The following is a 143,406-nucleotide window of genomic DNA, read 5'->3' as shown; positions in this document are numbered from 1 at the left end:
ATTTAGTAAATTTTATTTACTGAGTTGTATTTACATTTAAATCGTACGTATACGTACAGAAATACGTATTAATATTTATACGTACATAAATACGTATTAATATTTATACGTACAGAAATACGTATTAATATTTATACGTACAGAAATACGTATTTAATATTTATACGTACAGAAATACGTATATAGTATTTATACGTACAAAAATACGTATTAATTGAGTATTGCACAGTAACCGTGAATAGTGAACCGTGAACAGTAACTTCGTATAAACCAAAATTGCTGAACAGTAACTGTTTATTACTGTTTTGGCATTTAAAGGTTTACGAAACGATTCTAAATTCTTTTCTTATTCTTTTAAGGTGATCGTTAAATCGAGGAAAGGAATTATCAACGGGAATTGAGGATTTACGCTTGAGTCGATAAGGTGAGTAAAATCTCACTGAATTACGAATCTACCCTCGTGGTGATTCAACATTTTTGCAAGTGTGTTTATTTAATGAATTACAACATGTATATAACTTAGTGGACTACGTATATATAGTATAATGGTAATAAATACATATATATATATATAGTTCATTAAATTACATACTGTTATTAATTCATTAAAAATAGTCATCTCGGTGACAGAAAAATTGTGCATGTGTGATTTTAATGGTACGATATGATGTGAGATTATCGTACGTAATTTTTCAGGTGTTTATGAAATATGACATGTATATGATATAGTGGACTATGTATATATTGTATAAATGGTAAATAAATACAAATATATATAGTTTGCTATATAATATACTGTTATGATTTTTATTATGATATATTGTGAAAGTTTTAAAACGTACAATATGATGAGTGATTATTGTACATGATTTTATCTCGGAAAATGTGAAATATTGTGATTTGTCTTCGGACGTGATGTGTGGTACAATATGATGTGAGATTATTGTACATGTGAGGCAAGTCGGAACCTAGCCTTTGGCCGGGCGAAAGTTACGATACAGTTAGAGCTCTAGTCTGTCTGCCATAGTACTGCATGGAGGTAACGGGTGGTTATCTGATCATGGGTACTCAGCTTGTTTGGATGTTGGGTGGCGGGTGGTTACCCAACATCAGCGGTATACTAAGTGAGGGGTAACGGATGTGTACCAGCGCTCATTAGTTACCATTTTGTGAAAGTATTAGAGTAACCAGATGGGTTGCTCGTTTTCTCATGATTTTCATTATGCTGTGTTGATGTGGAGTTGTGTCTTTTATGAGACGAGAGTTATTTTAATATTTTACTCATACGAGCTGTAAAGCTTACCGGGTTTGTGTTGCAATCCCGGTGCACCAATTACAATGGTGTAGGGGATACTTCCGCAGGTGCTGAGTAGTGGTGATTGAGTGACGACTCCGAAGACTCGAAGTCAATCGCATCCAGTCGTGGTGAGGTTCCAGCGTGGATTGTGTGTGCGATTTGGTGTGATTTTATTTGTGAGGTTGTGAGGATTATACAATTCCATTTGTTATATGTTGAATTATCATTTGGGTTTGTAATAATCGGCTTGACTGAGTTATATTTTAAACTCAGATGTGATCCGCTGTTACGCTTTAATGATTTCTATTTATTTGAGATTGTTTGGTGTTTAACGACTTTAGAATTTTGAGTTTTTAAGCTCGAAATTTTGGGGTCGTTACAACTGGAAAGGTTCCGGATTCGATGAAGTGCCCTGATTGCCACCGTAGTATGGAGACTTTCATCAGTTACAAGTGCTGCCACATTAATGGTTCTACTGCACATCATTAAGCGCTGTCTTGCATGGATCTTTGAGTATCAGGTATTTCGGTTATGTCAGGTTATCATATATCTTTGCTAGAATAAGAGGTAGGGCATCATGTCATCCCACCGGTGATGCATGCATGGTTATATAGCTTAGTGTTGTAACCTTACTTTTTATCAAGAAGAAATTTAAAAAAGCTTCCGCAAGTTGTTCAGTTTTTCAACAAGAATGACTAGGTTCCAGTTGGTGCTTATGTGACTTGTGATTGGTTTGGAATCTTTCTTCAGAGAAAAACTGAATTGTTTAAATTTTTCTCTTGAGGTTATTTGTTATTAAAATGGCTCTGGTGTAAAGTTTGCGTTTGCTCCTTCAAGTAATGGTTTTTTTTTCATTGTTTACTTGCAAGGTAAAATATTGGTTAGGGAAAGTAATTTGTTGCTATTGATCAGAGTAGCGAAGCCTCTTTCATGACAAAAAGGCTAGGAATTTTTATTAATTCAATGTCATATGTGTTGAGTATTGTGATTTATTCAATTGAAAATACAGAAGAAGTAAAGAAATTTAAGGATTATTAATTAAAACCGGATCCAAACCCCTTAAAAAAATTGAAGGAGAGCAAAATCAGATTTCAAAAAGACTACATTTAGTATAATATTCTTGGTAAGTAACAAAAGAGTACATAATTTTCTTTATAGTCCTATATAGCCTATTGACTGAAATAACCTTTCAACATAACCTATATTCTTAACAATCTGAGTGATTAGGATTTTGTTAAATTTAAAATCATATGATGAAAGAATTGTGACAAGTTTTATTCGTTTTATTGATTTCATCTGTAATGAAATGTCCTAATAAATATAGGTGCTTATAGGATCTATTTTAAGGATTGACTTGTTTGTTATAAATGTAAAGCACTTCACAACCATGAACTTTGTAGGAGTAGATTTCATACTCTGATGGTTTATTGCTTGTAATCTTATAGATAAAGGGAGCTTGCACCGGTAGGAGTTCATCATTTGACAACAGGGGAGCTAGTGAGTCTCAGTAAACAGCAATATATGGAGTCATGGACTGTGATCATGATGTTTGGTCATAATATATAATGATATATACTGTGATATATATTGTATGCTGAAATTTCTGAAGTATTGAATTTTTTTTAATTTGATCATATTGTTTGTCTATGTGTGTGTGTGTAAAAAATTTGATCTGAGCTGTTAAGTGTTGATTGATTTTTAAAGTATTACACTTTTTTCTCCACAAAACTTAACGGCTGAAAGTTCAGCTAATTTATTAATTGTATTTAAGTATTTTCAGCCTACTGCAATCTCAATCTCGATCATATACTAATTTAATGCTGGAAATAATAAGTTGATCTATGATGTATCTGTAATTAAGTTTACTGAACCTCTCCTGAGATGGTTAAGCGAGTGTACATTTTGACATTACAGATTTCAAGTTGGTTGGAAATTCCTTACTTTTTTTTGTTTTTATCTTCAATCTGCATATGAATATCAACACAAACCATAATGTTGATTGAGACGATTTTTTTAGATCCTTCTCATGCTTTAAGTACGAATCTCCTCATCCTCCAGATTGTTAGGACTTGTGTGCCTCTTTTTTATGTATTATGATTTCTAGTAGGATTCACATACATTCATTTTATAACATCTACAAAATTTACAGTACTGGTGGTAATTCTGTTTTTGTATAGACAGTTTGTTGCTTTCTTATTTCTAATGGAATGGTTATGCACTTTCTTATATTTGATTGTTTTGATGGCATTGTCTTATAAATGTATATCGTTCATGTGACTCGGGATGTAGTGGTGGACTGCTGACCAATTTCGTAGTATGCACTCAGGGTTGATGGTTTGGACAACATAATGAGTATCCTTACATTAGGAAGATTGTGGTACCTGCAAAATTGATTAGAAAATCGTTGGTACTGCATCCATTATCCAACTTTAGTGTTGTTTAGCTCGAGGATGATCAAATTTCTGCAAATTTTGTCCACAATGGACCTCTTATGAATGGCGTCACCCTAGTGTTCCAGCAAACATACACAAGGGGAGTTTCATGCAAGACGACTTCAACCTATCTGTTTATAGGTACTAAACATGCATGAAGTATAATTTTCTTTTTGGAGAGCCTTGTGAATGATGTGAAGGAAGTGTAACCGAAGCTTGTCTTGATAAGCTTCTCAAATAAAAAGCTAAAATTGCTAAAATATATTTTTGCCTTGGAAATATAGGTTTTGGATCTTTTCCCTTAAGTTTGTGAGAATAGCGGACTACCAATAGAGTATTAATGTAAACCATGTTTGCTGCAATTAATCCAAGTATATTCTTTTGTTCCCCAAAACCTCTGTTTTGCTTTTGCTGTTTTTAACTAGTTTTGAATAAGCAATTTCATCTGCACACCAATTAGTCAATTCTTTCCATCTTATAGACTGAAAATAAAACGACAAAAGTAAATTCCCTTGCTAAACATTAGCTCCTATGCTAACACGATAATGCAGTAAAAGGTATGGGTAAAAAGATAAGATCAGAAGGCAAACGTTAAATCGAAATATAAAAAGGTATTATAAGAGATAAACCTCTAAATAACTTGAATTATATTAATTGAATGAATGCTTTATATATGCTCTAAAATATGGGTAATCCTATTAAGACTAGAACTAGGAAATAACAAACTTATTAGAACTAGAAATATTATGAATGTAAAGAAAATGCATGATAGGAAACATATGTGTGTTTACTGTAACGACCCCAAAATTTCGAGGTTAAAAACTCAAAATTCTAAAGTCGTTTAACACAAAATAATCTCAATGAAATCGAAATCATTTAAATGTCACAGCAGATCAATTCTGAGTTCTCAATACAACTCAGACAAACCAATTATTACAACCCAAATTTATAATCCATACATAAAATGGAAATGTAATAATCCTCACAAATCTCACAAATAAAATCACACCAATTCTCACACACAAATCCACGCTAAAACCTCACCACAAGTAGGATACGAACGACTTCGAGCCTCCGGAGTCGTTGCTCAATCTCCACTAATCAGCACCTGCGGAATTATCCCCTACACCATCGAATTGGTGCACCGGGATTGTAAACACAAACCCGGTAAGCTTATAGCTCGTATGAGTAAAATCAAAATATAATTCGCATATCAAAATATACGAAAAATCACAAATCAACAAATATAAATGCCATCATAAGTCAATGGACAGCCCATCTGGTTGTCCCAAAGGAATATGAAATGAAACGCTCATGAGAAAATTAAGTAACCCTTCTGGTTACCCAAATGCATTTATAATACGAGTACCAAGAACGCTGGTACACATCTGTTACCCCTCTCGTAATACACCGCCGATATTGGATAGCCACCCGCTACCCAACATCCAAAACAATCTGAGTACCCATGAGCAGATAACCACCCGTTACCTCACATGCAGTACTAAGACAGACAGACTAGAGCTCTAACTGTATCGTAACTTTCGCCCGGCCAAAGGCTAGGTTCCGACTTGCCAAACACGTACAATAATCTCACATCATATTGTACCAAATCACGTCCGAAGACAACTCAACATTTTAACAATCTCAATGTTAAAAATCACGTACAATAATCTCACATCATATTGTACAAATCAAAATCACAATAAAATCATAACAGTATATTATATAACAAACTATATATATACGTATTTATTTACCATTTGTACGATATATATATATAATTCATTATATCTTATACATGTCATAATTTATAAACACGTCCGAAGACAAAACGTTTAACAATTTCAATATTAAACTCATATGCTTGTCATCAAATTGACCTAATCCAGATGAATTCATAACAGTATACAATATAGCAAATTATATATATATGTACTTATTACCATTTATTACAATATATATAGAATCCATTATATTGTATACATGTTGTATTTCAATAATAAAAACTCTTGCAAACATCTTAGAATCACCGCAAGGATAGATTCGTAAATATGTGAGATTTTACTCACCTTATTGACTTGAGCGTAATTCCACAATTCCCGAAGATAATTCCTTTCCTCGATTTAACGATCACCTTGAAAAGATAAGAAAAAAATTTAGAATCGTTTCGTAAACCTTTAAATGCCGAAACAGTAATAATCGGTTACTGTTCAGCAATTTTCGGTTTTACGAAGTTACTGTTCAGTGTTACTGTTCACTGTTACTATTCACGGTTACTGTACAAATATACACTTAATACGTATTTCTATACGTATAAATACTATATACGTATTTCTGTACGTATAAATCCTATATATGTATTTCTGTACGTATAAATACTATATACGTATTTCTGTATGTATAAATATTATATACGTATTTATGTACGTATACGTACTGTTTAAATGTAAATACAATCTCAGTAAATAAAATTTACTAAATTACCCTTTTACAAATTATTTTTTACATTTACTGAAAATAATTTATATTTACATTTACCGTACGTAATTAAAATTTACATTTACCGTACACAGTAAATTACCAAAATACCCTTCTGTCAAAACTGTTCACACCGCCGCACGTGGCACACGCGCCACCTCCGGCAGGCCGCGCGTGGGGCCCACGCGCCGACACCCCCCAACGGTGCGCATCACACCACCACCACCCCATTTCTCTCCTTTTCTTCCTCCTCTTCCTCCCCACGGTCACAGACCACCTCCTACGCCTCCTACGCCTCCCACGCTCTCCCACGCGCCGCCTTTAGGCAGCGGTACCCTCTCCTCCGTCCTCCCTTCGATTCACTCCAAAAATGCTAAAAATCATCACAACGATCACACAATACATCACTAACATGAATCTCACCTCGATTCGATGGTGGTGAGCTCGCTTCTAGCTCGGTGGTGGCTGAGAAGCTCGGCGCGGCGATTTGCAGAAACTTGGCGACGTCGGGCGTCCTCACGGCGGCGAGGCTCGAGCTGGCGAGCTGAAGGGTGGCTGCAGGGGTCCTCGCGATGTCGTTAGGCCGAGCGGTGCACGTCACGGCTGCCCTGCGTGGTAGATCGCCGGGGGCGGTTCTCTGAGGTGAGGGTGAGTGAGTTTCGGGGAGAGAGAGAGAAAGAGGGAGGCGGGGTGAGAGAGGAACGAAAGGGTTTCCAATTATGGGAACCCTAGCTAAAAACATTTCCTTTTATACCCCCTCCCAAAATCGGAAACTAACTTCCGTCGTTAATAACTTTTACGTACGTCGTCCGATTAGAACGCGTCACATATCCACGAACTCATATCGACGAGCTCTACAACTTTCGTGAAGGAAGTTTTCGCAATCTACAACTTTCGTGAAGGAAGTTTTCGCAATCTACAACTTTCGTGAAGGAAGTTTTCGCAACCGATCGACGGAATAAAAGTCGATAATTTCGTTCGGAAACGTAACGTTTTTCTTAATAAACGTTCCGAAAACGTTTCCGTTTTTCGTTTCAAAGTATCGCAACCATCACATTCGTTTTTAATCAAACTTCACAACTTAAAAGAATTTAAATTAAACCAAATATTGTTTTGAAATTTAGGGTTATTACAATCTACCCCCCTTAAAGGAATTTCGTCCCGAAATTCAAGCTCACTCAACAAACAACTGTGGATATCTAGTCATCATGTCTGACTCTAGCTCCCAAGATGCATCACCCTCATCATGGTGACTCCACAGCACCTTGACTAGCTCAACTTCTCTCCTCCGAAGCTTCTTTGTGGATCTATCCAGGATACGAACCGGCTCTACCACAAATGTGGCATTTTCCTTCACTTCAATGGTGCTATGATCGATCACATGTGACTCATCTGGTACATACTTCCTCAACATGGAAATGTGGAAGACGTTGTGAACGCCCGACATGCTAGTAGGCAAGGCTAGTCGATAAGGTAGTTCGCCCACCTTCTCAAGTATCTCGAAGGGCCCAACGTACCTCGGAGCCAACTTTCCCTTCTTGCCAAATCTCACCACACCCCTCATAGGTGAAACTTTCAAGAACACATGATCGCCGATCTCAAACTCCACATGTCTCCTCTTTAGGTCTGCATAGCTCTTCTGTCTACTCTGTGCGGTCCGGATTCTATCCCGAATGATCGAGATCTTCTCCGTGGTTTCCTGAACAACCTCTGGACCCATCAGTGCCTCATCACCAACCTCGGCCCAACAGATCGGTGAACGACATGGTCTACCATAAAGAGCCTCATAAGGTGCCATACCGATGCTAGAGTGGTAGCTGTTGTTGTAGGCAAACTCAATCAATCTCAAATGATCTTCCCAGCTACCCTTGAAATCCAACACACATGCTCTCAACATGTCTTCCATCACCTGATTCACCCTCTCTGTCTGTCCATCCGTCTGAGGGTGAAAAGCTGTACTCATATCCAAGGTAGTGACCATCGCCTTCTGCAAACCACCCCAGAACTTCGAAGTGAAATGTGCATCTCTATCAGAAACAATAGAAACTGGAGCACCATGAAGTCTCACTACCTCATCCACATATAGTTTCCCAAGCACGTCCACTGAGTACTTCATCGACACTGGGAGAAAATGAGCCGACTTCGTCAACCGATCGACAATCACCGATATGGCATCGTGACCCTTTTTCGATCTAGGCAATCCGGTCACAAAATCCATAGATATCTGCTCCCACTTACAAAGAGGAATAGTCAGTGGTTTCAACATGCCAGCTGGTCGTTGATGTTCTGCTTTCACTTGCTGACATGTAAGGCACTTCGATACAAACTCTGCTACATCTTTCTTAATACCGTTCCACCAGAATTGTCTGCATAGGTCCTTGTACATCTTGGTGTTCCCTGGATGGACGGTATAGCGTGAACGATGTGCCATACGAAGAACCTCCTCCCGAAGATCATCACAATTTGGGACACACAATCTTGCCCCAAACCTCAACCCTCCATCGGGTCCAACTCTCCACTCGGAAGGGCACTCATCAAGCATATCCACTACTAAATCTGCCAAATTAGCTTGAGTGATTTTATCTCTCGCCTGACCCTGTATGATCCTCGTGATCAATGTGGGTTGTACCATGACACTACTAAGGAAGACCCTTGGTTCTCCTCCTGATGGTACCAAATCAAACTCCGATGCAGTTTCGAGCATGAACCATTCCTGGATCATAAGTGAAGCCACCACGCCTCTCGGTTTCCTGCTCAAGGCATCGGCCACCACATTTGCCTTCCCCGGGTGGTACTCTAATGTGAAGTCATAGTCCTTGAGGAGTTCCATCCATCTCCTTTGCCTCATATTCAGCTCCTTCTGAGAGAACAAGTACTTCAAACTCTTATGATCTGAAAAGAGTTGAAACTTCTCTCCATACAAGTAACGTCTCCAAATCTTCAAGGCAAACACAACTGCCGCAAGCTCTAGGTCGTGTGTCGGGTAATTCTTCTCATGAATCTTCAGCTGTCTCGAGCCATAGGCAACCACTCCTCCATGCTGCATCAACACACAACCCAAACCTTGAAGCGAAGCATCACTGTAAAAGACATAGCCACCACCACTTGATGGAATCGTTAACACTGGGGCTGTGGTCAATCTGGTCTTTAGTTTGCTAAATGCTTCCTCACATGCATCCGTCCACACGAACGGAGTATCTTTCTTGGTCAACTTGGTTAATGAAGATGCAATACTAGAGAACCCTTCGATAAACCTCCTGTAGTAACCTGCTAGACCGAGGAAACTACGAATCTCTCTAGGGTTCTTTGGACGACTCCAATTCTTTACTGCCTCTACTTTTGACGGGTCCACTAGTACTCCATCTTTTGAGACAACATGACCAAGGAATTTGACCTCTTCTTTCCAGAATTCACACTTCTCTAGCTTGGCATACAATTTCGCCTCCTTCAGGGTCTGCAACACCGTTCTCAGATGCACCACATGTTCTTCTTCTGTCTTGGAGTATATCAGAATGTCATCCACAAACACCACGACAAACTCATCCAAGTAAGGGCTAAATACTTGGTTCATCAAACTCATAAAGACAGCTGGTGCATTTGTTAGACCAAATGGCATGACAACAAACTCATAATGTCCATATCGGGTCCTGAAGGATGTCTTCGATATATCTTCTTCCTTCACTCTGAGTTGATGATAACCAGATCTCAAATCAATCTTAGAGAACACCGTAGCACCTTTGAGCTGATCGAACAAGTCATCAATCCTAGGTAAGGGATACATATTCTTGATGGTCACCTTGTTCAGCTCTCTGTAGTCCACACATAACCGCAGAGAACCATCTTTCTTCTTCACGAATAAAACAGGTGCTCCCCAAGGTGAAACGCTAGGTCTAATGAACCCTTGGTCTAATAGCTCATCGATCTGCACCTTCAGCTCCTTAAGTTCATTCTGCCCCATTCTATATGGCGCCTTTGACACAGGTGTTGTACCGGGTACTACATCAATGCAGAAGTCTACCACTCTTCGAGGAGGTAGCCCCGGTATCTCTTGGAACACTTCACCAAACTCAGATACTACCACAATGTCTGCGATAGTTACTTTTTGATCCACTGACTCCACATGTGCCAAAACTCCTGATCTCATGGCGTTATCAGACTTGAGGCAACGATAACGAAACACTGGCTCTCCGGGTCTATGAAAGGACACCACCATGTCAAAACAATCAATCACAGCATGCTGTGGTCTCAACCAATCAATCCCCAAGATCACATCATAAGTGTGGTCCGGAATCACAATCAACGAAGCAGAGAACTCTCTGCTTCCAATCAAAATAGGACAAGCTTTGCAGATTGTCTCTAACTCAAGTGACACTCCAAGGGGTGAAGTGACACATAAGGTGTCCCCAAGAGGTGTAGGAATCAATCCTAGCATCTCTACCACCGAACTAGCAATGAATGAATGCGATGCTCCAGTATCAAACAATACTCTAGCAAGGTAGTCAAACAGTGATAATGTACCTTCCACTCCTGTGTCTCGCTGACCCACTGCGAACACTCTAGCTTGGCCCGCTGGTAGCTGTCTCTGCGGCCGTTCCTGCCTACCCTGAAGTGGTCGGGTACAATCTCGAGCTATGTGTCCCACTTGCCCGCACCGGTGGCAGCCTGCTCTCTTCGGTTTCGGGCATGCTGAGGCGTAATGTCCCATCTCGTTGCAGCCATAACACCTCACCGCTGCCAATGGTCTGAATGGTGCAGCCCTGTTAGCTAGGGGTATCGCCCTTGCCGGAACCTGATAGTGGGGTCTTGGCCTCTTCCATGACCTACCCGTCAGTCCTGAGTGCTCGCTACCTGTACAGATCGCCTTGCCCTTTCCCTTTATGTCTCTGCTTCCCACATCTCCTGCTTGAGTCTTATTTGCTTGCTCCAAGTTCATGGCACTCTCAAATATCAACTCCCTAGTAGTCAGGCAAAGGACTGATATCATGGTTTTGTACTCCTGTTTCAGCCCTCGTAGATACTTCTGAGCTAAAGCGGTCGTACCCATAGGCCTGACATACCAATACAGCTGCGAGAATCGAGCATCATACTCTCTAATGGTCATGTCTCCCTGTACCAGTGCCAGAAACTCCAACTCTAAGTCCTCCTGTACTGAGGCTGGAAAATACTTCTCTCGGAATATGGTGGTGAAACCTCCCCATGTGAATGTAGACACATCCACAGTCTGTCTCATGCTCTTCCACCAGTCTAGGGCATCACCTTTGAGAAAGAATGTAGCTATCTTTCTCTTCTCAATCTCTGTGCACTCTATCATCTCAAAATAAGTCTTCATACCCTCGATCCAATGGTCAGCTACCATATGATCTAGTTCCCCCATGAAAGGTCGGCGCTGACAGTGCACTAATATCCTTGATCAGCTTCAACACTTGACCGTCATCTCTAACCGCAGGAGCTGGCTCAACCTGCTCCTCCTATGGAGCAGCCTCCTCATACAAGTTCTCCACGTTGCGGACTCGGCACGCGGCCCTACCTCGACCTCGGCCTCTCGCCCGTCCTCGGCCCTTATCAGCGTTCATCACCTTCAAACAACGAAACACTTAGTCAATACTTGTGAAATCTCGAATTCAACTAAAACATATTCAATAGGTATTAACATGAAATTTCAAGATAAGATGAATCATCGAAGTATCCTAACGATACTTCCCAGAGGACCAAACCATTTGGTATGGCTCCTAAAACACTCTCGCGTACCCGACGACATATCAATACCGAGGAGCATGTGATGGGTGCCCGCCTGCAGTCGGATCATCGCTCCCGGATGATATTGATAATCGCCAAATACGCACTTAGGCTCTAATACCAACTGTAACGACCCCAAAATTTCGAGCTTAAAAACTCAAAATTCTAAAGTCGTTTAACACAAAATAATCTCAATGAAATCGAAAATCATTTAAATGTCATAGCGGATCAATTCTGAGTTCTCAATACAACTCAGACAAACCAATTATTACAACCCAAATTTATAATCCATACATAAAATGGAAATGTAATAATCCTCACAAATCACTCACAAATCTCACAAATAAAATCACACTAATTCTCACACACAAATCCACGCTAAAACCTCACCACAAGTAGGATACGAACGACTTCGAGCCTCCGGAGTCGTCGCTCAATCTCCACTAATCAGTACCTGCGGAATTATCCCCTACATCATCGAATTGGTGCACCGGGATTGTAAACACAAACCCGGTAAACTTATAGCTCGTATGAGAAAATCAAAATATAATTCGCATATCAAAATATACGAAAAATCACAAATCAACAAATATAAATGCCCTCATGAGTCAATGGACAGCCCATCTGGTTGTCCCAAAGGAATATGAAATGAAACGCTCATGAGAAAATTAAGTAACCCTTCTGGTTATCCAAATGCATTTATAATACGAGTACCAAGAACGCTGGTACACATCTGTTACCCCTCTCGTAATACACCGCCGATATTGGATAGCCACCCGCTACCCAACATCCAAAACAATCTGAGTACCCATGAGCAGATAACCATCCGTTACCTCACATGCAGTACTAAGGCAGACAGACTAGAGCTCTAACTGTATCGTAACTTTCGCCCGGCCAAAGGCTAGGTTCCGACTTGCCAAACACGTACAATAATCTCACATCATATTGTACCAAATCACGTCCGAAGACAACTCAACATTTTAACAATCTCAATGTTAAAAATCACGTACAATAATCTCACATCATATTGTACAAATCAAAATCACAATAAAATCATAACAGTATATTATATAACAAACTATATATATACGTATTTATTTACCATTTGTACGATATATATATATAATTCATTATATCTTATACATGTCATAATTTATAAACACGTCCGAAGACAAAACGTTTAACAATTTCAATATTAAACTCATATGCTTGTCATCAAATTGACCTAATCCAGATGAATTCATAACAGTATACAATATAGCAAATTATATATATATGTACTTATTACCATTTATTACAATATATATAGAATCCATTATATTGTATACATGTTGTATTTCAATAATAAAAACTCTTGCAAACATCTTAGAATCACCGCAAGGATAGATTCGTAAATATGTGAGATTTTACTCACCTTATTGACTTGAGCGTAATTCCACAATTCCCGAAGATAATTCCTTTCCTCGATTTAACGATCACCTTGAAAAGATAAGAAAAGAATTTTAGAATCGTTTCGTAAACCTTTAAATGCCGAAACAGTAATAATCGGTTACTGTCCAGCAATTTTCGGTTTAACGAAGTTACTGTTCACTGTTACTATTCACGGTTACTGTACAAATATACACTTAATACGTATTTCTGTACGTATAAATACTATATACGTATTTATGTACGTATACGTACTGTTTAAATGTAAATACAATCTCAGTAAATAAAATTTACTAAATTACCCTTTTACAAATTACTTTTTACATTTACTGAAAGTAATTTATATTTACATTTACCGTACGTAATTAAAATTTACATTTACCGTACACAGTAAATTACCAAAATACCCTTCTGTCAAAACTGTTCACACCGCCGCACGTGGCACACGCGCCGACACCCCCAACGGTGCGCATCACACCACCACCACCCCGTTTCTCTCCTTTTCTTCCTCCTCTTCCTCCCCACGGTCACAGACCAGCTCCTACGCCTCCCACGCGCCGCCTCTAGGCGGCGGTACCCTCTCCTCCGTCCTCCCTTCGATTCACTGCAAAAATGCTAAAAATCATCACAACAATCACACAATACATCACTAACATGAATCTCACCTCGATTCGATGGTGGTGAGCTCGCTTCTAGCTCGGTGGTGGCTGAGAAGCTCGGCGCGGCGATTTGCAGAAACTTGGCGACGTCGGGCGTCCTCACGGCGGCGAGGCTCGAGCTGGCGAGCTGAAGGGTGGCTGCAGGGGTCCTCGCGATGTCGTTCGGCCGAGTGGTGCACGTCACGGCGGCCCTGCGTGGTAGATCGCCGGGGGCGGTTCTCTTAGGTGAGGGTGAGTGAGTTTCGGGGAGAGAGAGAGAGAGAGAAAGAGGGAGGCGGGGTGAGAGAGGAACGAAAGGGTTTCCAATTATGGGAACCCTAGCTGAAAACATTTCCTTTTATACCCCCTCCCAAAATCGGAAACTAACTTCCGTCATTAATAACATTTACGTACGTCGTCCGATTAGAACGCGTCACATATCCACGAACTCGTATCAACGAGCTCTACAACTTTCGTGAAGGAAGTTTTCGCAACCGATCGACGGAATAAAAGTCAATAATTTCGTTCGGAAACGTAACGTTTTTCTTAATAAACGTTCCGAAAACGTTTCCGTTTTTCGTTTCAAAGTATCGCAACAATCACATTCGTTTTTAATCAAACTTCACAACTTAAAAGAATTTAAATTAAACCAAATATTGTTTTGAAATTTAGGGTTATTACACCATACATTTTTAAGCTGCTCCTCGAACTCCTCGGCTAGCCGTTCTATATCACAGATTCAGTATCTTTAGTGTGAAATTTTTTCTCAGAGAGTACATATCAATTGCAATTCTATAAAATACCAAAGTTTACACCTTATCATTTTTCCTTGGGAAAAAAAAAACCCTCGTGTCTAGATTCCTTTTGTGGTATAGTTGTGTTCCGTTTGGTGGAGCTTGAAGTTCCTCTGTATACTCACATCTCAGACGTACTCTTAGTCTATGACCGACAAATATAAACGGAAGGTTACGATCGCGTCGGACGTAGTGTGAGGGATTTGGCAGAGGTGTTTTGGTTGAGGAAGACATCGATTTGTAAGCGTCAAGTTTCTAAAGAATTGTTTGTTTTTAGGTTAAAAAAATTAAACCTTTTTTTAGGTTGAGGGATTTAATGAATTGATGGTTTCTAATGAATTGCTTGGGGCCATGAAATATATTTCTAAAGAATTGGTTTTAATAAAATAAGCAGAATCCTAAATTAATTTCACAACGCACAAAGTCACCAAAATATTGGTTTTATTTAATTCAAAACGTACAGAATGAAAATCCCAATTTACATAGTAGACATAGCTTGAAAATTCAAATCATAAGCCTGGGTTATACCAGAGCATCACAATGCATCGGCCATATCCGCTTATTTAATCTTGCAGAAGTAAACTATAACATAATAGAGTCCATCATTAATTACGTACGTACTGAAGGATTGATCGAAAACACCAACAAAGCCAGCGCTTAGTGATGTGCAGTAGGACCATCAATGTGGCAACACTTGTAACTGATGAAAGTCTCCATACTACGGTGGCAGTCAGGGCACTTCATCAACTCTGGAACCTTTCCGGAAGACCCCGGAATGTCCAGACGGCAGCAAGGTCGACTAGCCTGACTTATCTTCACATAATAAGCCTTGAAACAAAACTCAAATCCCTTCTCCTTGACTTGCTCCTTCCATTTCTCAAATTCCTCTACCACCTTCAATACCGCGGTACCATGACCTGTGACCAACATAGTCGGTCCTTTGCTAAGCACTGCCCATCCGCTTTCGTTTTTGTAAGACAGAAGCTTTTGGATTTCTTGACTGACCAAATCCCCATGCTTGTGGCCTTTGGTGAAGAACAAGCTTTCTACACCGGTCCAGAAGCGACCAAGAATTCCGTGGTCATCTTCTCCTTTGGTGCCTTTTCCGACCAGAACCAACTCTAAGTGGATCTTTGCTTCCTTCAAGATAGGATCGTTTGCGAGGGCAGTTGCTTTCTTTGTGAATTGCTGAATCCATTCGTTGTCTTTACCACCATAGAAGAAGATGTACTTATTTTCTTTGATCTGTTTAAGGATAATAAATATAAGTAAGAGTCATACAACAACTTTCTCCTCATAAACTAAATGTCATCGTTTTGTTATATAGTTATATAGGAAAATGCATGTAATCAAACTACGTGTATTAGTAATGAAGATGACTCATAGTTCAATAATGTAACGTGTTGATGCAGTAATGCATGACTTTATGTGAGGTGAAAAGTAATATCGGCAATTAGATAAATAGTAGATCGTCAGTTTCTGTTTGCATTTTGATCATTGAGGACTGAGGACGAATACGTACCCAAGTTGGCACAGATGGGTGAGTTCCTTCAACCACAGAGACAACCCATTCTTGAGATTTTGAAAGTTCTTTTTCTGTTGTCTCTGTGAAAGGGAACGCCTTGACTCCCCATACCCGAATCATGTGGAGAGCGTTAGAGTGTTCGACCTTTCCTTGTGGGTTCATCACTACCAGTGCCGGCTTACCCTTAAAGTTCCACTCCTCCTTGATGAACTTGATGCCTGCTATAGGGCCAGAATACTGCACCGTAATCCATGGCATCTTGTTCTTCAGGATATCAAACTTCTTTCTCAGCTCATCAGTCCATTGCTCCACAATTGGTATCCAAACAATCTTATATTGATCGTCTTTCTTTCTGAACTCATCATGGATTGGTTTTAGAATTGAATAGTCAGCATCCGTAATGTCTAGGCTGGAAATGAATAAAAGCACATTCTTCCTCCTTAGGATTTCGATGTTCACCTGTACAGCCAATTAGACCCGATTAAACTTCACGATAGTAGTGACAATTTGTCGAGAATTGAAGTGATATCAATAGAGAAGATCGATGTGCAGACCGTTTGTTTAGTGGAGCCATCAAATAGTGGCTGGACATTATCCTTTGTAAATATCAAACCCTTAAAAATTTCCATAACTTCGGTAGGTGTTCGGAGCAGTTTCCTGAGCTTTCTAAAATTTTGTTCCAATTCTGCATCAAACAACAAAAACAATGCTTCAAATTTCATTTTTAAGAGTGCATATATAGAATGAATGTGAACCTCAATTAATCAAATATATGCAACTTAGCAAGTAACCCACCGATATGTGTTTTGCAAATTGTTAGCTGCGTCTTCAGCTTGTTGAGGACAAAGTGGATTTTTTGAGAATAGGGAGATATATCAAATTCTTTTTCCCTGAAAAGTAATGCGTGTCAGCCAAATACATGCATTTCTTGAGGGTATGCAAAACTAATTTTGCCAGACGATGGAAAACAACTTACTCATCACTTGTGAGTATAGTGACCTTAGTGGCACATGCCACAACAGTCATGATAGCCCAATAAACGTCCACCGGTATATGTTCTAATGTTTTTGGCAACTCGGGGACATCTTTTAGGTCATAAATGGAAAGTCTGTTGACCTGGTCGATGTATTCAATCACTTGCAATGTGGCCTTGATCAGATTGTTAAGCTCAAGTATTGCTTGCCTGCGCTTGGGCAGCTCAGAAGGCTTGAGAAAAACAGGGACTCGTTTGAGAATGGCAATTGATTTGGCAAGGTGGTTAGATTCGCGAAGCTCAGCAAGGAGCCACAGCTCACCAAATTCCATAGCAAAAGCTGCTAGGGTCAGTGATGCCTTTGCTTCCCATGAATAGGTCGACAGCTTGTGGAGTATTGCCAGTGTTGTCTTGTGGGCAATTTCCTCACCAGGAGGCTTGCATTGCATCTGAAATTAGAGAAAAAAATTTAGTATGCACGGAAATTAATCTATAAATTATATATTTCAATTCAATCTGCTGGTAAGTATGGACCTCGCAGGAGATTCCTTTAAGCGTGCACAGTGGTACACTAAAGCTGGCTTTGGGAGTCTTCTCCTCTATGTCTTCCACATGCACTTGGGTACCCTGAAACAACCACAAGAATATAGCATTCACTACCCACAACAGAAAAAAGACAGCTTCAAGCAGACTAAAGGTCATCTTCGACATCCTTGCATAGAGATCAAGAGAGAAAGAAATGACCCAGAGAGACAAAAAAAAACATATATATATGTACTGGTCTTGACATATTAAATTGAGACTTCATTAAATCACAAAATATATGAATATATGCACCTGCACAATTTTATCAACGGTTTGGGTTGCACGCTTGATGATACTCTCAACAATGTCGAAAAGGGTATCGTCATCAAATGAATCATCAGCATGAACATGAGTAGTGTAAATATCCTCCAAGATTTTCTTGTCAGATTTGGCAAAGATGCTAACAGGAGGGTGGTGGATTACTGAGGCCACCTTGGTAGCCACATTGTTTACTAGGCCTAGCATGATGATGGATGATGGCTTAAAGGCAGAGATTGGATGCAGAAAGCAAGGCTAGCTTATTACTTCCGGCTTGTGTTTTCTCTTGGTGGTTTTGGTCTTGCAATGCTTGCCCTATTTATAGCCACTTTTAGGCTGTATGCTCCTTTATCATGCCACGCGTATGGTGTGCATTGCCACATAAATACACACATGAACTTAATGGAAGAATATCTGTATATGCCCGATCTCTTAAAAGTTGTTCTTTTCAAACTGAGAGTCTGAAGTGAAGCTTCATAAATTAAAGGGTAAATCTCAAAGCTTGATATGAAACTTATCAATAAGCTGCATGCCAAGTACGATGAAGCTCTCACTCCCAAAACGAATAATTTGAGGATAATATGAATCAATTATCCAGCTTGAGACAGTTATTAATCAGTATAAGAAAGATTGTGAAAAACTAATTAATTATCTAGCGCGCTAGCATTATATTATTCTGTTAATAAGCAATCTCCCTATCTCCCTTTCATGTATATATCTTATCTTGTATAGGACTTACAAAACCCTTAGAGTTCTACGTACAGTTAGTTACCGATAAAAACTACATACATTCTTCAGATTTTTTGCAGTGCCATATCTGCAGGTGTGAAAACCATGGCAGAATTCAAAGGCGGAACCGGGGGGGAGGGGGGGCTCTGCCCCACTCAATTTTGTTAACTTTTTTTTATTTTTCCTATAACCTAAAAATTTCAATTTTTATCAAATTTCCACACTTATTTATAAATAAAACCTCACATATTATTAGACTAGACAGTTATCACACGAAAAAAGTCCAAAATCTTATACTTTTCTCCTCTTTTGTATGTTACATTTTTTGGTATAGTGTTTACCGAGTTTAGTTTTTAGATTCATGATTTATTTATTAGATAAATTTGTTCTTTTTATTTAGATTTGCAGTTGTGAAATAAAGAGATGAAAGATTTTATAAATGAACATAAGACGAGGTATCATCTACTCTTATACATAATGAAAGATCAAAATAGAGTCATGTAGAGATTAATTTAAAAGAACTTTATTCTGATAACAAATATTGACATACTTAATTTAAATATAGTATAGTAAAAAACATTTTGGGCTTCGCGTATATAAATAAAAGTAGTTTTTGCCCCCACTCATCTAAGCTTCAGGTCCGCTATTGGCAGAATTCATGTATTCACTTCATCAATTATTTGTAGCTAGAATATTCCACATCAATATCGCTCCATATGGATCATATGATGGATTTTATTGTATTCAATTCACTCATTCGAATTCACATGTTCAGCTTTACTTCTTTCGTTATTTACATGGCATGCAGGGCTGAGGCAAGATATTGGAAATTAGCAGTGTCAAGATCTATAAGCGACATCACGCGGGGCCATCCATTTGCTTTGACATTGCTTCCTTGACGTGTTTTGCTTGGAATAGGTTAACATTTGTTTTTCCTTTGACACTAATTGGAAATGGTTTGCATGTGAATGGGTTTTAATTTAAAAATTATACTTGAATGAAGGATTATCATTTTACATTTTTTAAGGTTTATTTTTATTCTATCTTCTTTCTCCTTCTAAATATATAGAATCCATAATCTCTTGTCTGAATGAATTTGCAGGTTTTCGCTTCAAGATAATGTGATATCTGAGATTTATAGAGTTAATCCCTGAACCACACTTATATCCGTGTCGATAAAAATGGACAAAAATTACGTTTCTGTTTCAAGATAATTTGATATATACGTATGTTATTTAAGATCATTTCTAAAAAAATTTATCTAATTCGGACATCGTTAAGGTATTGAAATTAGATTAAATCTATCACGCCCCCGAAATTTCGAGCATAAAACTCAAAAATCGAAGCCATAAAAAAACTCTAAAACAATCTCAATAAATCGAAATCGTCTCATCGTCACAGCGTATCATTACTGAGTTTATAGTACAACTCAGTCGAATGGATTATTACAAAACCAATTTAAAATTCGAACATTATTTCAAATGGAAATGTAAAATCCTCACAATCCTCACCACAAAATAAATAAATAAACTTCGAAGTCTTCAGAGTAGTCCGTTAATTCTGCTAATCCACACCTGCAGAACTATCCCCTACACTATCGAATAGGTGCACTGGGATTGTAAACAGAAACTCGGTAAGCTTTGCAGCTCGTATGAATAAAACAACAATATATCTCGCATATAAATATAGAAGAAAATACTGAAAACATTTAATTATAAATGTACTCATGAGTCATTGGACGGCCCATCTGGTTATCCAATAATATCTGAAAATATACGTGCTCATGAGAAATCGGGCAACCCCTCTGTTTACCCAAATACATTTATAATACGGGTACTCATAAGACTCATGTACTCATATGTTACCCCTCATGCTAGTACGCCGCCAGACATATGACAATCACTTGCTACCCAATATCAAAAATATGGGTACTCATAAGCCGGTAACACATCTGTTACCTCTCATGCCAGTACACCGGTAGACAGACTAGAACTCTAGTTGTATCGTAACTATCGCCCGACCAAGACTAGGTTCTGACATGTCAACACGTCTGAAGACAACGAAAACGTTTTAACATAACTCAAGTTAAAACCACGTACAAAATAATCCTCACATATTGTCGTACAAAACCAAGTGACATGCTCAATAAATAATTATCAATGCCATAAATGAACTTATTTGAAATTGGGAATATGATAGTATATAATATAGCAACTCATATATATGTATCGATTTTACCAATTATACACATACACAACCAACTATATCATATACATATCATAGTTTAATCCTTTAAAATAAGTGTAATTATGAATCTCCGCTAAGGGTAGATTCATCACTGTGAGATTTTACTCACCTTAGTTTCATGAGCGTATCTCCCACAATACTGAAAGCAATTCATTCACTCGATTAATCGATCACCTAGATTGAAGAAGAAGTGATTAGAAACGTTACATAAATCCTCAAATGCCGAAACAGTATTAATGTTTTACTGTTCAGAAATTTTCGGTTTTTACGAAATTAATTTGATCTATCGACAGCATCGTTGTAGTAAAGGTCGTGAAATTCATAGGTATAGGAAGAAGCCCTGTCAAGCTGTTCACGTAAATTACTATTCCCGTATTACTGTCATATACGTACTGTCTATGTATTACTTTCCATATGCGTACTGTTTACGTATTCATGTACACCAAATACTATTCATAGTAAATACCGTCATTAAATACTAATCAACGATTTACCTTTCAAAATTTACTTTACAATTACTGTACGCAAAATACTTTTACATTTACTGTACGTAAAATACTTTTACATTTACTGTACGTAAATTACTTTTTACATTCACCGTACAGAAATCACTTTTCACAAATTTACAGTTTGAAATTTACTGTTCACGCGACGCCGCACGTGGCGGCGCGTGGGGTTCACGCGCCACCTCTGGCGACAGTGCGTGGCGCTCACGCGCCTCCCCACAGCGGCGGCGCGCGTGGCTTGTCCTCCGCCGTCCAAAACCTCTCATTGCTTCCTCTCCTCCCCTCCCCCGGCCTTAAGCTGCCTCCTGCCCCCTTCACGCCCTCGCACGCGCCGCCTGAAGCGGCGGTACTCTCTATTTCCCCTCCTCCTCCAATTCATTCCAAATCTCCACAAATTCGCAAACAAAGCATCTCAACAATCAAATCAATAAAATCCTTACTTAATTCGAGCCTTGGAACCACTGGAGTGTCGCCGAAGGAGCTTGAACAAGGCGGCGATCGGGTTTGAGCAGAGGGGTGAGGCGGGGACGCGATTCGGGCTCCGATCGCCTCGCAGGTAGCACCAAGGACAAGGAGAGGTAGAGACGTGCTAACCTTGGGAACTGGCGTCGCCGGAGGTGGAGTTGGACGGCGGAGGAGGTTGTAAGCCTCGGGTTGTCGCGCGGCGGCGAGGGAGAACGCGTCCTGCTCGGGGTTTGCTGCGGTCGGGCTTGCGGAGCTTTAGCGACCGGCCGTGAGGGTCACGAACGTCCGGTTGGTGAGATCGCCGGCAACGTTGTCTGTGAGAGAGAGAGAGATCGGGGAGAGAGAGAGAGAGAGAGAGAGAGAGAGAGAGAGAGAGAGAGAATGGCTGCGGTGAGGGGTTTCCGAAAATGGAAACCCTAATCCCTAAAATTTCCTTTTTATACCATTTTCTAAAATCGGAAACTAACTTCCGTCGTTAATAACTTTCACGTACGATGTCCGATTAGAACGCGTGATGTGTCCACGAACTCGTATCGACGAGCTCTACAACTTTCTTGAATGAAGTTTTTGGAAATGAGCGATGGGGTGAAAGTCGACTCCTACGTCACGGAAACGTAACGTTTTTCAAATTTAGATTTCCGAAGACGGTTCGGTTTTTCGAATCGACAACGTAGTGAAGTAAAAAAATGTGATTTAAAAAAATTTCCAAGTTCATAAAATTCAATGATTTCATACAAATTGAACTTTTTGAAAAAATCGGGTTATTACAAAATCAATGAATAAATTAAAACTGATCAACATGAACCGTTCGTGTAAATCTTAATTTTGAAAGTTCAAACCATTGTCAAATTGAATAAAACTTTATTGAGATGATATTGAATAACATACCTAAATATTGACTCGCTTATGGTGAAAATTTGACCGAAAAGTGTGCTAAAATTGAATTATTATTATGTAATTTCAGATTAAATCTTCATTCTTGATATATATATATAGAGCAATTAAGTGAACAAGACAAATTCAATCAATTATTTTGTTGGTTCTCTATGCTCTCACTTTGTGCTGCACGTTGCTCGATCTGTGTCAACGTACATGGACCAATGATTCAGCCTCTAAATTTTTACTCCCTCTTTCTTTATGGCATGTTTAGTCTTTACTGGAAAAAAGACGCTGCAACTTAAAAACATATTCCTCATTGTGTTTTGCGTGGAATGGGACACTTAAAATTTGTTTTCCTCCAATCTTGGAACAAATAATACTTAACCTTTTCTTTCAAGGGTGAATGTGAATGGTAGAAAAATTCCCAGGCTAGCTCACTTAGCTGGGTACGCGCATATACATCTCAACGCGCTGTGCATACATATCGATCGCATATGCGAACTGTGCTTGCTTCATCCGAAACTGTATAGATCTATGTATAATAATTTATCACAGCTTTGCTTGTCTTCATCGAGCTTCAGGATGATAGTCAGATTTAGATCTCGATCAAGTGCTTACGAGACAAATGAAAATTTTGTTTTATGGCAATGAAGAGAACAAGACAAATAGTCTCGATTCATTAGTCGTTGTTTTGTGTCAACTCTACCCTAGCTCGTGTTACACGTTCTTTGTTTTTGAGATCGAAAATATGTACAACAGTTATTTGTTTGCGGTCCTAGCCTAGCTAGTTTTTCATTCTGAAGTTGGTCTCACACTCGCACTCGCTCGATCACCTTCTCTCTCCGTCCATTGCTTTATTTGTCTATTTCTAGACTTCTGCTTACTCCCAATCCACATGAACAAACCGCAACACACAATTGGTTTCGTGCAGCTCCGAAAAACTATAAAGACGTATCTGGCTGGCTTTTCACATCAATTCTATTATTCACATTTTTTCGACAAGCATCATGTTATTCTCATTTTGTCTGATCTTTATGAGATAATCTAACAAAAACATTGGGGAAAAGAGAGGGAATAAGGATATTATAATTTCAAAGAGATGTATGAACACGTACGGATTGTTGAGATCGATCACCGATCGAAATTAAATATTTTGAAAACTATTTCATGACCTAAAAAATTGTATGGTACGTACTCGATCGTCTCTATTCTTCATTATCTGCATGCAGAATACACACATACATGTGTGTGTGTGTGTGTGTTTGTGCCTTTACACCAACATTAAATCAACAATGTGAAAATTAATTATACGGTACGTACTGGTCTCTGCAAGCAAATTCTAACTCAAAATTCGTCAACTTAATTATATCTGGTTAATTAGTTTGACAACATATATATGGATCACTGATGAAGTAACAAGGTCAAATGTTCTCATCCGAGAAAATGTTCTAATATTTGGCGAAGAAAAGTACCTTTCGAAATTCGACTTATATATGTGTGTATGAATGCCAAAAGCAAGGTCCTTTTTTCATCTATTTATTTTTTCTGTGTTGAGAAGATGATAAGATCGGTCCTTGAATTATTATGATTTTTGATGAATTGAATTACTTCTTTTGAAGCACAAGTTTTTTTAGTGATTTTTTCTAGTACAGACCACATATTATATGTCTGCATTTGTGTGAATATGGTACGAAGATGAAAGTGCGATATCACTAGAACTCGACATTTGCATGCATGAGAAGGTGAATTGGTCCCGCGACTCCAGACATTTGCACGTACAAAGCCAGCCACACGTCCTCAAATGGGGAGGGCATGTAACGATTTTCATGTCCTCTTGATCTCCTTTCAAGATAATGCGATGTTTATTAATTACTGGATTGAGACAAGAGTAGGTTTTCAGGTGGGCTAGTGTGCTAGTCTACCAAAAGTGTGTAAGAAGTATCATGAAAATTATTTTTATTATTATTTAATAAATACTTTTATAAATATATATCAATATTATTTAGTGAATATATTTTTTTCATTATTTAAAATAAAATAATTATATATTTTTATTTAAAATAATATACTACATTACTAAATTCGAATTAAACTCGTATGTTTTTAAAGTAATAACTCCTTAAATTTATAACACTAACGATATAAAATTAATAATTTATAAAAAACTAACAAAAATCACTTGTTAAAACTAATAACTAAATTAAAAATAAAGCAACATATAATAATCATTTACAATACAGTGAATAATTTTCAACTTTAAAACTTCTGGAAATAAGAATAATTAAAATACATGTAAATGACTATATTCGGATATATTGACTGATACACTGAATAATCATGAGTACTAGTATTTTTAAACCATTAAATACAATTTATAAAAATTAAATTAGTTAAGATGTTATGTAAATTTAATTTTAATTTATGAAATAAGATAAAACTTAATCGTTCATTAATTATAAGATAATTTTAATTAATTTTAGTTTTCATAGTCTTTCGGCTATATAATTATAGAAACACATATTAGAGGAAAATTGTAATTAAATGATAGTATAGAAATTATAAGGTACATCAATAATATTAAAGGTATACTTTCTATCACACTTGGGTTGTAGACGGTTGATGTTAAATCAATGAATAATGTTGATTTAGTGTGTCATAATATAGCCAAGGGACTACAAATAGCCTTTTGAGTTCAAGAAAAAGACCTTAATACACTCATTAACTCTATAATTAAACTATCTATCTAAACGTGCAATTGATTGATTAACCCTAATTTAATTAATTAATCAACTACTTAAGCAAAATGCCAACACTTGCGGGCGAGTTGTAAAATGAGTACAGTTGTGAAGGTAGAGAGAGAGAGTTGTAATTGACTGGGGACTCGCCATGTTACTTCGGATTAAAGTAAATCACCGAGCCATGCCACTCTCCAGATCCATGGATGCTTCGAGCGTGTTAGTTAACTCACGAGCCTAGTCCCGAGATCCTAGGTCACTCTCCGGGTCTAGGGATGCTCTGATGTTACTTAACCCACACGCCTAACTGCGTTTGTTAGTTAACCCTCTCTAACTTTGAGACCCCGCCCACTCTTCAGGTCCTAAGCCACACTCTAGGTCGACGACGCTTACGAACCTAGTTAACCCATGCGTCTGATGCAGAGGTCCTTGACTAGATCTATGGGTGCTCCATATGGTTAGCACCTGACCGGGCGGTCAGTACATGAGTTAGCAGTTAGTATCTGACCCAAGCATATCTAGATCACGCTAGATCCATGGACGCTCTGAGCGCGCTAGTTAACCCATGTGTGTAGCCCTAAGGTCCTAGGTCACCCTTCATGGCCATGTATTGGCCAGCCCAGGTCTCGTGTAATTTAAACATGGATATTTACGCCAAAGATGAAGATACGAAACTCCCCACCCAAGGAATCTTCTCGACCAGGGACTTGGGGTGATCTCTAGCTTAATCTCCTCTTATTCTGGCCGCTAGACCGGTGACTGGAACCCTAGTAAGCTCAACTGGTAAGCAATCCGGTCTAGTAGCCTCATTGATTGCTCGGGTATCACCATTAACGCCACCCACGGTGACTCGCCTATATGATAATGACGTTATGTGATTTTGAAAACCATTCTTCTCTGAGTTCTCTCAAGTATATGTGTTACGGGAGTTAAATCCAAGGGACCTAACTTTGTAGCCTTGTATTCTGATGTATCAGCTCAGTGTGACCCGCACACAACACGAGTCAAAGTCAAAAAGTCAGCGGTATGCCGACCTTTCCTCCGAAGCTCAAGTTAGAATCTGGTACGGAATTTAAGTTCGAGAGTTAATGACTTAGGAACACATTACCTTTTTCTAAGTGGTTTAAGCAGCATATTTATAGGCGCATTGGGAAATATGTCTGGCTCTTCCTCCAATGCGAGAATGTGCGCCAATCAAAACGTGTTAATTTCTAGTTCAAACTTGTATTTAATGAAATTTGAAATAAAACATCACGTAAGAAGCAGAAACGACAAAAAAAAACAATCACTTTCAAATATAAGTTTTAAGTTTGATACTTTCTTTCTTTTTATTTGCGGCAGATCGATCTCTCATGTTTCTACCAAGTAATCGTGATAATGATAAATTCATTCTGCCAATCATGCATTCAACCATTCAAATGTGGACTCATCGTTCTACCAGGAACTGAAATATCCATAATTTCCTCAGTATCTTTGTGAAAATTATTATTTTTCGGCATATAGATATATATGTTACATACTAAGCATTTTTCGATAGAAATTTTCGAAATTTCCTGATATATCCGAAAACTTTCGAAATTTCCCGATATTTTCATAATATCGCCATGTGGTAGGTCAACTTCAAATAAAATAAAAACTCACTGGTTAGAAGAATCGAATCTCTGATCCATCATTTTGCAAGCAAAAATTTAAAGTCAACTCTACTACACCGACTTATGGTTACATATGACTCTTTTTATTATATATCGCATTTCATATCTTAACATTCACCTAATTTGAAATAAAACTGAATTAGTTGTTGAGAGGAATCGAACCATTTGGTTTAGGAGGAAGCAATGATGAACCTTACCATTATGGGGGAAATTCAACATGCATTATCCACTATATTTATTCTCTAATGAGATACAATCAAGTGAAAACATATGGACACAAACTGATACACAATCTTCACAAAGCTTTGGTTATGATCAAAGTTGAGAAATGCTTGATCCAAAATGAGAATTACCAGTACCACAACCAATAGTCAATCACCAACGACCCCTATGTTTGACATATAAGCCAGTATATGCAAAATTAGAAAGGGGAGGTATAATTAAATGATTATTCTTCACAATATACTCATAATTTACTCAAAGATATGATAAAGATAGTGAAAATTTTGTACCTCATAAATCATTTATGTACTTCTAAATCACTCATGTAATTTCATGTTTAATGTATTATATGTAAATAAGGCGTGATGAGCTAGCTACCATTTGGGTAAATATATATATATATATATATATATATTTATAAGTAGATTTTTAATAATGCTCGACGATTATTTCACTTCAAATTACTATAACTCATTATGAACTAATAGTTATGTAATAATATCTTATGATATAAAGTAGATAATTGATCCAATAAACATTTCTCAAAGTTTCATTCAAAATTTCTATGTATTTATATAATTTTTTTATTAATTTACTTAATTATTTTTTAAAATAATTTCTGAATTTCAAATCCTCGATATTTCCGTTTCGCCAAAATTTTAGTCATTGCCAATAAGAACTACTCCATTAATAATTTCGCACGAGATCGAAACGACTTTTACAATTGAAAGACTTTAACTTAACAAAGAATTACTATTACACTCAATAAAAGCCAGTAGGACAATTACACTCTAGTTAATTAATTTCTTCCCTTTCTCAGTAATTTACGTCCTAGCTTATTACTAATAGCTTACTCTATCATATCAAATTCGGTGTCAAGACTCAAGCCACCACAGAGATTAGGATTAGCAAAACTTCAAGATTTCGCGAATCAAACTTTGTAGCCGATGCTAAGTCCAAAACTAGGTAATACGTCTGGTAATGATTTAATCTAAATTGATAGAGTTCTGCCGTTCTATTTGATGTATTTTGTTACCGTTCTCTTCTCTTTTTAGCCATTTAGTTTCATTTTCCCGTCCCCGGGGGTCCCATGCATGCATGTGAATAAAGATACGTACGTAAAAGAAGGTGGATTGGTCCCGCGACTCCAGACATTTGTAATTAACAATTTCACGTACAAAGCCAGGCAATCGTACTCGAATGGGGACGGGGACATCATTCATGGAACGATTTTCATGTCCTCTAGATCTCCTTCATGATAATGCGATGTTATTAATTACTGGAGTGTGACAAGGCTAGGGTCTTCATTATTTTTTTAGCAATCAATTGAACAAGACAAGTATAATTGATTATATATATATTGTTTCGTCTCTACTCTCATTTTGTCTTGCACGTTGCGATATATACAAGAACGAAAGATACTTGATGTCATATATGGATGACATACATGACATACTTGTTAGCTTAGCTGAGAGAGAGAGAGAGAGAGAGAGAGAGAGAGAGAGAGAGAGAGTCTATATATACTTAATGGACTCATTAACTCTTTAATTAAACTGCCTATCTAAACATGCAATTGATTGATGAACCCTAATTAAATTAATTAATCAACTACTTAAGGAAAATGCCAACACTTGCGGGGCGAGTTGGTAAGAGTTGTGACTATGTGAAGCTCCATACTCAGCCTCGAATCATACCAACCGTTGTTTAGAGTTAAATCTCAATTTTTTTTGCTAAGTGATGACCTTTAAAAATTGACTTAAAGTATGAATGGTTCGATATAATTAATTTACATTCCTAACATATGCATATAATGTAGAGTTTGGACGCAAGCATCTAGACTAGTTTGTATGGATGACAAATATTAGGAATGGCAACTATATTGATCAACTATAGAAGCTGAGAAAGACGAGGTAATCGAATGAGATCGAGTTTATTTGATATTCCTACAACCCTAGCTAGATGAGCATCTTTTGAACTATCCTGATGAAACAATCATTAAAAGACGCCCGTCGACATGAATCGATCCGACTAGGCTCATATATTCGCTGAGATCATAAAGTATATCAATTATTATTCACGATATTCGGTATACTTGGAACTAGTATTTTCCATGTATATGTCATCTATGACTAAGCTCTTTTAGTTCTTGTAACAACGTGCAACACAAAGGGAGAGGTAGAGACCCAATTAACAAAATTGTAGATGAATCGAAACTCGTCTTGTTCACCCGATTGCTAAAAAAAAAAATCAATGGAAACCCTAACCTTGTCTGAATCTCTTGACGGTGACGTTAGTGGTTGAGGCTAAGAAAGGTCTGTTTGATAACTATTGAATTACATTGAAGTAGGGGCATATTACAGATAAAAGGCTTTCAGACCAAAGATCACCACATTTGGAGAGGTGAGGATGTACGTGAAGCGCATGGAGTCCTGGACCTTTCGTACCATTCATTTCAGAATTCACATGCCTCGATAGGACTCATAGGAGACACAGAGAAAAGTCTCCTTCTTTCTATCGCTTGAAGATCAATCGAGAAATCATCAGATGCTAATTATTAGCTATTTAATCTTCTCGCTTGCCGCTCCAGAATTAGATAGAAAATTCGATTCTGATTGAATGATCGATCGAGCAGTTCCTTTGATAATTTAATTGCAAGAAGTTATTTCCCGTTCAAAACGCCAGTAGCTAGAGCCTCTTTAAGACATGCCCATATGATCGTGAAGACTGAATAAGAGTGAAAGCACTTGTGTCATCCGCAGTATTGTCCCTAATGCATTCTTGTAATATTAAATGTCAAATGAACGAGTACTATTGTTAACATCTGTAAAAACTTAATAATCATGTAATTTAGATTAAACATTATTGCATCAGAGCATACGCATAATATGACTTTATAGGCATCTCCCCGGCCTAACTGATAATATACAGGAAAAAAGTCATGATGAATACGAAAGTCAAGTAGCAACATAACACGAACAGAGGCCATGGATTATATATTCGAAGTCCCAAACGCAAAACACATTGATGTAAGTAGTGCCAAGCCATATATATATATATAATGTTGATAGCCCAGCGTGAAGTCGCTTGTCAATCTTTTGCGTTTGCAGTGTCCTTTTTCCCAGTAAAGCGTGAAATATGCCTGTGCCCGTCAATAAAGAAGTAAAGCTGAACATGTGAATCCAGGAAAACCCATAGTGATCTATTGGACCAGTTCATAATATCATTCATTATATCGCACCTGCATAAATGGCACCACAAAAATCTATATTTTGCATCACTGCTGACAAATTAAACGCAAGGGTTTCGTGATTTGAACTATCCAAGATAGATGAAAAATCGACGTCCGTGCTAGCTCTTGATAAAATTTTAACTTTGTGCAATAATTGATTCATATTATATATTAGTGTCCGGCGATTGCTGTCCCAGCGTTGAAAACCACAACTCAGCATGTAGTTGTTGGCTTGTTTCCTATAGAAGGTGCTACTGCTACATATATATCTTGATTCTTGATCGAGTTCTTGACCATTCTTGCTATATGTACGTATATCAAGTAGAGTTGATTAATTTAAATCAGAATCCAATTCAAGGGCAGGATATCGATCACTGCCCTCATTAAATTGAAGAATACAAACTTGTAGTATATATGCATATACTGATATAGACGTATTAACAAGCTGCATGTTACTCTCAAGGTGTTACCGTGTAAATGTGAGATGTAGTACCCTTTCCTGAAGTTCTTCTGTCATTTTGATGAGGATAGTAAAAGACCAAATTATAGAATAATGAAACGATGACACATTAGTTGAGGAAAAGGTATTTTGTTCTGAACAATGAGACTTAACGAATTTTGTTACCCTAAAACAGATCCGAGAAAATAAGTACATCTTCTTCTATGGGGGTAAAGACAACGAATGGATTCAGCAATTCACAAAGAAAGCAACTGCCCTCGCAAACGATCCTGTTTTGAAGGAAGCAAAGATCCACCTAGAGTATTGGTCGGAAAAGGCTCCAAAGGAGAAGATGACCACGACATTCTAGGTCGATTCTGGACGGGGATAGAAAGCCTGTTCTTCACCAAAGGCCACAAGCATGGGGACTCCGTCAGTCAAGATTAAAAAGCTTCTTTCTTACAAAAATGAAAGTGGATGGGCGGTGCTTAGCAAAGGGTCGACTGTGTTGGTCACGGGCCATGGTGTCTCTGTAATAACCCGAATTTTTAGAAACTAAATGTCGAGTATTTTCAAAGTGTTAAACTTGTGAAATTAATTCAAGACGACAATTGGAGGTTTGCGACATTTCGAAACGAAAACGGAAACGTTCTCGGATCATTTAATTAGAAAACGTAACGTTACCGCAACGTATAGATCGACTTTTATTCCGTCGCTCGGTTGCGAAAACTTCCTTCATGAAAGTCGTAGAGCTCATCGATACGAATTCATGGACACGTCATGCGTTCGAATCGGACGTCGGACGCGAAAGTTATTAACGTCGGAAGTTCGTTTCCGATTTTGGAAATAGTATAAAAGGAAGGAGAGGAGATTAAAAATCAAAAAATCAGATTTTTCTAAAAATCAGCTCTGGTACTGTTCACCCGAGCTCGGGCACTGTTCACCCGACCCAAAAACCTTCTCCGGCCGATTTCTCCACCATCCGACGTCGCCTCGTGTCGTGCCACCTATCAAACTGACGGGCTCGACGAGCTCCATCTTTTGGGCTACGCCTTGCACTCCGGCGACAACCACACACGATGTAGCAACCGCCGGAAGTTACTGTTGTGGCGGCGCCGCCTCCTCCGGCCACCATGGCTCAAGATTCTTGGGGGGTTTTGCTTGTCTCAGTCCCAGCAACATTCCCACAAAAGGAATCGAGTCAAATCGAAGTGTAAGTACCCGAATGAAAATTTCAATTTCTAGGGTTGTGAATAGTGCTGATTTCATGTTCTTCGTTGTTTGGACTGTTTAGACTCGGATTTAGACCTTGGTGTCAACTAGGAAGTTGTTGTTTAGGTTGTGGTGGTGAAATTTGGTGATGATTGGTGGCGGTCGGTGAACAGTAACGCCGAATGAATAGTAACTGTGAATAGTAACTCCGCATGAATAGTGATCTGTAACAGTAACTGTGAATAGTGATCTGTAACAGTAAATGTGAACAGTGTCATGGCAAAACAGTACTTTGAACAGTGTTTTGGTAAAACAGTAACTGTGAACAGTGGTTTAGTAAAAACAGTGATTAGTAAACATGAACAGTGTTCCGTGAACAATGTTTTATGAACAACATTTAGCTGTGCTGAACTCGTCACCTGATATTTTAAGTATCATTTTCTAAGCATTTATCGTGCTATTAGGTGACTGACGAAACGAGTGAGGAAATTACTTTCATAGTCGTGGAAGTTGCACGCAGGAAAGAAGGTGAGTAAAATCTCACTTATTTATGAATCTACCCTTGCGGTGATTCCAAGATTTTTGCAAGAGTTTTTAATATTGAATTACGACACGTATACAATATAGTGGATTACGTATATATCGTATAAATGGTAATAAGTACATATATATATAGTTTGCTATATTATATACTGTTATGAATTCATTGGAATTGGTCATTTCGAATGACGAGAATTAAATGTTGAGCATGTGATGTGATTTTTGTACAATATGAGGTGTGATTATTGTACGTGGTTTTAACATGAGTTTGTTAAAATGTTTTGTCTTCGGACGAGTTTTGTCTTCGGACGAGTTTTTGTCTTCGGACGTGTTTATGAAATATGACATGTATACGATATAATGGATTATATATATATTGTATAAATGGTAAATATGTACATATATATATATAGTTTGCTATATAATATACTGTTATGATTTTATCGTGATTTATGTCATTTCGATGACGAGATTTAAATATCGAGCATGTGATTTTGATTTGTACAATATGATGTGAGATTATTGTACGTGATTTTAACATTGAGTTTGTTAAAATGTTGATTTGTCTTCGGACATGATTTTTGGTACAATATGATGTGAGATTATTGTACGTGATTTTAACATTGAGATTGTTAAAATGTTGATTTGTCTTCGGACATGATTTTTGGTACAATATGATGTGAGATTATTGTACGTGATTTTTAACATTGAGATTGTTAAAATGTTGATTTGTCTTCGGACGTGATTGATACAATATGATGTGAGATTATTGTACGTGTTTGGCAAGTCGGAACCTAGTCTTTGGCCGGGCGAAAGTTACGATACAGTTAGAGCTCTAGTCTGTCTGCCATAGTACTGCATGTGAGGTAACGGGTGGTTATCTGCTCATGGGTACTCAGATTGTTTTGGATGTTGGGTAGCGGGTGGCTATCCAATATCGGCGGTGTATTACGAGAGGGGTAACAGATGTGTACCAGCGTTCTTGGTACCCGTATTATAAATGCATTTGGGTAACCAGAAGGGTTACTTAATTTCTCATGAGCGCTTCTTTTCATATTTCTTTGGGACAACTAGATGGGCCGTCCATTGACTCATGAGTGCATTTATATTTGTTTGATTTGTGGATTTTCGTATATATATTAATAAGCGAGTTATATTTTCATTTTACTCATACGAGCTGTAAAGCTTACCGGGTTTGTGTTTACAATCCCGGTGCACCAATTCGATGGTGTAGTGGATAACTCCGCAGGTGTGGATTAGCGGGAATTGACGGACCGCTCATAGGACTTGAAGTTATTTATCTCCAGCTTGTGTGAGGATTTTGTGTGACTATCTTGTGAGTTTGTTGTGAGGATTACGCAATTCCATTTGTTATAATATTGAATTATAATTTGGGTTGTAATAATCGGTTTAACTGAGTTGTATTTTGAACTCAGAGATGATCCGCTGTGGCATTTTAAATGATTTCGATTCGTTGAAATTGTTTGGTGTTTAACGACTTTGAAATTTTGAGTTTTTAAGCTTGAAATTTTGGGGTCGTTACAGTCTCGGTACTACCTAATGGCTAATACACACCATTCTTTACCATGTTAAAGGTAAAGCATTAGGTAAAAGAGGTAAAACCAGCCGTGCTGAAATCTGCTGCAAATAAACTTCCATGTGACCAAGTCACCATGAAAAACAATATGTCACATAATCACATGCTTCCATAATAATAAGAACTTGGTAAAAATTATCTAGGGGTGAAAACAAATAAATGATGATTACCAATCAGTTGTAAATATATTTAGTGTGTCTTTTATCAGTATCCGGATGGCCGAATGGTTTGATACTATGGTGTTAATATAGAAATATATACCATCGATTGATTTGGAGATACGTTATACGTACGTGTTCTCTTTAATTTTTAGATTTTAGCACCTCCGTAAGACTCTAACCTTTCACAAACGAATGATAAGTAAACGAGGGAGGATACCCATCATTGTTTTTAAATGGTCAGAACTCATGGGGTAGAATCAAATCTAACCTGCGGGGTGTTGCAAACAATTAATTGGAAATTTAAATTCCCTAATATATAGGCTGATCGATCTTATTACTCTTTATATGCAGTTAATCTCTTCGACTTAAGAACATTTTCTTTACTTGTTTTATTCATCTGAAAAAGTCAATTATTGGCAAGGGGCCAAGGGTAAATTCCAAGCCCTACTTCTTGTTCCCTTCCTCATAGGAGTCATAGCAATCTGTTAGGATCATATATATTATCTAGGCTATGTATTATTTGTATTGTTGGTTTGGTGATTTCTACCAGGAGCCATGAGATGTTGGGATGAAGATTAACTACTTCTAAAAAGATAAAGAATACTACTACTAAGATTGTTCTTCATTCATCATCGTCTAATATAAATGCATAGATTACATAAATATAGAGAAGCAATGCTAACTACCTCTGACTCTGTGAACTGCATAACTGATAGATGATAACTATCCATTAGACTGGGCCGACATGCCTTGTTCTTCCTACTAATTAATATGGGCTCAGCCCTACGAGAAGTATACTGCAATTATAACAATACATATAATACATAGCATAGATAATATATGGAAAATATTTTAGCGTCATATTAGATTCGGCGCCACAATCTTATGTGATATGTCACATAATTTTGACACGTCAATAATTAAAATAGTCATAAAATGTCATTTTTAAATAAAAAACAATCTTATTCATGTTAATTCAACGACTCTAAAATATTATAAAAATATAATTTTTCTTTATCATTTATTCTTATTTTTTCATTATTATAATGCTTTCAAAATGTAATTAATTTTTTTGTATATTTTACAAAAGTATGCTTATATATATATGTGTGTGTGTGTGTGTGTGTGTGCGCGCGCGGGCGCGGGCGCGTAAAACTTATTTTCAAAATAAAATTATTTCATTCGTGAAAAATATAGATGTGTATGAGCGAAAAATATATTTTAAAATAAATATATATATATATATGATAATTGTCGACCAATATTAATTTTCATGGAAAAATAATAATTTGTTACCTTACATGTCCCATAAAATCTAATAAATTGTCATAAAAATGTTGTTTTTCATCACTTGTAAGATAACTTTTTGAAAAAATCACGTAAAATAATGTTCGAATAAATGTAATAAGGTAACTAAATTGTCTGGGCTTTAATTTCTATTTATAAAATATGGTATCCGAATTATGTCCATGAAAATATTTCCTTTTTTTAATGAAAATATTTCTTAATTTAAAATAATAAATAAATATTAAATAAGAATATAATTATTTTTATTTAAAAATGACATTTTATGACTATTTTAATTACTGATTTAACAAGGTTATGTGACATGTCACGTAACCTTTTAGCACCATATTATGGCTTACTTAGAAGTGCTCAAAATATATATAATCCTAACACAATTTGTACGTGCGTCAAGTCACGTGTATGCATGCATGGATTCCAACAGAGAACATATGAATCTTCGTCGTCCACTCGGGCTTTCTGGGCCCATTTCTGCCGTCTGAGGCTTAGACGTACTCTTAGTCTATGACCGACAACGGTGAACGGAAGGTTACGAACACAACAACCACGTCGGACAAAATGTGAGGGATTTGGCAGAGGTGTTTTGGTTGAGGAAGACATCGATTTGTAAGCGTCAAGTTTCTAAAGAATTGTTTTTTTTAGGTTAAAAAATTAAACCTTTTTGAGGCTTTTTCCAATGCAAACGTAATGAATTGCTTGGGGCCATCAAGTATATTTCTAAAGAATTGGTTTTATAATAAAACAAGCAGAATCCTAAATTAATTCCACAATCGGTTTTATTTAATTCAAAACGTACAGAATGAAAATCCCAATTTACATAGTAGACGTAGCTTGAAAATTCAAATCATAAGCCTGGGTTATACCAGAGCATCACAATGCATCTGCCATATCCCCTTACTTAATCTTGCAGAAGTAAAATATAACATAATAGAGTCCATCATTAATTACGTACGTACTGAAGGATTGATCGAAAACACCAACAAAGCCAGCGCTTAGTGATGTGCAGTAGGACCATCAATGTGGCAACACTTGTAACTGATGAAAGTCTCCATACTACGGTGGCAGTAAGGACACTTCATCAACTCTGGAATCTTTCCGGAAGACCCCGGAATGTCCAGACGGCAGCAAGGTCGACTAGCCAGACTTATCTTCCCATAATAAGCCTTGAAACAAAACTCAAATCCCTTCTCCTTGACTTGCTCCTTCCATTTCTCAAATTCCTCTACCACCTTCAATACCGCGGTACCATGACCTGTGACCAACGTAGTCGGTCCTTTGCTAAGCACTGCCCATCCGCTTTCGTTTTTGTAAGACAGAAGCTTTTGGATTTCTTGACTGACCAAATCCCCATGGCCTTTGGTGAAGAAAAGGCTTTCTACGCAGATCCAGAAGCGACCTAGAATGCCGTGGTCATCTTCTCCTTTGGTGCCTTTTCCGACCAATACCAACTCTAGGTGGATCTTTGCTTCCTTCAAAACGGGATCGTTTGCGAGGGCAGTTGCTTTCTCTGTGAATTGCTGAATCCATTCGTTGTCTTTACCACCGTAGAAGAAGATGTACATATTTTCTCGGAATTGTTTAGGGTAACAAAATTCGTTTAGTCTTATTGTTCAGAACAAAATACCTTTTCCTCAACTAATGTGTCATCGTTTCATTATTCTATAATTTGGTCTTTTACTATCCTCATCAAAATGACAGAAGAACTTCCGGAAAGGGTACATCTCACATTTACACGGTTTTATATATGTCAGAATTTCTTCTGTTTAGTGAGTTATTGTGCAATCCTAGCCTGACGTTGCATCACTAAGCCAAATTAAAATTACTTCAACGTTGTAAAATTCAAATTTTCATTGGATCGGATATTAAGGTTGTAATTGATAGTTGAGACAAAAAAAAAAGCCATATAGTCTGGGTTAGAGCAATGCACTCGTAATAACTACAGAAATGGAAGAGATACACTCTAACATCTAGTTTATTCAACATAATTAGAATAAAGAAGCATGCTAAATTTGAAGTGTACAATAGGAATGCTTATATTTATTATCTTCTATCCATAAACTTTAAATTTATAAAATGACTAATAACCTAAATTGAGAGAATAAACTGAAATTCATTCTAAAAAATCATAAGCCACTTCTGTCTTAGCACAATAATAAACAAAATTAGATTACAAAGTGGTTGTAATGAAAGACAAGTATCCATTCTCTTTTAGCCAAGATTAGGCCGACCTACTGACCTACAACCTTCATTGGCTACAAAGAACAATATTGACGATAAAAATAAGAAGCTGATGCATGACAAACCACAACTGAAGTAAAAGAAATCTATAGAGATTTAGTTAGTAGAACTCACCCATTCCTTAAAATTTCATCTAGTCTTCAACGCAACTATGATCATCAAACAACATTTATATCCAATAACCAAGAGTAACACATAGAAAACCTTCAAAGAGAAACTATAACAATGAAACACCCAAAATCAATCAAAAACAGAATCATAAAATGACTCTAATACATTTACTCAGTCTCACCTTAAGTGAATAAATGATCACCTTAAGTGAATAATTTTCTAATATGTAAAAGGTAGGAGCATCTTAACCATTATGCTGATTTGTATAAATGTGTAATGATAGTATTGTACATTTGATTCACTCATTGATCTAAGAGGAAAGAAGACATTAGGATAATCATTATGCAACAAACTCTAATCTTGAACTATATGTCTCTATATAAAAGTTAGCTTTCACACTTACGTAATTGATCAACATAAAACAGAAACCTATAAGCATACATGTGTGTAATTGATCAACATAAAACAGAAACCTATAAGCATACATGTGTGTGATTGATCAACATAAAACAGAAACCTATAAGCATACATGTGTGTAATTGATCAACATAAAACAGAAACCTATAAGCATACATGTGTTCAATAGGTACAACCTAAATTAAGAGAATAAAATGATATTCATTCTGAAAAACCATAAACCATATTCTGTCAGAGCAGATTACCGCCAAGAGACGTGCATAACAAAACACAAATGAGGAAACTATAGAGATCTAGTGATCATAGCTGTAACTAATTTATGTTCCAACTCACCCATTTCTTAAAGTTTCATCTAGCATAACTCTGATTATCAAACAACGTTTATCTAATAACAATGAATAACATACAAATTACTTTCAAAGAGAAACCATAACAATGAATTTCAAACGGAATCGCGAGACCCGTTTCACGGCGATAAGCATAAACTCTCCCTAACAACACCGGCGGGCAATTGTTTTCCCTAAGAAATTGAAAGAAAACCCTGAATACCAAACATCAACAATCAAATTGATAGATATTAAACACTTAATTCTCAAATAGAATTTTGCAACCTCACCTTGGTAAATAGAGAGATTTTGAATTTGGTTGATTCTCGGTACGAAACCTCATTTTAAAAGGAACCCATATCAACTCCGATAACCTTTAACATCATGCCATTCCTTTCGCCTCCCTCGTTCTCTGGTGGTGTGTGGCAGTTTTTCATTTCACACCAAGCTCTCAGAGTCGAATTCAGTATCTCACGTTCCCATTATAATTCTCTAATATGTTTTTTCTTTACTGTGTGTTTTACCCAAGGACTGAAAATATCCATAATTTCCTCGATATTTCCGCGAAAGTTTCTATTTTTCGGCATATGGATATATCCGTTACATACCAAGCATTGTTCGATGAAATTTTTCGATATTTCTTGATATATCTGGAAACTTTCGAAATTTTCTAATATTTTCATAATATCGTCACGTGTCAAGCCAACTTCAAATAAAATAAAAAATTATTGGTTAGGATAATCGAACCTCTGATCCATCATTTTGCAAGCACAAAGTTATAGTCAACTATATTACACCAACTTATTGTTATATATGCCTTTTTACTATATATTGCATTCCATGTCTCAACATTCACCTAAAATTGAAATAAAACCGAACTAGTTGTTGAGGGAAATCGAACCCCTTTGGTCTAGGAGGAAGCAATGATAGACCTTACCCTTATGGGGAAAATTCAACATGTCTTATCCACTATATTTATTCTCTAATGAGATGCAATCAAGTGAAAGCATATGAACACAATTTTCACAAAGTTATGGTTATTGTTAAAGTTGAGAAATGTTTGATCCAAAACGGGAAGTACCAGTACCACAACCACAACCCATAGTCAATCACCCATTACCCCTATGGTTGACATATAAATTAGTATATACAAAATTAGAAAGGGGATGTATCATTTAATGACTATTATTCGTAATATACTCAAGATTTTACTCAAAGACATGATGAAAATAGTGATGTACTTCATAAATCCTTTATGTGGTTCTAAATCACTCATGTAATTTCATGTTTAATGTATTATATGTAAATAAAGCGTGATAAGCTAGCCTCCCTTTGGGAAAACATGCTCACAATATATATATATTTTAAGTAGATTTTTAATAATACTGGACGATTATTTCAGCTCAAATTACTATAACTCACTATAAACTAATAGTTATATAATAATTTTTATGACATATAGTAGATAATTAATCAAATAAACATTTCTCAAAATATCATTCAAAATTTACATATTTTTATATAAATTTCCATCAATTTACTTAATTATTTTTTAATTTTTATATATTTTCGATATTTCTGTTCTCGTCGAAATTTTATTCATTGGTTTTATCATACTACCTCTTCCGGGTTTTTGTTTCTCATAATTTTTTTTTGTCTTGACATAAGTATTATAGAAAATTTGTAAATTTAGTGAAACTGTGTCCGACTTTCAATTATAATAGTGGAGATCTATAATAACACATTAACACTCCAAACTCGTCAAACCTTCCCCATCGAAGTTCAACGGAGTTTTACGACCTTACTTGAAGTTCAACGGAGTTCTCAACATCACCACTCTGACATAGAAACCAAAGAAAACCCCCCAAAACTCTCATTTCTTCCCCCAAAATCAAATCTTGACAATCACCCATCTCATTTCTCCACACCAAAATCAAATCTTTCCCGCTCTCCACACCCCAAAATCCAATCTTTACACCCAGAATGTCCGCCGGAATCATGACCCGGTTCAAAGAAGCCGGCCAATCGGCCATGTCCGCCCACCGCCCCTGGTCCGAATTCTTCGACCTCTCCGCCCTCAGCCTCCCCCCAAACTCCTCCGAATCCACGACCCGGCTCCTCCAGAACTTGACCCATTTCCGGTCAAACTACGCCATGGCCGTCTTGGTCGTCCTCTTCCTCAGCCTCGTCTACCACCCTCTCTCCCTCCTCGTCTTCCTCGCCGTCTTCGCCGCCTGGGTCCTCCTCTACTTCTCCCGCGAGGACGACTTGGAGGTCTTCGGGCTCCCGGTCCCGGAGCGGGTCGTGATGGCGGTTCTGGGAGTGGTGACGGTGGTGGCGCTGGTGCTGACGCACGTGTGGCTAAACGTCGTCGTTTCCGGGGCGGTTGGGGTCGTTTTGGTTGGGGTTCATGCGGTGTTTAGGGGCACGGAGGATCTTGTGATGGAGGATAAGGAGTCGCCTTATGGGGCTCTGCTTTCGGAGGATGATCCTGATTCGCATGGGAACTACACCATTATGTGAAAATGGTGAGTTTTGGTTTCGATGAGTTTGCAAAAAGTTTGATTCTTTGTGTGGTTGGTAATGTGACTAGCATAGATGTAGTTTATCGAGTTTAGAAGTGTAATGTGGATTGTTGTAGTATGGATCATGTAGAGAACTTGAGAGGTTAATGATTGTTTGTCGAAGATTAGTATAAGAACATTAATAGAACATTTGTTTTCGAGACTATGATGTTTTAACAGCTGCCGTGTGTAAATGTTTGCAATGTCCTTGGTTGAGTTATGTTTGCTACTTACTGAGAAAGTGTTTAACCAGCACCTGCACATGTGATGGGTGCTTTTGTTATGAATCATTGAGCAATTTTGTAACTATTACGTGGTTTGTACCTTTACTTCTAGGAACTGTGTTTAGAATGATCATGTGGTTCATTTTTTTTTTGATGAATTTTGAATCTGATCTACATTGTTGTTTGCGTATTTTAAGCTCTAAATTCAGAATGGAGTGTAAGAGTGTTAGTTGTCAAGCGTGAATTTTTTTTTGTTGCATAACCTTTTTGTTTGAGTGGGCTAGAGTAAGTGTAGCTATGGATGATGGTTAGAGCCAAAGTTGGTACTTGGCATCACCTTCCAACCATGTTGCTGCAGCTGCCAAATTAATTTCTGTTTTTGGTATTCTTAATTCAAAATTTATCAGTTTTCGAAATTCATTCTCCGGGGTTCTTGTCATGATACTCGTTATATAGGAAATTAGGAACTAGCAGATGTTTTAATTTTTTTATACCATATTAGGAAATTTTATTTTATCTTTTTTTTCCACATTTGGTCACATTCATTTCAGAGCTTAGAGTTTCTGTTATTTAATCATTTCCATGCAATCTTGTATCATCTCTTTGTGCTTTAGTCTGAAACATCCCTTGATCAGAGTGAGTAACACTGCATTGCCTCCTTTGTTTGTGGAATGTTTTATCAATATCTGCTTTCTGAAACATGAACCCAAGTTTTATAAAACATTGATATTAGCTGTCAGGACTTACAGATTAAATCAATGCGAGTGGCTTGTACAGCTAAAGTAAGCATCTTCATGTTTACTTAGGGATGCTTATGTTTTGTTTGAAAACATATAGACACCTACCTTGTAATGTTCAGACTTGATTCATAAGGAAGGCATCTTCACCAGTGCCTAGGAATGACATGTGTAGGGATAGGTAGATACTAGATAAATACCCTTAATTGGTGAAAACACAAAATTTATTGAAATTTTCATCTTACTGTGGCTTTTAGTTATTAAATGGTAACTCTGTTATGCTGAAGTGTGGTTCTTACTATTGCTATTACTCCCCACTGAATGTTCCTATCATACACTTAAAGTCTTATGTCCTTTGATAAGGGTACATATGTAGTTTCTCCTGTATGCATGCAGATGACAGCATTTCTTCTTTCTACGAGCAGGTACCTTGGTTGGATGCAGTCATGCAGATATACTTTTAATGAACAAATTTCTGACGTTAGCTTCTGGAGTCTGCGACTGTGTAGACATCTTTCTCAGATTTGTTTGCCTATTCAATCATGTTCGTTTTTAGTGCTATAGGCAGAAACTTGTATATACCATTGTTCTCTCATGGCAAATCGTAAATGTGGAGCAAACAGGACACATTGCAACTGCAATTTTGTAGTGATCATGTCTGCGGTGCTAATATTCTTAAGTGGTGTATGCCTTGATTGCTATCTGATTTTAATGGAAATTTAAGAAAAGTCGTCAGTTTGTGTGAACGGTGTGAGACTGACCGGTTTCAAATTAGCTTGCATACAAAACTCTCCTGTTGGTTATTGAAGCTTGCCTATGTATTGAGGGTATAGAAACATTACAGAAATGCTGTATCCTTTGCAAATTCTACGGATGCTAAAAGTGTATTCATAACTTGAACAGGCACATCTTTTGGCTAAAACTAAATGGAAAATTCAAAATTCAGCAAAGCAATGCAGAGTGCAGACAACTCTCTATTTATATTATTCTAATTTCTTAGCTATATCAATGTATTAATGACGTTTAAAAGAAATGAGCTCGACAGAATCTACTATTAATTACTGATGCTGCAGTCATAACTTGAACAAGCCACATTTTCACAATTTCTCATCTTTCCACAGAACAGTTCTATATAGTGCCGGAAACACCACACCGTAAGCAAACCATTGTATGCTTGCAGGGGTGAAAAGAAAGAAGAAATGAAACTCAAAATCCATATGCATGCTAAAACTGCCGGAACTTTGATCACTTTCAACACCACTGCATTCATGCAGGCCGCTTAAACAAGTCTCCTATTGCTTTAATACTCTACCAGCGGTGTAGCACTTTTCGACAGTAAGTTATAACCATCACATACTCCTTCGCCGAGCTGCCTACTGAGGTTTCTATTTTATGTGATGCTGGTATTTTCTGTAACCATAAATCCACCAAGTGATGCAGCAGCAATGTGGGATGTATTGGACGACCCCACAATAAAATCTCCACCTGTATCGGAAATGAAGTGAACAATGTCATCAACTTCGTGCTGAGATAATATCACGTCGCCAATTCCTACCAACTCAGAAATGTGGAGCAACACTGATAAAACAAATCAACTATACTTGGTTTTCACTACAGAAATCTCAACTTTCTTACTATCAGAAACAACAGTACACAATTCTAGCGTTGCAAGCATAGGTCCTTGAGTTATCATTAGAATCCCAAGAAAGGTATTATTTTTCCACATAGAATCCAACTTCTGAAGTCAGTTGTGGTAAAAACAACAGATACAGATTAACAGAAACCTAATCTAAATGAACCTACCATGCATTCACTATCATAAATAGATGGGTTACACATGCAACTTCACTAACTCAAGAAGGGAGTAGATGATTTTACCTCTGCCTCGCTGTGAAGATTCAGCTTTTTCACGAGATACTTTTTTATGAAAGAACTGGGTAAGTTACCATCTCTGAGACATTTGAATAAACAAATTCATTTAGGAAACAGACTATACAAACAAAAATAAAATTACACCAGACACTGCCAATTTTACAGAAGATTCGAAGAGAGAATTTTCAGGTTGATCACCAGTTCATACTTAGCAAGCAACATAAATCCTTAAAACAAGCAAACACACTGACCAAACAATTAATTAGTATGAAATCCAGGGGTTTTCAACAATGAAAGATCAACAGAGAAAAAAAAAGCAAGAACATGTTCTACCAGACATATAAACTACAAAACTGATCCCCAGAGTTTGAAATATACTGGATCATCAAGCTCAGTCAAACGAATTTAAATTTTATGACATAAAACTTTTATGTCTTTATGGTTAAAGGACACAAGAATACAGTTTTCTGCACATCATGTAAAAGTGAAAACCGAAACATATAGGCAAAACGGACAAAAACATTTCAACATACTGCAGCAACAAAAGAGAATGAGGAAAACAAAAGTTTAGTTTTAGACTTTAAGTACAGCAACATTTAAATAAAAAGATTTCAGCATTCTAAAGTTTATGACAAGTTAATGAAAACATTGTTCAACGGATAAGGCATTGATCAGACAAAAATGTGAAGCCTAGCCCTCTTAACACTTCAATATCAGAAAGGATTAAGGTTGATGAAACTTACTTGACTCTCAAGTAACATGAAGGTATCTGTGGCAAGGGTGCATATCCTTCCCTACAACCATCGAGTTACAAGATTGTAAAACTTGACATATATGTTTTGAGGAACAAAAAGAATCAAGATTTTAATGCTTTAATCCAAAGGAACAGAAACTCACCAGGGATAAGCTTCCAATGAGAACCAGATTGGTTTAATTCTTGGTTCACTTCCATTATTTGAGTCGAATACCATATGTTGTGCTGGAGTTTGTAACTCTTGGGGTTCTGATGCTGCTTTTCTCTTGCGGCCACTTGGGCCTTTGGCAATTGGTAGTGAACTTGATGGTGCAGGAGCAGATACACCAATATTCCCATGTTCATGAAAGGTTTTAAGCTCTTCTGGTTCATTGTTGAGGTTGAAGAACACTCGCTTTGTTGGCACTCTTGCAGCATCTCTTTCAGCTTCATTCAGACCAGTTATCCAACTTGGCTGTGCTTTTTTAAAGATGCCATTGCTCTCCTCGTCTTTCTTAGACAACTTCTCAATACCAGTCTGCTACAAAATAGAAATAATGTAACATATTGTAAGTTACGATAAAATGACCAGCAGAACCATCAAATCATTTTTCTTCCTTTTGCTAACCTGTCCGACATATGCTGCATCTTCTGTACGGTTCTCGGTTGATTTAACCCTCTCCAGAAAATCTTCATGTTCGGGAACAGGTTCTTCTTGAGTTGAAAGATGACTCTCATGTAGAGCTGAACTCTTTCTGGTAAAATACCTTCTTCCACTAGTAGAGCACCTGGTCGTAACTGTAGGTGTGCTTAATCCTAATGAAGAGAGGTATCTCTGCTTTCTTCTCCCTGGTGACGATATAGAGGGCAGATCAATTTCAGGTTCCTTGGCTTTTCTTGTTTCAGAATGCAAGACTTTTTTACTTCCAAATGGGAAGAGCTTCGCTCTTATGTCTTCCAGACTATTGTCAGCCCTGCCAACCGAAGAATAATTACAGAACTGAAGAAACACAACATTTATATGCATCTATGGTCTAGCCCTTTTAGCGTAATTTTCAGTCACACATCTGGTGGAAATACTGTTACAATTGATGATATCTACAAATACACAAAGAAGGCTAGATATTTAACAGCTATGAGGAGGAAAGTCTAATAGTAATAGAATAAATAAATAAATAAATATACACATTAGACCAGAAATGTGTCATAAGATTACAAAACTGCTGCAGTACCAAAAATGTAAGTGTAAGCTTGTTACAAGTTTCTATTGCTGCACCTAGAACATTAGAGAATGAAATATCCATTATACTTTTTACTGACCAAACAAAGAAGTGTTTCAATAGAAGATAGCAGCAAAAAGGTCAGAATTGATTATATAAAACTTGAATAGGACTGCTTAACAGTTATTTGAACACTATATTTCTGGCATGGTATAAACTCGGCTCATGCATTCTCTGAGCACCTAGCAGATCTATAAACACAGGAAATGTAGATGATCAACTACCTGAGCTTTTCCAATGGAGCAACCCCTAAATCTGTCTTGCATACCGGACATCTATCGGCATCATCATTGATGATTTTGTCATATATACACCTCTTGCAAACTGTTTTCAGAAATTCAATGAACAAGTCACCCGCGTTGATTTATTAGAAAAATTACCAACAGCAGAATTGCTGTAAGGCATCTAATGTAGATGATAGCCATCTACTTCAATGAAAATTGGAAGAAGAACAAGAGTTTAAAGTAGTAATGAGTAAAGATGCATGTAAGCTTATTAGCTTAAGTACATTTTATACTAGTAAAGAGTTTTAATCATTACGATTACAAACACCAACAAGCGACCATAAGCTCCGTCGGTTATAATAAGACTTGTTACGTCAACCAATACTACACATTACCCATCAGTGGAAATTGAATATGGCCCAGATCATGAAAACATAAATATCGATAAAACCCAGATCAGAAAACAAGAAAAAGAATATGAATTTTACGTAAAAACAAAGATCCCCATATCAGCAAAATGGCCACAATTCATGAACATCAGATCCAAAAAGAGCAGAGATGGAAAGAAAGAAAGACTTACATGTATGAAGACATTCAGAAATAGTTGTGGCTTCTCTAAATAGCTCATTGCATATAGGGCATGTCATGCATGCCTCAAGCTTGTCCCTCTTAACTTTCACTACTTCGTCTCCGCTCATTGTCGTCTTTCCAAACCAGAGCACTTTGTTCATTCACGTAAGAACATGGTGCATGTAGCCAATTTGAATCAAGAAACCCCAATATGGGACTTGATCTTATCTCAGTTGATGAAGAAAAAAAATGGGGGAAGATAGGGATATTGGTTCTTTTTTCGATTTGGACAATGAGATCGAGGGGGGAGATAGGGTTTGATGATCTGTTCGAGGCTCCAAACAGCTACAATCTCATCACCTCTAAATCATAGAAAACGCACACATAAATGTGAGAAAAACTAATATAGAAGGAACAGAAAACCCATGAATGTGGAAACATTAAAAATCGAGAAGGGGTTTGTGGCTTAAACTGAGCAAACTTATTCCTAATTTCCACCGGAGTCAAGAAAATACAAAGAAAACGAATAATTGTCTTTTCTTCTTCAAGTTTCTTTTCTTTGTTTTTCTGCGAGGTCAAAGTGACTCAAAAATGTTGGATTGTGCAATGAGGCTGATGGACTACATAAGATATTGCAAAATACGACTGTTTGTTTGCGGTGTGTCACATATTGATGGGGATGTTGCATGTCGAAGAAACAAAGTTTGAGTGTGAAACTTTGAGAGTTACGACTATCCTCGTCTCTAATGAGTCAATTATGTAAGTGGATTGGACTCATTGGAGCTTCTAAGTGTCACCCAAATATAATTTTTTTTTTAAACTTCTATGAGGCAATAAAACAAAACAAGCATTAACATGAATGGCAAGAGAACCAAAAACAATGTGTTGCGTTATGTGTCATGGTATGAAATTTATTTGTCACCTGTGAGAATTGCTATAACGTACAGATATAGTACATGTGGCTTTGATGAGGAATAAGCTTTGACACTGTGAATTGAGTTTTAGGTTATAGACAAATAATGTGTTTACGCGTTCATATGGGTTTATTGATGTTTTTGGCTAAACTTTGAATGCGTCCACAAAATACGATTAAGTTAATTATCATTTCATTTTAGTTCAATTGAGCAAATTTATCAAAGAATTTTGTTGGAAAAAAATTAGAGAAAGAAAACATTATGGAAGAACAAGAAGACCCAAATTGATTTAGGATGAACATTCGCGACGTTAGTCTTGTCGTTGTTTTCTATTTTTGGCTGCTTCAGTGTAACGGTTTTTTTTTTTGACATGCAGACAGTTGTGCTTGACCGGTGACACATCAATAATTCAAATTCTCAGCTTCAAGAAAATCAAAAACCTTCAGGAGATATCTCACCAACCATAAAAATAGAGCTGATTGAAATTTGGTTCAGCGTCGAATTCATATCAAGAAGTGAGTCTATATGATCAATGAATTTAACACACTTCATCCATTGCCAAGTGAGTAATCCATCTTCAACGAATCGGTAATGACAGAGAAGAGTCAGAAGATAATCATGTTTGATGAGTTTTTCAACATTGTAGATCTAATTTGTTTCATAATTTTTCCCCATTTTTGGTATCTTAATCTTAGTGTATGCATAGCTATAGACACGAAAATGAAGAGATCCGAATATAGCATACCTTAATTTTGATCAGCTACTTATCCATCTTTGCGATTTTGGTTCATCTTCAGGCAATTCTCACTCTTTCCATTGCTCTCCTTTCACTTTTTTTTCTCGTTATTTTCTATGTTGTTGATCCTTGTGAGCGTATATAAGCGATTTTTGACACGAAACAGACTGCTACGTGTATTTAATGCATGAAGCTACGTGTGACGCATATTGTAACTATTAAAGATAGTCATTAATTTTCAAACAATAGTGCATGTTTTTCGTGGATTCTGACAATCGGTCAACTCTTTTATCGGCTAACTTTTTCAGTTCACGAAAGAAATCAATTTATTTCTCTAATCACATGTTAGATCTTGGTCTAAAAGTATGCATATTTAAGGGCATGCGACGCATATCTGTTCACTCAAATTCTCCCACATAAAATGAAAGTAAACACTAAGCATGTAGTGAATTAGGCTTCATAGTGTTAATGTAGTGGATTGCCTCCTTGAGATAATCCCTTTGTTATGCATATACTAGACTGCACGGAATCAGGTACGTGTACGCGTTACACAAATTTTTTAGGAAGCAGGTACGTTTTGAAAACGTCGAAATAAAAATCATATATATAAATTATATTAAAAAAATAAACATAATAACAAATTTTTAGTTTAAGTAACTCAAAGTCTCAAATAAATTAAATAATTTAGTGTTCTACATTAGAAATAACACAAATATAATGTGAGATATAGGTATGGGAGGGAGGGTTGGCGACTCGGCGGGAGGTCAAAAATATGTCGAAATGAGTCATCTGATTCAACAAATGTAGGTCTACCACTTCATTTTTAGAAAACAAATACATAAAAACCCTTTATTTTATCGGAAACTCACGTATCGAAAACACCTTTTTCAAAAACTCGCGTTTCCACCTCGTTTCCAAAACACATTTTTCTGGAAACGCGTTTCCGGGCGTTTCCGTAGTGGTTCCGCTTTGGAAACGGAAAACGCGCATTCCCCCGCATTTCCATGCTTCCTAGTGTGATGTCTGTTGCGTGCTTAACACTTGATCTTCCCTTCTACCTGTCGAATAAGATATAATGCGGCGTTAGAGAGACTCCGCCTTGGTGGTCTTCGCCTCTCCAATGCCTAAGTCAGACACTGCATATATGTTGACAGAGTGGAAGTAGGTCAATATTAATTTCTTACTTAATAAGGAGAGAGATTAAACCTTATATAGCCAGATTGAGGTAGGTGGAGCACTTATTTCTCGATGTGGGATTAGGTCCCTTTTTTTATGCTCTCCGAGACCCACTTTGGAGTGCGTGTGCGGGGGCATCCCTAGTTGGATTAAGGTCGGGGATGGCTCATTGCGCAGCTGGCGCTACTGTCTGGCCATCTACGTGGTTGGCTTGGGTTGTACTTGACTCCAGGTCCATGATTAGTAGCGATGATTATGGCGAGGCATAAGCCTATGCCAATACATAGTTTTGTTCTTTGTTAAGAGAAAAATGATTAGTATAGCATGTTACAAGCGTCTGCACGTTTACTCTTGGTTCTGGTTATACATGATGGAACCAGCATATTGCCGATCGAACCAACACCACAATTCCATCAGTTCTTTTCAAATGCCAATGCAGGTAGCCGACCTGGTTATCTTTGGTTAAAGGTAGCTCCATAACCCTATTTAAATCTGTTCAAAATGAGGATCAGGGTTACACCAGTCTAGCTTTCTGTCTCAATCACAGTTTAAGGTTCTAGTTTGCAGTTTGCACTCCTTATTACTTCCTATTTTGTAGTTTGAGCAAATCATGAGCTACAATATGTTTCTTAGATGTAGCATTCATGTGCACCACAATTGCAATCGATATGACATTGTTGCTGATTCAAAGATATACTAGTTAGACCAAATACTTGTGTAACCAAAACAAAACTATGGGCTAAAATCAAGATATATAATGTTTTACAGCCAGTATTATAGAGCAACAATCAAAGAAATTGCCACATCCTTGGGCTTTCTAATCTAAAATTCCCATAGTTAGACTTAGCCGTTATGGGCAATTGGGCAGTGCTAAAATCACCAAAACTCTGCAAGAGATTAATTCCTTCATACGTGAAAACCTTGACACCTGATTTTGTTCATCCACGTGACAAGATCTAAACAACAAATCTTGAATTTCTGGTATCAGCAAAATTTTATTTACGAAGATCATGATCCGACCAGCCCTTTGTGGCGAGCATATGCTACAATTACTATGAAAACGAAGAAACATACTATTCCACTGACAATGCAAACCTGTTAATTCAAAAAGATTCAGTTCTCAGCCACACACACTTATACTAGCCATGATACCGAAAGAAATAATGAGCTTACCCATTTAAACATGTATCCATGGCCTTCATTCCACGTATATGGGATGTTCATACCAAAAATTCCACCCACCAAAGAATATATGGATAAACTAACAGTTCCAGAACTAAGAAAAAGTTCAAGCTGCACCACAAATAGTAAACAACTCCAGTTTGAGCAAGCAAAGAGAAAGCAAGAAGTATGAAGAAACAAATCAGTGTGGTAATGTTATAAAAATACTACATAGGAAGAGTGTAGCACCTGAATTAACTGATTCCTGTGGTTATCAAGCTGCAATATGGAAGGCACAATCAAGATGAAAAACATTAATATAGTGCAATAAATTGGAATTCTATTATAACTATATAACCAGATATTTTTAACATTTTGATCCGTGGATTTTTAATTTCTCTAGTTCAGCCAGGACCACAGTTCCTGGTATACCGGTTTTCAAGACCGGGGCTATCAACCACTCGGCCATCTCTCCGAAAGAAAATTTCAAGTCTTCTGACAAAGCAAAAGCTTTTAAATCAAGTACCTGAATATTTATGTAATCCTCTGTATCGTCAATGTATTCACGCAGCTGCAAGATTTCAGAATAAATGGTTATTTGTCTAGGATATAATGTAAAGATTATGAATATTTTCCAGATTTATATTCCAAAGATTGTAAAGGGTTTATTCACTTGAGTGTTTACACGTTTTGTTTCCAGTTCGTTAAGCTTAATGTCAATAATCCTGCAAATGGAAACATCCCCAAAAAATTCACAAATCTTCTTATTTCATCTTAATCCTCACGCCACTAGATGTCCTTTACATCTGGCCACCCAAAGACTTTCCTTAGCCTTGTAAAATGGGATGGAGGATAGATCCTAGGTTTAATCTCCTTGTAGGCCAAAATTATGATAAGCTTACCGTAGCTAACTTGTTCAAAGTGCCATCAATCTGCATAAAGTAAGCCTGCACAGGTATTACTGACCAAATTAGTATCTAGGACTCACTAAAAAAAAAAAAAGTTTGCTTACTGAGATTATACCTCGAGTAACATTTCAAGTTCCTCAACATCATTCTCATCTCCACGAACAGTTAGCATACTTGCTCTACTTGCGCGTGATATTTTTGAGCCTATGGTAGGGGAAGCTGGATACCAACCTGCAGGACCAGAGGCACTAACTGGTGAACATGCACCTGCCAATTTTCTTGACAAGTAAAGGTCGGCCATATCATCATCATCATCTAGCAGTTGCTCGAGCTCATCCCTCACCTGAAAATAAATACTATAGGTTTACCTCTTGACTTGATTTTCAGGAGTAAACATGATGCAAGAAGGTTATCTTTATTTGTACTCTAATACAAGACAGTAGGTCTCTACGCAACACCTAAGAGCCATTCTAAAAAACTAGTCTGCAAAGCTAATATATATTATACCAGCTAAAAGAATGTGGCTTAAAGGCATAAATGGAAATGGAAAACTCCATCTCTAAGGGAACTAACTTAGAGTCTCAGACTGCAAGCTCCAGTGGTCATGAAGTACAAATCCTGGGCTGCCCCCGAAATGAATTTTTGGGGGAAAAGTGTTCATCAGTGTATTTCAAAAGTTACAGCTTTACTCATAGAAGATCTTTAATGTCTCCATTGAAGCTGAAAATGGAATTTTGGAATAGAAAACATTTGAAGCTAAATAACTTTTAGTCATTGCATTAGAATTCAAACACACACATATTAGAGATGAACTACCAAACAATCATTCAGAGACCAGATGACAATTGTATACCTTCTGGACCCGTGCAGTCAACCTCGTCATTGCACTCTTCAACTTACGGACCCTATCCAAATTGCGGCTACTAATCTGCAGATAGAAATGGAATACAAGAATGTCTTGAAGAAACCCACAGAAGAAGTCAATTTCATAGGAACAAAGAAAAATGCAATAATAGGAAACCAGAATGAACAGATAAATAAATAATTTAGTCATCTCAAACGGAAAAGGGAAAACAAAACTGTGCAGCTACTTTCTCTTATTGAAGATCATGTGAGATTGAGACAATAACTTACAAAACTATGGAGGCAAGTATGGTAGCCATTACCACCAGCCAGAAATTCACTGGTGCCAAATTAGGACAACCATAAGAATGCAAAGCCAAAAATATACCAAAACTCAACAAGAACTTGAGCTTGATACTTGTCTTTTTTTAAAACACAATTCACAAAAGCTGCAGACAATAGTCCCTCAAACTCGCCCTATTGAGTTTTCAGCATAATCTTGCCCATATACCCTATTTGACAACTGAAATGCCTAAATATGTGAACTACAACTACTTATTTTCCTAAAGCAACCAACAAGTGCAGGAGGTACTATAATTTAGCGCAAGGAACAAACTTGTTTGTTTCCCATTTTTATCACCTTGTTTAGCCCATAATGGCTACAGACATGCACAAAGTAGAAGAGAAACAGATAAACAAGTTATACCCTACCTTAGAGGTAAGCTCATCTAGAGCCGGATAAGCATCAGTCTCCAGTTCTGTCGTACGTGCAGCAAGAAAACTACAAATTGCTTCCAAAACAACCTCCAAGGCCCGGAATTCAAATGGAGACTCTACATTGAATAATCTAGATCAGTGGGATGTAAACTTCAAGACAAGAATTCAGACTGATAATAGAAGCCACAGGTACTAAAAAAACAGACACTGGTCTTCCAGTGATAAAACTTCAAAGTCACCATAATCATACCATCTTCTTCGCCCGCGTCGACATCATTTTGCCCTGCAGGGAGCTCCTTCCCATCATTTCCGCGAACATAATTCGTGGGAGGCAACCGTCTTTGAAGCTCTTCAACAACCGGAATTACATTCTCATCCAACGGATCCCGAAGCAACACCTATACCCACAACAAAACCAACCATCAAATTATCGCCCCTCAACAACACCACACACGAAAAACACACATTCAATCACTGTCCAGACCATCTAAGCAACTTCTCGCCTCACTGACTTCAATGCAATGTAAGTAAACACATGTTTTATGCAACAAAATTAACAAACACAAGCCACACTAGTACCAAAAAAGAGTAAAAATCGGCTTAATTCAATATAATTCAATTCCGAAAAAGATGAAAGAAAATTATACCAACCTCATCAGCAGTGATGATCGCTTTGATATGCTGCAAAACCAAAACAAAACAAAACAACCACAACATAACATCAATGAGTGTTCACAACCCGAAACCCCCGAAAAAGTCGGAGAAATTGCATTGCATTGCATTACCTCCAAATTGAGAACAATGGCCCTGTCACGGCCGAGAATAGCGGAAGGGTAAGAGAGGAGAGGATCAACAATGCGAAGATCCCTAGCGTGAATGTGGACTCGATGCATGATCGCATACTTGTCCACATCCAACACCGTCGCCTGTCCCGTCGCGTCCAGCAGCACCCAGCTCCTCGACGACTTCTTCTTCGCCGCCACCACCGCCTGCGCGTCCGCCGCCGCCGCAGCTTCTCCCTCTCCTTTCATCTCTGACCATTCCCGTAAAAAAACCCAACGGAGAATTTCAATTCTTGAATCACATCTCCACCCGCACAACTCTCCTCAGCCGAAAACAAAAAATTGAAGCCAAATTCAAAGTGTGTGTGTTTGTTTCATGGGGAGGGATTGAGGGACCAATGAGGATATTGGTTGATTAGGGATTTTTGTTTTGGAGATTAGGGTTTGATTAGGGGAGGGTGATTCCGTGAATGGGGACTTGACACGCAAGAAAAAGGAGGAGACAATCACAAGGAGCGTCAAGGGGGGGGGGGGGGGGGGGGGGGCTGGGTGGACCACTAAATATCTCAACCTCCGGATCTATGTTTTTATTGGACATTTTTTGGATTTTCCCTTAAAATTTCTATAACCGTCAACGTCGTGGAGATCCGTCTCTCTCCACGATTCATGCGGTCGGTGTCTTTTGTTTTTAAAATAATGAAATATTTTTTTTTACGGGTTAGGATTTTTGAAAATTGAGTTCAAATAGTGTTGATTATTTTGTATCATGGCGAGAATTGTTGTGCATCGTAAATGTCTAGCTTATATACTGTGTGAGCTTCTTATTTTTATTTGTGAAATTACTAGATAGTAAACTAGTTTATTGCGTGATAGTAAATCAAAAATATCAAATTATGTGTATTGGTCCATTAATTGGAGAAATGTAACTCTTTTTTGTGTGTATTGGTCTTTTAAACTAATGTACTTTCTTTCCATGAAAATCAGAGTTCACTATCTGTAAATTAAGATACAGTGACAACGAAAAACTTAGGATTTATGTGTTATTGACCGCAAAGATACCAAGTTTTTTTTTTATGTAATATGTCTGGATTAAGATATGATTTTGGCCTATTATTCATTCAAGTTCTAACTTTTTGGGTGGCAAATTTATAGCCATCGTATTTGGCCCTCACTTTTGAGTGGTTGCAGAATGCTGATATATAGTGACATAGGAACCATATGCGTATCAAACTTTTAGCAGAATATGTGGTTGTTAAGCTAGAGGTAGAGTAATACAATGAAAAAGGGGTAAAAGGTTCCACGAAAAATTCTAAGGAAAACAAACGCTGGCTTTAGTCCAACCATTCCACCTTTGCTAGTTTTACACAAGCATTGTTTGGAGCAAATCATCAAATCTGACTTGTCGACTTGTCGACTTGTCGTTCGTTAGTTTCTGTTCTGATTAATGTGTTACGATGAGGACAATTAAGGCCAGCTAACCCAGCTTTTAACAATAATAAAGAATTATTTAATCTTATCCATTCGGTTCCTCATTTGATATAATATAGCTAACCTAAACAATAATTGCGTCGTTTATTGGTTGTCTTGGTTATAAATTAGCATCCTACAGACTAAGGAAGAAGAGGCATGAGGCATGGGAGAAATGGTTCAGAAGCTTGTGTCTGATATGACTATATGAGACTAGCTATACAACTAACTTGAGAAAGAATTGTTCGGCAGATAATAAAGAATGAAAATAGACTTTGATTTATGAGGAAAGCCAACTGAAGATGGATTTAGCTAGACGGAAAAACTTGTATGGATGTGTTGTCACGATCCCGAATTTTGAATGATAAAAATTTGAATTCAAAGTCATGAAAACTTAAAAACAATTTCAAATATACTGAAATCATCTTATCATAACAGTATATCGAAACTGAGTCCACATCATGACTCAGTCAACTCGAATAATACACAACTAATGGAAATGTAAAATTCACTCAATCTTCACTACTAACAGTAGAAAGAAATCTTCGACGTCTTCAGAGTAGTCCGTCAATTCTTCTAATCCACACCTGCAAAACTATCTCATACACCATCGAATAGGTGCACCGGGATTGTAAACACAAACCCGGTAAGTTTGCAGCTCGTATGAGTAAAACAACAATACAATTCGTGTATAAATACAAAATAAACATACTGAAAACATATAATTATAAATGTACTCATGAGTCATTGGACGGCCCATCTGGTTGTCCAATAATATCTGAAAATATAAGTGCTCATGAGCAATAGGGCAACCCCTCTGTTTACCTAAATACATTTATAATACGGGTACTCATGAACGCTGGTACACCTCTGTTACCCCTCATGAAGTACGCCGTCAGACATTGGGCAACCTCTCGTTACCCAATATCCAAAAAAAAATACTGAAAACATTTAATTATAAATGTACTCATGAGTTATTGGACGGCTCATCTGGTTGTCCAATAATATCTGAAAATATAAGTGCTCATGAGAAATCGGACAACCCATCTGTTTACCCAATTACATTTATAATACAGGTACTCATGAGACCCAGGTACTCATCCGTTACCCCTCATGCAGTACACCGCCGGGCATTGGGCAACTCATCTGTCACCCAAAAATCCCAAAAATATGGGCACTCATAAGTTGGTAACCCATATGTTACCCCTCATGCAGTACACCGACAGACAGATTAGAGCTCTAACTGTATCGTAACTGTCGCTCGACCAAGGCTAAGTTCCGATATGCCAACATGTCCGAAGACTGGTCCGAAGACAGAAAAACACGTCCGAAGACAGAAAAACACGTCCGAAGACATAACACATGTCCAAAGACAGAAAACGTTTTAACAAAACTCAATGTTAAAACCACGTACAATAATCATCACATAATATTGTACAAATCAAATCGACATGCTCAAATAAATAAATATCAACGCTAAAATGAACTCATTCGCAAACAGAAAATTATGATAGTATATAATATAGCAAACTATATATATGTACCTATTTTACCAATTATACACATACACAATCCACTATATCATATACATATTATTGTTCCACAAGGGTAGATTCGTCACTCTAAGATTTTTACTCACCTTCTTTCCTGCGTGCAACTTCCACGACACTGAGAGTAATTTCCTCACTCGTTTCGTCAGTCACCTAATAGCATGATAAATGCTTAGAAAATAATATGTAAAATATCAGGTGACGATTTCAGTACAGCTAAATGTTGTTCATAAAACATTGTTCACAAAACAATGTTCATGTTTTACTGTTTTACTGTTTTACTAATCACTGTTCCAATATACTGTTTCACCAAAACATTGTTCACATGTACTGTTTTTATAGATCACTGTTCATGTTTTACTATTTTTACTAATCGATGTTCCAATGTACTGTTCATGCAGCGACACTGTTCACCGCCCGCCTCCAATGACCACCAAATTTCATCACCACAATCTAAATGATATTCCTAACAACTTTCTAGTTCACAACAAAGTCTAAATCAAAGCTTAAAAACTCCAATTTCCGAATTTCCGAAAAATCTCAAATCATGAACCCTAGAATTGAAATTTCTTGATTCGAGTTCTTACCTTTCGATTTAGCTCGAAACCTTTTACAGGGGTTGTTGACGATGTTGAGGCAAGGAGTTTGAGACCGGTGGTGAAGCCTAAACTCGCCGGAGATCGCCGGAAAATTGAAGAACACAACCGGATTACCGATGGGTATTCGGGTCGATTTTCGGGGTTCGATGCGTGGAAACCGGCGTGCTACTCCATGATCCACCACCACATGGAGGTGCACAAGGAGGAGACGAAGCTATCTGGATCGGTCCGGTCACCTGAAACTGCCGGAGTCAGCCGGAAAAGTCTGGTCGGGTCGGTAGGATCCGGGTCGGAAGGAAGGAAATTTTTCGCCTCTAAAGGCGCGGGTGCGGAGAAATGGGGAGAAAAATGGGGTTATGACATGTGTAAACGCATTCAGTAATTCAGACTTGAAGAAAACTGAAACGGGCACTTGATCCCAGATCTGTAAATGAAACTAGAAAGCAAATACCATTTCTGATGAAAGCTATGTATACACAAAATATAAAATCGAAAGAGCTACAGGTATACACTATACGTACAGTATGCTTCCTCATCTCTCTTGTACTGCTAGGCTCTGCACATTATCTGGGTAACACATGGACCGGCTACTACGGTGGTCACTTCAAAGTGCTAAGCTCCGGGGCAGAGAACTCCGTTAGCCACCAAGTGCTGCACATCAATCTCTGAGGCTTCCAGGTTCCAACAGGCTGCCTCAAACTCTCCAACTCTTTCTTTTAATTCTCCTGTACTTAGCTGTTGGGCTCTTTTCTCATCCTTCATCAGTATGGTGAATTGAAATTGTTTCAACTATCATGTCTAAGTCAACCTACTCTCTGAACCGATCCACACAGAGAAAAAAAAATTCAATAAAACTCCAGCGTCCCCAGAATGGTGGCAGGTGGGTCAATCGTAATACGGGTAGCCTAGCTTGCCCTCTAAATGCAAATTGCTTAACGAGTTGGCCTCCTCGTCTCCAACACCCTCTGCAGTCCATAAGGTAACATGAGGCCACTCATTTTTTGGGATGACTCTTTCACCTTCGACAGTACCAGGACAGGCTTCAAATACAGCCATTTTATCCGTGAAGAGCAATGCAGTTATATCCACAGGGACCTGTTTGTGCAGAAAGGTCCCATAATTAGCAACCGCAGTAACACCATGACTTCTCTTGTGCGCTAGAGTAACATGAGCTTTATTAATGCTGTTCTCCAAATTCTTGTCCCTTAAGAAAGCTTCAGCTTTACTATGTTTCCCAGCCAAATTATCAAGCAAACCAGGGTAATGGCAGCAAATGTAATGGTCGAGATCTTCCTCTTCCCGGAATCTGGTGTCCTATACTCAGGAGTCTTATCCTCACGGACCTCACCTTTTGCAATCTTTCTCAGCTGTTCTGATACTTCCTTAACAGCAGACTCGAACGGAACCTGAATAGAATTAAGATAATGTGCATTGCCAAACAAAACATCTCGCAACCGTTTCTCCCATTTAGCCCACTCTTTTTTGTAGGCTCCTTTGCTAGAGTCCAATCTTCCATGTCGTCTGGTGTGAAGATTGTATAATTTAATTCCATCCTCAAGAGTTGATTTTACAGGATCTGGTAATGGATTCCTGTCCGATATCAGCACTGGGATTTTGACAAGTGAACTAAAACGCTCAACTAGTTCACAATCAAACTCTCTGCGAGTCTTCCCCTCATAGAGGTGATAAAACATTAGCAGAACATAGCCAACATTGGGAGAATTCTTGTCAAGGTTACCCGGATGATTATCACGTTGCAGCACACGAAAGATAAAAACCGCTAATGCGTCGAGCGAAAAGGGATTTGAGTCAGTTCCTTCAGAATCAGGGACAACTGGTGCAGCAGATGCCCTAGTTCTATGGCACATGTCTTCAATCTGTCTCCACACTTCTACATTTGGTGCATTCTTGTCTGCGAGCATTATAGAATATGGTTTTTTCCGGCGTTCATCAGCGACCTTCTGCCAATATTTTCCTTTAACAAGATCACCCATTAGACTTTGAACTGGCCGATCATCCCCAAATACTCCAGGGATTTTGAGTAGTTCCTTGCATAGTGCTGACTTGGCAGAACCAGGTAGTCCAGGAAAGAATACAATCAGACCCTCAGCCTTTGGAATTGTGTCTGCAACGGAGGCACTGGGGCTTGATTGTACAGACTCCTTCTCAAGATCACCCTCTTCATCCCTTCCTCCCTCAACTATGGCCATGAAGTTTTCAGCCAACACTAAGTTTCCAGCAGATCCTATAAGAGCCTGATTCTGTGGGTTGCGTTTTGCATACTGTTCAAGGAAAGGCTCAGCCTCGCTGAGGTACACTGATGATGACAATTGTTTGTTTCCACATTTCCTTTTTATGTACACAGCCCATTCATCAAGCATCTTGCTGAGTTCTCTCTGCTTTCCTGCTGAAGTGCCCCATATTTTCATTTGCCTCAAGTAATAGGCCTTGTAAGCAGCTGCACCCTGTTTAAATAGAATTGATAAACCGTTGCGGATCAAAAACGTTCGCAGGTTATATGTAAGAAACTTTAATTTGATCATTAGGTTTGCATCTTCTTCCGCGAACCCATGTCTTCCCAATATACTACAGCCACCATCACTGTCCACTACAATGCTTTTGTTCTTTGCGATCTCAACAGCTCTCTCCTTGTTTGCCTTGAACAGATTAATGTCGACAAAAAACCCTTGATATATAGGCCACAGTCCTGGCTTCAACTTCATCTCTTTCTGATAACGCTGAAATGCAGAGTCGCTACGGACATGAATGACCATTTTATAGAAAACATTGTCACTGGACATGGAACCCTGCTTGTGGTAGTTCTGGTAGCATTTAAAGGCAACAGGTAAACGCTTGTCTTTCATCACACGAACCATTTCCTGCAACTTTGTGGTAGAATAATCAGCAGGGTGAGATTGTAAAAATTTTGATAGAACTGATTGATCTGCAATTTTAGAATGCGCATCACCAGCTCCAGTACCAAGCCAGTCCGAATGATCAGGACAAAAAGAGGAACCGACACCCTTTAGAAGTGCTATTATTTGCTGTGTTTCATCTGACCTATTTGCAGCACAAATCTCCCTTAGGCTTGGTCCCAAATCAAGACCAGCTCCTTCCATTGGTGGAGGAGGGAAATCTTTCAAGACTTTCTCCATATGCTTTGAGCTTTCCTGGCTTACAATACGAGCAACAATACCCTCTAAGATTTCACCCTGCTCCTTGACGTGATCTTTTGAACCTGGTATAGATATATCTGCAGCTTCATCGAGAGCTCTGCATACAGTTGTAGCCGTTCCTTCTTCAGACAGAGCATCAAATGCAGCAAAAAACGACGCCACTGCTTTCCTCGTTGAGAACAGCCACACATGATTTGTCGGCAGGCGCCAATTCCGACAGAATGCAATAATCTCCGGAGTCGAGTAAAACTTTGGCTTCCCATTTCCCAACTCCGTAACAGCCGTGACCACAACAAAATCCTCTTTCGGACGCTGTCCATGGTCTCCCAAAACAGCAGTCACAAGCTCCATCGACACGCACATACGGCTCCTCTCCAAAAATCCATTAAACTCCCCTTGCACTCCCGCCGCTTCGGACCCCCACGCCTCACGAAACACCCTCCCCAAAACAAACACACCCACAGCTGTGTATATATTCCCAAAGCTATTCTTCGCATACGCCCCTCCCTCGCTACCGGCGTACGTGAAAAGCGACCCCGAGTGCTCAAGCGAAACCTCCAACGCAGCCGAACCTCTCGACACCATCTCTATCATCCTAGTCCTAATCTCCTGATCAGACTTCTCATTCTCAAATTTCGGATAGAATGTAGCTCGTATTTGCACCTGAGCATACATCGAGTTCGAGCCGTCTACACTCAAATTCCCCAACATTTTATCCGTGAAAAACAAGCTGCTTTCACAACAAGTGATTCCTCCTACCGCAGCAGCAACAAGAACTTGTTTATATTATAAATTACGAGATCACATAATCACTGTTTGTTGTAATCTTGAATCAAATTAAAAACATAATTTCAACTAGGAAGCATAAATTAAACAGCTACTTATCTCCAAATCAGATATGCATAAGAAGATTAATAGATTTCATAGATGATTATTCATGAAATTAAAAAAATTGAATTCCAATACAAAAGACGAAATTAGAGAAAGGAATAAAATTTAGGCGATTATGGAAATATTAAGGGTCTAGAAATTGGAAATTTTGACAGAAATTTTGGGAAAATATCGATTTTAAAAAATAATTGAGAAAATTAATAGAAATTTGAATAATAACATGGAAATTTTGAATAAAATTTTGAGAGATGCTTCTTTGATCAATTATCTATTATATTTCATAAGAAAATATTATATAACTATTAGCCTATAGTGAGTTGTAGTAATTTAAGGTGAAACAGTTATCAAGAATTCTGAAAAATTGACACTTTAAAATTTAAACAATTGAATATGACTAGGAACTAAAAGAAGGCTAGGCTATCACACCTTATATACATATGGATATGATACATTGAGCATGAAATTGCATGAGTGATTTATAATAACGTAGATGATTTATGAGATATAAAATTTTAAATTATTAAGACTTTGTACAAAATTTTAATTATTAGAACTTTATACCACATAGAGAATCTGGTATAAACATTAATTTATAGTTATAGTGAGTTGTATTATAAGTTAACATGATACGGTACATACTTAATCATTGAGAATTAACAATAATTTACATTATTTATCTAATCCATGACCCAATAAGACATGAAGAATGAAAAATAGGATAATGATCATTAAAGGTGTAATTAAGAATGTAGTGAAATTGAATTTAATTATATAGAAAATTATATTAAATGGTAACAAAAAATTTATTAGAAATATTAGGAAATATCGGGTATAAGTAGTGAAATTGAATTTAATTATATAGAAAATTATATTAAAATGTACATAACATTTATATTTATTTAAAAAATCAGAAAATATCGGAAATTTCAAACAAAATTAATTTGGTATGATAAAGATATATCATTACCTGAAAAAAAAATTTATCTCCAAAATATCGACGATAATTTCGATTTTTTAGTTTTTGAGAGAGAGAGAGAGAGAGAGAGAGAGAGAGAGAGAGAGAGAGCAAACCTTTGGTTTCGTATTCAGATTTGGTTAAAGAATGAAAAAAGCTCTGACGGGTTTTGACCGTGAGAGCTAGGTTCGTTTAAATTTGGGGTTTTCAAGTAGACCACTTTAAAACGACTTGTCGTGATGAATCTTTAAATACCAAAGAAAGCTTTAAAAAAAACGAGAAACCTTCGAACTCACCCAAGGAAGCTTTAGATACCAAAGATTTTTTTTTTAAACAAGAAACCTTCGGACTCACCCAAGGAAGCTTTAGACACCAAATAACGAGAAACTTTCAGACTCACCCAATGGTCTAAATAACGGTTATCGGCGTCGTATCGGTTTTGTAAAATAAATATATAACGGAGACATATCTAGATATATCAGATTATATCGGATTTATCGTTTTTGTTTATTTTTTAATTAAATTTAATATATTTACAAACATATTTTTCAAAATATACTAAATAAAATTGAGAAATTAAAACTTATACTTCAAAATGTACCGAATAACCTTCATAAAAAAATATTTGATTGTTTTGACAATTAAAATATATAAATAGTATTAATTAATAAAAATATAGGTGATTATTCATTATAAACTCTCTCGTGATCGAATGTTATCGACGAATCTTTTTTTTTAATTATTTTTTTAAAACGACGTGGTTTTAAAAAGAAATTTAAAAAGCGCCGATATATCGGGTCAAACTCGATTTGACCTGATATATCGTCATTTGACTTGATTTTTCGGGTTGACCGATATAACATACTCGTAGTATTTTCTTAATATCAGAGATATATCAAAAATATATCGGGATATTTAGAACATTAAACTCACCCAGAGAAGCTTTAGACACCAAAGAAAGTTTTTTTTTAACGATAAACCTTCGGACTCACCGAAAAAAAGAAACCAAGAAACCTTCGGCCCAAAAAAAAAACGAGAAACCTTCGGACTCACGGTCACTCACCCGTTTCTTGCTTGTTCTCCCTGAAACGACGACGTTTTGGGTGTTGCTAGCAGAATGTTCGGTATTTCATACGGCGAGCTCTTTCTCTTGATCGGCGCCGCCGCCGCGTTAGTCGGTAACTCTCTCTCTCTCTCTCTCTCTCTCTCTCTCTCTCTCTCTCTCTCTCTCTCTCTCCTTAAAAGAAAGGTTTTATTTATCGTGGAATTGAAAATTTTGATTTGATTGGTGCTCTATTGAGATGTGTAGGACCCAAGGATTTGCCTCGGATTGCGAGAATGGCGGGGCGGTTGACGGGTCGGTCAATCGGGTATGTCCAGTTAGCTCGGGGCCAATTCGACAGTGTGATGCAGCAGTCTCAAGCTCGTCAGGTACTTATTTTAGTTCGTATTTTGGGATATATAGAATGTATGAAATGGCCTAAATTGTTTTTGCATTTTTATAATTTATGAATTCTTTTTTTTTTGTAGGTTCAAAAGGAACTGCAAGATGCATTGTCACAGTTGGATTCGATTCGTTATGAGGTGAGAAGTCTGTCGCTTATGAACCCGGGTCCTATGACTCGAAAACTGATGGATGATGCTGCTGAGGGACTTGCTCCTCCACATGATGATGGTAGTGTTCTTCGCAGCCGGTGCTTTGCGTAACCCCAGTAATGTATTTGCTTCTCATTACTAATTCTTATGTGTTCTTGTTAGGGGTCACGAGCTCGATTGAGAGTCGCAAGGAGGAAGTGAAGCCGACGACTAGTGTGATCAAGGTTTAGTGCTAGATTCATTTTTTTTTAAAAGGTTGTTCATTTGTGATATATGACTTTGTGTGGTATTGAATTTGTTGCAATATCTATAGCAGGGTAGTGTTAACTTCAGGACATCAGAATCAGTTAATTTGCATACGCAAGGCACTGCGTCTGAATCACTTAATTTGCATACACAAGCCACGGCGTATGCCAGACTGGCTGAATCGGCCGCTGTGGAAGCTGGCTCTTTGAAAAGTAGCGAAGAGAAAGAGAGCCTTCTTGATGAAAGTGGCCTTTTTGCTGTTCTCCCGATTTCAGCTGAAAGTGCTGGAATGCTACCAAAACGCAAGGGTAATAGTCTTTGAAACTTTATGCATTAAATTGATGTTTTTATATACTTCTTGTCATCAATCTAAGGACACTGCAAAGAGCAATCGGGAACTAAAAGGTTTTATCAATACATTGAAGAATAACAGTTGTTAAAGTGTCTTGTGTGAGATCAATCTAATAATAGTTGCCAAATTGCCAAATTGCCATACTTCCATATTATCATCAGCTATGTAAGTTATGATACGTGCCTGGAAATGAGGCATATCAATGCCTTTTAATGGTTCACAAAGAAAGCTGCCACTCTTGTGCACGGCTGGTTGTGTCAACTTGTGTGTTTATGTGTTTATGGTATACCCTTCATGGTATAAACTTCCTACGTATGGTGGCTGTATATGTGTTTATGAGACCCCACTTTATTGTCTATCTGTTGTCTTAAACTTATATCATAGACATTCCTGGAAAACTTTTTGCCCTAATAATTTAGCATGTACAATTTTGAGATAAGTTCATCTCTATAAACCTTTGTTACATACAGTACTTATTTCACTATATGATTGAAAGGTGTGTAAGAGGCTTTGCAATATCATGCATTTCTTCTGGAGAGATGAGTTCATATGAATAACCAATTGTTTTAATGGCAGAAAATGTTGAAGGATCAGACCTTGTGCTGGAAGCAGTGGTTGAAGCAGAGGTAGCACGTAATGCCAAAGATTTCTTTTCACAGCCTGAAAACCAAATAAAATGAACTGAACAGGTGACTTTTATGTTCAGTCTTTCTTTTAAGCAGTTTCAGTTTTAATTACAGAATCCGATTAGATTTTAATAAGAATTATTTTTATTCTTAAAAGGGTGTCATTACTTAGGAAGATCAAGATTATAGACATTCTTAAGATGTTCTTGTTGAAAAACACATTCTTAAGAGCTAAGATGTTCATTTCGTCTTTTAGCTACTATGATCAATGAGAGTTGCCGCATAAGAACAGAAAAGAAAATTTTACAGTAATAGTGAAACATTCTTTAGATATAAATCGTCGGTCTGTTTAAAACTTTAAATCTTGGGATATTTATGGCGTATGGGATTAGAGCAGGAGTGTATTATAGATGAAAATTGTTTATGGCTGTGATATTCGACAAATTTTAATAACACTAACTTGATTTCTGTGACTGATTGAAGTTTCCTCTCATTTGGCCTTGAAAACCTTATACAACTGTAGCTCTACTAGCTTAGGACAACTATAGAATCAGTACTGTCATTTGTAATTTAGAACCGGTTTAAGTGACATGTCAAGGATAGATTGTCTTTGCTAACCCTCGCTAGAACCATTCTTAAGACCATGAAGCCGTCTCGAATGAGTTGTACATACAGCGAGTAGAAGCTTTCAACATACACACAGGGACAAATCCTTCACTCACTGAGAATTGAAACCCAACTAGATTGTCCTGATGACGGAGGCGACGGGAAGAAATGGCATGTGGAGGAGAACCGCATACCTGTAACCCTTTTAAGAGAGAAAAATGGTTGAAGCATTTATCAGTAATTTTGAACTGAAATCAAGATTTGATTTCGTCTCCACTTCTTAAGAATGGTGAATGTCAAAATGGTCTGAAGGATACTTAACTATAGTAGTAGTCCTAATGAAGAAAACTATTGTTTCATTTGAAGAATTAAAAATATATATATTTCCTTAATAATGAGAATAATGCATGTTGCGCTAGTTACATTCTTTATTGAATGTATAGATATCTAATAGTGTTCTGCCATTTTGTAGGTTGAACTGAGATTCCTTAATATGTAGAGAAGAGATGTTTTTCCGCATCCACATTGCAAGGAAACCTTTCGTCCAGTAATTCCTTCTGCAGTTTACTGTGAGTATATTTGTAGTTCACAGTCAGTAATGCAGGTGCCACTTCTGAATTTGTATATAATTTCTTAATATATAAAAATGTTTTAGTTTTGCTTCCAATATAAACATGTTAAATAGTATCATTTCATTTGTCTATTAAGTTTCTTTGTAGCAATAGTCATTGAAGGTCAGGTGCACACTGGGCAAAATTTGCATATACCTTCAGCCCTCTGGCGTTGTACATGGGTATTGTTCTCCTGACCTTTTCATATCTCCGTAGTCATTCATTAAAAATGAGACGACTCGGATACAGTTATGGTATCCAACCCTCCCAAGAAGCAAACTAATCTGGTCTATCCTGGATAAATTAGAGTATTACACCCTATTAACCGAAACAGCGCTAACAGGCAAACTAATGCTTTGTCTTGCTACGGCGTATCTTATGTTCAAAGTCAATTGTTCCTCTTTAGGGTAAGGACTGATGTCTTTAAAGAGTTGATGTCTGGTAGCTGAAGATTGTGAGTTCTTGAGGCAACAAAATAGCCATTGTAGTTGCTGTTAACCACTTCTAAGGATCATCGCTAGGATCTACGAGGGCCACAATCTTCCTTCTAATTGCACCTATCATCAAGAGTCGTCAACGAACCACCATCTTCGATATAAGCCGAACATCGAAGAGGCCACGCTAAGAAGAATAAGAATCCGCGTCCCTCGCTAAGAAGTCCTGACCACCCTGTCATATAATACAGCCAATTCTACTTTCTAACTATTCAATATGATCCACCTCTTCCTCAGACCAGTCGACCCTGACGGCTAAAGAAAAACTCAATGATAGCACGACCCTATAACCACCGTTGTCAACAAAACTCTGGGTAAAGCAGCTTGTGCTTGCAATATCAAATCTTACTCAACATAGCTCGACAGAGATAACATACGTTACATATAATATAGGTTACTGAAAGAGGCTCCTGTATATACTAATATACATCATGTGCATGAGCTACTTGCTCCAATTACATAACTTTATAAATAATTAAATATTGGCCGGTGCTGAAAATTGTTAGTTTTTCGAATGAAATTCCATGATGCGATGCGAAATCGCAGTCTTTAGTCTTGTCAATCCAAAACCATCAAATCTAACTGTGCTTGGTTCGTTGCTCGATCATTCGGTTCTGGCTAATAAATTAACTACCCAACTTGCCAAAAATAATTGATCTTACATGAAAGAAGCAATATGGAGCTGCCAAACAATACGTCAGATCCAAGAAATTCATATGCATGAGAGATAGGGAGAGAGGAGGAGGGATTCGCTATTTACTACATAAGATTTTATTACCCTAATTAAATCATATGTTAGTGAGCCTATACATTTGAATCATATAGTAACTAAATATATAATCAAAGAGGATCCACAAGCAAAGCAACTATAGGAACTACCATATCACATTATAAAGTTCATTGCCATGTTCTGATCCCATATATTTGACATATGGGAATGAAAGATAGATTAATGGTCATGAATGAAAGCTCCATCAGCATTCACATGGTCCTGTTCCCTCCCCTCATTTCCCCTCTTGAATTTGTTAGTACCAACCTCAGAAGAATTATTACAAAATTATACAATGAAAATCATTGAGTACATTACAGAAAAGGAACTTGATCATATGAAATGAAGAATCCTTTTGAGGAAAAAAAAGTACCACTGAATTGGAAGGAATAAAACACACAACAACTATGACAACAAGGCCAACAACAAAAAATAATGGGGGAATTATAAAGAACGCCATTGGCGATAAACAAGGCAAAGACACTAGGTTAAGTTTATTGCATCTTGTCGATTACAGATATTCAGCAATCTTTAATTACTATCTATATACCATCATCATCATCACATAAAATACAGACACTTCCACAGAACCACCAGGCTGTTCGATCCGTAGAACATGCACTGAATCAAATGCTGGTCGATTGAGCTTGATCAATCAGCTTCTGTTCTTGCATTTCTCCATCGCTTTTGGAGCTGAAAGTAGTTAAAAAAGAATTAGAATTGATTATTCTACTAAACATATGAAAGAAGCTAATAATAAGAAGTTAATAACCAACATTTCTTCGAAGCTTAGAAATTAATAGTTCTGAAATTATTTTTTCCTTTCAGAAAAGGGTAATTAAACAGATGAGTTCATGCACTGCAAACTATAATTGCACTTCTTGATCGATAGGTAGGAATGAAGGAGTTCGGAAATGCATTTTGTGCAGCAAATAATAATTATATTCTCCGTTAGGAAGATAGTCGCTACTTAGCCAAAACTTACCAAGTCCAATTGCTTCTGATCCTTTCATTATTCGCAAGCGCTTGCATGAATCAACAAACATCCTGCATACATACAAAGCCAAAATTTAGTAACAAGAATGAGGTGGTACGTACTGTTAAGTAATACTCTATTTTGCTCCTTTTTTTTCTTCTGTTTGTAGGTGAGTTTAGGGTTTGAAGAGAGGTTTAGATCGTTGGAATGAAGAATTGAAGATTGAAGAAACTTACTCCCATGGAACATCACCCACAAGCATCCAGTCTCCATCCTTATCTTCATAGGTCGGCACATACTCAGTACTGTTCAGAAGATCCATTAACTTGCTCTCATTCATGAAGTCTATCATTCCTTGGGCCCCATAGTAACCTTCAATTAACAACCATGTAAACATGATAATCAATAAAAGATTCAGAAATAAAGTATTGGAATTACTAATAACAATTAACTAAGGAACAATGATTTCATGTGCACTAATTTTGGAATCAAAATCATGTCTAGTCAAGATCTAAATCAAGTCATTGTTTCTAAATTAAGCTAAAAATTAAGGATATAGAATTACCCATGGTGAAGGAGCTGAACATCTTGGACAAGGCATCAGACAGCTCCTTGTAGCTCTTGTACATCTTCAAATCCACCTTACGAAGATAGGGTGCACCATCCATGCAGACCTTCACGAATGCAGCCTTCTCAGTAGTATTATTGCTACTCTCCTCGCCGGTGCTCTTCTGCGCCATAACGTTCTTTCTGTAGGAGCGAACTGGTGGCCAACCCACGACTTGTGCCCTGAAGAAGTAATGAATGCATAGTACATCAATAACAAGTTTACGCAGACTGCTATGACTGTTATAAGCCCTAGTGGTAACCAAAATCAGGGTGTTTAGCGTTAAAGAAACGAATTCTTTGAACTGAAAATAGTATGTCTTGAAATAATCAACATATGTGAGAGGTTGATGAAGAAAGAAAATGATTTTATACGGCGTTGTTATGGGAGAAAAATATCATTAGAGCATAACAGGAAAAAAAAAACGTTTATGAAGAACATCTTCAATATGTGCAAGCATATAAAAACCACTTACTTGGCTGGTGGTTTGGCCGGATCTTTAACGCAAGATACATTTTTCTCCTTGGAAGAAACATTTTTGACATTCTCATTCATCAAACATTCGTTCGCATGAAGGTTGAGTTTGAGATCAACAGTCTCAGAGAAAGCTCTCTTTCCAGTAGCCTTAGGGGTACAGATATCCGGCTCGGTCACAGCAGCCCCGCCCGGCAAGCCAAGGCAGAGCTCCGTCTCTTTGAAGTTCAAAGTCATCTTCCGGGTAACAACTTCCATTGAAACTAAATTGAGCCACGGCCACCCACGCTACAAGAGATAACTGCTCTGGTAAAAGGCCTGTGAATGTTTGTATGCTTGCACTTATATTTGTGGAGATGTAGATGCTGCTTCCTCTTCAGCTTCTTCAGCTTCTTCTGCCTTCTTGTGTCCTCTTCTGTTAATAATGTTGGTTTCAGCGATGTGAGAGATAGAAAGAAGTAGGACCCCCATAACAATAATATAACACTGCGTGGGACGTTTGTGTCTGTGTCTGCATGTGTTTGTGTTATGAAGTTTCTGATCATATGATTTGACACGTGGGGGATTGAGAGCGGTTTGATCTGACCTATTGATATGGAAATAGTACCGGACTTAATTGATGGCACAATCATTTGCCGACGGGATTAGGTTTTGTGTGAAGGTAGTGGCTAATATGGGCTCTATCTCACACTTCTCCGTTTTGATCCTTGATAGTGAGCTGTTTGTTTCTTCTAGTAGTCAACCTTCACATGTAATGCAGCACCGGTCAGATGCATTCACTTGAGTTGTAGTGAATATCCGTTTTGATCCTTAATTTGAAGTCATTTTTCTTCAATATTTATAAATGAATGAAGTGAATTTTCTAGCGCAAAGCGCGCGAGCACATATACATATACCGGACATGATGTGTAACAATTTTAATCATACATGTAATGTGAATATTAATTAATTATCTGTTCTCGTTTGTGTTAAGGTTTATTCATTTCGTTTAACTTGCTGAGAAACTCTTGATACACACTCCTATTATTCAATAATTCAAATAACATTTTGCATGTATGTTAAATGACCAAAATATGTACATGTAATAATTCAGAAAATCAAAAGCAAACTAAATTATCAAAACTAAGAATTTGTTTTTGGAAACAATTAAAATAAGAAAATTTTACAAAGAAATTTAAATTAGTATATATTTTGATGAAAAATTAAGCGGGAAATTCAAAAAATCAATTCATTCCTTAATTTTCATTGAAAAATGTCATTTCTATTTTTAGAGTCTCAAACAATGTAATTCATGAAAAAAATTTATGATTTTTCATCCTTCATTAAATTTCATCTTCATACATTCTTAAAAAATAAATGTTCATTTTCTTCAAAGTGGAGCTTCACTCTGTAATTTCATAGTGAAGCTTCACTCTAGATATGTACTATATATATATATATATTCTTCATGTTTTTTTAATCATTTTTATGATTAAAGAATTAAAAAAAACGATTACGATCTATAATGTTTTGTAAAAATAAAACAAGAATCGAAATATATATATATATATTAATATACTAATCACTGTAAGAAGTAGTCTTTTATATCCAACTAATGAAGTATTTTGTGAATTTTTAATTCAAATGTATTTTAGGTTTTTTTATGTGGTGTATTTAGTAAAAATATTAGAATTATAATTGGAATAGGTGGTATATTAAATATGAGTGTGTATTAAGATATTTGAGATGTGTATTTAAATTTCTCTAACTTGTTTTCTCGTAGCCATCGGAAAACAAACCGTTAGCTTTTTAAATTTTTGTTATACTGATAAACGTACTGATGTATTCTTCATCTCAAATGAATATGTGAAAATAGAATATGAGCTAATTAAAACTAATACAAGTGAATGGAATGATTCGATCTCTTGTTGTTCAACCTAAAGAGAATTAAACACAACAAAAAGAAATTAAAAGTGCATAAAATAAACTCATGGTTATGACTTGAGTATATATTCCTAATAGCTAGAGCTAATTAGTCTCTTTTATGAAGTCCAAATCCTTTGCTCAAGAATTTTGTGCCACATTAATTTACAGCCAATTTAGAGAGTTGCTTCTTCCCGTAGCCCATGCTAGCCAGAATTGTGGATATCTTCCTTCACTATGTCAATTTCATCCTTCATGTGAGTGCACATGCCATCCCACTACGTGTGGAGTTGTTAAGCTCATCTACTTCTATTGATTTTTTTCAAGTTAGGAAATTTAGGTCGAAAAAGAAGAGAAAATTAAAGGCAGTGTCTCAAATCTGGGTTCATGTTGGAACATGGCTACAAGTTTCATCTGAGTATCATGTTATCGATCATGGATCTAGTCTCATTCGAATATGCTGAGCCGACCAAGGAACAAAAAAGAAAAACTTTGGTCGAAATTACATTATATATATATATATATACAATGATTTGATGGTAATGTACATCTCATATTTTCATCTCGACAGAGTAACAAAGTAACGTGGACAGTACTAATTATGACGTCAATATATATGTCCTTATTATCATTTACCATGGATATTGCATGCATAGCTAGCATGGCCATTTCCTTTCAAATTCCCATGCTTTTAGTTTGTATCTGTGGGCGTTGAGAACTTGAGATAGGCAAATACCGGATGACTGAGCCATTTCCACTTGTGTCGTCGATAGACATGTAGTTTACTTTTCTGGCCGGGAACCTTCCAAATCTGCATAATTGCACATGAACGAATAATTCATGCCTTCTATCAGTGATCTATGCATGAGTAATATATCTCACTCCTTGATACATATAACTGCCAGTCTCCTCTGTTAAAATTAATTATTAACGTACTCGAAATTGTTGCTAGATATATGCATGAAGGATAGAGGAACGATATTTGAGCGTTTGGTGGAGTTCAGACTAGCTAACTTGATGTCTAACTTTTTGTGCAATATGGCTGGCTTAATTTCTTGATTAACTTTATGTGCAATATGGTGCACGTACGATAAAACAAACCGAAGAAAACGAATGAAAATATTGAAGTGTACGTCTATATATGGGGTATGTCAAATACTAACATATAATTGACACAAAAATGGGTTTCAAAATTTAGTGAAATCCGTAACACTATTATTGGTCTTAATTCTTCTCAGTGCGTAAATATAATTCACCGTCAATTTAATACACCGATACGGAGTATAATAGATCGTTTTTACTATTTCTAAATTAGACGGTTAATTCTTCTATTACCGAAGGAACCGCCTAAATCCGCTAGAGGCCGCCCAGTGTTCGCGTAAGCCGTTGATACCATCGCCTAGACTGCCCAGAGTACGGCTAGACCCTTAAATGCTAAAAAAACAGTGAGTTAGGCATTTCTCTCCAAGATTTAATTTTCACACACTAATATTTATAATGATATGAATTTGGATGTTGCTCTGATAGTAGCATAATGATAAGCTAGGGTAATACTGCTCACTGATTTAAAAGCACCAATTATCTCGAATGGAACAACGTACTCGATCTTTCAAGGTATGAGATTTTTACATGTAGAAAACCTTCTGTTTATAGCATTGAATTTGTTCTCTATATTAGTTACTAGTTTCGAATACAGAAAAATTAATTCCCCGAATCTCCGGCCGATCCAAATCGACAATGTACGTACTCGCTTATTCTCAAACCTCGACATGCTATCAAATCGATTGTCAACACACATTAGAATTTTACGCAGAGTGAAACCACAGAATTCATTGTTTTTTTTTTGATAACACAGAATTCATTGCTAGTAACTAATCTTAACTAAATGTGTTTAATAATTGGAGTAGCTCTTGTACAATCAAGTACAGGGTTTTAACACAGAATCACCCATTTTCAGGTTCTGTGTTTTTGGCATTTTACAGAAGTGGCTCCATATTATATGTGAATATATATTTGATTCTGCATATGAACATCACATTAGCACAGCAGGTATAGACCTGTAACCTATAGGACACGTGAACATCAATCGCTAGCTAGTGTGCAACATCAATGATCCTAAAAAATTTTAGGGCATGGTGCTCACTTAGAGACAGGTCACATCCCCAAGAGAGGGAAACATCCCAAACCCTAGCTGTGCCCTTGCCCTGTCGACGTCCCTCCCAACCTATCCTGGGTTGTTTCTTTCTAATCTACCTACTTTCTTATCAATCGTAATTATCGTGATATTATATATTGCATGCATGTCTATCTGGAGATGAGGCTCTCTTCTGGCCACGAATTCGATATCCCTTTGAACATTTCCGGAGAACAGAAGAAACCACTTTCCTTATTTTGCTTTGAAACTCCAAACATATCTATTGAAGAAAGTGACTGGTTTTCTAGATTACTTTTGGCAATCTGGTGTATTTTACGGCATGATCGATCAACCTAACCTAATAATGGAAAACACAAGGTTTTTGGTGGTCCTGATCGATGATGCCGCTAAGGTATATATGTAGCAAGGACTACAAATCATAATAACTAATATTTAAATTTCTGGTAACATGCACCTACCAAAATATAAATTCACAACCTCCATTCAATACCAAAAATGATACTTCTTTTTCTTTGTAATGTTTAATTTTTTTACTCTGATTTAGTTTGAGTTTACGTCCAAACAAACTCTGACATGACTAGATCGACTTGAACGTCTGAGCCGATTCTAAAACTACCGGACTTTCAGTATGTTCAAGCCTGAATCTTGATTGAAATAACGGTAAAAAGTTCCATTGATATATTGAAATTCTATGTGGCATGTGTTAATAAGTAACTACAACATACTCTGAAAATACACGTAATTTACTAGAAGTTAATTAACTATTGAACTTCAAATTTTGGAGATTTGAGTTTCGGATCTGTTGTAGTTCCAATAGTAGGTACTTAGCAGAATAACAAGCCGATCGAATCCAAAGTTGATCCGTTTTGATACTTTTGTAAAGCGAAACATAAGTATATAGTTTTAGTAATATTAATCCTGCGCATCAGGTGATAATCAAATTGGTCAAAGTACTCTCACCGCTCGATCTAGTTTATTTAGATGGTCCTACGAAGAAGTGTATGAGAATCTTCTCCACAATGGTATTATTATTCTATGGCAATAATATTATTCCATGTGTTGGTAGGACTTGGGACAGTGGATACCTTACTCGTTAGTGGGGGCTGTTTGGTACAAGCTTTGTGCAGAATATATATGATCGGTTCAGAAATACAGCCGGCCTGCGGACCAAGTCGATCACCAGGCTGCTTCTTCTTCTTCATGATAGTCATCATCATTCTTCGATCTAACTTACGCGGTTTGCCTCAAACCAGAATCACATCCAACTTCTAATTAAATAACTAATAGTAAATTATAATGAGAATCGAATCAAACGTTTAATAATTATGAATGCTGAAGAGATTGAAGTCAGATTATCGGGGTATCTCAATTTTAGGGTTTTCTGAAGTCATTCGTGACGAAACGTTGTAATCTGGGAGTGATTACATTATGGCATATGCATGATTGACAAAACTATTTACATCTATTCATGTGAAACCAAGGAGGATACCTAAATATATCAATTATAATTAGCTAGTGGCCCAGTGGGTGATAAAAGAATATATAGCTAGTTGATGCTTTTTTACATACATAAAATATTGGAGGAACACACACACACACACACACAATTTTCTTAAATTCCCAGGGAAGCTAATTACATTAAGGAAATTCATTCTTGTACGTTTAAGTTGCATGGATTTCTAAATAGATTAATTATTTGCGTGCATGATATACATACAACCATACGTACAGTACTTAAATGGTCTCATGCAGATGTTACCAACTGAAAAAAAAAAACGTCTCGAATTAGTGCTTTCTTTGTTACGCGTACGGTTGTTAGAGAATAATATCACATTCTTTAAACTTTCATTATGAAGAGTTTGCCAAAAAAAAACTTTCATTATGAAGAGATGCATCATCGCCATCAAGGTATGTTGCTTGACCAATTCTGGCACTAATTTCTGGGGGGTTATTGATCTCAGAATTAAGTCAGAATGATGGAACTTGTTTGCCAAAACCCACAAGTAGGGGCATTCTTATGTATCTGAAGTCCACCTTGGAAGCCTGTAATAAGATTTCTAAGGCCCTCAACCCATGTCAAATTAAACGTACATACAATTGTTAGCAAACACATAGCCCCAGCTGATGGATGTCGGCCTTAATTAACAAGATTCTTTGTGCCAACTAAATCCAAAATTGGTGACGTGCCTGTCTGATTTTACCAACAAATCCTACATTAGACTAAGCCCGACTAAGAAAATCTTTGATATAATCATTTCTCTCTTCCTGTACTTCCAGATTTTATTACATAATTTAACTTCTTTCAGTTATATATATTGAAAGGGATCAAATTTTTGATCAATCAGATCGATCGAGTTGAAGTACAGTATCGATGAAATATCATAAGATTTGTAATTGAGTCTCCATACGATCTGTACGCGCGTACTCACTCCTCTCATGTACTTTACTTTGTAAAACTCATATGTACTACATTATTGTAAGATCTACCTGATATAATGAAGATAGAATACTCATTTAGGGCTCCTAGCCTCATGCATGAAGATTAATTTGCACTTCATTAGCTAGCGCCTTAAATTCTCTAGCTATTTCGTTAAGAAAAATTAGTACCTCTAAGCTCGTTCATAGTTGATATCCGTTAATCTCTAACTAATTGTTTAAATTCTATTGTAGTACTACGTACCTGTTTGGACATCTAGCTAGTCACTTAGATAGATCTAACTATACTAGAGTTCAATTCATTATTAAGGATCCGAATTGAGTGTGTTATAATGTGATTACGTGAATAATTATTAAACATGCATGTTAGATATTTGACCACCGATCGGTTTTATTTCATGAAATCAACTAACTTATTTAGTAGCTACTACTTGTACAGCTGTACTTGTATTGTATTACATTTCTGTCTAAATTTATAATATCTTAATGGTATCACGTTCGTATTGTGAGTGATCGAGCTTAATTATGTAAAAAGTTGTTTACAATTCTAAAGCCATTAGATTAGTTTGTTAGATAATATGATACAATCTAACAACATTTGGAGTATCGTACGCGTAGAAGTTTCGTTCCTGTGGCTCGACAAGAATACATAGAGAAGCAATCGGGACCAAAAGGATGAATAATGAGTTATGGTGTTTCAATTTCCCAGGTTGCTCAGGGTCCCATTCTCTGCAGATCGAGTTCTGCAGCTACCTACTGCTATGATAACAATTCCAATACCACGAATGGTCACAGATGCGTAGACGTGGCTCACTCCAACAACCACAGAGTTGCTGTCTAGCTTCTTAATTCCTCATCTTCTTCTTCATCTTCAATGCGATTCAATCAAATAGGTTATCAGAGAGAGCCAGAGCGAGACAAGGCCACCGATCTGTGCTTCCCAGATATCATATCTTCGGACCCAGCCCCCCAACCTCTCGTGTGGCTTGTATATGCAGTTCGGGACCAACGAATTAATCAATATGTTCACAGACACCACTCGTCCGTGTGCAGTCTCATTTCTAAACCCTACGTGATGTTTCCACCGTAACTTCGTCCAACTAATTCCAGCTCAACAAAACTGGTTTCTAATATATATATATATATATATAGATTTCTAATTAGATCATTCGAATTCTTTCTTTTAGATTAATCTATTGGTATTCCCATTATTGTTGTGTTTCCTTTTGTTTCAATAGAAGTCTTTTTCAATAAATATATATATATACTGTACTACTGTTCCAGCCATTACATTTCATGCATATAGATTTATTGAAGTAGTTTTATGCATTATTTGCATTTTATTTGTGTGATCTGATGCATGCATTTGGCAATCTTTCGGGTGGAAATTAGTCGACCTCATACTATGAATGCACTGATATATGCATGCACATCTGCGTACGTGTACTATTTTAAACATATTCTTTGAAATTTGAAGACTCCATCCCATATATGTCCCAGAGGAATCGAAGAGATATATGTTGCGCGCTAAGTTATCAATATTCAAATCTTATGTACGTTTTGATCCCCTCCCATATAACTATTACGTACGTTCCACTAATTTGTTTCAATTTTGCTATATCAGTATATGTTTCTGCATGCACGGATGAACAATAAAGTCACATGCAATTTCATAATGATCGATAGGTTTTGCTTTTCTGCTAGAAGTGCATGCATAGACACGAAGAGCATGCTTTTATGCTCATATACTTGCAAGTTGTAATGCGCGCGTACGTGCATTTTGGGAATTTATAAGAACAATATATAGTTTTATGTGAGAGCTAGGGCGGAAGTGATTTTGATGAGTAAAAATGAATCAATACACTATAGTTATGGTTAACTAATAACCACCGTAGCAACTTAGTTTGAAATGAATTTCAACAAGTAAATAGCTAGGATGGGAGAAAACTAGATGTTTTGTTTTAGCATAATAATTCATCTGTGGAGTTAGAGGTGGCAAGTGGGCTGAAAAATCTGAGCCCGGCACAGGCCCACCCCGTTAAAAAATTGGCACAACACAACCCGAGTCCGTTATTTTAATGGGGCGGGCTGGGCCGATGTATATTAGTCCATGGGCTGGGCCGGGCCCGAGCCCTTTTTGAGCTCGGCACTGCCAAGACACGATAATTCATGGGCCGGCCCGTTAAACACATAATTTTATATTATTTATATAATTTTTTAAATAATTATTTTGATTATTAGACCTTTTAAATCAAAATATTTTGATTATTTCATTATTTTAACATCATTATTTCACAAATATGATCATGAAGAAAAACGTCATTATTTTGATATATGTAACATTTTAGAAATAAAGATTATCAAATATGTTGTAATATTTTATTTATTTTACTATTCTAAATAGTTATATAAGATACATATTCTAATTACATAATTTTTTATTCTAATAAAACATTATAATCAAAATGGGCCGGGTCGGCCCGTTTTTTGCCCGACATGAGCTTAAGCCGTGGGTCGGGCCGAGCTTAATATTTAAGCCAATAGGCCGGCCGAGCAGGGTCGGACACGGTTTTGGCCCGCATAAAATGGGCTGGGCCAACACGTTCCGGCCCGTTTTCCACCTCTATGTGGAGTGGGGATTCCGGGAATATGAAAAAAAAAATTATAGTACAGAGCAACCGCATGTATTAAAATTTTGCAAGGACATTGACAATTAATAGTAGAAAGTTTATATCATAGATTGAAAATGATATTCATGTACCAGACTTTATAATTTCAGAAATTATTTAAGCTTAGTATAAAGATGCAACTTCCTTATTATGTATCATACCCTAGTTTGTATGGTACAATAAAAGTTCTATAAATTGATAGGCTCGGGACTGAGAAAAATTATTATTTTAATGCGATATTAATATATTGATAAATTAATACTACATTGTTGGATTTATCAGGGATATCGTTGTTCAAAATATTATATTGTCTAATATATTGTATTATTTTTTTTGATGATAATTGAATCAACAAAAATTTCAATAACATCCTCATAAAGGTATATAAATTATGTCATTATTAATTTATATATTTGATGGGGTTTATATGAATTCTCAAATTTCAATTATCTAAAAAATTTAGTGAAATATTAATTTAGTACGTTAGCCTCGAGTCGAGACTTGTAAAAAATTTTAATTTAACGAGGTTCTACTGTATTAGTAATTTGAGTCAAAGTTTAGATAAGAAAATTCAGAAAAGGTCAAGGAGTTCAAGGAGTTCTTGATCAACATAAAATATTCATGATACATAAGTTCATAACCATGTTTATATTTTCAATAGACACTATCAAAACTCAAATTTTTGTAGGTATCAACTCAACTTATAAATGATTGTTCAATTCTAATGCAAATTTTTTATATTCTGTGGCGCCACAATAAAAAAGCAGCTTAAGATCATGAAATAAAATCATATTGTGTTGAAATAAGAATGTAACTGGCTGGTCAGCTAATTAATCACAATTCTAATACGTATGTACCGCTCCAAAATATCTTCCATTAGTACGTACCACATTCTCCACAAGGCCTATATACGCAACATAGATTAATAGATGAAAGAGAGTGGAATGGAGTGTGGTGGTTGAGTAGGGTAGAGGTTTTGGATTAGGTTTTTGCTAACAAACACACCCACACACATGAATTGGTTCATACATAATTGCAAAAAGATATTCGATTTGAGGTGCACAATGTAGCAAAATTGAAACAAATTAGTGGAACCAAGTGCAATCGTGGTCCAATCCATATATATTCATATCGAATCTGCCAGATATAGAAATATAGAATAGAGAGTTAGCTGTTGAGAGTTAAATTAGGGAATGCCCACGGATTTTATTGAACAAAGGTGGTGACCCGATCCTTCATTCCTCCTTCGTTCTCATAAACCCTAATTTTTGTCTAGTGCTCCTCATGAGCACGCAGCCCCTTCCTCTTGGAGGGACCAGTGCACCAAAGCTTACTGGTGTTCTGTCGTTTTGTCTATGCTCATTTTGGGGGGAAGGCCCCGGCCGGAAGGGGGAACCCTACAGCCATGAGGACAGTCGTTTATATTGTTAAAGGTGGTGCTACTTCCACGAGCGACTTGGTTTTGGGGTGCCCCAGAAAGACTAGTTATTAGCGCTAATACTCTGACCCAGATGCTTAGTGTCGGCCTAGGCATTAGCTAGTGAGTTGTATCATATGTTTATGTTTATATACAGTTTTAGGGGAAAGCGAGCAGAGAATCCCAAGAATGAGGCAGGCAGCTACCTAGATTGAGTGGCTTCTACAGAAAAATGTTCCTATATTTTTTTCTTTGTTTTATGTTTCTTATCTTGTTCTCAAATCACTAGTATTTGGGTTTAGGGTTTCGTAGGGGTAGCATGATGTACATTGTTTGATTATCGTTAACTTACCAACTAATCTTTTAAGATTTGCTATACTATCTCCCAGCACGGATTTAGAGTATGAGCCTAAAAAACAATTCAGAAAATCATGTGATATTGATAAGAAAAAAAAAATTTATCATACGTTTCTAGTTGTTACCTTGTTGGAAGTCTTGAATTTGAACTTCACTTGTTATATTTCGTAGCATTAGTGTCATATGTATGCATGCATTCTCAATTTTTGACGTAATTCATCTTAGTCGTCTAGAAAACTAATATCCTAAGCGCGACACTAACTACTTTGTTTGGAAAAGTCCCTAGAATTGAAATAGTTGTTTTCACGGTAAATAAGTAATCATCACAGTTTAACTCAACAATTTGGTTTAACTTTCGCACAAGATCTTGGAAATGAGATGTGGAAAATACGTACCAATGGCTATTGACAACTCATCAACTTCCTTTCATAATCGATCTCTCTTTTTCTGTTTCTCCTTATAGTCATGGACAACGGAATCAAATTTATCGCACACTTCTAATTTGTCTACCCCGTGTTTACTTCATAGATAAATGACATTGGTCATTTTATTTAATCATGGTTTAACACTACTTACAATTAAAATTTATGATAAAATAGTACTTTCTTCAAATTTTAATTATAACTCAGTAACTTTTTTTGCTAACCACATTAAAACCCAGATGACTGGTACGAAAATTTTATCTCCTTGGTCTTGTTGTCAATGTACCAAAGTACCAAACTGCCAACATGGTTGTTGAAGAGGTAGCGTTGAGGTTGAGGTGGGATGTGGTATTGGACTATTGGTGGTAACATCACTAAAATGAAGATTAGTAGTCAGAGAAATGGTTTCAGGGAAGAGCCTTTGTTGGGAATATTTTTTCATAGAAACCCGTTTAGTCTGGGTGTCTTCTACAGTTTGGTTTTAGTTCGAGTGTTTTTTTTTTCCTTGAATCAAATTTTTTTTTGAAATGTATGGGAAGTTATGTAGTGGGGGTGGTGGAGTGTGTGTGATTACTGATTAGTCCAACTACCTCAGTTTCTGTTTCTCGTCAACAATATTTTTCTAAATAAGCAATATTGAGCTCCTCCCATGGTAAATACTTGGACAATTAAACATGGAGAGTTTTAACGATGTGAGGTTGATTGAAACCGAAAATGAGTTGATCTTGCCATCTTGGTTTATTGAAACCCAGAATGACTTAAGGTTGCTTTTTTTTGTTTTTTTTGTTTTCAAAAAATCAATGAGTTATTATTTATGATATATCAAGATAAAGTTTAATTGTAAACAATTTCAAACCATGGTTAAATAAAAAGACACATGTCATTTATCTGTGAGGTCGACAAACTAAAAGTGGACGATAAATTTACTTCCAAGCATGGGCGGACTTATTAACAAGCCTGAAGGGGTTAAAACTCCCCTTGTTTTAGAATATTTGATATTTGCTTCCTTAATTAGTTCAATTCTAGCTTAATTTCATCATCAACCCCCCTAAAAATTCTCATAACCAATTAGTTTTAAAGGACAAATTAATTATATAGGAATGTATTTATTATTTTGACCCGTTCTTATCCCTTATCAATAAAAATAGGCGAGATAATTGATTTCTTTTAATCAGCAAATAGAAAAATGTATGCATTTACCAAAAGAAAATACTTGAAGTAACAAATGGATCAATTATTACTTTCTTTACTTGTAGATTTTTTATTTATTTTTGTACTAGATTAGGAGACTCTCTAAACATCTTAGGTTGTACTAGTTCGTAGTTTATAGTATATAAAATTTCCTTTATTTGAAGATGAACGACTTCTATAAGAAAATTACACAAAATTTTAAGTTCAGTTTACCATACTTGGACTCACTAAGTTTCAAATTCTGGTTCCGCCACTGCTTCTAAGGACGAGTGTATTGAGGATTGACATTTTGGGTAACCAAAGTACGCGTTTGCCATCTCTTATTTGAGCATAAGACCCGGCATAGTTAAGAGAGTAGCTGCATGCAAATTAAGAAAGTACGATGTATTCACCGACTTGCTAATTTGCTGGACCAATTCTCAGGAATATATTCCAACCTTTGACATCCTGTATCGGGCCTCAGTGTCTGGTTTAGCAGCCACAATGCCACGATTAGGTACACAATGCCATCATCACACAGTTGTCAAATTCTAAGTAGGACGAGCAAGCGCGTTTGCTTTAATCCTCCATGGTGCCAATGCATTATTCTTAAGTGAATTAGGAATGTTTCCTGAGTCAGAATGATTCATATGTTAATCTTATCTGACAACCAAATGACATGCATGAAAGTTTAGTGGCGGATCTAAGATTAGAATTCTACCTAGGCTAGTTAGAATTATTTTTTAAGGTTTAGAACCCAATCTAATACTCATCTGAGAAGATTTTTTTCCCTATTGACACTCGTGAAAGTGTAGAAATATAAGAGGAAATAATTTCAAGTCTTATCCACGTATGGTAAAAAATGCTAAAATATTCATTGTGTAATAAAACATTTAAAGGTGAAGAAAAGTGGGAAGGAAAAAAAACATGTATGGTAATTGAAAATTATGTAATTTAACCAAAGAAATATATTATTTATAAATAAAGGAATAATATGAGAAAAATGTATAAAGACCAAAAGAATGCTTGTAGGAACAATTGAAACTTTGACCATAAAGACCCTTTCACAACCATAAATTTACTTGTATCTGTACAAAATTTTTGTATGGACTGCAGCCTGTATAGCCTACTACATGCATCCGCCATGGAGTAGGTAGCAATCAAAAACGATAGAGATTGTTGTTTTGATACGTAAATATAATTAAGCATAATATTCTTGTTCTTAATATATTGTAGCAATCCGTCTCATCAATATATGTACGTAGTAGAAGCATGCATGCACGCACGTATAAACGACGAATACGTACTTTATATTTTTGCTCAGTTTTAACAACATATATATATTAGAGTTAGCATTCAACTCAAAAATGAATATGGATAAGTGAAAAGAATCGAATTTAATATAATATCGTACGAAGTTTAAAAACCGGAACTAGTGATAGCTTTGAGATAAACTGAAATATTTGATAAAACTTCAAAGAAGTAGAGTTGCAACTTAGAGGCCGCAGCACTCAACTCTAAACTATTTATACAAGAGAAAGATCAGCTGAGCAGTGGACATCTGTCTCACAACTAGAAGGCACTAGAGGCTTTAGAAAGATCGGGAAAAGTCTTGGAGAGAAAGTAAAAGAAAGTTACATTTATATTTATATTCCTAATACCCCTCCTCAGCTTGAAGAGGTGAGACAAGCTTCAAGATGCTGCATAGATATGAGTGTTGAGGGTAGCAAAGACCCTTAGTGAAGAGATCTGCCACTTGCTCTTTTGATGAGATGAATTGAACTCTGATTGTACCTGCTTTGACTTGGTCTCGAGTAAAGTGCACGTCCACTTCTATGTGTTTCAATTTGGAGTGGTGAACAGGATTAGAAGCTAAGGCAAGGGCAGATATGTTGTCACAATGGAGGATTGGCGTTTGATACAGCTCAATGTGCATATCTTTCAGCAGATGAATTAGCCATTTTATTTATGAGGTAGTGTCGGCCATGCTTCTATATTCAGCTTCAGTGGAGGAACGTGACACAGCAGACTGCTTTTTGCTGCACCAAGATACTGGAGTGTCATTCAGTAAGATTGTAAATCCAGTGGTTGATTTGCAATCATTCGGGTCTCCAGCCCAGTCAGCGTCACAAAAGGCATGAAGTTCAACTGGAAGAGATGGAGAATCATTGAGAGCAGGACCCCTCCTGAAATGAAGGCCAAGAGTGGAAGTTCCTTTGACATATTTCAAAATTCTACGAGCTGCGTTGAGATGAATAACTGAGGGACTATGCATGAATTGACAAACAGAGTTGACTGCATAGGCAATATCGGGACGAGTGAATGTGAGGTACTGAAGGCATCCAACAAGACTTCTAAACACACTGCTATCTTGGAATGCAAGAGCCTGACCATCATCTTTGAATAGTTTGAGTCCCGATTGACAAGGAGTATTGTGAATATTACAATCATCAAGACCTGCCTTATGTAAGAGGTCTGCAACATATTTTTGCTGAGAAACAAACAAGCCTCCATTTTTCAAGTATTTTATTTCCAGGCCTAAGAAGAAATGAAGATGACCGAGGTCTTTCATATCAAACTCCATTTGAAGGGCTGCTTTAATTTCATCAATGAGAGAGGTACTATTACCTGTGAGAATTATATCATCAACATAGAGTAATAGATAGGCCTTGGTAGTTCCTGTTACCTTGACAAATAAGCTAGGGTCTGCATAAGATGCTTTGAAGCCAAGTTGGGACAAGAAAGATGTAAATCTCTCATTCCAGGCCCGAGGAGCTTGTTTAAGTCCATATAGAGATTTATGCAGCTTGCAGACATGAGAAACAGGATTCTTTTCAAAACCACTTGGCTGCATCATGTACACTTCCTCAGATAAAGTGCCATGAAGAAAGGCATTTTTTACATCTAGTTGATATAGGGGCCAACCGGAGTAGGCAGCATAGGCAAGAATAAGACGCACTGTGGTGTGTCTAACCACTGGAGAAAAGGTTTCATCATAGTCAATTCCATGCTCTTGACTAAATCCTCGAGCCACTAGTCTGGCTTTATGTCTTGCAATTGTCCCGTCAGAATTTCTCTTAATTTTAAATAACCATTTGCAAGACACCAAGTTCTTACCTGGAGGTAATGGGACAAGAGACCATGTGTGTTGTTTCATCAGGGCATCATATTCCTCTTGCATAGCAGTTTTCCAAACAGGAATTTTTAGGGCTGTCTTGTGAGAGTGAGGTTCAGTCTCTGTAGGATTGGAGTTTGAATTAGACATTATTGAAAGAAAACACTTTTTCTTCACTATTCCCCTTTTACTTCTTGTCAGCATGGGATGCTCATTTTCTGTGATAGGAGTAAGGCCAGTGATGGGGTGAAGAACATTAGCATCAGACACTTGGAGAGTTGGTCTTGATGAGTCATAATTGACCATAACGGATACAGATCCTGAACCAGGCTCAGTGTGAACAGTGAGATTGCCATTTTCCTCCTCAAAAGAGATTTCAGTGTTCACCTCAGGCTCAAACATATTACTGTTAGTTGCAACATCAGTAGAAGCAGATATGGGAATAGATGGGACATTATCAATAAATTCAGTAAATACTGGATCTGTCACATGTGGAGTAGTAATTGTGGAAATGATATTTTCTCCAGAATTTAGAGCAATAGATGGTAACACAGTATCATCATGATGAGTGGCATTCGTAACAGGGGACGAAACACATACTGACGGACAATAAGTAGTAGTCATGGGAAAAGATGACTGACCTGTATTGACATTGGCAATTACTGATGTAGACAAGGATGGTTGAGCCAAGGTGTGAGCATTGGACTGAGTAAAGCAAGGAGTAATGGACTGTAGCTCCATGTGATCTGCTGGCTTTGATTGAGAGTGTTGAGGCATGGATGCAGCAGAAGCATATGGGAAGCTATTTTCCTGAAAGAAAACATGCCTGGAGATAATATATTTCTTTGTTGCAGGGCAAAAGCATATGTATCCTTTGTAACCTGCTGCAAACCCCAAGAACACACATCTTACGGTTTTAGGCTGCAATTTATTTATTTTGTGGAGCAAGAGAGGATAGCAGGTGCACCCAAAGACCCTAAGTAGATCTAAAGGAGGCACTATATGAAACAATTTTTCATATGGAGACTGCATACACAAATTAGGAGTAGGCATCCTATTAATTAAATAAGTAGCAGTTGCACATGCATGAAACCAGAATTTAGCAGGTAAAGAGGACTGTTGCAAAAGAGTGACAGCAGTCTCCCTCACATGTCTGTTCTTTCTCTCACTTACCCCATTTTGCTCTGGGGTATAGGGACAAGAAATCTGATGTAAAATGCCTTTCTCATCAAGAAATTGCTTGAACTGTAATCCCATGTATTCACCACCACCATCTGACCTCAAACATTTAATCTTGTAATCAAATTGAGTTTTAACAAGAGCACACAGTGACTTGAAATAACTAAGAACTTCATTCCTTGATTTCATAGGGTAAATCCATGTGAATCTAGTACAGTCATCAATAAACAACACAAAATACTTGAATCCATCTATGGATATGTATGGAGCAGGCCCCCACACATCTGAATGTATTAGCTCAAAAGGTACTAGACTTCTGAAATTAGACTTAACAAAAGGAAGTTTTGCAGATTTGCCTAACAGACATGGCTCACATAGAGATGGCTCAGTTGCTTCACTACTCTTTATATTACATTTATTTAGCATTGCTCTAACTATATCATTGGAGGGATGCCCAAACCTTTGATGCCACAAGGAATGTTTAACCAATTTCCCAACAAAAGCAGTCATTGGAGTTGAAGAAGTTGATGAAGAAGCTTGAATTGGATATGACCCTTCTGTTGACTTGACTTGTGGTAGATCAAATGGAATGGGATACAACCCTTGCTTACTTAGTCCTTGGAACAACACCTTGCCCATCTCCTTGTCCTGTACAATACACATAAATTCATCAAACCAAACTGAGCAATTATTTTGTTTGCAAAGTTGATAAATTGATAGAAGATGAGCAGACAATTCAGGGATTAGCAGAACATCATTCAACTTAAGTTCCCCTAGCATAGAGTTACTAGTGTGTGAAATTTGCATCTGTGAACCATTACCAATTTGCACAGTGTCAGAAGCAGTATAAGGAGTAAGGCTGTTGAGGTTTTGAGCATCATTAGTCATATGGTTTGAGGCGCCTGTATCAGCCAGCCAGAACTGGGGAGCATTAGCAGTAGCAGCAAGCATAGCTGTACCCTGGGAGTTGGAGCTGTTGGACTGTTGCTGGTCTGGAAAGCCAAAAAGATAGTAGCATTTCTCAACAGTGTGATTCCTTTTTCCACAGTAAATACATCCCCCATTATTGTTTCCATTGTTTGCACTCATGTAACTCTGCACATTACCTTGCAGGTTCAGTAAGTTCCTACAAGTTCTAGCACCATGTCCAACACGGTTACAAATTTGACATGTGATGGAGGAGTTGTTTCCAACATTGTTGAAAGCATTTCCATTGTTATTAAAGTTGCCACCAGAGTTAGTGTTCCCAAAGTTCCTGCCACCAAAGTTTGGCCTTGCATTGCCCATGCCTCCTCTATTAGCATAGAAGCTAGTAAATTGTGGCATATTTTCATTTATAGGAAAGTGTTGCACAGAATTAAGACCATATGGAATGGCTTGAATATGAACAAATGGCTGCTGAGCAAGAGCATGCCGCAAGATAGTCGGAGGCTGAGTTGGCAACACATTGTAGGATCCCTGAGAAGTAGAAGGAAGTGTAGAAAAACCAGGAGGCACCGGAGGTGCAAGCACATGTGATGATACCGATTGAGTTTGAATTGCAGAGGCATTAGATGAGCTTGAGGGTGAAGCTTCATGAGTGGATGCCACCATAGCAGTGAGAGGAATAGAGGACTGGGTCTCGGCCTCGATATCAGCTTCTGCAGCTTGTAGGAGAGTTTTAAGTTCCCTCATGGAGCAAGTAACAAACTGAGCACGAATAACAGTTTTAATGGCTGCGAATTCTGCAGGCAAACCCCTCAAAACAGTCACAACAATATCTTCATCATCAACTTGGACCCCCACAGTTTCCAGTGCATCACGAGCTGTTTTGATCTTGTCAAGATAGGTCTCAACATCATCTGACCCTTTTCTTAGATTCTGCAAATTTGACTTGAGCTGTAAGATGTTTTGACGGTTTGGAGCAGCAAACTTCATCTTGAGGTTCTCCCACATCTGAGCAGAGCTCTTGCTGCCAACAACATGCTTCATGGCCTTGGGGCTGAGGGTTTGACCAATCAAGTTGATGAGATTCTTGTCCTGTCTCTTCCACAATGAGTATGCAGGGGATTCAAGAGTGACTGTAACATTACCATCAGAAGATTGAACAAACTGCTCTGGACATGGGAGTGAACCATCAACGTAACCCAACATGTCGAGGCCATCAAGAAAGGATTGCATTCTGAACAACCAAGTGGGATAGTTTGTGTCATCAAGAACCACATTTGGGAGAAATAAGGGTGTTTGAGAAACAGTCTGAGAGTTCTCAAGAGTAGGTGACGGGTTGGGTGGTGAGTTTGTGTTGTTTTGAGGCATGGTGAGGGGTTAAGGAAGTAGATCTGCAATGACAAAGACTAAACAAGAGATAACAACTCAAGCTAAAAGAAAAGTAGATCTACGAAAAGCAGGAGACCTTAATAGATCTGATAATTTCAAGACTTAGAAATTGTAATAATAGCTTATTTGCCAAAGATAATTCAGACAACTTCAACCGTCATTGAATATAAACTAACTCATAGTCAAAGCAGTTTTGAAATATCATAAAAAAAAGATGCAGATCTGATATGAATAGACTTATCTGAAGTAGAATAGCATAATATTAGACTAAGAACTCAATGAGATTCCCCGGATCTAAACCTGAGGCTCTGGTACCATGATAGTTTTGAGATAAACTGAAATATTTGATAAAACTTCAAAGAAGTAGAGTTGCAACTTAGAGGCCGCAGCACTCAACTCTAAACTATTTATACAAGAGAAAGATCAGCTGAGCAGTGGACATCTGTCTCACAACTAGAAGACACTAGAGGCTTTAGAAAGATCGGGAAAAGTCTTGGAGAGAAAGTAAAAGAAAGTTACATTTAAATTTATATTCCTAATAACTAGAAGTGAGGTTTAGACTTCAGAGTTTGTTTTTCTGGATCACTGGATGGAAAGTGAGGTTCAGATCGAGTTAGCAGAACAGAAACTAGGTAGGTACGTACGTACATTTTGAATGGTTTCTCTTCACATACACTAGCTCGTATATATATTTGAGAACGATTGAAAGTTTGAAGTATTTAGTTCTGTAGGTGATTTTCTTTCCTTTCTCCTGTAAAATTTTGGTATACATAAAGGCTACGATTAACTTCGATAAACAGAAATTACAGAATAGATAATTTGTAATAGAATCGAGAACGATCATTTTCGGCAAATAGTTATTCTGCATGCAAAACTGAACATCACCACCACACGCACGTATGTTACTTGGAAAACAAGGTTGCCACTCACACACACACACACACATATATATATATATAGTCAAACATTGTCGACTGGCCTAATTGCTATAACTGTATATTCTCGCATATGCATTTTCTTGACGAGTCAAATCGATCATCTAGATAGAGAATTAAACTAATTTATTAAATCATTATATTAGATAGTTGATCAAGTAGTTGCATATCCTTTTCTCTTTTAATGAATTGGATTAATTAGTGAACAAAGGTTGTGGAACTTGTGGCCGGCCAAACTAGCGTAGCTAGGGAGAAGGCCATAAAAGTATGAAGTGCTGAAATAAGCCAGGTTCGTTGGTTATATGCCACAAATTTCAGCTAACTTATGTGGATTCTATGACAGCATGTTTCTATCAGTTCATCCTTCTAATTCATTGCTACCAAAACCAATAATACATGGAAGTTAATTCCCACAGGACCAGCGCAGGAGAAAAATCTGTTATTCTTCGTGGACATTTCCAAAATGCGGAAAATTTAATCGCTCCGACATGGTATTGATCATGGTTCCTTAATGATCATTAAGGAAATGGCCGGGCTACATTTTTGGACCAGGAATATTTCGCAGACTAAACTAAGAAGTTTTTTTTTATATGAAACAAACTGAATATGATTACAAAGAAAACCCTTCTAGTGCAATCCTTAGATGTTTACTAACACAAAGATTAGTTGATACATGTTTCTAGCTGAGTCTCTAGCTTGTTATTATCTCTCAGGAGGTACGTACTGTACGTTGATATGATTTGTAATTTGGTGAATACATGCATTAAGTCTCTTCATGTCATCCTTTTGTTAATCAAGGCTTGAATGCAGCTGGATGGCCGTTACTTCAAAATAAAAACGCAAAAACAAAATGGTAATTAATTGCTCGAAGTTAGATATCTGACAATTACAAACGATTTATGTCATCACACTAAATCACCATACCATAAATCTTAAACTCTACACACTCTTAATAATATCGCTTAATCATCTATATATCTTAGGCCGATCGTGGCAAGATATTAGTGGTCAGCCATATCTCCAGTGAACACATGGCAATACTTCCCTGAAGTCTGAAAATCTGAAATGCTTGTACACGATCTATCATGAAGAGTTTCTCCTCACATCTCACAATCTCACATGGCGATGGAAATGCTCACATATTGTTCAAATCCAACATCCGTGTGGACCTTTCCACATGAAGATGCTTCCCTAACTCTCTACCTTGTAATCAACGGCCCTCATGTCATCTCCACAACCCCCCCAGAACCCCATCTTGACCGTCACTCCGAGTCTTGAGTCTTTGCATGGGGGGAGGCTTGAGCTTGTCCCAGTTGTGTCCCCCAAGTGCAGGGACACTCCCTCAAAGGTGCTGCTATTGCTACCGACAAGCTTTGCTTTCCTTTGTCCATAATTCATGCAGTTTTGAAATTAACAATAGCCTTTCACATCTCTACTCCTCTCTCCTTTAATCATCATTCTATATAATGCACCACCTTCCCCACACCTCAAAACACATTTCTCAAACTTGTCCAAAGCTCAAGCATTGCCTGAACCAAAGAGAAGAACTTGGCCATCAAAGAATTTAGTTAACTAACTGGTTTGCTAGGGTTTTGATCTGATTGTTGGGAAGAAATGGAAAGCAAGGGATATGAGACTGATCTTAACCTCAACCTCAAGGCAACTGAGCTGAGACTGGGGTTGCCGGGCTCAGATGCATGTGAAGATCAAGCAGTGCCGGTTCCCAGTACTTTAAACAAGAAGAGAGCCTTGCCTGAGAAAAGTGAAGAAGAGATTGCATCCCAGGGAAGTACTGATGATGCTGAAAAGACAACTGCTCTTCCTGCGAAGTAAGTGCATGTTCAACTTTGTAATGTTTTGGGAAAGTAGTGATATATATCTGACTTGACATGAATATCATGCTCATAAACTTTGATGTGTTGAACTTGCAGGGCACAGATAGTTGGGTGGCCACCAGTCAGATCTTACAGGAAGAACTTCCTTCAGGCCAGTAAGATTAGTGAGGCTGAGACTCCTGGGATTTATGTGAAAGTGAGCATGGATGGGGCACCTTACCTCAGAAAGATTGATCTGAGGGTTTACAAAGGCTACCCAGATCTGCTAAAGGCTCTTGAATCCATGTTTAAGTTCACTGTTGGCCAATACTCCGAGAGGGAGGGCTACAAAGGATCGGATTATGTGCCTACTTACGAAGACAAAGACGGTGACTGGATGCTAGTTGGAGATGTTCCATGGGAGTAAGTTATCTTTCTCTCTTCGTTAATTTGTTCATATATTTTTGATGTGTTCTATACCAACTACGTGTTTTCGATCTTTCTACATTAGTTAATTGTCTAAATCTATATACTTACAAGTTCTCAACTTTTATTTATTGCAGAATGTTCATGTCATCTTGTAAGAAGTTGAGAATCATGAAAGGATCAGAAGCTAGAGGCTTGGGGTGTGCTGTATGAGCCCCAAAGCCCCAGGGCAACCCGTAAGAGCAGGAGAAAGATAACTATGAAAGAGATATATACATCACTCAGGGGGAGAGATCGAAAATCTCACAGCTCGGGTTTTCGAAGAAGATACATATCCGGTTCTCAGTTTCTCATCACTGACTGGTTTTCTTTGGTGGTGTAACGTACAAGGGATTATAGCGAAGAAGCGAGAATGTATAGTGAATGTTACATTAGTTTGGCAGCAAAGATTTGTTGTGGGTTAAATTTGCGCATCTGTGATGCTTTCCTGTTGTTTCAATCTGATGAAGTCAAACCAAAACTGCATACTGAGAGATTTTGGCTCCAATTAGATTGTATAAATGGAAATATATGATATATATCAAGTTTTGTTTCTCAGTAACATAAATATTGTTGAATATATAAATAGAAAGTTGATCAATCTTTAACTTTGATCTGCAGATTTCTATCCAAGGTTGATCAATTTCTGTCAGACATAAGATACAGATCATGTTTAAAGGTTAAGCGTTTTAGGATTACAGTTCTCGACCACATGGAAACCTGTTAATTTGTTTAGTATTGAAGCTCCACACACTCAACTAATCCAACTACTTTCGGCTTTAAAATTTCATTATTATTCAATATTCATACGCACTTCTTCACATGATCCATCTTTTTAGATTTATGTTTGCAAAATGGAATCATATTTTCTGGAAATTTAAGATATGGCTGTCTGTAAATCTATCCTACAAAACATGTCAGTCGGTGCTTGAATAAATTAAAATGAACAAGTTTTTTTCTCATCATGTCTGAAGATCTTAACAAAAGAATAGAAAATATTTGGGACTTTGTAACTAATTATATTCTGTGTCAAACTTGTTCATAATAAAAATGGGAAGCATCTGACTGTTATGTGTTCTTTGTTTATGTTAGACGCAATTTAATAAGAAAGTCATTTTTAAAGAAACTCTAAAACTATCTTTTAACTGGTTCGAATAGTTTTTTTTATAGGATAAATTCCTCTTATGGTACCTGATGTTTGGCTACTTGGACAATTTGGTACCTAATGTATGAAAACGGACAATTTGGTACCTAAAGTTATGAAATTTACGCCATTTTGGTACTTATGCCAATTTTGACCATATTTTCAGGGTTATTTCCGTCTTCTTATCTCTACTTTACTTTATTTTTTCATAATACCTTCAAATTGCCTCTAAATTATTACTAAAATTTTGATAACTCATCCACTTAGTATATGTGATGATTTACGTACATAATTTTTCATAATGTAGCTATCAATCTAAATTAATTTTAATTATAAATAATTTAAAATATATAATTTAATAAAAAAATTATAATTGCATAAAGACAATTTATTTCTTTTGCAAAAAATAATTAGGATACAATAAGTATATCAAGAAAAAAAAATATTTTTGATATATGCGAAGTAGATGCTAAGTGGAGTAGATATATCAATTTAATTATCTCCATAGAGGCCACAATTATAGGAAGAAATAAAGAAAAATGTGAATTTAATGAGTTTAGGGCTAGAATGACGAAAATACCCCTAAAATAAGATCAAAATTGATAGAGGTATCAAAATTGATAGAGGTACCAAAATGGCTTACAAATGAGAACTTCAGGTACCAAATTGTCCATTATCATACATCAGGTACCAAATTGTCAAAGTAGTCATACTTCAGGTACCATAGGAGGAATTAACCCTTTTTTTATATTGTATGTCTGTTGCGACTCATAATTGCGATTTTCATAATATCGATGTTAAGAAATCAGAGAACCAGTTAGGGTCAAAGCTCAAAAACATGGATGGATAGTATTGTTGAATGATGACGGCGAGAGAACCAGTTAAGAAATCAGAGAAGTACTTCAGTTGGAATTAGTTGTAATAGATCGACTAGCTAGCCGGCACCATACAAGAGAAGAAAACTTTGGCCATGAAAACCTCAAATTTGTTATGCACGAACAACTAAAGTGTTTCTAAAAGGTCGGTGTTAAAATTTGCCGATGAACTCTTGATATATCATAATTTGTTTCACGAGTTGAAAAAATCTCTACATTCATGAGATTGGTGGGTAAAAATAAGTTTGTTATAATCTAACCTAGGAAGTAAGAAGTTCATTCTTAGCCTTGATGAGTAAAGTTTGATGAAAGCATTCATATGACATGTATGAGATGACAATGTTGGTTTGGTTTTGTATTTTACTACAGAATACAAACCAATGAGATTCATTATCAATCACGAACACTTCAGAAAACGATAATATTTTGAGTCGAGTCTTCTGACCACCATAATGAATTGGTAAATTGATTGATTGAAAAGTTCAGAAAATAATTTTGAGATTAGAGAATGCCAAATACTTTGAGAATATCTGTCATCTCTATATGATCCCACAGTAAAAGGACCCAGCGTCTGTCCTAAATAACCAGGCACACATAAATTACTAGCTTATCTTTGGACAGCTTGACCTATCAAAATCATAGACAACAGTATTACAGAAAGTCACAAGTTAACTGTAAGATCAGCTAAATTCAGCCTTTGTATTGTACTTTGAATACAATTGTGAAAGTAAATATTTCTGTCGTTCAAGGTCAACAAGTAAAAATGTCTGGCACCTTTGTAAAACAATGATTAATTTGGAATCTAATCTACAAGAATATGTGACTATTCTAGTAACCCATCCATCTATAAGCTGATGACCCCATATTATAATCAAACCTCTTGAGACCTATCAAGAAAAAACAATGGTGTATATAATTATGCTAACTATGCCAAACTTACATGGAGCTTCACAGACGATGCTGTACAGGCCTTGGGGGAAAGAATACCAGCATCGCAATCACCAGTAAAACCTCAGTCCTCCTGTTTATATTACCACTCTAAAGCTACTTGCTAGATCTGTAACAATTGCCGCATAATTTACAGGCCCGGAGCTGAGAATCTCATGGTTCCAAGCTTCAAGTTTCACCTGACTTTTCAGACGAATCAGTTTGACATGCTGGACTAGACACTTTATAGATGCAGATACAGCTTAGCTGGATCACTAGCTCGTTCATACTCACTCGATTCCACCAACTTTTCATGGTAGTTCTTATTCTCTGACGATGAGCTATCAGAATTTTGGCTTTGGACAACCACTATTGAATGACTCTCAGAATTAGTTTGTTCTCCTTGGTTCCCAGAGTTATCCTGATGATGCCTGTGGCTTGGTAATATATATGATATACCAAACTTTTGCCCATGAGTCAGTCCTGGGCAAATCCCCTGCAGACAGAACAAATTTTTAAATGGTTTCCAGAAAGTGATACTTTCATAATGCTTAAGCTTATGGAAACTTCAATTCTTTCAAATCATTCAATCTGGCATGTAATAGCACCATGTTTTAGGGTAGCTTTTAGTTTGCCAACTAAAATGAAATACAAATTAATACACTTGCATAAAGGTTCAACAATAATAATGGTATGCAATTCTCACTTTTATTAATCCTGATACGGGAGTTGAATCAGAATAACGGGAGTTAGATGGTAATGCAGTGCCAACCCTTCCATACAGGTTAATTTGAGGATTTGTAGCACCATCTGATCCATCCTGTCTAATGTTGCTAGTATTACAATAAGCCCCAAAATATGAGCAATGTTCCCGCACCAAAGATATTTCAGGGGTTGCAGGCAATAGGTGGCCTTCAGTACTAAAGATGTACCTGTATGAAGAGGAATTTTCACAACATACAGAAAAAAGATAAGTCTACTCTTTAGTCTTTGATGGTAACTCAGGCATTGCAGTAGGAGTAGAAAAGACTTACTTGTACGGTCCATTATCAACAATATTATCAGGCCCAGCGGCCAAATCAAAGAGTAGCCACAAATATTTTACCTAATTAAGTTGCATGTTGTTAATAGCATGTGATGGAAGAGGAAAGAAAATAGATAAATGAACACAATGGAACACAATGGAACCATAGGAACGTGTACAATATTGGTAGAGATAAAGAAGTTAAGAAATCAACCCCCGATACTACCTTGCCATATTTAGGGAAATGAGAACTACCATTCTCAAGTCCATCTTAAAATCTTAATAGGTTAGTTTAGTATCTTACATATTGATCTTTGAGAAACATTAAAATGATTCATCAAAAGATTCTAAGGTTTATCAATTCCGTAGATTGCTGAGGAAAAGCATGAAAAACTAATACAGATATGCTTTCTGTAAACGTGTTCATCACCTTAGTTATATGATTCATATCCCTCCAATCTTCATAAGTTCATATATAAGATTTGACAGATATAAAACACTTTTGGAAATTTACTATCATAATGGAAATTTTAACCAAAAGAATTTGGGTTTTACTGTCAATTATAATGAAATAACATAGTATTAACTAGAAAGAGAAGGTAAATTCAAATGTGTCGATTGAAAATCTTCAAAACTGTATTAAGAACCAAGATGAAGACAGGATAGTTGATGAACAAATTCTTACTGTTTCCGCTAGAAAAAAACTCTCCATATGATCTTCCTGCTTATGAAACTCAACATCTGAGATATGACAATATCCGCAGGAGCACCGTGCACTGTGCTGCAAACTGGAAACCATGTCACGTCCTGCATCAAGATACCTACAATGAAATACATGAAATATGTAAAATGCACTATTCTAGAAGGTATTAAGTCTTTAGGTAGAAGAAACGTGGATTTTACATATGCCATTAATATCACACTGAGTACACAACTTAGAAAGAGCCACAAATTATTAGCTTACTTGGGATCTCTAGTAGCTTTATAGAGCCAATATGTGCTCTCCATTAACTCTGGACGCAGTGGATAACTTCTTTGTCCATGCTACAAATAAATGTACAAAGAAAATAATGCAATTGATACGGTAGGCTTAAACTTTAATATGATCTGGGTTGAAAAAGTTGTATATGTAAGCTAATCATACAATTAAAAGTAGATCAAATCAAGGGTTAGAGAAAGTTATTATGGTACCTGAACATCAAATGTAGCAAGATTGAAACCTTCTGGAGTGAAACCATATCTTTTCCACACACTAAAGAAGGCAGTATGAGTCCGAATTGCAGGATCTATATCTCCGGCTAAAACCTTCCAAAAGATGTAGTAATCAATCTCACTGAAATTTATGAACATCTCTTGATTATATATTGTAAATCGTATGCATTTTATATCTCAATATTGATCACATCTTACAAACCTGAAGTCCCGGCCAAAATGCTTGTAAACTGTTAAACAATGGCCACACAACAGCAGCAGAATCCATATTTACCTCTACATACCTACACAAGTAATTTGAAGTGCTCTTAAGTTAAAGGGAATGTATGTATACAGTATACAGTGTAGACTAGTTTCAGAATTTACCAAGGATCATTGAAAAGATATCGCATAGCAGCAGCATAAGCTTCCTGAAATATGTACAGATATTCCTCATCTCCGAATAATAGATAAGCCTGAAACGGTAATACTAACAGTAAACAAGAATATTTGTATTTAAACCACCTTTCTTATATCAATGTATATACAGATCTGATGGGAAAACATTTAGGCTGGCAACAGAGATACTATCTTTTACAGTTTACAGAACAATGTCGTTATTTAAACAAGACATGAAGCCTGCACGAGTTATATTTGTCATGAAGTATCATAAAATCAGAGAAATGCACTGGATATATGAAAATCTAGAAACTAGCAGTTTTTGACTAGTTCTTTTTGCTAACATAAATACAAATCCCCAAAATCTAAAGACATAATGCCAATATGAGCTACACCAAAAATTAAAGTGCCACTAAAACTTTAAGCTAATTAACTTAAAAGATCATCAAAGAACAGAAAATTGAGAATGAAAGCTAGTCTACGATAATTAACTAATACAAATCGCATACAACAACAAAGGCTAGCAGTTGCTTCTTAAATTTTGTTAGGAGCCAGTCTTCTTTTTAGGAAACAAACGACCTTTGTCACAAGACCATAAAACAATATTACTGTCACAACAACTCACAAGTATGCTGTTTTCCAACAATCTAGCCGATAACTTTACTTAATGTCATGCTAAACCTCAAAAGGCTCCCTGAATACTCCAAGCACTTTTTACCACTAGTTACCTATTCCTGACAGAATTTATTTCAAGGGGCTTTTGCCATCAGTCATGACACAAACATATAATTGAGTTGGTGACCATAAGAACCTGATACTGCTATTCCAAACATGAGAAATTATATTTGAGGCATTTATGTTACAACTGATGTTAGATATATATACATGCATTTTTGTTTTCAGCATGTTACACACCTTTAGAAGATACTCATAGAAAGAATCAATACTAGTTCCTATTCCAGCATCCTGCAAAACAGCAAAGAAATGTAAGAATACAAGGAAATCGGATCGATAAAACCCTACGAGACTACAAACATAAATCATAAAAAGGTGGAAAGAAAAAACCACTAGTTTATCCTATTAGCAGCAGATCAAGTGCTAGTTAGGTGATAAATTAACTTCTCAGTGTAATTTGGTGCACATGCTAGGATAGCTAAATGGGATAGTGAGAAACCTGCATGACAGCCAGATTTATAGTCCCACTTTAACAGAGTAACCAATAGTTTGAGGTGCACTCTGTGATCATGGAAGTGTGATCAGTGTATAATCATATGACATGTCACCAAAATTGCCTAATGGAATCTCTGATGACAGAGACTAAATTATTTGATGGCATAGCACAGCTGATCAATGAATAGAGAAGCTTGAATAGTATCATTCAAAAATAAAGTGCAGCAAAATATTGAGGTGCAGCAAAATGCCATTATTGTGAGGATACTTTCTTAAGAAGAAATTACCCTGCCATTATGTCCCCAGATATCACGATAATTAACATTTGTTATTAGGCTCAGCTTTTAAAGCTCTGGAAGATTTGAGTAACCTTCAGAAATGAAACTCATGTTGAATTAAAATTGACAATCTAAACAGGTGAGTGTCTAAAACAAGCAATCAAACTAATCTTCTACTTACTATGTAATACACATTACATGACCAAATACTTCCAAAAGTACTGCTGAAACTCACATAAATACAAAAAATAGTGAACCAGTTAATCATTCCAAAGGATTGTTTAAACTGGAAAATAGTGACTCATACGTGGAATTTTTTGGCTTAGTATTCACAATTCGTGCATTAATGTTGACAGGAGTTATGTGGAGATTGTTATTTATTCTCATATTAAATCTGCCAACCCATACATGCTTCTCAGTGTAATTATGTTGTTAGAAGAAATGTTACCTTCTGTGTCCATTCACCTGTAAAAACATTAATATGGGCACCAACTAAATTGAGCTTTGAACGCCGAGCCCAAAGTCCACGCACTGCATTCTTGGTAACTTGTTCAAATACTGAAATTCCATTAAGATGGAAATAGATAAACTTCCCGTTCCAGAACTAGAAACAGAAATGAAAGGGCAAAAAAAGTGCAAGGGAACAGGAAGAGAAAAATTAGGTGGGATATCCTCATTTTGGTAGCTTCCCTACATAAAAATTATGAAGGAATAAAGGCCGCAGTTACAGCTTCAATACTGAATAAGAACCATTTAAATATACTTTTAACATATCAATTTGGCTTCGACATAAGTTTTGGCCGTAAAAGGCTGCGAAGTACATCTTAACCTATTGGTAAAGCACAAGAACATGCACTTTAAGAAGACAAATAGAAGACGGGAGTCCCACCAAAATATAGGATAAATCAATGGTGTGAAGGAAGAACAGCTACTACTTACTGGGATCATTTGTCAAGCGGCTAAGCACTCCAAATTCCAAAGTCAAAGTCCCCCCACCAGCTGTTGATGTAATCTAAACAAAATCAGATCAAAATTTCAGATTTTCAGCAAGCTGAGAAATAATTATTAGTCCTGATATGATAAAAATTAACTGCAGATTGGGTGGGTTTTTACACCTATACTAAGCCTTAGCTTGAACAGGAATATTTACTCGTTCATTGTCATTATACGTGTCAGGACTTGGAGCATAACAAAGAATCAAGAAAGTTGAACATAACAGAGAAAATGCAGAAAGCTTGCCTTGCTTTCATGTTCATCAACTCCATGCCTCAAATTGACAGATCCAAAAGGAATTCCTGCATGAAAAGATTGATTAAAAAAGATACGTTCTACACATAAAGGAATCAAACTTTACATTAACAAAAAACACATACAACACAGAGGAAAACGTGACCAGTGAATAACATAAAGAAAATCATAATATCTACCCAGCATAATCTGCCAATATATGGTCATCAGGTACCCAAAGTCATCAGCATTGCAACTGATAAATAATGTTCAATGATGAGGGTTCAACCAGAAAGATCTTGCATAGACTTTTGTGTGCATTAAACAACAAGGGGTAATCTATTAAGTCAAGTGCACCTGAAGGAGTGTCGAATGCAGGCAACAACCGTCGGCCTAGATCCTCAGCTAAGTTCAGTAACTGGTTGTCATACGTTGGAATTCGCATGCCCTGCAACAGAAGTGTGTAGGGATGATTCAAATTTGGCCTTGAAATTAACTTAAATCTATGTTTCTATACCACACTCAACCTAACTAATAACAATAAAGAACAAGAGAAAATTAAAAAGATTTTATTGTTACACAGTTGATATATATACACCCTTCATTAAAACTGACCCATCCTCTTTTTTATGGCACACACAAACACACACAAGTATATGTATATGGGCATGGTCCCCTGTTATTTCATGGCATCAAATTTTAATATGGAATTATAACATATGAGAAATATAACTGACTGTTACCGTAGCATAATCGCTTGCTATAAGGTGTGCAGAGAGCAAACCCCCAAGTACTCGAATGGTAGTTTCAAAAACAGATACTGTCTTATTCTGCAACAATCAAAAGAATCAGAGTTAGACGGATGAAGGTAGTCATTACAAATAAAGTAACATATATAGCATTAACTCCATCCAATCATAAGTGGGTGGATAAATATCATAATAATAGCTACTATCTTATGAACTAGTGAGATATCTTCCCCCAAACAAAACATTAGGTCAATATTTAAAGAGGCAAAGACTAATAAATAAATAAATACATAAAGTTAAAAAATTTCAATGTGTTCAAGCATGAACGGGAAAAGGCAACATCAAAATCTAAAATTTGAGACAGCAATTATTTGTGAAACAATTAATAAGAGAGGGAGAGGGGGAGAGAGAGAGATGCAAGGAGTGAATAAGATAGATAAATAATATACTTACTATGTCAAACTGAAGGTTTTTACTAATCCATTCAACAGAGGCAGCAAAGCGGTCTCGATCACCAAGTAAAGCTAGTGTGTCCAAAGCGTCTATCTGTGGCAACAAAATGGCAGACGCACTGCGTAAGAAAATATAAATAAAGAAGAAAATAGCAGTAATACAAAATAAATAATTGGAAAAAGATAATGTGATGTAAATTACCAAAGTTAGGGCATATCCACCAAGGCTATCTTCACCCCCACAAGAAAGAGGCTTTAATTCATCGAGTGGAAAAGCATGGTCCATGTACCCATTAAATGCATGATAGAACATTTCCCTGACCTAGAATGAAAAGTATATTATGCCAAGTTATTCAAGAACCAGATCATAAGAAGAAAAGGTAGGATAACTCTATAAAAAATTCAAAACTATCATAGATACTCATGCAAATAAACATTAAAGCTACTATCCTTAACTGTCACAATAAAGGCAACCTACATGATGCAGGAGCATCCAAAAAGAACTGAAATTGCTAGCTTAAATTAGGAGTTTATTGTCTTTCATTGCTGTTTTGGGTCTTTATGTTTTCTTGCAGTTTTAGGTCTTTATTATCATTTGTTTCTGTTTTCATTAGGATTACCATTACATTTCTTAACTAGTATATTAGGGTGTTTTCAGTCTTTGTAATCAGCTTGCTTTTGATATTATCTAATAGAAAATGGAGTTTTTTGGCCCCATAACTCAAATATATCATTCCTACCCTAGTCTTACAGCTTAAATCTCTATGTTTTTGGTTGTTTCTTGTTGAGTTCTATGCTTCCTAGTGTTATTGTCCTAGTTTAGCCAAAAGGGCAGAACCTATCAGCCCCTGCCCTGCATTACTACATTTCTAACTTCTACATTCTCCAAAAAAGAGAGTTCCGATAGAGAAATTCATCTACAATCTCAACCCTTGACATTAAACACCAATCTTACATTCACTTTGAGACAATACCATCTTGTTTCTACAACACATAAAGCTCTTTCCTTTCTGATAGAGCTTATTTCAATACAGAACTATACTATAATCCTAGGGAAACATAAACCAATTGATAATATTTAAACTTTATAGAAAACCAGAACTCTATTTCGACATAACATCCAGAACATGCCCAATCCCAGAAGCATTGCCTCCACATATCCGAAAGATTGAAAATTTATCAAATTTTTACTAAAATCTACTATATAATAATAATAATTTTACTAAACGTCAAACCTTTCTACATTATACTAAGCAGTCAATGATCCAAATTGACAAAATCTCTCCTATCTTATACAAAAACTGAAATTCATGTTCTAGAATGAGGTTCCCAGAACCCAAAAGCTCTAAAATTCATTCCAATCAGTACAAATTGTACAACTTTACAACTACCAAATCAAGCTGAGACTACAGAGAACCCAAATGTCAGATCACTTACAGTAATAGGGCAGTGAAATTAAGCAATATCAAATTGAAAGAAAATCATAATTGATTGGATTATAGTTCTTTAGATGGGTTACCTCGTCCCTCAGCTGCTTGGCCTCCTCGGGAGTGACGCCGTCGGCGAGAGTTGAGTGGAGGAAGACATGGGAACATGAAGAGAGGAATAAGAAGAAGAGAGATACGAGAATTGGAACTGAAGTGGGTCTCAGAGAAGGCATTGTGTTCTGTCCCTCTGAGATTCTGAAACACAACACTAGTTAAAACACACTCTTTGAGTTCTGTGTTTGTTGTTTTAGCTGTGTGCCTCTGGGCCCGAGCGCTAGTTTGATCGTTTTAAATAACAAAACAGAAGAAAAAGAAGAAATTATGGAAACAAATTGTGTTCTTTTTTTTTCTATTAAATAAAACCCGAAAAATACCACATTGAACACAAGACAAATCAGACATGAATCAAAGATATATGGTTTGAATTTGGTTACAATTTGGTTCCATTATCAAAATTTAGAGTTTTAGTGCATGCATGTTGTGATTCAAACCAATAGACTCGAGATGCGAGTATAGTCTTGAATTTCGTTGTTGGTTAAAAATAAAATTATATTAAATGACTAATAAAAAATTATTTGTTATTGCATAGGTAATATACATCAATATTAATTATCATATTATATTAATCTTCTATTAATAAAACCAGAAGAAAAGTCAAATAGTTACATTTTTAAATTGCCCAAAATTATTAATCACAACTATATGTATGTATGTATTATCATGAGAGATAAAATTGTAACTTGACAGAGAAAAAACTCAAAAACAAAATCTGAAATATAAGGATGAAATAGTAACAAAACAGTAAATAAGAGATAGAATAAAAGATTAGTTGATTACCACTATTCCATTTTTTACCCCTTCTAATAATACTCAACCTACCGCACGTCATCCATCTCTTCACATCTCCAAAAAGTGGTCAGTCAAATCACATTGACCATGCAACTGCCTCAGTATCCAATGTCAAACCCAAAAAATCCATTTTTGAGATTTAAATATTGCACCTAAAAATGAGAATCGTACGTAGGAAGACAACCAATTCTTTTCATATTGCAGGTTTTATTTCTTCTTAAACTATAGGTCAATTGGATTTGGATCTAAATTTGTGTCTCTACATTTTGTTTATTCTGATTATCTCTTCCAAAAGAGGGAGAGCGAGCGGCCGAGCATAGATTCATATTATGGTTGTATGACTCTAGAATAAATTTTTAGGTACATTTCTCCTATGACACTTGAAGTATGGCCAATTAGACAATTTGGTACCTACTGTTTCAAATAAGACACTTTGATATCTGAAGTTAGATTTTATGTGATACTTTGATACTTATGTCGACTTCTTTGTTAAATATAAATGGTAAAATTAACGTTTATACATCAAGTGATCAAAATAAAAATACAAATATGATTTTATCAATTGTGAAATATCAATATGCTCGCCTCATTTCTCAATTGTGAAATGACAAAAGAAACTTTTCTTGTGAATCAAATCCTAAATATGATCACCTCATTTTTCAATCTCAAAACGTGATTGTCTATCTATGATCAAATGTTTCACTTCATAGTCGTGGACAGAGACCATTTCTATGCAAAACTACAAAATTATTGAATAACACATGCCACAAGTTCGTTGTTGAGTTTTAGTAAGATAGTTAGGAAAGTAGAAAGGAAATAAAGTTTCATTCAGTGCTTAAGACACAAAATATTTATACCAAAATCAATTACAAAATGATGTGGCATTACCACCTCATCAGTCAATTCCAATTACATGGATTTATCTTTTTAATTAAAAACAAAAATTTTGAAATAAAGAAAATTAAAACGGGTTCAAAATCCTCTATCCCCAATTCTATGTCTCTTTCCATGTCCCCCATTGATGTTTTAACACATGTCATCCACATCACCCAACTTTCCATGTACTTAACATAGTTATGTAATTAAGAAATTTTATAGTAAGAATAATAAAGTTGAATACAATATTGAATAATTATAATAATAGGGGTGAACATGAAACTCAGATCAAAGAAGTTCATCAATCTTCTTTCCTCCCGCAATGCTCTTCTCCTTTTAAGTAATCAAAAATCAAAAGGCCCAAAACAATCAAACCTGTTACCAACAAAGCCAAACACAAGTGGGTGTATTCTCGCCATTAGAATTAGAAACCAAAAACATTAGTTTGTTTTGCAACTGTCTGAGTTCATCACAGTCTAACAAAACGAGCTCTGGAGATCCTTGAACGTCGTCACATTGGTGATGAAGACAGCGATAGAGATCTGGGTGTGGCTGATTAAAAAAAGTAGTGCTGCCATATTTTAAAAGTTGTTCAACCAACTCTTAGGAGATATCAAAGAGCTCATTGTAGTAGATGCGATGAAGACGACTGAATTTGGTTCATCATTTGAGTTCATTTAACATGAAAGATGGATCTAGTTTGGGGTACTACATCTGTATCATGATATATATGTATGAGATTTAATATTAGTTCATCTTTTAACTAATTATATTTACTTAACTCCGTTATTGTTAAGTCTACTGACATGGAAGGACAATCGTTAAAAATTAAGTGGGAGACAAGGCGAGGGATAGAGAATCAGGAACAAAAGATTATCTATCAATTAAAACGGGTGGTTTACAAAAATTAAAATAAATCTAAAGGTTTTCAACATCTTATTCTCCTCTCCTCATAACTAAGCTTCGATCTATTGTTATGATTTTCGAGCTCACATATTCAAAATTTTTTTTATAGGAATATGTTATAGGGTTGACTATCCAACCATATCATAATCCACCATTTCATGCCATAATTGTTTGTTTCATATGTCTCATGATCATATGTGCATATATACATGTAAATGATTATGCTATAACTTAGCTAGTATTGTTTCAACTATATGTCATGAGTTCAATCCAGTAATGTTTGTTATGATTAGCTAATAAGTTATTCAAGGTGTTTGATTATTCGTTTTTTTAAGGTGTTTGATTGTTCAACCTACATACTTCAAAGAACCTTCTTTTAGAGTAATGCTATAGACCTCTTCAAAGTTATTATAAAATCATTATGTGGGGAAGATGAAAAAAAAATTTGAGTCACATGATATGGATTATGGAGATACAAAAGTTGAACGCAAAGCTAGATGAGATGAGAGAAGAGGGAGAGCCTTGTTTATCTCAGGTAGTATTCGTATTAAAGTGGGAAATCGAGGTTTTTTGGTAATCATAGAACCCATTGCCACAAAAAGAATGAACATATGCTTAATCTCACTATTGGGTTGGCATCTACCATCCTAGTTTGAGTTGAAAATTAGCTACTATCGCAAATCATTGATAGTTAAGAAAAGATCGTGTTGTCAAGAATCCCTTGGGTACCAACTATAGCTACTCTCATTGTGGCATCATGTGAGTTGACCTTTTACCATGCTAGAAGACATGAAGATAGCCCTCCATACTTGAGTATGTTTACATGTGGATATAACTCATGTTTCATACTTATGTGTGTATCCAAATTAAAGAAGCTAAGGAAGATGGTGGCTAATTACATCATGAAAATTCCCAAATGGGTGAGTTCTAAGCTACTAATTTATTTTCTTGTCAAAGTTTTGTATCATTCTTATTTAACTCTTTTTTCCATTTCTCATGTGCAATTCTTGGCCATGAAGATAAGAAGGTTGAAGAAGGTAGGGTTACGCATCTGAATTGCGGTTCGGGTTTGTTGGCAAATCCATATACAATTTGAATTAATCGATTATTCATTTTGTCCATCCATATCCGATCCAAATTTTAGAGATCTTGACCCAGATGTTCAACAAATCCAAATTTTCGGGTCGGTTCGGATTAGTTTATGTTAAAACTCAAATATTAAAAAGTATTCAGTCTATAAACTCAAATTTAAAAATATATCAAGCAATTCAATTATCTTAACACTCTAAGCATACAAATTTCAAACATAAATCTAAAAAAGAAGTTTGTCACCATATTATGAAATCCATTATCATAACCATAAGTTCAAACTTTCATTTGTTAATAATAGAGTACGTGTCATGTATATTACAAAAAAATTGTAATCAAGTTAAATTATTCAGGTCGGATCAGTTTTTTTTGATGGTTTAAAAGGTGTATCCTATCTAATATGATTTTAACCAGATTAGATCAATTTTCTTCTTTTTTCAACCCAAATATTTTGAATTGATTATCTGATTAAGAAAATCTGGATGAAGCGGATCAGTTTTCAAGCAAATTCAATTTTTTGCCCTAGAAGAATGATGGTTTGATTGATTCTACACCCCCTAATTACATCAGGAAGACCCCTACATGGATATGTTCAATTTGTTTAAACTAGCAATTTACTTTATTGGCTTGTGTCCCATTTTGATTTAATTTATTTTTTCCATTTCTCATGTGCAATGGTCATGGTCAGTCATGAAGATAAGAAGATTCAAGAAAGATGATTTGCTTGATCTAAATTAATGTTCAAATTAACTCTACTTCTGTTACTTTTTTAATATGTATAAAATGTAAGTATATCCCATCATCCATCTCCAATAGAAGGCTACGCTATACCAAAACATCTATTTGAGGGGGTAATAGGGCAAGAGTTAGACTATAAGCCATATCATTCTAATCCAAAGCTCGTGGGACCACATTAGTGACCCAAAATTTTCTAAGCTACACTCAATGGTTGACATTGAAAGTTATGACTTTTGACTTTTTTACTAATATCAATTAGGTGTTCAAGATGTTTTTTTTCCTCATCGCTGTATTTTTAGTGAAAAATTGAAAAATTACTAGTAAAAAAAATCCAAATACTTGCATAAAAAACACTTCTTTTGAAAATCTAATTTTTTTTAAATATTTAATCAGAATATATTAATTATTAATCAAGATAAATACTAGTATAATCACATAATGCTATATATTTGAACAACATAATGAAAATAATAATATAACATAATTTAGACAAATAACCCTAAGAGTTGGAGATGACAATATTTCAGGAGTTAAAATTTAGCTCAGATGTTATTTTAGCCCCTCACAGTTGGAGATGGCCTAAGATCTCAAGAGTATTTCTAAAACTCGCCCGTTCTAAATTTGGATTCCATCAACAATAGATTGACTAGATTGATCGGATAATGAAGTACTACCGTTTTGCCACTTTCTCAGTTTACCATTAACCAACAGCTACAATGTCTTTTCAACCCCAAAGGGCAAGGGATCCACTGTCCCCCTATATTTTTCATACTTACGGAACTTTGAACATAAAAGCTTTTCTTCCCAAGCATCATATCTGTACTATGATGTATTTGCTAATGAACACTGCTAGCCGGTGAATAATTTGAAAGCGCTAAACACTAGTGTATGAGTCATTTCGATCACACCAGTGTTACAATCTTACAACAATGAATCTAAATAATGTACTCATTAACTCGCAGTTTCACTACTGTATTGACTGATGGTAGAATTTGTTCAAGCTCAAAGAACAAGCTCACTGTCAAATTATGTTTGCTTCTATATTTATCAAGCAAGTTAGATTTGAGCGCAAAATTTTGTGATACATTCGGCTTGAAACCATCTAGTACGAGGACCAAGACGGCCATCCTACATAAGGATCGGTTGTTCTCCTTCAAGTTCAGATATAACAATTAACGAATCTGTCAACTCAAGGGAGAGGGGTTCTGTCTTGGGAACTGGATTAATAACCTGCAATGAAAGATTGAACATGAATGACAGTTTGATCAATTTATATGTCTAGTCTGATATCCAGTTGGAACCAACTATCTGTGTGTCTAGTGAATGAGAAATCTAAAGCAATTTATGAGGTAAACAGCTGAAGGTGACATGTACCTTCTTATTGTTTTTCACATAACCTATGGCAACTTCTTTCCGTAGATGTGCTCTTTTAGCAAGCTCCGTGAACGATGGAGTCTCTCCTTCTTTCATATAGAGTCTGATATCCTGTAGATATAAAACATGCATGTAAGAATAGTGCCACTAATCCCACACTGATAAGACAATCTGGCTAATGAGTGAAAACTCAAAAGACAACAGCTTTCCAAAAAAAAAAAAAAAGCATCTGACAACCAAATAAGTCCTGATTGTGTTGTAACCACATCAGTATGCTCTTCATCCTCAACTAGAGCTTTCTTAACTCTTATTTCGCTTGAGGTAATATATGCATACAATTGAAACACAAGAAAGTTTACCTTCACATATATCTCATCACCATCTGCATTCAGAATGTCTTTCCACACCTCGTTTAGTTCACTGTCTGCTGCAACTGTTATGCAGAAACAACAATTATTTGTTAATTTGGAATACTGTTATTATGTTCAGAGAGCTACATATTGTACAATGCAGGACCTTGAGCTGTTACAAGGCTCATTACTTCCTCCGCGGCAATATAAGTCAAGGATGGCTTTATTCTTGTGATCTATAGGATTGCAAATGTATAATAAGGACTTAGTAACTTTAATTTGGCAAGTATCAGTAGAAATCATAAACTTTCAAAAAGCCTGCTGATGTATACTTGTTTCCCCAATTTCGAGTCCACAATCTCCGCAACTAGATTTTGCACCTGTAATACACCACCTTGTCAGTTCCTTTATTTTTTCTATGTGAAGTTAACAACTATATTTTGTGAAAGCTATTTTATCAATGATAAGACTAAAATGTTTAAAGTTCACAAATTGGAAAGGAGGTTTGATACTGGTGTTCAATTGTGCTAGACTTACTGTTACGCCTAGTTTGTTGCAAATATTTTCAGCAAGAAGAAGAGAATAGGCGGATTGCTTGTCTGCCCTGTTTGGATCTGAGGAGAGGTTTCACGGTCTAAGCTATTTCGACCACACAAACTAAAAGTGACAAAAAAACAGGAAAGAAAGAAGTTGTGGCATGGGGATTCATGTTGTTTCACCTCCAAGAAGCCATTCTCTATCAGATATTACGACAATGGATAATGGAATATCTTCATTTTTCGAAAAATGTTGGATATTGGTTATGGTTTCTTGTAAAGTGTCAAAGTTCATCGGGTTTCCAACCTGCAGCATACGAGAAAAAGAAATGAATCATTAGAATTAAAGAGACTTCCAAGAAAACTATAAAATAAAAAACGAGAGAGGTTTCACTATATGGGTTCACTGAATGAGGCCAGTACCCTATGCGAGACTTGCACATGTTTTAGTTTGGTTTGACCACCAGCACCTTTTCTTGCCTTATTTCTGTCATCTAATGGTACATCTGATAAAATCTCCTGCACATATATGTATAAGATTATAATTATATGAAAATTATCTTGCTTAATGTCATAAGAGTTCAATACCATTGTCAATTTACTGATAACAGGTTCAGTATCCATGTGATGTAATATGAACTTATGACTCTTGTTACAGAATAAGATCCAGAAATGCACGCAAGGATTAGTTTTGAAGAACATCATTTAAGATGGTGTAGACACATTTCTTATCAGCCAAATCTACAAAAAGGTGAAGAGCAGTACATAACTATGTGATAAGATAGAATGATGAAAATGCAGAAGTTCATGATACATTATTAGCTGTCATAGGAAGCTATATAAAAAGAAAAACTCTTGATTACATCTTATAGTGTCTTTAGTTTCTCAATAACTTGATATCGCTTCTTGGCTATTTCATCTTCCTAGGATTTTCAAGTACATTGCAGTCACTTATTACATATGCTACTCCATCATATCACATGTACTTGCCTATGTATCAATATACTTGTCCTAATTTATAACGAGTTTGTCCCCAATGCATACTCAAATCGTAAAGGGAATAAGAGCATACCACAACACTGCCAGGTCCCAGATAATTGTCATACTCTTCAATCATCTCAACTACGTCTGGCCGCCATCCAAGAAGGAGTATAAATTCTTTTGGTCCTAGAGTGCCATCTGAAGCCTGCATTAATAAGAAAAGATTCATTTCGACATCATACCAATACACCACAGCATTCTGGATATTTCAAGCAATTATGTGCTTTCTAAAAGTCCAAAACTAACTAAAGACTGTACCTTGGATCCTCTTCTCTTGGGACGTGTGTTTTCTTTCCTTAATTTTAAGGCATGTGATTGAGTATCACTGTCCTTTATTACATCTTCCAAACTTCGATCCGCATCACTTAATTCTTTAACATTTGAATAAGTAATAGGAGGTCTCTTATCCCCATTGACAGGTGAGATGAACAATACCTACATGAGGAAAGTGCAGAAGGTTGGAAATTAAAAAGTAACTTTGGGTATTAGTTAATTGAACAGCATGAACTGAGCAGCATGAACATCGGATAAGAAAATTTTCTTTCGACAAAATGGTGAGTAACTATACCCATTTGATCAACAATATGATAGAATTTTAACATCAGAACAATCAATTAAGCACAGAATGAAGGCAGTCAGTCCATGAAATATAACCTGCTTAATTTATTTTTTCTACTTCTTCAATTATTGGATTCCAAAACTATCGGTCTTGTATAGATTTTTTTTTTTGAGAAAGATCAAAGATGTCTTGCATAGTTGAAAATTGTATACATTTAAATGAAATAGGACTTACTCATTGACAATATAATCAATCATATAAATCTACAAGATTTTATAAAAATAAATTTTCAATACTGTTGCTCATTCGGGCTTTCAAGTGTTAACAAATATCTGAATCATTTTGACTTGTTTTAGTTTTATAAATAAGCGCAAATTATGTCCACAACCCTGCTTACTTTGTCAGTTTCCTGCAAGATCTCATCATCATTTGGGTGGAAGTATATCTTCCCATTTCTGTAGAGCCCACAAACAATTGCCTGAAAGAATATCCAGAAGCAGAAACAATCCAAATCAGGTAAATGAAGCAATGTATGCACTAAAGAGTACATCTGACAGATTGTGACCTCCTGAAACCCAGGCCTTAATTGCCGATACTTCAGCCCCACTAGAGTAGGAGACTTCCAAAGATTGAACACATTTTCTGCAGATAAGAGTAATGATAAGAAGTAGTGTACCATCTCATAACAAGGAAAACTAAAAGTAACAACAACTATAATAATAAAGTCCAAAACGTTGCAAAATGGTCAAATTGGGGAAAAAAAGAGAGAGACATGATTGAGTTGAAAGTTCACGTTCTAGTGCCTAGATATTGCTCACATTACTGAACTGGAGACCATACTACTAAATGCATGAATCTGAACGGGTCTTCCTATTAAAGATGACTGAACTAAACCAAACCATGAACTTAAAATTGCTATAATTACTCTAAGAACAGTATTCAAGTTAAAAATTCTTTACCCTTTAATAAAGATTCAGAAGTTTCAATGGTTTAAGAAAAAAGAGGAGTCAACGATAGAAGGAGTCATAAATACACCACTAGCTTGAGAAGCAGATTAGTTAATTCTTCAAGAGAGATTTGTATTGGTACTTCGATAGTTAAGCAAGTGTCTGTAGATCTTTATGAGTCCTTTTTGGCGAGAGCATTGAACAAATAATTTGGAAGCAACGTTCTCCACAGGCTCTACTTTCAACCCTGAGATTGACTTCAAAAGCTCACATGTATTGGAACTTGAAACCTGAATCCATTACAGGGAAATATATAACTGAGTTCAGAAAACTTCATAAATAATTCCAAACATATAGACTTATGGATGTACCTCAACAATAGTAGGGACGGATTCCATGTCAGGAATGGGTTGAAGAGCCAGGACGGATAGAAAGGCATCAGTGTCAACTTCATATCTAATCAATTTAGGATATCAAGTCAAATTAGTTCCTAGGGGTGAAAAAATTTAGATTTGCCACCATATTCAGTAGAATTTCCATTGGTTATTAGCCTTATTTGCAAGACAAGATACCTCAGATAAACTTTACAACAATTGCTCAAATAGAATCAAAGTGGATGATGGCCTCACCGATCTGTCTTTGTTGGCAGAATAATTATGGCACGTGCCTTGTTGGCAGCAGCTCTTTCATATGATTTTGTTAAGTTCAGGCTACAACTGCAATCGTAAAACCTCAATGTAAGAAATCACAGGCACACTAAGTCTTACATACAGAACATGCTCCGTTAAATTAAATTACCATTTGTATGGTTCCAAAACTTATACTTTTGTTCAACATCAGATGGAGATGTCTTAGATATTGGGTTTATCCCATGAATCAAAAGTCATACCTTTTTGTAAGGATATCAATATGGTTAAAATCCTTGGCAATATGATCAGCTAACTTGTCCATCTGCTTTCTTGGTAGATCAGACATAAGAAGGATTCTTTGCTTCCTGGAACACATAAACAATAGAAATACACAAGCCAGTAGGTTAATCATGCAATTCAGAGATAGTAACCTACGTCGACAGCACAAGTACTGATTACCTAGCTGTAGCAGTACCTACACGGACAGCAAATTCATGATACTTATTTAACTGCTTTAGTATGAAAGCAAGATGGCTGTTCACTCCACAAATTATGATGTGATCAGTCTCCAGAACTTGCATTTGTGCCCCTTCTCTGAGCTTGTACATATTACTCTGCAAATGATGGTCATCAGGATTCAGTTTACATATAAGTCAAATGTATAGATGTTTCTTGATTCAAGAAGTTACCCTGAACTGTTCAGTCATTGTGCTCAATAGCCGGGAGTAAAATAATATGCCCCATATAGCAAGAACGAAACCAATAACACGTTCAACACGTGTTCTTTGCTGCAGTTTATAATACATGTAATTAAAGATATAGTAAATAAGAAACAATAAAGACGATGACAAATGAGTAACTCAGAGAAGAAATGAAAATTCCACCTTTAGATGTGTAGATGATGAACATAGGCATGCCCAAGCTTCCCAGAAGCAGTCTTCCAAAGGTTCTTTACTATCCCTGTGCAATATGGAAGTCCCAAACCCATATCCAGATTTGGGAATCAGAATGTAATGCAGACAAATTTTTGAAAAGACTGTAACCATATAAGGGATTAAGCAGCAGCTGGTCGATCATAGATTGATGAATTGATGGGAAACTGTCATATAAAAATTTATAGTATTTGAGCACATAGGACAAACATTGTAAACTAGGCAATTGTAAAATTCATTTCATGATTTTATTCAGGCAATATACATAAATCAAAGTTTTGCATTAATAAAAAAAGTTTGATATAAAAGGTAGTAGATGTTCCAAAGGGTATTGTACCTTTCCACACTAAAATAACCACAACACTCTTACAAAGAATTTGGCTTACCTAAACTTGAAGAACAGGAAACCACCAATGAGAACAAATGAGAAACATGCTACCAGAAGCACTATGAAGAACCTACAAAATAGATTAGCCAAATGAGAACGTCATGATTAATGATGAAGTAGCAGCGTACTTAAAAGGCTTACACATAGCCGATAATTATGCATATATGCATAGAATCTAAACTTGATTGAAGAACTCTACTCAACACATCAATACCAAGATTGTAAATTAGTTGTCTAGAAATTGCAGGATCATCAATTCAGAGAAAAACCAATTACATATTTTACTTACGTGGCTACATTTTTCTCAAGCTGGATGTTGAAAAGGTACAGCAATCGTTGAAAGCTCCATCTAACATCTTGAAATGATGGCAACGACACATCCAATCCAAGAGGCAGGGGTTTATTCAGAGAATTAGAAGCACAGGCAAAAGGCAAGGTGGTGGCACCTATATTTTGAACAGCGCAGAGAAGTCTTTCATGGCCAATTTTGAAGAAAGTACCAAGGATGTTTAGCTTTGCCAGTCTAAGTGGAATATATAAGCATGTCAACCCCATCAAGACTTTAGCTAGGTGAATCTGCATAACAGAAAATTCCAATAAGATAGTTTCTAGAAAATCATCACCACCAGCACTATCTCATGAATAATGTACTGTTAGAAATGAATGACCAACATGAGTCTAGCTAGTGAATGTTCTTTTAGAAAATTTAAATGAACTATAGTAAGAACAATTGGTTCCAATTAATTTTAACTCACCTGAGAATTTTTTGCTTCTTCTATTTTAAGGAGTTCAGTGTCGGAGTCATCTTCAACATTTATGTACATATTGGAGTCTAGTCTACTGCCTATCTTTTGAGACCTGACCTTGGCTTTTCCTGTAAACAATAATCACAACATATGTAAGAGCAGGGAAGATGCAAAATAAGGATAACTAATACACATGATTCTTTGATACATGACGGTCATCCACGTACTAAAACAAAAGGAACATTTTCACAATTGAACACCTATCTCTTGCTCTTGTTGTTTGGATTTTTACTTCTTCTTGTTTTAATTGTTAGTCAATGTATCATACAAATCTGAACGAGTTTTTTATTTTTAGTCCATCACCATAACTTTTCAGCCAATCTAACCAAAACAGACAACTTCTTAATTCGGAATTACAACAGAACTGTTATGATTCATGAAAAATCTGCTTATAGAAAGGAGGATAAGATGCTAGCTCTAGATGCTTGTAGAAGTGAAATGGGTCTACCTAGGATTGAGTCTTATCCCACTTCAATATTTCCCGTCACTGATTGTTTTCCTCATTGCAATCATAGGCTTATGAAACGCAAAAAAAGGAAGCTCAATTATCTACGGGCTAAGTTGATATTTAATGCATTCTTACTTAAAAGAGAGTATATACTAGAATGCAATTCAAGATCACACTAACGTAGACAGGTTGTTCTCACCTCTGTCTAGTGTTATGAAATCACGTCCATGTAAAGATGCAGATTTGATACACAAGAAATGGCAGGGCATATATTTCCTGAGAAGTATCATGTCAATGTAAACATCAAATGGCTCCAAGCTCAAAAACGGATTCAGGATAATTGTGCTTCAATACATTACCCAATACATGCAATATGTAGCACATTGTAGTTTTGTACATATAAAAACATCTGCAAATGCATAGCAAATTTGAATAAACAATTTGACTTCACAATCAGAACATTACAGACACTCAAATCCATCTCAGACAGTATAATTGCAAAATGTAATAATGCCATATCATAAGCTAATCCTGATTAGCTTTATGATCAACAGTTCATATACATAAGAATTCCCAGTTCCCAAATGCTTATGAATTACAGGAAGATTGAAGTGAACCCACAAACAAAGCTATTTAAACACACTTTTGCAACAAAGTAATGAACTTCAACTTAGTTTATGGCAACGCATACTCCAACTCATTCACAACCCAGTAACCAAACCCTTCGATCCTCAGTGTCCATTATCCCGAACACAATCAACCACCACAACTCATGAACAAATGGCAATAGCTCAATGTCATACCAACAGCTAATCTCGATTTTAACAACGATATCAAAGTTTGAAACTTTAAGCATTACCAGTTCCCAAATCCTTGAGAATTATACAAATCTGTCAACTGTCACATGATGAACTTCGATTTAGTGTGAGCAAATCATTATCTATCTTAATCATAAACCAGTGAACAAAGCCTTTCACTTCAAAGTTCATTTATCCAGAAAACTAGAGCACTTCAATTCATGCAACACTGGCAATGGCTCAATGCCACATCAACTAAAAAAATTGACACAGTCACTCATAGACACACAAAAATGAAAAACCCAGAAAGCCAAAACGGGTATAATGAGAAGAAGAAGAAGAAGAAGAAGAAGAGGAAAAGATTACCTCTTTGGGTAAGAAGAAGAGGAAGAGGAAGAGGGAGTCAGACTCGGAAAACGGCGTGGCAAAACGCATAGCTGCAACTGAGTCATAACCATCTTTATGTTTCTGGGTCTATCTCTGTCAGAGAGAGAAGAAGCAGTTTTAGTTCTGAGCTGAAAGATTGGACCCTGATGAGGTCAATAAATAAGGCAACATTTAAAATGTGGGGGGCAACCAACACGAGGATCTTAAACAAAAGGCTTCTGTTCGTTAGAACTAGAAATGTGATCTCAAGTCTTAGTCTCTTAGATGTCCATTTTTTATTGGGAGGCGTTTGTTATCTGCAACCTTGGACCACCAGGACCATTAGATACTACAGTGTAGTAGTGCAGTGTCAGTTTCAACTTTCAAGTTTCAACCTTGTGTGCTGATCATTTTATTCACATCACAGAAAAAGACCTTGTGTACTGATCAATGCGGTCCCATGATCATTCATGGTGATGATATTTGAAGATTTCGGGATAGATTTTTCTTGTTCTTCCCCAAATGGAAATTGGATCAGGATTTTTTTTTCCTTCTTTTCTTTTTGCGGTTTAGGAGTATGTAGTAGTATGTTGTTAAAAAGATGAAAACTTTGTGAAAGTTGTAATCTTCTTAACAGCAGCATGGTTACTATGATAGATGGTAAACTAAACACCCATATATTACTGTTTCTACACTTCACAGTGCATCTCACCAACCAACACACCAAGACACAGTTTGGGAGAGCTGTGATTCCTTGGCGTTGAAACTTGGGTGTGCTTTGTGCTTGTTTAGAAAAATATAAATCTTTTCTTCTACCACTTTTCATATTGACATTTAATCGGACTCATCTTAATCTTATATACCAGTAACTATACATATAATATACCTCGTACATCCCCTCAACAACTAAATCAAGTAGTGATCCCTTGGCTTCATGTACAAGAATTTGACTTTTTGCCTTCTCATCTAAATCAAGGAGAAAATGAAAACCTGAATTTACCTTGCTCTTACTGGGGAAGCTGATGATCCATCATATGATATATCGAAAAACAAAGCATCGCTCTTACAAAAGGCATAAACAATGTCCACCATACTTGGCCTCTTAGAAGGATCTTTATGCAAGCAAGCGATGGCAACGGTGGCTACATTCACTACGCTCTCCATTGAGCAAGACTCCAGGAATGGCTCTTTGTCCATCCATTGCTTTAGTTTCCTCGACTTCTCTTCCTCACTTCCCTCCAATATTGTACCCGCACTAGCCCATAGAACATTTCCCGCCTCATCAATGGCCTCCTTCCCTGTAAGAAGCTCAAGCAAAACTACCCCAAAAGAGAACACATCCATTTTTGTTGACACCATCCCATCAGTTAGATACTCGGGTGCAATATAACCTTGAGTTCCGACAATATGCATTGTTATGGCATTGCAACCAGACTTTGCCAGCCCAAAATTGGCTATTTTGGCTCTCATGTTGGAGTCCAAGAGAATATTGCCGCTCTTTATGTCTTTGTGCACCACCTGTGGCCTAGCATGCTCATGGATGTATTGCAGACCATTTGCAACATCAGCAGCAATATGCAGCCTTGTCTTCCAACTTAACTTTTCATGCTGGTTTTCATGCAGCCATGAATTGAGAGAGCCATTTTCTACATACTCGTAAACTAGATAGCAATTCACATCCTCCGGGTCTATGCAGAAGCCTTCTAGCTTCACCAAATTGCCATGGTTTACCTTCACAATTTGAAAGTCAATCTTTTGATTTATAATATATTTCAAAGTACGTTCTTAGATTGATATTTCAAGGACACTGACATTCTGAATATAGAAACTTCTATCTAACAACCAAACAGTTTGACTTATCATATAAAAATCAATCAAAATCCCTGACTACCAAACTATAAAAATTTAACCACTAATAAAACATGAAACATGAAAAATACTCCAAACGAATTCACATACGAAACAAATCCTAAGGTCACACTTGGAGTTGATGCTCATGCATGATTCAGTTTGTTTTTCTACCAAAAATTTGAAGTCTTTATGTTCAATTAACAGAATTTCTAGCTCAGTTTTTAAACTCATTGCATATGTCAAACTCTTCTCAGAATATTATAAGTGTGTCATTCATGGAGGATTTATGCCAAGCCAACCTATCAAGGCATAAGTGAGTTATACATATTGAAAATTAGATAGCTGGATACATCTATTTGTTTGAGCATATTCAATGGAATCGTCCCAAATTGTGACACCACTGACGGCAAACAATTTCAAAATTGTTTTATCTTCACTAGACAACCTCCCAACGAAACAAGATGCAATTTAAAACTTCAAAAAGGTAATGAACAGACAGGTCACCAAACATTTTGTATGATCAAGAAAGAGTTGAATACTTGCAAACAAAGCAATTTAATAATGAGGTTTCTTATCAGGATCCCCATGTCTTTTGAAATTCTAATGTTTCCTTCACTATTAGTTACTATGCTCCTAGATCGCGATAGAAAACATGATTACGAACATGAAATGCATTGAACAATAAAAAAAGAGCCTCCACACAACATTATTATTTTTTTGTTATATCCAAGCAGAAGAATCATTCAAATAATCTGACATCATTAATAGTTTCATCTGTGCATATGATATCTGCTTTCTATTTTGGAATGCTTTCTAGCTTTTTATGCCAAATGAAAATCAAAATTCCCAGTGAGCTAGTTTCTTGAAAAAATTGTTCACCTGTATTACCTTGTACAAGTTCAAAGCCATTGCTTTTACTAAGTTTATATCCAAAGCTATACTGCTCAAGGCTTTCATGTAATCAAATTCCTAATACATACCATACTTAAATTCTTAATCCTGAAACACTGTTGTTTTGATTATAAAGCACAATATCAGCATAAAAAACACATCATGCAACAGAAATTAATGACAAGTATATCAATGTGAACGTGTGAAGCTAAACAGATGATGAAGGGTTATACAGGCCAAAAGCAAAACTTTACCATATATCCAGAAGTTAAAGAAGCAAAGTGGAAACGAGGGAGTACCTTCTGTAAGATCTTGAGCTCCTCACAGGCGTTCCACTTCATCTTCTTGATGGCGTAGACCACCCCATTAATATTTCCTTTGTAGACAGACCCTTCAATTAAGCAATTATTTCCAAACCCATTAGTAGCTTCTCTGAGTTCTTCAATACCAAACACCCTGTACTTATCCAAGCAGTCTGAAACATCAGCCATCAAACTCACTTCCATTTCCTTTGCCATCTTATCTATCGTCCCACTCTTATATACATTCAGATTCTTCTCTTCATCTGTACCCCTCCTCCTCTTCAACCCACCTCCAAAAATAACAACCCCCACAACCAAAATCAGCAAAAAACCAGTAATCCCCAACCCAACTGCCAACCCTGTGATCACTCCTTTCCTCTCATTCTTAGTCCCAGGAGGTGAAGGAGAGACAATAGGTTGTGACAGCACAGGAAGCTGAGTTACAGGAATGAAAATGGTATCAAAAGGCTGTGTGATATTGCCATTAACTTCAACTATGGACTTTGCTTGGACCCCAAACCTTGAAGCAACTTCGGACAAGTTATCAGAAGGTTGGAAAACATAAGAGACTAGATAGTTGACTTTGTTTTGCAACTGGGTTTTGTTGGGACACTTGCAGAAGATTGGGAAATATGCAGTTACCCCAATTGTAAGGTTGGTAGCAACAAGAGTAGGGTTGGCAAGCTCCACAGATTGGTAGGTTGTGAGGTTTTGGTAACTATGGGAGGAGACTTGGTAAAAAGTGTCACCTTTATTGATTGTGTATGAGAGATTGGCAAAGGAAATGGCCATGCTTGAGTTGACTGATTTGCATGAACAAGATATTGGAACAAACAGAGCTTGATCTTGGACCAGAGGTGAAGATGGGGAAGAGATGTTGCTGGGTTTGGAGATCATGGGGCGGCTCACTAAAAAGAGGTCAGCTATGGAGGCCAGGTCAAGAAAGTCAGGAGCCATTGCTCTGTAGTAGACATAAGCTTGGCATGGATTGGTGGTGGTGGTGTCATTGGCTGAGCAAGTGTAGCCTTCAGTCGTTGGACCTTGAGCTTCTGAGAGATGAAGAAGATGGAAGCATAGGAAGAATACGAAGAGAGAAGGGACACACTCGGGGCTGAAGCTTCTCATTTTTCTAATGCCTTGTGGTTGTGACAGATTTACCTGCGCATATCTTGATGTATATATGGCTCAAATGTAATAATTTGAAGCTCTGTTTTATCAATATTGGTGTCAAAGATGCTTTCTTATTTATAATTCTACTCCATCATCATCAATCCACTTGTTTTCCTATATCATAAATTTTCAAACTTTAACAATGTTCTGGTCAAGCTTCAATGACCAGTTTAGACGCCACTCCAATAGCCTCTTGCACTCATTTCATATTCAGGCTTTGTTTCTTCACATAATCACATCCAAGAGATATAATAAGCTTGGATCATTTGATCAGAACGAGAAATTGAGCGCAAATGGGCTAGTCAAAATCAGTTTTCAAACTGTTTTAAGCAAAAGTAAAAGAGTACTTCTAAATTGATGGCGCTGTGGTATCAATTTAGGACTAAAAAATGGGTTGGAAAGACAATGGTAGTCTAATATGAGCAAAGGAGAATACTGTTGGCCATATTTTCAAGCACGCAATGGACTCGGCAGGCTTACATGACATAGAGACAACAATTGTGAACAGATTGAGTATCATAAAGGACGAAATGTCTGCATTGTAATGCGACTTTGTAGGCTTGTAGCTAAACCTAGCTAGGAAAAGTTGGCGCACCTATGAGAGCTCATACATTTCATCTGATCTCGACTTCATTGGTATTAAACTATTAATACTGACACTAAAATTCCAGATTGCCTTATCGTATGGAAGAGGTTGCCAACACAAGTCTTTTTCATAAAGGGAACTGGACACCAGATTCAAATGATATATTCACATTGTTACGCAGGGATTGCCTATGCTTGATTCCGGATAATATGCATGGTATCCCAAAAAAAAGGAAGAAGATTTTCATGGGACAAAAAGTCTTGGGAGAGATAAAACCAGACATAAAGCATACGGTCCATAATCTAGAATAGCTCTAAACTTCTAAAGCTTAAGTGCTACAAATCTGTGATCTAGCCTATGATAACATAAAAAAGTAATAAAGCGACATGGATTGTAGACTTTCTGGGCGTTTTCACAGAATCAATATTGGACTAACAATCATCAAGACATTAGATTGGACATTCAGATTCCAAATGATCAAAATGTAAGGAAGGAAAAGACAGACTGAGACTATAATTTTGAGGTCATATGTTGCAAAATACTAAACAGACATCTCCCTAAATATATCTAGTCTTCAACATAGTTCCAATTACAAGGGAATCAAGTTAGATTGCAGCATGGTGTACACCTGAATATCTCCTAGTTAATCAGCAGAACTCAAACATTCTTTTTTCTTTTTCCAATTTTTGGTCAAGGAACTTGAATATTCCTAATCTCAACTAACAGATTGGTTGTTTTGGGAATAAAACTAACATATACATGCGGCATGTATGATTTTCAATTATATACTTTCTTGGTTGGAGATTTACAAATTACAATTGCTAAACCTGATATATAAACAAAACATAAGACAAATAGACAATGCAGAAAGCAAAGATAATTTCGCCCATTCGAAAAGAGGCCTAAAATATAGCTATACCTTTTATGCCCAAGATGGTAGAGATTCCCATTATATTGGTGCAGTTTTGCATCACTATCTCTTTGTTATATCATCCTTTGGCTTCACGGTGAAGTCCCATAGATCCCCATATTTCTCATTGAAATCCCAGATGTCCATGGTATTGTAATCAGCTATCAACTTGTCACGAGATCCTCTCTCCATATTGTATATCTGAGGCTCAAAGTTGTGGGGCTGATCCGGCTTATCCATCTCAATAATACAAAATACAATCGTAAATAGACCGGCTCCAATGAACAAGTACTCCCCCTGAAAGACAAATACAGAGATTTTACAAATTTATTTCCTTAAAATGATAAACAAGACCGTAATACATATGTCAAATAAAAGAGACATCATAATAGATGGTCTAATTCTTCAAATATGTTGCATCAAGTATTTGCATTACCGGAGCATGAAAATACATTGCAGCAGCAACTGCAGGGGGAAAAAGCCATGATATTAAACCTGCCAAAAGAATCAAACCAGATTATAATCAATAATTGTAATGTAGGCCAATTACTTAATTATCAAATTTCTTTAATATATGTTTTTACCCTGAAATCCTGTAGGGGGTCCTACTTCTTTTACATCTTCTGCAATAGATCCCCAGAAGGTTCCTGAAGCACAGAAATTCCAGCAATAAATCAAGAATAGTGAAATGCATGATTTACTGTTCAATTTCTTTAGCAAACTATGAACTGAATCAGATACGAAGGGCCAAATCTTAAGAACAACAAACTCATAACTCTATATGGACTCCTTATTGTGGTGTTCGCAATCACTTCCACACCTCATTGCTAATAGAGAAGCATCTAGAAATGCTCGCCTACACAATCTCCTCAGACGTAAGCAGCTTTTTGTGCAAGACTAACCAGATAAATTGGTCTTAGATCACAACCTGAACAAGACTAGCTTTAACAGAAAAAGATGAATATGTGTCCAAAAGTGCCAGATTTATTATCCGTTTCCTTTAAAACTCTTCAAGGACCTTCAGTGAATCCCCTCCAATCCCAACAATGATAATACACAACCAATAAAAACCATCAAGACCTGAGAAGTTTGTCCTTGCTAACCTCAAGATTCCTTGTTTATTTCCTCCTCCTCACAAGCTCCAAACCAACAAGCCCTCTTCTCCCTAAGTAGGCTCCAAAGCCAACCCTTCAAATCTTAGCCTCACCAATCCTCCATTGGTAAAACTTATAGATTCTGAATCACCCTATATGGCTATATATACACTACTATCCATAAATGTACATTAAGCAACTTTCACTACTAACGATTTCTTCTAAGTTCTCATAACTTCATGGGTACATTAATTCTTTAAAATTGCAAAATAACAGTAACTATAATCCTACAATAAACATTGTGCTAAATTGGGTACCTCTCTCCTCCTCTCCTTCATGGTAAGTGTGGTGGTCATCATACTCTCCATACTTAAAGTCCTCCTGAAACAAACCACACACAAAACCATGAAATCACAAAACCAACTTCGCAAAATTTCATAAGAAAAGATCAATAATTTATTACCGCGGAGACACTATTAGTTTCCCAACGATCAGTGGGGTCTTCATTAAGATCAGGCTCGATCTCTGCGAACCCAGCAGCGTTCAACCGTGTGAAACTTCTCTTGGACACCAAGTTGTTTCCGACCAATGATTTAAAGGAAACCCGAAGTCGACTTTGCGAAAGCTTAGAAGTGATGAGTTTGGGGAGAGCTAGTGCTGATGGTTTGGGAGAGACAACTGCGAGTGGTGAAGAACAGACTGCTGCCATTTGTTCTGGTTTATCGGTTTCAGCCGTTATGTGAGGCTGTGAAATGAAATGCAACTGTTTTGTGTTGGGAGGGATATTATCATCACCCATCTGTCGGTTAGAGTCCGCAAGTACGTATACATTTTCTTCCGCACAAAAATAGATGATCTCACTCTATTAATAAAAGAAAGATAAAATACTTCACCGTTTTATAAACTCAACAGTTTATTCATTCAAGTTTCAATTTTCAATTTTCAATTAATCACTCTTTATACTTTTTAAAATTCAAGCAATCTGGTCATTCCATCATTTTTCTATCTAATTTGGGTATTAAGTCCATCCAATTTCTGTTTACTTAAAAACAACAACTTAACACTCAAATTGGATGAAAATATGATGGAATGATCATATTGCTCGAATTTAGAAAGTATAAAGAGTGATCACTTGAAATTGAAACTTGAAAAAATAAACCGTCGAGTTTGTGATAATTTGAAGAGTGACTATTATTTTGTTCATAAAAGAATGGTAATGTTATTGAGACACCTATATTTTCTATTAACACACTCCATGTGATTATTTTTTACCTGATCATTTTTGCAAATTACCTAAAATACCCAAATATTTTCTCAATTCCTTCGTTCTCACTCTCCTCCTCCCTCTCTCCCTAACAGAACTTCATTTTTATCTCCTTCCTCGGTAGCCGAATTTCAAAAACAGCCACAAGCACATCAATATTTTCTCTCCCAAGACTCCCACCACAAGCTTCTCACTTTCCCTTCTCCCAGTCTCCACCCAAGGACCTCAACTCGCTAATCGACCCAATGACTCAGTTATGTCCGATCATCCATTTCAGTACGGCTGCGCCTTAACAACGCCGGAAAATTGACTCAAAACTCACCATTATCCATTGCAGCCTTATCACAACCACCATTCTCCTCTCCCCAATTCGACTAGGATTTCATCTTCATTCAACTGTCGATGACTTCAATCTCTAAAATAAAATTAGACTGAAGAGAGAGAAGGATCTCGCACTCAATTCTCCGACGAGAAATCAATGTTACTAGTTATCGATCGAGTAATGAGGAGGAAGACGATGTTGTGGTGAAGATTTGAATATGAAAGTGTATGGATTGTATGAGTACTTATGTGAGATATGGGAGAGGATCTGTTGTAGATGTGTGTCATATGTTCATAGCAATCCAGTTGCATAGCATTGGGGCTAGGATATTGCATCAGGCATTGGTGTGGGTCTCCGATCAGAGCCGAAATGGGTGGTTGATAGAGACAAAGGAGAGAAGGTTGAAGACGGTAGGCGTTTTGGGTCCTTAAAATATTAGATAAAAATAATAAAAATATCACATAGGGTGTGTTAATAGAGATATGGGTGTGTCCAGATACCTGAGATTAAAGAAATGGAAATTTTTGATAAGAGTACATAACTATGGGCAACTATGAATTTCAATACACCAAGTTTTAAAACATGAGTTATGGTACATCAATTTTCATATAAGTACTAAAAACATACATGTCTTGCATAACGCTGTTAATTTAGGAACAAACTGTCGTATTATCAAAGGTAATATGGTTAACTCACTCCCTTCTCTTACCAGCGGTGTGGGCACCCATGTTTCTCTTCAGCTTCGTATGTCTTCGTTTTCTAGTGTTAGTCCTGCTACAGCCATCACCACGCTGGTGATAGTGATTGTATTGGTAGCCCCACTCCCACAAAGCTTCCATGGGAAGAAGACATAGATGAACGGGATGTAGGATGCCCTTGGGTTTCTTTTGGTGTCAAGAACAGAGTTGGGCTCAGTGCTGCACACATAGCAATTATCAATTTTCTCCTCTACTTTTGTGGTTGTTTATGATGACTTAGCGATGGTTTTGCAACAACCAAAACATCAAAACTCATGTGAACCATAAGAAAATCTAACACACCCACCACTAAAACTCGTCAAAGTGTAGGGAGCATGGCCTCCATCTATTAAAACTAACACTAACAATATTTTACCAAGATACCCACAAATCCAACAACCCAAAAGTCTCTAGCTTTCAAGAACATGAACAACCCTCCCACATCCTAAAAGACGCATAGACCACAAATTAACAGTGGGCTCACTTCAAAATTTCAATATCTAAACCAATTTAGCTCTTGAAGAAGAGACCACCCACCCCATAGTGCTAGACAACAAGGAGAGAGAAAATTTGAGGTCCAAGTATATATATGCTTTTTATAAGTTCACAATCCAAATTCTAAGATTTCAGCTATATAAACACTTCAGATTTTGTGGTATGCAAGATTGGGTGTGTAGGAACCGTCTAGTTGATATGGGGTATCATGGAGCTAACTTTACTTGGTCGAATAGTTCTGTGAATGAGAGATTGGATAGAAGCTTTTGCAATAGCGATTGAAGAATTCTCTTTCCTGATGCTTGGGTTGTTCATCTAGCGAGAATGAGGTTTGACCATTGTACTATCTTAGTTAAACTTCATCCTAGCTTTAGAGGACAAAAGAAGATTTCTCCCTTCAAATTTCAAGCTATGTGGATTAACCATGATCAATATTATGCGATGGTGAATGAGACTTGGAATAAATATGTTGGTGACCTTCTAAATAAAACTAGTAATTTAGGTACTTCTCTTTTGAAGTGGAATAAAGATGTTTTTGGTAACATCTTTAAGCAAAAAAGGTGTTTCATGCAAAAATTTGTGGTATTCAGAGAAGCTTGGGTAGGAGTAACAATCAATTCCTTCTTGATCTGCTGAAGGACTTCATTGCTAAGTATGAAGATATTAGAGATGCTAAGGCCCTTTCCTGGAAGCAGAAGTCAAAAGATAGATGGCTTAGTGATGAAGATAGAAATACAATGTTTTTTTTCACCTTACCACTGTGGTGAGAAGAAGAAGAAATAAAATTGATGGCCGGTTTGACAATAATGGTGCTTGGACTACTGATAGTGATGGTATGAGGAGAATTGCTAAGGAGTTTTTCCAGAATTTATTTGTTGCTGCTCCCTATCATGATTTAAGAATCATTATCCCTCATTTGTTCCCTGATACCACTTCTGATGATATCCATATGATGAGTATACCTATAATAGAGCAATATATTCATGATGCTTTGTTCAAGATTAGAAAACTCAAAGCTCCAAGTGTGGATGGCTTCCCTGCTCTCTTTTATCAACAACATTGGAAATTATGTGCTCCTGAGATCATTTCCACTGTTACTAATCTCTTCAGCTCAGGTAACGTTCCCTCTAGCTTAAATCACACTCTTATTACTCTAGTTCCTAAAGTTTCAGCTCCTCATGATATGCATCTGTTTAGGCATATTAGCTTATGCTGCACTGTTTACAAAATTATTTCTAAAATAATTGTGGATAGAGTGAGGCCAATGCTTAAAAAATGGATTAGTCCAAACCATGCAAGTTTTGTCACAAGGAGACAAATTTCAGATAACATCATGATTGCCCAAGAGATTTTGCATAAATGCAAGACATCTCAAGGAAAAAAAGGTTTTATGGCTTGGAAAGTTGATATATCTAAAGGTTATGATAAAATTAGTTGGAGTTTTATTGAACAAGTGTTGTATGAGGTCAAAATTCCTACCAATCTTGTGAAGATTATTATGAGTTGTGTGACTACTGCTAGTTATCAGGTCATTATTAATGGAGAGCTCTCTGATTCTTTTATTGGAAGTAGAGGCATTAGGAATGGTGATCCTTTATCCCCTCACCTATTTGTTCTTTGCATGGAAAAATTGTCACATGTGATTCAGTATGCTACTGAGATGGAGCAATGGAAGCCCATTCAATCCTCCCAATCAGGACCCTTTGAGTCCTATTTATTTTTTGTTGATGACCTAATTTTATTCTCATAAGCTAGTTCGGCTCAAACCCTTGTTATGAAGAAATGTATGGATCTCTTATGCAATTTATCAGATCAATCTATTAGTTTTGAGAAATCTATGCTCTACTGCTCTCCTAATGTCAGCTATGCTCTTGCTAAGGATATCAGTGTCATTTGTGGTTCACCTCTAACTGAAGTAAAGGAGCAACACCAAACTTCTTGTTATAAGACCTTGGTTTTTTCCTAGGAATGCCTCTAATTCACTCAAGAGTGAATGCTTCTACTTATGTTGGGCTGGTTGATAAGGTGCAATCTAGACTAGCTAGTTGGAAATGCAAATCTTTGAATATGGCAGGCAGACTTACTCTAATTCAAGCTATTACGTCCTCTACACCGGTATATTCCATACAAGCAGCTAAGCTCCCTATCCATATTTGTGACAAGTTGGATAAATTTAACAGAGATTTTTTATGGGGTGATACTACTCAAAAGAAAAAATATTCATCTTACCAACTGGGATATGGTGTGTAGGCCCAAGTGTTTTGGTGGTTTAGATATTAAAAAAGCTGTTAATATGAACACGGCAATACTTGTTAAAGCTAGTTGGAGGATCTCTCAGAATGAATCCGGGCTATGGAACAATATTTAGCAGAGGAAGTATCTTCACTTCATTCTGCTTGTATTCTATAAAAAAAACTATGTTAGGCCTTCTCACTATTCTAGCACTTGGTTCGGAATAGTGTTTGATGCTAAATTTCTTAAGCAAGGTCTTAAATGGAGAATTGGTAATGGTTGTGCTGTTAAATTTTGGACTAATAGATGGTCCCCTTGTGGCATTATAGAAATTTTTTCTCTTGATCACTCTTGTAAGACCCGAGATATTTAATCACGAATTACTCACATTAGGAAAAATTAATCGACCTTTAAGTTAAGTTTCGAAAACGTAGTTTAATACGTCGTTGTTAGACTACATGTCGCCATGAGCTCAGAAGTGTTCCCGGAATATTTTTCTAATGCTTAGTTTTGTTTTTACGATTTTCTGAAGTTGTATTTTGTTTTAAAGTATTTTTCAATTTTGGGTATTTTGTTTTCAGGCTTTTGACAAAGCCCAATTCTTCAACTTGACCCGAGCCCAAGACCCGGGCGCAAGTCTTTTCTTATCTCCTTACTCGCGTTCCTTCTCTCTCTCTCTCTCTCTCTCTCTCTCTCTCTCTCTCTCTCTCCCCCTCATTTTGTGCGACAACACACAAAACTGGTTTTCTCTCTCTTATGCGATTTCCACCGAGAACACACAGCCACCTTCTCGGCCTTGTGTTGCCGTCCTTCGGCAAGGGAGCCAACATGCAACCACATATTCATACTTACCACCTCATTCTCTATCTACCCATATTAGAAACCTCCCCAAACAACCCCAATTTTGGTGAAATCAGAGTTGTTGCAGAGGGACTCCGACGAAGAGCTCCGGCGGCCGATTCGAGCTCGAAAACCGTCTTATTTGGTAAGCTTGATTCTATGTCCTCAAAACCCAGTTTAGTTCCTCTGTTGATTTCAATGAACTAAGCCTAAATTCTTGTTCTTTATTTTCTGGGTTTTGTTACCACCGTCGTGCCACCGCCGTCGGTCTTCTTCCCGGCGTAGTAAATCAATCTGATAGCCCTACCAGTTCTCTCTTGGTAAGTCTAGACTTCAATCTTCAATCTTGTTCTTCGATTCCGAGTTCAAATCCAACTCGATTATAATTTGACATGCTTTTCCTTTTCCGCCGAGAAATCTCGACGTTTATTTTCATATTGTGGTGTTTTACGACTTGGGTGAAATCAAAAGGGAAACTTTAGAGTAGTAGAAGCCGTTCTAGGGGCAGCAGCAGCTCGGTTGGAGGTCGAGGACTCCGACGCTGCACTTCTCTCTTTTCTGGGATTCATTGAGGTAGAAATCTACCTCTTTTAGCTTCTGTTGCTTTGTTTTGATGCTTGTTGGATTATTGGTGATACTGTATTGGAAATTGTATGATGAATTAGTTGATCAGAGGTTGTTTAGAAGGCCGGAAGTATGATCGGAGAGATAATGGTGAAATTTGGGATTTTTACCGTTTTACTTTTACCTATTTACTGTTTTACTATAATATGAAATTACTAAAATACCTTGGCATTAAAGTTACTGTTTTACTATTTACTTTTACTGTTTTATGGTTTTAACCTAAGTTACATTTTACCATTTACTAAATGATTTTAACGGTTTTACTTTTACCTACGGTAACTTAGTGAAAACCCAATTTCGACTAAAAAGACGACGAATAAACGTAACTTTTAGTTACGCCTAATAATAGTTCTGATTCTCGCCCGGTTTGAGAATTGAGAACTATTTAACTTAGAAATGTGTCGATATAATAAATAAGTCGTCGATATGATGCTGAGTAACTTATATAACCATAAAGTATGATTAGTGTCGATCGACTATTGAAACTGGATTGTTTTCGGATTTTTCTGAGAATTGGTCAACATGGTTAATTCCTGGTCAAACCAGGAAAGACTTAGTCAAAGGAAAGTCAAATGTTGACTTTCTTGGTCAAACAACGAAATGATTGAGTCAACTTATTTTCGATGTTCGACTTTGATGTTGACTCATTTATGATCCATAAATTCAGAATTGATGTTATGAGGATCTTTCGGAGACTTGGAGTAGCAGCAGGAGCTGTACATTGGATTCTGATATCGGCTGAGATTCTGCACATCATTCCAGGTAGGGAGCCTAACCCTTCTATGTTGTATTTTGGGCCAAATAAATTACATAGTCTAGTTCTTGGTTGAATAATTTATGATGCATTAAATGTTGTGAAAACCCGAGACTAGGCACGATTTGGAGATAGGGTAAGTAGTGAATCCTCGCGTGTGTTGACCTGAGAGTGACGGGAGCCTAGCATACTAGGTAATCCTACGGTGTCGATGATCGTGAACCTCCGGAGGGGCAATGCTCTATTTATTATTGGATCCACATTATATTCTATACTATTGAGGGCATTCCGTTTAAATGGACACTCTCGCTACTATGTTATAATAACAGACGTGTAGTTGGCCTCGACTTTTTAGTCACTATGATCGATCGAGCATTGGTTGAAGTTGAATTTGCTTTACCCTACCTTTGGAGCTCCACAAACTATTTTAGCATGATATTCCCAAACTTGCATTATTTTAATTAAATGGTTTTCTCTGCGCTAAAATACCCTCAACGTTTTATAAAACTTATCCTTACCTGATTTTGGTTTTCAAACCTCATGGGCGGGCTGGCCCCTACTGGGCAAGCAAGGACGACGCTCACCCCTACGATAGTTGTCTTGCAGGTCCAATTGTTATTCCCGGAGCTATGAGCCTCATTTGAGAGTTAACAAGCGTATTCCCTCTTATGCATTTCATTCTTATGTTTATTTACAATGTTTTCGAGTAAAGTTTCCCGAGGTTGTTTTTTTGGTTATTCTTACAACTTTTGTATAAAAAATTGTGTTGTCTACTTGTTAAATTTGGGCCAGTGGCATTAACACTACCTTCCGCATTCTGGTTGTATAAATTTATTTATTTTCGCGGATATGTAAAGTAGTATCATTTACTTTTCGTGAACACGTTTTTCTTGTCGAAAAATTTTATCCACTTGTTCACGTTAAAAGTGTCTGAGCTAATCTCCTTTTAATTCCCGATATACTGTCATGTTCCAATTCCGGGATGTGACAAATCTGTTATTAATCGAAGTGCCACTGTGAATGATTTATGGGCTAATAGTATGTGGAACTCCTCGTTGCTTGCTATTTATTTACATGAGCATATAGTTGATATTATAATTACTATTCATATTTCTAGTTGTGATTCTTCTGATAAAATCATTTGGAGAGGAACTACTTTTGGGATTTTTTTTTTTGTGAAATCTGCTTACCAAGTCATGTGTGAGGATAGAAACTTTCAAAAGTATCCCTGGTTGAAGATTTTGTCTCTAAATATTCCTCCTAAGCTTAAGATCTTCTTGTGGACCTTTGTTTCAAGTAAGATTCTTACTAATGTCCAAAGATTCAAGAGGAAGCTCACTGGGAACCCTTCTTGTATTCATTGCAATGATATTCTTGAAACTATGATTCACTTATTCCGTGATTGTCCTAAAGCTATGCTGGTTTGGAAGTCTTTCAATATCTCCACCAACATGTTATCTACTTTTTCTTTGAATTGGGAAGATTGGTTGTATGCTAACTTGATGCAGAACGATTGTCATATCAATAACTTGAACTGGAATGTCTTCTTTGTATTTTGCCGCTGATATATTTGGAAATGGAGATGCAAGAATATTTTTTTTAAAAATTACCAGTGTCATATTAACCATGCAGATCATATTTTCTCAGCTATGCTTCTGAATGGTCTAAGGCAATGGCTAAATCTACTGTTCAAATAGTAAGACATGTGGAATTATTATCTTGAATTAAACCTGCTCGTGGATTTATGAAACTGAATGTGGATGGCTCAAGGAATAGAAATGGAGAAATTGGTGCTGGAGGTGTGTTTGTGTTGAGGGATAACAATGGTGCTTGGATGAGTGGTTTTATGATTAATATCGGAACTGGTGAAGTCTTGCAGGCTGAGGCATGAGGTTTCTTTTATGGCCTACAATTAGCCTTGAGTCACCAAATTGCTGAAGTTGAAGTGGAAGCTGATTCAACCATTATGGTAAATTTGTTAAAAGATTCGGATGTTGACATGCACCCCTTGGGCACAATTGTGCTAAATTGCAGAGCTACAATGCAACACTTTGAATCTATTCACATTAGACATATCCATCGTGAAAGAAATACAATAGCATACCTATTGGCCAAGAACAACAATCTTAATGCTAAAGGAATTTGTCTTTTACATGAGCCACCAGTCTTGGTTACAGAAGTTTTGCTTGATGACATTGTGGGAAATCAAAAGAGTAAAAGTTTTAGAACTAACAATGTTGGTTAAGTTCTTTTAATTTTCTTTGTTCTGGGCTTCTAGCCTCATCTCATCTGTACCAACAAAAAATAAACCAAGAAAAAAATCACATGAACCAAAAGAAAAAACTAGGCTCTTGACTACCAAGGATCTTATGAGTCACCTCATAATCTTCCAATGGCACAATGATCCATTATGTAAGATGCAACCCTTTCCTCAAACCACATCATAGAAAACCATTTGCATTCCTCAAACTACATCAAATAACAACCACTTTCAAACTACATCTTGCCTACGGCCGCCGTGTCACGTATATAATACGGTAAACCAATCACATTTGTGTACCCAATATGCCCTAAATTTGTGTAGTGAAATGTCTTAAACCCCCACCAATACGAGACCAATCATTAGTTCATTACCTTAACCGTAGAGTTTGCCATAGAAAATGAGTCGGCAGCAATGGGGAGTGTAGTAGTATTAAGCAAAGCCAATGCCACAATGAGTTGGTGCGCCAACGCCCTTCTTCCAAGATACCCTCCTCCCTCTCCTCCTCCTATTCTCTCTCACCTTTTCTCCACTCCCTCACTCTCTCGCTCTCTTCTCTCTACGTAAGCTCTCCCTAACCTTTCTCTATCTTATATATATTCACTCTATATATAGCTCTTGTACATGTATAGCTTTCCTTTTGTTTTCATTCTTCTGTTTTCTGGGTGTTGATCTTTTCCTTTTGTATTGTTGAAAGTTCAAATCTTTGAGTTACTTGTTCCTTTCATAATGAATGGTTTAGTTGCTTTGTCGTTACCGTGTTCAAGATTCTGTCTTTGGATCAGTGCATGGTGAGTTTGGGATTGGATTGCCGATACATAGTTCTAGAAATGATGATCAGTTGTTGGGCATAACTGAATGGTTCTAAATTTGACCTGGTCTGAGATTGTTACATAGAGTAGCACTGAAATCACATTGGGTGGAATCAGGAGGATGTGTGTAAATTCTGTTTCAATGTGATTAGATTAAGAAAAAAGTTCACAATCGGTACCCAAACTATTGTGGCAAGGTCAATGTACCCCAACTCTGAGTTGTACCAATGTAGTACCAAAATTTGTAATTCGCTATCAACGAAAGGTCTGAGCCCAATTTCCGTTACGGCTCCGTTATCTCGATCAGGTGTTCTGCCCGTGACCACACAAAAAATTCAACAACGGTACCCAAACTCTTGTGACAAGGTCAATGTAGTACCCAAATTCTGAGTTGTACCAATGTAGTACCCAAACTCGTTTTTCGCTATCAATGAGGGGTGTGATGCCAATTTACGTCACGGTTTCGTCATATGAATCAAAATAAAAAGGGTATTTATCTAAATAACTCTATGTGGGTTCTAAGGCCCTAAATAAGAAACTCTTACATTAAATATCTAGAATTAAGAAACAACTTACAAATTGGGCAAAACACTAATTTATTCTCATTATGCTCCGGACACCTCACCACCACAGTGTGGCATAGAGGAGCTCCACCTCTCATCCCCACCGCCTCCCCTTTCACCACCAACACCATCTTCGAGTTCCTCCACCTCTCCTTGGAACCCTCGATCCATTGACACGTCATGATCGCAGACCTTCACACTGAGATTCTCGACCGCCGATGGCACCGCTTTACATGCCTCGAATGTCGTAGGTGGAGGGAGAGAAGGTCGTAGGTGGACGATGTGAGGGAGACGATGTTGTGGCTCAAGGCGGAGCTGCTGAGCTGGGAGAAGTTGTCATCGTGATTGAAGAGTTTGGAAGAAACACAACCCGTAGTGTTGCTTTGCCTCGAAATCTGAGCTCAGAAATACAGTGTGAAAGGAGCGAGAGTGAAGGAGAATGAGAAGAAAATGAGAAGAAAATGAGAAAAGACAATAAATTATGACATGTGACCCAGAAGATGGAGTTGTGATAGAAATTGGCTTTAGACCCCTCGTTGATAGAGAAAAACGAGTTTGGGTACTGCATTGATACAACTCAAAATTGAGGTACTACATTGATCTTGCCACAAGAGTTTGGGTACCGATGTTGAAATTTTTCCGAAGCCGTAACGGAAATTGGGCTCGGACCCTTCGTTAATAGCGAATTACAAGTTTGGGTACTACATTGGTACAACTCAGAGTTGAGGTACTACATTGACATTGCCACAATAGTTTAGGTACCGATGACGAAATTAACTCTTAGATTAAACAGGGAGTAAGTTATGTGACCCAAACTTGTGTTGAAGATTTTCTGAAGCTGAAAATGTTGGATTTCTGTGTAGTGTTAAACGTGAATTTAGTAAAATGCCAAGTCAACTAGAGTTTGATTGCTGATGAATTAGAAGAATGAGAACAATATATGTGCAAAAGTTCTTTACTTTTCTTTGTAATAAGTTTGTTTGATAGCCATGTGAGCTTTCCTTAGTCTTGTTCTTGGCTTCCCAATTATAGTTGATTGTTTTTAGGAATCAATTACGAAGGATTTGGCTTTCCATGTAATACACAAGTGTGATATTCTGTGGAAGAAAGATTGACACGCTAATCTCTCATTTGTTTCAATGAAAGGCAAACAAAGAAGATTTTTTTGTTTTTGCAAACTCTGATCCTTGGGCATGTATATAAAATGTGTACTTGGTGATTATGGTTTTTCTATACACCAAATTTTGTGACCATTCAAGTCATATACTACTATTATATAGTGTTAGCTTTGATTGACAGACATATCCCATTTCTGTTGATTGAATTCTAGTAACTGATTAATATTCTTGCAAATTTATCTGTAGTAGAAGATTATCAACCATGGATGGTTCTAAAGCTAGCGGATTGAAGGAGATGCCTCTTGGAATAGATGAAACAACTGAGGAAGAATCTGCTTTGCAGTCTTGGTTGCTTCAGGAATCCACTAGTATATCCAGCATTGACAGGGCATGGACTAAACCTGGCAGTGGTATGATATCACCTTTTTTTAACATAAGTATATTTTGATATTTTTATTTGCATATACATGTTTCTCCTCTCCAATATGAAGCCCAGCGCTCATTTCTCATCATGATCAATGTACAGGAAAATGGCTCCCAGGCAATGTTTTCATTTAGTCAGCCAAATCTTATGGCAAAGAAGATGAGGAAGTTTATTTTATCATCTCATATCTCAAAAGAAAGTAGCAACTTGATATTTTATGGCTCTCCCTGAAAAAGGCTCTCCCTGTCAATTCGAAATCTGGGGTCCAGCTCAAGTAGAAAAGGAATCCCATATCCCCCAAACAGTTCATGGCTCAGTATATGCTGATGGCTGGTAATTGATCTTGTAGCTTTTCTATTGAATATTTTATATGATATTTGACAGCCTTGTGTATTAGAAAATAATTGATGTTGATGTCCTGTATATGTTTAAACCTTTCAGGTGCTAGAAAACCTGTTGAAGCTACCTTTTACTCTTCCAAAGCTAAAAGAAGTGTTCCTTTTGATCCCTTAATCGTCATCCTTCAGGATTGGGTTCAACTTCTTACTTGTAAATTATAGGTAAACCTATTATTCTCCATTCTCATGTTCTTCTTATCACAATCCGGATACCAAATTGCTGTTAAATGTATTCGATACTCAATGAAATTACTCGTAGGTTTGAATCTGATAAACTATAATCTTAGGAAGGGAAAAAAAAACACGAGAGTAGTTCCTAACTTCCTATAGCTGAGGAAAATTCTCTTTGATGCACCAGCTCCCATTTTTCTGATTTTTGACAATTTATGATGTTTATTTATGATAGAAGTTCACTGGGATTTGGTGAGGAAGCACTTCAATCTCTTCCGGGAAAGTTGGCTCCCAGGTGCTTACCCTTTCATTTGAGAAGAATTAGTCATACATTTGCAGTTCTACCTGCACGTTGGCTTTGGATACCTCTGATATACCACAGTTGTGATTATGTAGAGTTCTATTCTCATGACAAAGTATTTATTTTACTATGTGTGTCACTTCTAGTTCCTAATCTCTTAGTTTCATCTCTGTTGGATGTTAATAATGCATCATATTTTTGAACTTGGGCTTGCTTGTCCATCTAAAATTGCAGTTCTTGGTGGTTCTCATGATGGCTTTCTAACAGCTCACTTGATTGGCCAGGTGTGTAGTTTGCAGAAAGTATGAGTACATGTGCATATCTGCAGTTGCCAGAATGTACAGCAAGTTAAATGATGTACATGAACATTATGAGTGTAGTTGTCATTATGCATTTTCAAGTCCTGCATTGCACTTTTTTTGTTTCGGGTAATAAGTCCTGCATGTCACTAGTTTGTGGTTTATATGTCGAGATGTAATTTTCTCCTGTTGGATGGTTATTATATGGACAGCTGCTTATTAGAGTATTGAACCTTTTGTCTTCTTCAAGCTTTTTATTTGTCTTAAGCAGGTGAATTTCATGCAAATTTGATATCTTGTGCCTGAAATGATGCAGGCACCAGATAAGTTTTCTGCGGCTTGTGCAAGGAATCCTGTTTGTAATCTTGCATTGATGGTTGGTACAACAGACATCCCTGATTCGTGCTATGTGGAGGCCTATAGAAGTGAAGGTAAACTCTATTCAGAAGCACCTTCAGCTGAGGATCTGGCACTTTTTCGCAGCAAGGCTCCTATTTCACATATTAAAGGTATATGCTTGTTTAAGCTTCTATTACTATATTAGGGAATTTGCTCAGGACTTTGAAGCATTGATACAACAATATTGGAATAGAAGGAAACTGTAGAGTTTAGAACTGTACAGAGTTAGAGTAACAGTTGTCCGTTCATTACATTTGTTTATAATTGATTGGCTGCATGTTCACATTATGAGAAATTTCAAAGACATTTGAATATGGGTAACATGATATACATTCCACTTTCTTAAGCAAGCTGTGTAACGACCCTAAAATTTCAAGCTTAAAAACTCAAAATTCTAAAGTCGTTAAACACAAAATAATCTCAAATAAATAGAAATCATTAAAGTGTAACAGCGGATCAATTCTGAGTTCTCAATACAACTCAGACAACCAATTATTACAACCCAAATTATAATCCATACACAAAATGGAAATGTAATAATCCTCACAAATCACTCACAAATTCTCACACACAAGTCCACACTAAAAACCTCACCGCAAGTAGAATATGAACGACTTCAAGCCTCTGTAGTCGTCACTCAACCTCCACTAATCAGCACCTGCGGAATTAACCCCTACACCATCGAATTGGTGCACCGGGATTGTAAACACAAACCCGGTAAGCTTATAGCTCGTATGAGTAAAATCACAATACAGTTCGCATATCAATATATACGAAAGATCACAAAACAACAAATATAAATGCCCTCATGAGTCAATAGTCAGCCCCGACATTCTACCCCCCTTAAAGGAATTTCGTCCCGAAATTCAAACTCACTCAACACAAAACTGTGGATATCTGATCCTCATATCCGACTCCAGCTCCCACGATGCATCACCCTCATCATGGTGACTCCACAGCACCTTGACCAGCTCTACTTCTCTCCTCCGAAGCTTCTTTATGGATCTATCTAGAATACGAACCGGCTCAACAACAAAAGTGGCATTTTCCTTCACTTCAATGGTACTATGATCGATCACATGTGACTCATCTGATACATACTTCCTCAGCATGGAAATGTGGAAGACGTTGCGAACGCCCGACATGCTAGTAGGCAAGGCTAGTCGATATGCTAGTTCTCCTACCTTCTTGAGACTTTCAAAGGCCCAAGAGATAGGTGATCGACACTGTCTACCATAGAGAGTCTCATAAGGTGCCATGCCGATACTAAAATGGTAAAGGTTGTTGTAAGCAACTCAATCGATCCTCAAATGATCTTCCCAGTTACCTATAATATCCAGCATATATGCTCTCAGCATGTCCTCCATTGCCTCAACTCTCCTCCAAACACCCAATCTGTCACGTGTTCTAACATTAACAGCCACATGTGAGTCACCAAAATATAATGGTGGTCTCGGTAGAGATGTCAACCTAACCCCTTTGTCTAATTCACCCATCCCTTGCGCTTATCAGACAATTCTCCCGTCATGAGCTTGCCCACCCACTATGCATGGTCAAGACTCTCAATATCTAACACGAGTCAAAGTAAATAATTAACACATGCCTACTACTTTCATCACATAGTGGTTTTCAAATAAACGTGCTTTATCACGACAATACCTTCATGACTTCACCATAATGCATCGCTAGAATAACGAACCTACCATTCCTCCCAATCAACAAAATAATCTCCTTTCATGATCATCTTATTATAACCATAAAAAGTTGTCGTGCATGATACCCACTCAAGTACCATATTTATATCGGCAACACGATAAAGAAATCTTAACTCATTATGTTCACAACCACCACAGAACACCATCTTGGATTAAGAATTACTCTCAAAAATTTCACCAGAGAAATCGACTAATATACACAAAAGGCTGTAGAAAATTCTACCACCACCACAAGAGAGATGCATCACGCATCCTACCACCTTCACCAAAGCTTACCGTCGGAAAAGAAGTTACAGCTACCTGCTTCAAGTCGCAGGACAGGTAAAGAAAATATTTATCTCCCGATAGTGGAACATGAAAAATAGGTGGAATTACAGTGCAAAATAAACACAACCACAATTGAGATATACCATACCCCTTAGTTCATGCATACCTCAAATGCATGACATACGGTCCTACACAAATGCCCCAGTGCATCATCTAAGATATTGGTTTCTCCCACCGTTGTAGTACTAATAAGTTTAGTAATTACTTCAACAGAACCCGATATTAAGTACACCATCTCCTCAAAACTAACCCAAAATGATCGCTATACCACCACTCTAAACAGTTATTTCTTTACTTTTATTCAGAACTCTCATGGCCAACGCATTTGGCCAAAATAACTTCTCTGCAAGCAGTAATATAATTGGGTACTCTTTATTGTAAAATTTATCCCTTGTTGAACACTTCAGTCAACTTCTCCTTATCCAACAATAAACGATCTGATGCATAGAGGAAAAGAACCTCTAAGTCTCCAACATTAACGCCACTTGCACTTGAAAAGAAAATTTAGTCCTCAACCATTTCTTTACCAGTTAGAAGGTACTTGTCACGACCAAATCGTTAAAACATCACTAAGCTAAGGTCATCTAATACCTTACCTTCAATAGAGTTACTTCACCGCCATTGCGTCTCATTTGGACCTGTGGCATTGTGAAGTTCCAATCCCCAACACCAAAATAATTAAATCCTGAAAGGTCAGCGTTCTCAATTAAATGCTCATCTAGCAAAATAATTAATTCGTGACGTCAAAATGAAATTTCTCTAACACATTAGATTTCTTGCTCAGCCAAGAACAATGTGTAACTTCAATTGTCAATGTCCGAAACAAAACGAGTTGAAACGCAACAACGACGTAATGTGAATCTCAGTTTAATAATTATATCACCACCTTAAGGACGTATCACACACATCATCAATCCTAGGTAAATGATTCATAGTCTTGATGGTCACCTTAATCATTCCCCTATAATTCACACTCAACCGCATGAGACTTTTTTTTTTTTAATTCACGAATAACACCGGCACAACTCAAGCTGAGACACTAGGTTTGATGAACCCTAGGTCTAATATGTCATCTATCTGCTCTTTCAATTCTTTAAACTCGTTCTTTCCCAATCCCATAAGGCGCCTTTGATACAGATGCTATACCAAGCACATCATCAATAAAGAAATCAACAACTCTCGAAGAAGGTAACTCAGTATCTCCTGAAACACCTCACCATACTCGAATAGTAGAACAATGTCTGTGATAGCTACTTCTAGATCCACAAACTCCACATTTGCCAAGACTCTAGCTATCCTGGCAATATCCGACTCGAGGCACAGATACGAAACTCTGGTTTCCTGGGTCTATGAAAGAACTCATCATGTCAACACAATCAATCACCGCGTACTGCGGCCTCAACCAATCAATTCCTCAGATCACATCATAGTGTGGTCCGGAATTACTATCAAATAGGCAGAGAACTCTATACTTCCAATCACAATAGGACAAGCCTTTCATTGTCACCAATTTCGAGGAACACTCCAAAAGCGAAGTGACACATAAAGAGTTTCCCATAGGCGTAGGAATCAATCCTAACCCCTCCACTGCCAACTATCAATAAATGAATGTGGCTATCATCCTCTTCTCTAACTCAGAGTACTCAATCATCACCAAGTAAGTCCCAATACTCCGATCCAATGGTCCGCTACCATATGATCCAAGCGTCATGAAATGACAGCACTAGCAGCTCACTCATGTCCTTGATCAACCTCAACACACGACTATCGTCTCTAACGATAGCAACAAGATCAACTTGTCTTTCTAGTGGAGCAGCCTCCTCATAAAGGTTCTCCACATTGCGGACTCGGCCTGCAGCCCTAACTCGGCCTCGACCTCTCATCTGTCCTCGGCCCTGTCCACGGCCATTTTCCAAATTCATCACCATTCAACAATTAACACTCAGTCATATATGTGAAGTCTCGAATTCGACAAAATAGATCCAACTGATATCAATCATGGAATTTCAGAAGAAAGAGAATCATCGGAGTATCATCACAATACTCCCTACATGACCAAACCATAAGGTATGGCTCCTAACACTCTCGCGTACCCGACGACATATCAATACCGAGGAGCATGTGATGGGTGCCCGCCTGCAGTCGGATCATCGCTCCCGGATGATATTGATAATCACCAAATACGCACTTAGGCTCTGATACCAACTGTAACGACCCTAAAATTTCAAGCTTAAAAACTCAAAATTCTAAAGTCGTTAAACACAAAATAATCTCAAATAAATAGAAATCATTAAAGTGTAACAGCGGATCAATTCTGAGTTCTCAATACAACTCAGACAACCAATTATTACAACCCAAATTATAATCCATACACAAAATGGAAATGTAATAATCCTCACAAATCACTCACAAATTCTCACACACAAGTCCACACTAAAAACCTCACCGCAAGTAGAATATGAACGACTTCAAGCCTCTGTAGTCGTCACTCAACCTCCACTAATCAGCACCTGCGGAATTATCCCCTACACCATCGAATTGGTGCACCGGGATTGTAAACACAAACCCGGTAAGCTTATAGCTCGTATGAGTAAAATCACAATACAGTTCGCATATCAATATATACGAAAGATCACAAAACAACAAATATAAATGCCCTCATGAGTCAATAGTCAGCCCATCTGGTTGACCCAAGAAATATGAAATAAAACGCTCATGAGAAATTAAGTAACCCTTCTGGTTACCCAATGCATTTATAATACGGGTACCAAGAACGCTGGTACACATCTGTTACCCCTCTCGTAATACACCGCTGATATTGGATAGCCACCCGCTACCCAACATCCAAAACAATCTGAGTACCCATGAGCAGATAACCACCCGTTACCTCACATGCAGTACTACTCTGATATTGGGTAACCACCCGCTACCCAACATCCAAAACAATCTGAATACTCATGAGTAGATAACCACCCGTTACCTCACATGAAGTACTATGGTGATATTGGGTAACCACCCGCTACCCAACATCCAAAACAATCTGAGTACTCA

The 143,406-nt window shown here is 36.8% G+C and overlaps 13 protein-coding genes, 1 long non-coding RNA gene and 1 pseudogene across 15 annotated transcripts; 6 read left to right on the top strand and 9 right to left on the bottom strand.

Annotated features, from left to right (window-relative positions):
- The window catches only part of LOC126790879 (protein SIEVE ELEMENT OCCLUSION B-like), an 11,825-nt pseudogene extending 9,920 nt beyond the window's left edge, over positions 1-1,905 (top strand).
- Positions 1,906-15,227: 13,322 nt separating this feature from the next.
- LOC126789997 (protein SIEVE ELEMENT OCCLUSION B-like) lies at positions 15,228-18,421 on the bottom strand. Its single transcript, XM_050516123.1, has 7 exons — positions 18,139-18,421; positions 17,836-17,928; positions 17,305-17,750; positions 17,124-17,218; positions 16,883-17,013; positions 16,326-16,787; positions 15,228-16,048 (listed from the first exon to the last, which is right to left on the bottom strand). Exons 1-7 carry the CDS (start codon positions 18,349-18,351, stop codon positions 15,461-15,463), a joined length of 2,028 nt encoding a protein of 675 aa, XP_050372080.1. The 5' UTR covers positions 18,352-18,421; the 3' UTR covers positions 15,228-15,460.
- Positions 18,422-40,957: 22,536 nt separating this feature from the next.
- On the top strand, positions 40,958-43,425 carry LOC126790023 (PRA1 family protein D-like). Its single transcript, XM_050516148.1, has 2 exons — positions 40,958-41,682; positions 43,105-43,425. Exon 1 carries the CDS (start codon positions 41,138-41,140, stop codon positions 41,675-41,677), a length of 540 nt encoding a protein of 179 aa, XP_050372105.1. The 5' UTR covers positions 40,958-41,137; the 3' UTR covers positions 41,678-41,682; positions 43,105-43,425.
- A 562-nt stretch (positions 43,426-43,987) lies between these two features.
- Positions 43,988-47,486, bottom strand: LOC126790013 (E3 ubiquitin protein ligase DRIP2-like). Its single transcript, XM_050516136.1, has 7 exons — positions 47,369-47,486; positions 46,789-46,888; positions 45,913-46,258; positions 45,449-45,822; positions 45,295-45,345; positions 44,558-44,630; positions 43,988-44,164 (listed from the first exon to the last, which is right to left on the bottom strand). The coding sequence occupies exons 1-7, from the start codon at positions 47,484-47,486 to the stop codon at positions 43,988-43,990; spliced, it is 1,239 nt and encodes a 412-aa protein (XP_050372093.1).
- Positions 47,487-50,845: 3,359 nt separating this feature from the next.
- LOC126790012 (magnesium transporter MRS2-I) lies at positions 50,846-55,118 on the bottom strand. Its single transcript, XM_050516135.1, has 11 exons — positions 54,599-55,118; positions 54,465-54,494; positions 54,064-54,211; positions 53,808-53,929; positions 53,107-53,181; positions 52,369-52,596; positions 52,248-52,292; positions 51,872-51,916; positions 51,595-51,624; positions 51,358-51,477; positions 50,846-51,279 (listed from the first exon to the last, which is right to left on the bottom strand). Exons 1-11 carry the CDS (start codon positions 54,842-54,844, stop codon positions 51,193-51,195), a joined length of 1,176 nt encoding a protein of 391 aa, XP_050372092.1. The 5' UTR covers positions 54,845-55,118; the 3' UTR covers positions 50,846-51,192.
- A 3,938-nt stretch (positions 55,119-59,056) lies between these two features.
- Positions 59,057-62,138, bottom strand: LOC126789990 (tRNA ligase 1-like). The gene is given in 3 exon segments (XM_050516112.1): positions 59,057-59,119; positions 59,121-59,467; positions 59,470-62,138. Coding segments are annotated over 3 exon segments (3,039 nt in total). The 5' UTR covers positions 62,099-62,138.
- Positions 62,139-64,264: 2,126 nt separating this feature from the next.
- On the top strand, positions 64,265-67,322 carry LOC126790018 (uncharacterized). 2 transcript variants are annotated; one of them, XM_050516141.1, is made up of 7 exons: positions 64,265-64,411; positions 64,543-64,664; positions 64,764-64,908; positions 64,992-65,053; positions 65,146-65,383; positions 66,004-66,116; positions 67,132-67,322. In XM_050516141.1, the coding sequence occupies exons 1-6, from the start codon at positions 64,351-64,353 to the stop codon at positions 66,105-66,107; spliced, it is 732 nt and encodes a 243-aa protein (XP_050372098.1). In that variant the 5' UTR covers positions 64,265-64,350; the 3' UTR covers positions 66,108-66,116; positions 67,132-67,322. The 2 variants fall into 2 exon arrangements, with proteins under 2 accessions (XP_050372098.1, XP_050372097.1); XM_050516140.1 differs by having other exon boundaries at positions 65,143-65,383.
- A 1,639-nt stretch (positions 67,323-68,961) lies between these two features.
- Positions 68,962-70,998, bottom strand: LOC126790019 (auxin-responsive protein IAA14-like). Its single transcript, XM_050516143.1, has 5 exons — positions 70,592-70,998; positions 70,075-70,298; positions 69,746-69,881; positions 69,519-69,580; positions 68,962-69,226 (listed from the first exon to the last, which is right to left on the bottom strand). The coding sequence occupies exons 1-5, from the start codon at positions 70,846-70,848 to the stop codon at positions 69,189-69,191; spliced, it is 717 nt and encodes a 238-aa protein (XP_050372100.1). The 5' UTR covers positions 70,849-70,998; the 3' UTR covers positions 68,962-69,188.
- Positions 70,999-92,150: 21,152 nt separating this feature from the next.
- On the top strand, positions 92,151-93,562 carry LOC126790021 (auxin-responsive protein IAA4). The gene is made up of 3 exons (XM_050516145.1): positions 92,151-92,492; positions 92,595-92,900; positions 93,041-93,562. The coding sequence occupies exons 1-3, from the start codon at positions 92,278-92,280 to the stop codon at positions 93,114-93,116; spliced, it is 597 nt and encodes a 198-aa protein (XP_050372102.1). The 5' UTR covers positions 92,151-92,277; the 3' UTR covers positions 93,117-93,562.
- A 2,156-nt stretch (positions 93,563-95,718) lies between these two features.
- Positions 95,719-104,148, bottom strand: LOC126789999 (alpha-mannosidase I MNS4). The gene is made up of 17 exons (XM_050516125.1): positions 103,898-104,148; positions 102,581-102,700; positions 102,380-102,472; positions 101,921-102,007; positions 101,535-101,625; positions 101,190-101,245; positions 100,890-100,962; positions 100,399-100,508; positions 99,418-99,468; positions 98,491-98,579; positions 98,327-98,408; positions 98,104-98,217; positions 97,877-97,956; positions 97,598-97,733; positions 96,923-96,993; positions 96,595-96,820; positions 95,719-96,384 (listed from the first exon to the last, which is right to left on the bottom strand). The coding sequence occupies exons 1-17, from the start codon at positions 104,036-104,038 to the stop codon at positions 96,133-96,135; spliced, it is 1,872 nt and encodes a 623-aa protein (XP_050372082.1). The 5' UTR covers positions 104,039-104,148; the 3' UTR covers positions 95,719-96,132.
- Positions 104,149-109,267: 5,119 nt separating this feature from the next.
- LOC126790030 (putative ion channel POLLUX-like 2) lies at positions 109,268-117,688 on the bottom strand. Its single transcript, XM_050516156.1, has 24 exons — positions 117,497-117,688; positions 116,533-116,609; positions 115,835-115,953; positions 115,369-115,655; positions 115,078-115,149; positions 114,644-114,719; positions 114,449-114,547; positions 114,219-114,373; positions 114,020-114,124; positions 113,760-113,846; positions 113,502-113,586; positions 113,273-113,420; positions 112,749-112,825; positions 112,581-112,661; positions 111,883-112,059; positions 111,656-111,769; positions 111,007-111,102; positions 110,767-110,890; positions 110,585-110,661; positions 110,380-110,427; positions 110,214-110,283; positions 110,057-110,130; positions 109,698-109,808; positions 109,268-109,553 (listed from the first exon to the last, which is right to left on the bottom strand). Exons 1-24 carry the CDS (start codon positions 117,586-117,588, stop codon positions 109,452-109,454), a joined length of 2,553 nt encoding a protein of 850 aa, XP_050372113.1. The 5' UTR covers positions 117,589-117,688; the 3' UTR covers positions 109,268-109,451.
- A 612-nt stretch (positions 117,689-118,300) lies between these two features.
- Positions 118,301-121,762, bottom strand: LOC126790001 (serine/threonine receptor-like kinase NFP). The gene is made up of 2 exons (XM_050516126.1): positions 120,538-121,762; positions 118,301-119,227 (listed from the first exon to the last, which is right to left on the bottom strand). The coding sequence occupies exons 1-2, from the start codon at positions 121,663-121,665 to the stop codon at positions 118,493-118,495; spliced, it is 1,863 nt and encodes a 620-aa protein (XP_050372083.1). The 5' UTR covers positions 121,666-121,762; the 3' UTR covers positions 118,301-118,492.
- A 1,277-nt stretch (positions 121,763-123,039) lies between these two features.
- On the bottom strand, positions 123,040-125,120 carry LOC126790016 (photosynthetic NDH subunit of subcomplex B 5, chloroplastic). The gene is made up of 5 exons (XM_050516138.1): positions 124,764-125,120; positions 124,618-124,681; positions 123,791-123,853; positions 123,643-123,701; positions 123,040-123,503 (listed from the first exon to the last, which is right to left on the bottom strand). The coding sequence occupies exons 1-5, from the start codon at positions 125,097-125,099 to the stop codon at positions 123,270-123,272; spliced, it is 756 nt and encodes a 251-aa protein (XP_050372095.1). The 5' UTR covers positions 125,100-125,120; the 3' UTR covers positions 123,040-123,269.
- A 993-nt stretch (positions 125,121-126,113) lies between these two features.
- On the top strand, positions 126,114-133,133 carry LOC126790878 (uncharacterized). Its single transcript, XM_050517245.1, has 10 exons — positions 126,114-126,296; positions 127,709-127,857; positions 127,947-128,765; positions 128,874-129,016; positions 129,085-129,233; positions 130,231-130,335; positions 130,662-130,763; positions 130,856-130,947; positions 131,482-131,601; positions 132,686-133,133. Exons 1-10 carry the CDS (start codon positions 126,114-126,116, stop codon positions 133,131-133,133), a joined length of 2,310 nt encoding a protein of 769 aa, XP_050373202.1.
- Positions 133,134-137,244: 4,111 nt separating this feature from the next.
- On the top strand, positions 137,245-138,477 carry LOC126790033 (uncharacterized). The gene is made up of 3 exons (XR_007671651.1): positions 137,245-137,305; positions 137,550-137,609; positions 138,231-138,477. It is a non-coding gene; the product is annotated as an uncharacterized LOC126790033 (long non-coding RNA).
- Positions 138,478-143,406: the final 4,929 nt, after the last annotated feature.

This window comes from Argentina anserina, chromosome 4 (genome assembly GCF_933775445.1).
Source record: "Argentina anserina chromosome 4, drPotAnse1.1, whole genome shotgun sequence".
In the NCBI taxonomy this organism is placed as follows: domain Eukaryota; kingdom Viridiplantae; phylum Streptophyta; class Magnoliopsida; order Rosales; family Rosaceae; genus Argentina; species Argentina anserina.
This window is presented reverse-complemented; position numbering and strand designations above follow the sequence as displayed.

What these genes read in the sequence shown, in the direction of transcription:
- LOC126789999 (XM_050516125.1), bottom strand. Translation starts at nt 104,038, where the DNA reads ATGCCTTCTCTGAGACCCACTTCAGTTCCAATTCTCGTATCTCTCTTC. An exon ending in GTGGATATGCCCTAACTTTG is followed by an intron (nt 102,473 to 102,580) that starts GTAATTTACATC and finishes TTGTTGCCACAG; the next exon opens with ATAGACGCTTTGGACACACT. An exon ending in TTGATGAACATGAAAGCAAG is followed by an intron (nt 100,963 to 101,189) that starts GCAAGCTTTCTG and finishes GATTTTGTTTAG; the next exon opens with ATTACATCAACAGCTGGTGG.
- LOC126790878 (XM_050517245.1), top strand. Translation starts at nt 126,114, where the DNA reads ATGGATTGTATGAGTACTTATGTGAGATATGGGAGAGGATCTGTTGTA. An exon ending in CTTTTCTGGGATTCATTGAG is followed by an intron (nt 130,764 to 130,855) that starts GTAGAAATCTAC and finishes ATGATGAATTAG; the next exon opens with TTGATCAGAGGTTGTTTAGA. An exon ending in TTTACTTTTACCTATTTACT is followed by an intron (nt 130,948 to 131,481) that starts GTTTTACTATAA and finishes CCATAAATTCAG; the next exon opens with AATTGATGTTATGAGGATCT.
- LOC126790019 (XM_050516143.1), bottom strand. Translation starts at nt 70,848, where the DNA reads ATGGAAGTTGTTACCCGGAAGATGACTTTGAACTTCAAAGAGACGGAG. An exon ending in CCGGCCAAACCACCAGCCAA is followed by an intron (nt 70,299 to 70,591) that starts GTAAGTGGTTTT and finishes TTACTTCTTCAG; the next exon opens with GGCACAAGTCGTGGGTTGGC. An exon ending in GTGGGTGATGTTCCATGGGA is followed by an intron (nt 69,581 to 69,745) that starts GTAAGTTTCTTC and finishes GTATGTATGCAG; the next exon opens with GATGTTTGTTGATTCATGCA.
- LOC126790021 (XM_050516145.1), top strand. Translation starts at nt 92,278, where the DNA reads ATGGAAAGCAAGGGATATGAGACTGATCTTAACCTCAACCTCAAGGCA. An exon ending in ACAACTGCTCTTCCTGCGAA is followed by an intron (nt 92,493 to 92,594) that starts GTAAGTGCATGT and finishes TTGAACTTGCAG; the next exon opens with GGCACAGATAGTTGGGTGGC. An exon ending in GTTGGAGATGTTCCATGGGA is followed by an intron (nt 92,901 to 93,040) that starts GTAAGTTATCTT and finishes TATTTATTGCAG; the next exon opens with AATGTTCATGTCATCTTGTA.
- LOC126790030 (XM_050516156.1), bottom strand. Translation starts at nt 117,588, where the DNA reads ATGGTTATGACTCAGTTGCAGCTATGCGTTTTGCCACGCCGTTTTCCG. An exon ending in GCAACAAACTAGGCGTAACA is followed by an intron (nt 110,428 to 110,584) that starts GTAAGTCTAGCA and finishes GGTGTATTACAG; the next exon opens with GTGCAAAATCTAGTTGCGGA. An exon ending in ATGTGAAAAACAATAAGAAG is followed by an intron (nt 109,554 to 109,697) that starts GTACATGTCACC and finishes CTTTCATTGCAG; the next exon opens with GTTATTAATCCAGTTCCCAA.
- LOC126790023 (XM_050516148.1), top strand. Translation starts at nt 41,138, where the DNA reads ATGTCCGCCGGAATCATGACCCGGTTCAAAGAAGCCGGCCAATCGGCC.
- LOC126790001 (XM_050516126.1), bottom strand. Translation starts at nt 121,665, where the DNA reads ATGAGAAGCTTCAGCCCCGAGTGTGTCCCTTCTCTCTTCGTATTCTTC. An exon ending in AGCTCAAGATCTTACAGAAG is followed by an intron (nt 119,228 to 120,537) that starts GTACTCCCTCGT and finishes CAAATTGTGAAG; the next exon opens with GTAAACCATGGCAATTTGGT.
- LOC126790018 (XM_050516140.1), top strand. Translation starts at nt 64,351, where the DNA reads ATGTTCGGTATTTCATACGGCGAGCTCTTTCTCTTGATCGGCGCCGCC. An exon ending in CGCCGCCGCCGCGTTAGTCG is followed by an intron (nt 64,412 to 64,542) that starts GTAACTCTCTCT and finishes TGAGATGTGTAG; the next exon opens with GACCCAAGGATTTGCCTCGG. An exon ending in TGCTCCTCCACATGATGATG is followed by an intron (nt 64,909 to 64,991) that starts GTAGTGTTCTTC and finishes TGTTCTTGTTAG; the next exon opens with GGGTCACGAGCTCGATTGAG.
- LOC126789997 (XM_050516123.1), bottom strand. Translation starts at nt 18,351, where the DNA reads ATGCTAGGCCTAGTAAACAATGTGGCTACCAAGGTGGCCTCAGTAATC. An exon ending in CCGTTGATAAAATTGTGCAG is followed by an intron (nt 17,929 to 18,138) that starts GTGCATATATTC and finishes TGGTTGTTTCAG; the next exon opens with GGTACCCAAGTGCATGTGGA. An exon ending in ATGGCTCCACTAAACAAACG is followed by an intron (nt 16,788 to 16,882) that starts GTCTGCACATCG and finishes TTGGCTGTACAG; the next exon opens with GTGAACATCGAAATCCTAAG.
- LOC126790013 (XM_050516136.1), bottom strand. Translation starts at nt 47,486, where the DNA reads ATGAGCGGAGACGAAGTAGTGAAAGTTAAGAGGGACAAGCTTGAGGCA. An exon ending in TTCTGAATGTCTTCATACAT is followed by an intron (nt 46,889 to 47,368) that starts GTAAGTCTTTCT and finishes TTCTGAAAACAG; the next exon opens with TTTGCAAGAGGTGTATATAT. An exon ending in GCTCCATTGGAAAAGCTCAG is followed by an intron (nt 46,259 to 46,788) that starts GTAGTTGATCAT and finishes TTCGGTTGGCAG; the next exon opens with GGCTGACAATAGTCTGGAAG.
- LOC126790016 (XM_050516138.1), bottom strand. Translation starts at nt 125,099, where the DNA reads ATGGGTGATGATAATATCCCTCCCAACACAAAACAGTTGCATTTCATT. An exon ending in AAACTAATAGTGTCTCCGCG is followed by an intron (nt 124,682 to 124,763) that starts GTAATAAATTAT and finishes GGTTTGTTTCAG; the next exon opens with GAGGACTTTAAGTATGGAGA. An exon ending in TGAAGGAGAGGAGGAGAGAG is followed by an intron (nt 123,854 to 124,617) that starts GTACCCAATTTA and finishes TCTGTGCTTCAG; the next exon opens with GAACCTTCTGGGGATCTATT.
- LOC126790012 (XM_050516135.1), bottom strand. Translation starts at nt 54,844, where the DNA reads ATGAAAGGAGAGGGAGAAGCTGCGGCGGCGGCGGACGCGCAGGCGGTG. An exon ending in CGACGCGGGCGAAGAAGATG is followed by an intron (nt 53,930 to 54,063) that starts GTATGATTATGG and finishes TATTCAATGTAG; the next exon opens with AGTCTCCATTTGAATTCCGG. An exon ending in ATGGATACATGTTTAAATGG is followed by an intron (nt 51,280 to 51,357) that starts GTAAGCTCATTA and finishes TTGAATTAACAG; the next exon opens with GTTTGCATTGTCAGTGGAAT.